The sequence below is a fragment of the Enoplosus armatus genome, chromosome 4, assembly GCF_043641665.1.
Source record: "Enoplosus armatus isolate fEnoArm2 chromosome 4, fEnoArm2.hap1, whole genome shotgun sequence".
Classification (NCBI taxonomy): domain Eukaryota; kingdom Metazoa; phylum Chordata; class Actinopteri; order Centrarchiformes; family Enoplosidae; genus Enoplosus; species Enoplosus armatus.
In genome coordinates this window covers 11,836,319-11,964,741 of record NC_092183.1, presented here as the reverse complement: position 1 = coordinate 11,964,741, position 128,423 = coordinate 11,836,319, and the positions used below count along the sequence as shown (strand labels likewise).

The 128,423-nt window shown below is 40.1% G+C and overlaps 1 protein-coding gene across 1 annotated transcript; it reads left to right on the top strand.

Moving 5' to 3' along the window:
• Window positions 1–9,736: 9,736 nt before the first annotated feature.
• On the top strand, window positions 9,737–116,152 carry ccser1 (coiled-coil serine-rich protein 1). The gene is made up of 10 exons (XM_070904776.1): window positions 9,737–10,726; window positions 11,497–11,914; window positions 14,209–14,393; window positions 23,308–23,398; window positions 25,805–25,910; window positions 43,331–43,499; window positions 48,718–48,795; window positions 60,718–60,795; window positions 65,729–65,809; window positions 115,355–116,152. Exons 1-10 carry the CDS (start codon window positions 9,737–9,739, stop codon window positions 116,150–116,152), a joined length of 2,994 nt encoding a protein of 997 aa, XP_070760877.1.
• Window positions 116,153–128,423: the final 12,271 nt, after the last annotated feature.

Below are 128,423 nucleotides of genomic sequence, written 5' to 3'. Positions count from 1 at the left end.
TATTTTCAGTGAAATAAAGTACATGTTAAATGTTTATGTTTTTAGTTGGTGTTTGCTTGTGGAAAGAGATGTGTATCACTATCGGTGGAAATTACTGTAGACAATTGTTACCTTGTTAGGCTGTTTTTCAAATGGTACAAACAACAACCTTTTCTTCCTCCTTTTTTGTGGTGTTGGTTTGCTTAGTTGAAATGTTTTGGTTATTGAGTGTTGAACACATCATGGGTTTTTGTTTTGGGTCAAAAACATTTAATAAATTCATGCTCTTACATTTAGCTGGACAGAAATGTTCTCCTGTCTCAAAATGAAATACTGGATTTCAGTGATTTTTGTCTCAGTGGTGTTGCTGTCAGTTATTTTCACCCCAATCCTCAGATGTCACAGACCTGAACACTGATTCCTGTATTTAAAAATTGACTGTTTCAACATCCTTAAAACACGTCTATGCATTTATGAATTGGCAGGGCAGGTTCACGGTTTTATTTCCATCACAGAATGTATTCCTGTTAATTACAGAACAGCTGAATGTTGTTGTTTTTTTTTTTTGTTTTCTTCTATTGGTTTGTTCCACTCTGGGTCACAGCACAGTTGTATGTAGTTACAGAAATCTGATAAAAGGCTTGTAATCTCAACATCTCAGCTGATTTTACATTAAAATGCATCCTGGTCTGCTTTTCAGTAATGAATTTAGAACCAAATATTTTGCAGGCTGGCTCTCAATCGAATTCTAAGCTAGCACTTTAAAAAAAAAACTGTAGCATGTCAGCGACTGCTTGGCTCTGCAGGTGTGTATAATAAATGTGTGTGTGCAATATTATTAAATAGGCTGTAGAATAGAAGAGGACAGTTTAGATGGACATAAGCCTATCAAGACAATTTGCACTGTTAATAGTTTATAGTTTACTTTGTGGTTTTAAATGGGCTGTTCCTTGACACAAAGTGAATTTTAAACTACTTGATTTGTAAATTAGTTTTTTTCTCCGTAACACTAAATTAGTGACAGTGCATTTGTCCCCATGTGTTTTCTCCTGAGGATTTGGATGTGGTTTGTAAGTTGTGGGTTTCTGTATGTGTAGTATGTAAAGATGTGGAAATATTTGTTCTTTGCTCTGATTCCTGGAAACGCTACACTTTTTGATTTGCTGTGTGGGGATTTCATCAAATAAAACTAGTGTGTTTTTAAATCCATTTTGTCTCTTTAATGATATTGTTCACACATTTACAGTTGTGTTCAAAATAATAGCAGTGTGATTAAAAAGGTGAGTAAACGTCAAAATCCCTCAAATAAATTGTATTTTAATGAACACAAATGCATTGGGGACACAGCACTTTCTATTTCAAAGCAAGAAAACTGGAAAAAGTAATTGAATTTGATAATATTTTACAGAAAGTCAAGAAATTTAATGTTCAAAAAAATAGCAGTGTTGACATCTGTCTTTACAAACTCAAATGTACTGTATAAACTAAGAAATGCTTGAAGATTCAACTTTCCTGAGAATCATAAACTAATATTTAGTTGCATAACCACGGTTTCTGATAACTGCTTCACATCTGTGGTGCATGGAGTCGACCAACTTCTGGCACCGGTCAACAGGTATTGCAGCCCAGGACAATTGTACTATGTTCCACAATTCCTCTGAATTTCTTGGTTTTGCCTCATGAACAGCATTTTTCATGTCAGCCCACAAGTTTTCTATGGGATTAAGGTCCAGGGATTGTGCTGGCCACTCCATTACTTGAATGCGGTTTGTCTGGAACCATGATTTTGCTCGCTTGCTGGTGTGTTTGGGGTCATTGTCTTGTTGAAACACCCATTTCAAGGGCATTTCCTCTTCAGCATACAGCAACATGACTTCTTCCAGTATTCTGATGTACTCAGACTGATCCATGATCCCTGGTATGCGATAAATAGGACCAACACCATAGTACGAGAAACATCCCCTTATCATGATGCTTGCACCACCATGCTTCACCGTCTTCACTGTGTACTGTGGCTTGAATTCAGTGTTTGCAGGACGTCTGACAAACTGTCTGTGGCCCTTAGACCCAAAAAGAACAATCTTACTCTCATCAGTCCACAAAATATTACGCCATTTCTTTTTAGGCCAGTCAATGTGTTCTTTGGCAAATTGTAACCGCTTCAGCACATGTCTTTTTTTTAACAATGGGACTTTGCGGGGGCTTCTTGCTGGTAGTTTGGCTTCACATAGACGTCGTCTGATTGTTACAGTACTCACAGGCAACCTTAGATCTTCTTTGATCCTCCTGGAGCTGATCATTGGCTGAGCCTTTGCCATTCTGGTTATTCTCCGATCCATTTGAATAGTCGTTTTTCTTTTTCTTCCTCGCCTTTCTGGTTTTGGCTGCCATTTTAAAGCGTTTGATATCATTTTAGCTGAACAGCCTATCATTTTCTGCACTTCTTTATAGGTTTTCCCTTCTTTGATTAATTCCTTAATCAAAGAACGCTCTTCTTCTGAACAGTGTCTTGAACGACCCATTTTACTCTGTTTTTCAAGGACAAATGCACAGCCAGCATATGCAGCGTCAGTTGCCTTGATCCTTAAATGAGGGCCACCTGTTTAACACCTGTTTTTTTCACATTATCAATAACCTCACTTATTGAACTCAGCACTGCTATTTTTTTGAACTCGCCCCTTTCAGTTAATGATTCAGTTTCACAGAATCAGCAGCATGCACGCCATGCCTGTTGGGTCTGTTGGTTTTCTATACCTTTACTAAACCTTCTAGAAACTTACTTGCAGTGTAGAAGTTGAAATTTTAACAAAAACAGTGATTTATCTTGCTAGTGATGTGGGACTGCTATTATTTTGAACACAACTGTATGCAGTTGTATAGTTAGCATAGTAGCACAGTGGCATGTGCAAATGTTCAGGCAGCCAGTTAAGTTACCACTTCGGCAGAAATCACAACCCCTAAACATTACTTGATTCCAGTTAACTGTCTGTACTCTTGCATTAGGGTCCCCCCCCCCCCATTGTTCCTTGCAGAATGCTTCTTGTTCAGAAATGCTGTCTAGCATGCAACGCACGTTTTGAGACGTAACCACAGATCTTCCATATTAACTTATCTGGCCCCTGAGGAAGCATTGGAAAACCTTAGTCTTCACTTTCTTTAAATAGTGTTGAGGTATGTTTAGGATGTTTGTCATGTAATACTTCTTTGTAGCTTCACAGGGACATTTGCTTCCAGGAGTGGTGCATTGATGTGCATGACACACAAAAGAAAACATGAAAGATTAGAGGGACACATAAGTCATTAAGCTCTGGAGCTGTCTTTACATACTGTCAGTTACAGTATGTCCTGAGGTAAATACACAAAATAAGCTTATTCAGCAAATTCAGCATTTATATATTGCTGGTATTGCTGCTAACTGTTTTTTTTTTTATTTTAATGTCATGTTATCTTACTTATCTCTATTTTCTTACTTATCCCTACTGTGATATTTCAATTTCCATGTGTCAGATCAATAAGCTGTATCTTATCTTATACAAAACATAGCCTACATATTAGCATACAAAAAGGAGAACAAATAGCTGTTTTAGGGATGCAAAGTGAATACCACATCCATTCAATATAAGGGCGCAGTTTAAAGCCTAATATTTAGTGGGCTATGAATGAGAAGAGTCGATTTTAATGGCGCACCTCGGGGTGGGTTTATTGATGATGTTCGCCAGAGAAAGATTGAATTGTCCATCCATCCACCTGCTGAAGGATGCTGAGCTGTTGGAGGATGGGAGGAGGAGGAGGAGGAGGAGGAGAAAGAGGAGGAGAAGGAGGGACGTCACGCTGTGCACGCTCGCGGCCTGTCGTTGCAACGCGGAAGAGACGAAGGAGGAAAAGAGACTCCACGTCACTGAGGTGTAATATTGGCGTCAGTGAACCACAAGGTGCTACCTCAGTACGACTTCAGTACCATTGTACAATTTCAGATATCCTCATGTGGGTTACAATAACTCGCATGACCACGAAGCGAAGATATATTCGGCTGTTTCTGCAGTGAGCGGCCTCGGTAGAGACTCTGGGAATCCGCTGAAGGTAACGTACGTCCGTTAACGGACGTTTGTGTGTTTGTCCGCTGCCTGCTAGCCTGCCCGGCTGAAACACCGGACGGTTGCCTGCTATAGTGTTTCCTCTGAGCACCGGTGACCTTTGCAGCTCTAAGAAAGCTATACACTGCATTTTATTGGTATAACGTCGCAGCGAGCATTAGCGCCAGAGTGTCACTGTGTGAATTGCCACAGCTAGCTAACATAGTCTGGATTTAAGGTCGTCAGGCGTTGTTGACGTTTCGGTTTGACAGTTGTTGGTGTTCCACTGGGCTGCTGCTGGTGCTGGTTTCATGCATTTACATCTCTGCCCCTCATGCACACTGCATGATCTCATAACTGGTTACAGCTAATTCGTGGACAGAATAGAGAAGCAACCGAGTTGTACAGTTGTAAGAACTGTTGGTACAGTAATACTGTAAGTACACAGTAACAACATGCAAAGGCCCATTCATTGTTGTGATTTTGATAATGTATACATAGTGTAAAACGTGGGGTAACCCCTCAATCACTAAAAATTGCAATGTGCCATTATATCAGCAACTACTGTAAATATAAGAAACATTTTAAAGGACATTTGTAATAGCTTATGTCTTCTGTCGCTTTTTAAAATCTGAGTAAACATCTAGTCTTAGGCAGGGAGACTAAAGATTTCTTACCCTAACCCATTTTTAGCCAAATGCGTCCTGTGAATAATCGCTCCATCTCCCATTCATTTCATTTGAAGCCAGCATGGTCGGCCAATAGAAACACTGATGCACTGTGTTTGCAGCCATGACACTGCTTAGTACGATTGTGTGATCACACTGATCAATATTTATGTGTAACCCCCATTGTGACATCATCATATCATATTCTTATGCAACCTACATCAGTCACAATACTATGCCTTTTAGCCTACTATGAATTTAGGCTGAATAATGTCAATTTAACCTAATATTCATCTGTTACATATCTGAGACAGACTTCTCTGTGTTTATATTTTCACTAAAATAGTGTGATTGTCTCTTAGGCTGTGCCAGTAGATTGATTTTTATCTACTCTCCATCCCATCTTTGTCTGAGTGAGACAATTGTCTCCTGTATTTCTGTGTGTAATCTGTTGTTTTTTGTTAATCTGTTTTTAGCATTTCTGTATCTGCTTGTGTTTTCCAATTAGCAGTGTGTTTCTCTATGCCATGTATGTGTTGTCAAGTTGTTTTTCTCAGTTTGCTTGTGTTCTTTTTCTGTTTGTAGCATGTTTTTCACGGTGACGCATGTGTTGTCTTTGCTTGTGTTTTGTTTGTGTTCTGTCTATTTGCATATGTTTTCTTAAATGGGATGTGTAGTCTCAACTAGCAGAGGGTTTTACAATGTAGTTTCTTGTTGAACAAGATGGCCGTCATGTGTTCAGAGTAGCAATGTTTCTGTTGGGCCAAAGGTGAGAGATTACAGTACATTTGTCATTTGAGTCCCTGGTTAAAAATACTCTTCCTCTTGGTCAAGATAGCATGGACAAGGTTAGCAGTTTTTTGTATGCCTGCTGTAAGTGAAATATTTCGTATCCATTTTATCAAATGTACACACACACACACACACACACACACACACACACACACACATATTGAAGGAAATAAAGAAAGAAAGTTATACCCACATAACCATATCTTTCCTCAAAATTCCCCCCGGGGATCAATAAAGTATTTCTGATTCTGATTCTGATTCTGATATTTACATTTAATCTAATTCAACAAATGGTGTTGTCACATTATATTGATGTGTGTCAATATAGAGGTATTTGGTAAAAAATATCGGCATATTTTGTTGTGACGATATCACCTACCCCATCATTGAAGCCAGCTAACTCCTTCTATGAAAATACACACCCTCTAAAAGCACTCCCCCCCTGAGGCTAAAATGAATACATCACTAAGTCTTTTGTAGAGCCACTGTGTTATATTTCTTTAAAGTAATCTCATGATGTCATGTCAGTCACTACCAGGAAACGGTGAAAGCTTGTATGAAGCATATTGTTTCCTGTATTCAGTCAGTACTAAGTGCAGCACTTCAGTGTTGCCTAATATATAATCTTAAAGTACACGTAGTAGAAGATTACGGTTTGCATGTAACATGTCGTTATTGTTGTGAAAAAGATTCCATCAAGAACCTGTTTTATAGGAAACACCCAGTTCTTCACACCCCATACACACCTTTTATTCTTTCAAACCAACGTGTTATCATGTGTAAAGTACACCATACATTAGCCTTTTGATTTTTTTATATAACTAGTATAGACTAAGGGCTGTACAGTTTGTTGATAAAACAATGCAAACCACACAGCAGAGCAGGAATTAAAGATTTCAAGCTAAGCTGGTTTATTTGGCATATGTTGTGATCATTAGGGGCATGGCAGGGGGCTCCCCTGAACTCCTACAGCTATTGATTTCAAAACCATGTGTTACCAACGTATTGTGTGTTTTGTATGCAAAACTTGCACCACAACAGTCTGTGCTTGAAATGCAAAGATGGCTCTACAGTCAAGTATGATGGTGCAGCACCATTGCTCTGTTGTTTAAGTCTTGCATGGCAAAGAACTGAACCCCCCCCCCCCCCCAGAACACAAACACAAGCTATACGTTATATTAACGTACATCACCCCTGTCCCCACTGCGTTACATTAACGCACTCACCCCCTACTGGACACTTTATCTGGACACTTTACTTTATTCTGGTCACTGCACTGTTGTTATTTATCTTATCTTATTTTTTATTTTTATTTTTATTCTTATTCTTATTTTAGCTTTTATATTCTACTTATTTGTTATCAAAACAATAGCACCTTCAGACCACAGCAAATTCCTTGTAATGTATGTTACTTGGCAATAAACAGTTTCTGATTCTGATCTGATTCTGATTCTGAACATAAGGAATGACTTTATAATAGCAGTCAGCAGCTATCTATGAAAATAGAAAAAAAACACTGCATATGCACTTTGAGAACTGTAGCAGTGAATTTGTTGTATCTTAATGGCTGTTAGAAATAGCTGATAATATTAATAAATAAAAAAATAATTTATAAATTAGGCCAAAACTTGTTTTAGGGAATTTCTGATGTAACTGCAGAGCCTTTACACCAATTTGGCATTGTGTTGTTTACCCATCAACATTAGCAGCATTTCTTTGGTGAGCATTTTATCGTTTTGGCTCACTGTGAATGTGGACAGTTGCTTGAAAATGAAACTACTCAAATAGTCCGAAAAATTAAGCACTCCTGAAACCTGCAGGTATCTGCAAAGCTTAGAAATGTATGCGTCTAGTCCTCACTGAATGTGCTTAATTTATTTCAGTCAATTTGTAAGTCCACCACATTCAAATGGAAGTCAGGCAAACACTGCAGTACCATCCCTCACTGCAGTATAGAGCAAAGGGAAGAGGAACTAAGATGAGGTGAAGGTTTGCTTCTCTAACACAGGTAGTCTCACTTCTTCTGCAGTGAGGAAGTAAGCACCTGCTTCAGTGCAGTGCTACTTCTCTTTTACCTATTTTTGTAAGCTTTAGCATGGGCAGACTTCATGTGAGGTAGCCTGTCACTTAGCAGTTCTGTATTGTATGACATAGCTGCATGAGGTCAATATGTACAGTGCCATAATACCATATACAACCGTTGGTCAGGTAAAGTAATGTGTGTATATCCTTCAGACATTTTACTGCTCACGAGGCCTGACACCTATAACACATCGCTTAAAAGAGCTTTCTTCTCAATCTCTTTTAATCTCCGTCTAATTGGCTGGATGTCTTACATTGTCTTAATGAGCGAGGTCAGAGTGCCATAACCTGGTCAAATGGCTGTGTGGTGGTGATAAGAAGCTAAATGCAATTGAACTGCTGGCTCATCCAAAAAAAGGAAGTTTCGAATGTGAGGCTGCTAACCTGCAGTGTGTTTTGACTCACACAGACAGATCCAGGACAGTCAGAGCATAGCAGGGCAGCATTTTGTTGTGTGTGTGTATATCATTTCATTATTTACTGTGTCATTACTGTAAATGTTATTGGCCTCCACAATATTTATGGACCTTTTTATATATATACACTGAAGTACACCGGTATGGAAATAGGAGCTGCTTCTCTGTGTATTTAGAACTTGATCAAATTTACTTTCAAGGAGGCGACACACTTAGTAGCCACTTCAGTAAAGGGTGTTAATGTAAGCTTATTACACAGAGATCGAAAACAAAACACTTCAGTAGCTCTCACAGAGGCAGCTTGTTCAATATTACGAGGACTACATAGTGACTGTTTGGCTAATTAATTGCAGAAAACAATTAAAACGTGAGTATTTACCAAAATGAATGTCTACCTTTTAATGTGTGACTCAACAGGTGGACAGTTCTTATAAGCAGTGGGACAATAACCCTGCTTGCAATGGTTTTACTATGTGGCTTGCTAATTGTAAAATTGTAGAAAGAGTTTTGTAAATTAAGATCAGGCTCACACTTTGCTTTTTGTCTTCTTTTGCATGTTGTGTTTTGGACTGCCTTGGATATTTCTCTTTCTCTCTCTCTCTCTCACTTTGTTTCCCTCTCTCTCTCTCACTTTGTTTCCCTCTCTCTGTCTCTGTCTCTCTCCCTCTGGGTCAGACCTGTCTCGTCTTGATTTAGCTGTCAGATAAATGTTAATTGTAATATGTGACATTTAAAAGACAAGTCAACCCTCCAGCTCTCATACCTGCGGTAATCACTTGCATGTACAGACTCTTTACATCAGATTAAGCCTGAGCTAGAACATACAATCTTTGGGACATAAACTGTGTGCCCAACTAAATTTCGTGTTTTGGTACAGATCCTGTTGTTTTACGTCATCATAAATATACAAAAATAACTGTGATGTCTCTCTTTTAGTGGAATATGTCAGATGGCAGAGAGATTTAGGGTTAAAAATACTAGTTGACTGAAAACAGCTTCTCTTTCTGTGACCTTTCACATCCTTGTGATAGCATTAGTCCTATCTTTATTCTTATCATGTGTGGATGTACCAGAAACAGAACTGCACTTCAGCAAGGCATCTTTAGTACCCTGGGAGTTGATGACCACTTTATACTTGATTTGAGTTTTTCTTTTTAAAAAGTTCAGGCAGTTATATTTCGAAATGTTTTCATCAGACAGAACTTCACAGGGTGATAGTCTAGCATCAACAGGGTAAACAACACTGTTTTTATTTACTCATGCATTACCAGTGCCTGAATACGAAAAATCTATCACATCTGACACCACCATTTGCAACAGAAGCATCTGCAGGATAAAGATGCGGCAGGAACTTGTTTTGACTCATTCAGTGTGGGAAATGTGATCCCTTAATGTGAGATTTCTCACTTCAAACCGTCTGCTCAAGCTTCTTGTATTGATTTTTTTTTTAAATAGCAAAATACTATGTCCTCTTCCATTTGGTTATGTATGGGTTACTGAATCTGAACTGCCACGCTTGAGAACATGTTGCATGTTCAAAGTTGTGAATGTCACAGTTATTGAGTGCCTCATCACTTACCAACAACAGATTTTAAAGAATTGAATCTTATTGGCCAGGTTTTTGTCTGGGTACATGTTGAATGCGAATCTATGTTGATGCATGTTATATACATTAAATGTTTTTTGTGTTTGTTCCCTCAGGGTGCCCCACTGCCTCACCTTCTAGATGGGTGAATCAGGCTCACGCCGCTCCACACTTGTGTCCCGCCTGCCAATCTTCCGCCGCAGCAGCAGTAAGAGGCAGGAGTCTCTCCCCTCCTCTCCGTCTTCAGGCGGAGTGGGAAATGGCGTCCACAGCTCTTCGCCCTCCAGCACCAACTCCAGTTCTGGCAGTACCGGGAAACGCCGGAGCCTTTTCCGCACTCCATCTCTCAGTTTCACAGCTAAACGGAATAGTGAGCCACGTGTCCAGCCTATTAACCTAAACCTCACACCTCCACTGACACAAGGCACAGACGCAAACGGAAATAACCAGCAGACGATAACGACGTCATTGTCGACAGGGTTCAGTGATTCTGGTGGACGCCCCAAGTCACGCCACTCATTTGGGTTTGGCAGCCATAAGAAGAAAATCACACGCTCTCAGACAGAGGATTTTGACAAAGCGTCCTCTTCCTCCTCCTCAGCCAATCGAAATGTGTTTATAAACTGCATCAGTGGCTCAGGGGCCAATGAGGGCGACGACTCCGGGTTCCTTGATGACTACAGTGGTGGCAGTAATAACAACAAACGCTCGTCACGCCAGAAGAAACAGCTGCTGCCAAAATCTTTCTCAGCTCACCACCGTTTCTCCCGGACCTCTGATCACCCCAGACCTCCAGAAGTGAATCTGGAACCTCCAAGCTCCACCACCATCACTCCTGGGGCCGGAGGGCTCACCCCGGGGTCATGGCCAGGTGAGCTGCTTGGTGCCGGTGGTGAGAGCTCACTCCAGTCCCCTATGATATCAGAGGATCGAACCACAGCCATCACCCCGTCAGAGTTCATCCCCATCACGGAGGATTCTGTATCCGAGGTAGATGCTCTTCCGGAACCTAGCCCTGGTTCTGGTTTAGGCCCTGGACCTCTCTCTGTGCCTGGGCTAGCTGCTGACACAGCTCCACCCGACCCCCCACCCGCTCCAGAGAACTTCAGCGTGGCTGTCTCTACCTCCCAGGTTTACACTCTTTACTCCATCTTTCTGAGTCAGGTGCTTTGAAATCAAATGGGTTAATCAGTATAGACATACAGTATGTTTCATGTTAAAAAGTTGCTTGTAATTGAAGTGCAACAGCCTGAGTTTCATGATAAAAATGCAATATTTTGACAAGCATGCTGAACTATCGAACATTACATCTTTTTGCCTGTACAAACAAGAATTTATCTGTAAAAGGATGGCTACTTAAGTGCTATAGGAACAGACAATACAGCCACAGGTGCCCTTGGATGTCAAGAACAAAACCCATAAAGGAGGAATATTTATGACCACTGTGTGGAATCTGTGAAATGTGGCATAAAAATTGAGCACCGGGCGTGAAAATTCCTTTTATTGAAAGAGCTAAGGCATGAAAAAGAAAACCTACGCATGTCTTCAAACTGCCCTCCACATTTCACACCTTTGTGCTCACAACTTTTCCTCCTCAAAGAATTACTTCTTATTTTATTTCCTGGTAGAGGAGGGAGCTCCAGAGAGGAAACCAGACAAAGCTCTGTGCTTAGGCCATTGAAGAATAAATACTGTATGACTGTGTTATCTAAACATGCACACTGCTGCCTGAGGACACAACCCTCCACCTACTAAATGCGCGCTTAAGTGGGTTATCCTCACTGTATACCTTTTTGCCTCATTAGCATTACAGTTGTTCTTGTGTTTGAATGTAACATTTTAAAATGCTATTGAAGCATTGTCTGTTTTTAGACATACTCAATGGAATGTCCTCTCCTCAGGTTTTCTTCACTCCAGCCCAGTCCAGCACTGAAAAACCTTTACTCCCTGACACCAGCACAGCCAACAACACAGACTACGAGACTGCCATTTCCCTCTCGGAGCCCGAGACAGCTGTACCCTGCCTACCACTGCAGGAACAATCACTGGAAGAGAGGAAGGAGAGGGAGGAGGAGAGAAGGGAAGCGACGGAAGAGGTGTCAGCGGAGCAGAGGAAGGAGTTGGTGGAGGAGAGTAAGACAGGTTACCACACAGAGACCACAAGTGAGAGTGAGGCATGTGTGGTACGTAGCGAGGGTTGTCACTCTAACCCCGAGCAGTCGGAAAGGAGGGCAAGAAACACGCTCTCCGCTCAAGAAAGAGGAAACTTCTGTGGCTGCCATGAACCCAGGTCCTCTCACTTGAGGAAACCACATACAGGTATGAAACTCATGCAAACACTAGCAGGTAAATCACAGATTTACATGCACAGCCACACACACACACACACACACACACACACACACACACACTCAGATGTCATACACTAGTGCTCAATGGAAGTTACAGAACCATGTTGATTCGTCATGATAACTGAGACACACAGACAGACACAAACTTGACTTCCATGCCTGTTTGACATTTTTTTGTGATGAGGGCTCTATGATATTTTTGAACAGGTATGTTATCTCAGAGGCAGCAGCAGTTTTGACTTCTTGCTGTGCATGCGGGCATTTTGCTTTACTTGCTCTACTTGCTGTCTAACTTAAGCACTCAATCACTTATATATTAATTGAGTACAATTAATCACATTCTGTGATTCAAAAAGGAACAGAGGACATATTAATATTTCCCCGAGGGTTATATATAAAGTATATGAAGTAAGAACAACATAGCTAATCCAAATCTTTGAGAGTTCATTATTACCAGGCCTCTCAAAGAGATTCCCACAGGTAACTGGTAAGTGGAGGTGATGCAAGTTGTTAGCCAATCAACAAAATATTATAATACTCAATACTAGATGACTAGTATGGATAACTTAATGTTTTCCACATTTTGTGGTAATATTGAAAGTTTTGATTGAGAGTTTTTCCAAACATAAAAGATAAAACTCTGCATACACTCTGAAAATCTGAAAAAATGCCTTGTGTAATAAATCAATGTAAGTTGAGGGATGACAGTAGTGAAACAGTGTGTCATAGCTACTAAAAAGATGACCAAAGATGATTTGTTACTCTCCCCCTCACTTCGTCTTCAGCTGCTGTGACATATTGCAGAGGAGGTTTTGTTTTTTAGCCAAGGCTTCTCTGGTAAATCTGCAACCCATTACTGTGTTTTCTAACAATTGTTTACCTCATGTCAGTCTTTGATCAGATACTGAAAAACATGAAATTCTGGCTGTGTTTATTACCCTCTCAGGAAAAGAGATAGATCGTTCAAACTCATAAGGACTGTTGGCAAATATGGGGTTTCACTAGGAGCAACTAACCGTGTAATTAGGAATCAGAGTTTAGTTGCTGCAACTGATAATTGCATATTGCGGATACTTCAAAAATAACATTTTATTAATGCTCTGCTTGCAGTTGAAATTGTGAAGGCATTAAAAAGAGATGTGGAAGCTAATGAATATCATCAAAATATCATAGTCAAAGTATTCCAGCACAAATACTGCTGTAGGAAGTCTTATATAGGAAGTTATGGTTGACTCGGTTAAACATGCTGTGATCTTTCTGTTTTAAAAACTCTTGAAGATTTGTAAGTGTACTATGTGTGCTGTTGTGCATTTTATAGTGGGCATGATTGGAAGATCATCTGCCAACAATCGCTTAGTGCGGTATTAATGGCCTATTGTGGGATTATGAACAGACACACAGTGCTTGCAGGAAAGTAGCTGAATATTGATTTAGACTCGATGAATTTCTAGTTTCCAGGCAGTGGGAAGTACAGAAAGACTACAACGATAACTGAGTGAGCTTGAGTCCCTTGGACTCTGCAACAACAGAATTATGTACTGTAAGTCTCTTTTTCCTTTCTGGTTGAAATGGTCTGAAATGTCTAGTAAAACGGTTGGAGACACAAGGAGACATGGTAATCATGGGGCTTCTTTGGGGTTTTATTGCTCACTTTCAGAGTTCAGAAGAACCAAGACAAGAAGGAACACACACACATTATGTGTATGTGTGGGGAAACTGTGTGTGTGTGTGTGTGTGTGTGTGTGAGAGAGAGATAGAGAGATAAAGGGGAAGAGAGAATGTGGTTGGCATGAAGTGCTGTATTTAAAAAATGTTTATAGGCTGCTCAATGAGAGGATGTGGTATTGTCTGTCTGTTTTCACATCTAACTATTAGTAAATCAAAATAGAGCAATTATAGCAATCTTCTGTTTGTCCCACTGAAGAGTATTGCCCCTGAAATCTCATCATTCTCTAGTTTTATTGTTACACAGAAAGTGTGGTGTAGGTACTCAGAGCAAACTTGTTCATTACAAAACGGGCATAAATACCATTTGACTAAAGGCAACATGGCTGAGGAACTTGCTGAATAAGTCAGAGCTGCTTTGTCATCATGTTTAATAAAATAAAAATATATTTTCTACAGGAAATAGGGCTGACAGCTACGAATTGGAAATATAATAAAAAATGATTATGCCTCTGCTTGTGTGGAATCACTGTTACAACAGTTTCACCTTAATTCATTCTTTCTCTCTGCCTCTCTTCACTTCTTTCCTTCCTCCAGCCTCTTTGTGCAGCAGTGTCAGCCCCTATCATGAGGTGATGCGGATGGAAAGGCGTCTGCGCTCCTCGTCTGAGGGGGCTGGTGGGCCTCGTATCCATGGAAACCACAGAGATGCCCCGGGCATGGAGGGATGTGGTCTGCTCAAACACAGAAACAACTCTTCATCATCCAAACTGGGAAGTCTGGTAGGTCTTGAGCTGTGTGTATGTGTGTATGTGTGTATGTGTGTGTGTGTGTGTAAAATGCCCCTGGATCATATCATGAATACTCTTGTGTGTGCCTTTTGAAGTTAATCATATTACTATGGTTTATTTTACAAATTTTAACATTTAAATAGTGTGTGTATGAAACATACAGTGTAGTGTGACAGTTTACATTGTAATTAAGATGTTTAGATGAAGCATAACTAGACCCTAGACACACACATGCACATGCAATTAGAGTGACTAAATAGCTTAGTATGTGCCACTTTTCACAGTAAGTCAAGGCAGAGCAAGGGAAGTACGAATACATTGCTATTCAGTAACAGGGCAGGTTCATTTGTCTTTCTGTGCCTTCACATGTAGGCATGCATGCTAATATGCATCACGGTGAAAAGGTACGTACAGGAGCTTTTTCTTTGAGTGAGTAATTCAGTTGCTTTCTTGAATGTAAAGTGTTAGCTTTGCAAACATTCATAGCACACTGAATATTTAAGTCAACTCATTTAGAATAGTGACTAATATAATCCATTGCATAGTGGTATTTATACAGTACCTGCAGATGTGGGAAAAGTGTAAAAATCCCACACAGAGATTGTCCACAAACTTGAAACCATCTTAAAAAGAGACACCATCTGCCCATAGCAGCAGTGTACGCACACTTTGAAATCTGCATATCCAGGACAAAAGTAATAGTTTCCTCAGAGGAAAACCCACCACTAGATTACCAAATTTCCATTTCATCATTATATGAAGAGCCCCGCTTTTAAAGGGGATGAAAAGAGCGGATGTAGTTGGCCACAATTGTAACCAGCTGCTAACACACTCACTTGTAATATACTGTATGATAAGGGATACTTTCTAACCTCACCCGGTACCCATGCCGCTGGCCATGAAAATACCAAAAGTGTTCCAGCACGCTCTGGGCAAAACTGGGAACAGTGTACTTGACAATATTTTGCAGCTTTGATTCACAAAAAGAGTGCTTTTAATTCACTAATCACTTTAATTAAAAACTCAAATAAATAAAAACGTCATTTGCTAAAAGGGCTTATTTTTAGATTAATTGTGGCTGTTTACATTTAGAGCTAGGACAAAAGCCGGTATGTTGGTGGTAATTTAGGATCCTGATAATCTCAGAAACAGACTTCTCTTAAATTCATGTTATTTAATGGAAAGTAAAGAGAGCAAAGTGAGAAATGTCACACTTTTTAATGGTGATCGACAGTGCTGTATTGACTTTGCCATAAGAAAGTGGCACCTCAAGTCTTAGTGTGTCACTAAGTACAGATATTCAGTAGCTCAAGTTAAGCGTAATAATCTAAATAAGTAATACTGTATGTGTGCACACATGAATTTGAAAAACACATAATAAAAGTCTGGTTTCTTACATTTGAAGCTATTTAAGGCAAAGCCCTGAAATTAAGTTCAGTGCGAGTGTGAATGAATGAAGTACTTTGAAAAACTTCCTCAGTCATCTCTAGGATTTAAGCATTATATCCTGTTTGTTAGCTTAGGCTGTCTGACAAACATTGCACCCGTCTTTGTTGATGCATGCTGTAGCTACATCCACATTTGTTTCTGGGGAAAGGCTACAGCTACTGTTGTGTATGGGCCGGTTTTCTTACAGCACACGAGGAAGCTCTGTGGGAGGAAAGCTAGTTTAAGTCAATCCCATTTATTTTACCAGGGACTATAGGCTTTTACTAAGAGATTAAAAAGGGCAGGGATATACGCAGCACGTTGCTGTGTACTTTAGACTGCATCTGCTCCTTGACACTATACACTTCACCAAACATGGAGTAATCCCTTCCTTTCCTTCTTCGGGCCTATGAAGGGCCCTTCAGGGGCCAATGTAGTGCAGAAAAAGAAGCCTTTGAGTGTATATTAAATTATGTAATACCACTTTCTTTCTTTTAGCTTCATCAGAGTTTGTTGGTTAGCAGAGGGCACTTTGAGACACCTGAGCATTTATAGTGTGCCTTTGGCAGAGTGTGTTTGTAATATCAACAATGCTACAGTATGCAAACAGTAACATCTTCCAAGTAAACACATAACTAAAGCTAGTGAGGGTATGAATAAATAGAGTGGTCTGCTCATTGTTTATGCATAGACAATGTGGCTGACGGTGGTGTTTATGTGTTAAGGAGGCCTGTGGGACATGGCACCTGTGCAGGGTAAAACAGAGGCAGACTAAAGCATACCATACTAAACAGTATGCTAGGTGGATGATTTATTTTTGCTCTGTCAATACAGCCCAGACAGAATATAATTATCATAAAGCAAATAAAGATTTCAGTGACGAATTACTAATTTGTTGAATTCGCAGAGATAAACAGTGAGGTTCCTCTGTGAAGCGAAGCAAGGCTGTGTTTGCTTGAGCTGTCTGGTGATCTCATTCCAGTTGTTATTGTTATTTTGATATCCCTTTGGGAAGCTGTGAGATATTTATTTTACCAGCATACACAGTGCTGGTTGCTCATAAGTTTCTCAATGACAGCTGTGATAATATTGTGGCAGGCTGACGGTGATTACGTTCAATTCCAGTTGACAAAAAAGAAATAGTGAAGACGTTCTCAAGAAATTCTCTCTTATCTCAGAGACAAGCTGAACAACTTTGAACATGAACTTTTGTTTGTAGTGTGATTGACATATATGGCAGAATAGTTCAACTGCAATCCACTTTACTTTGACTGTTACTTACGCATATCAACAGTTGCTTTGCAGCTTGCTTGCTAGACAGTGTTGTAACACAGGTTTTCATATCCTCCAGTCTGATTGCTGCCTTGTAAACGCCTGATATCATCAGTGACACTTGTATTAATCATACAGCAGATAAGGATTCACTTCCTCTCCCAGACAGAATCTGTAATAACCACAACCAGACAGCTGCGTTTTTTAAATGAAAACCAATGAGGATGTTTGCAGATGTGGGGATTGAATGCTCACTTTGCCCAAAGACATCATACAAAAGCAGAAGCAATTATCATACACATGTAAAATCAAATCAAATTTCAAATCAAGTTATTTTCTCTGAGGCTACGTTTCTAAATACCACCAGGTCACACAGTAAAGCACTGAAAGCAGTGGTTGATAAAAAAAAAATGGGAATAACAGCATGTTCACCTACCTGTATAAATAGCTTCTAATATTGCTCTCAACAGGGAAATGCCCTTATTGTTATTGTTCAAAAGGCTCAAGTATTGTGAGGAACTACAGTTATTTTAACTTGTTATGTTTAATGTATCATTGTAATTATGTCAAGATAACTTCTTGTTCACATTGTGTTAATTTTTAACACATGGAGCAGTGTAGAGGCTAATAAAAGGGGAACTGTACCTGGAAAGAATGGAGTTGATAGTGAATTACGGGCTCATTAGCTATCAGAGAGGAACAAGAGTCTGCAGGACTCCAACCCTCGACGGTTGGAATTGACTACCTCTACTGTAGAAACAAGATTTAAGGCTGTTTCTTTTAATTCACTGAAACTTCTTTTCATCCACAGCAATGTGGCTGAAGAGCTCAAAGACGATCCTTTTAATAGCGTTTTGGTTATGTTGGTGCACTCAGCCAATCACAGTCTTTCTTTGCCTTATTTTGAAATGAATATGAAGAGAGAGCTCACAAGCCGGCTAGCTATCTCATGAAAATGAAATTCTTCAAATTTAATTGTAAGCTGGTAATGTGTAGTCATAACTTAATCCAGTACCTTGTTCTTGCACTCACTCCACCCCTCCTCCTCTGCTGCTTGAGTTATTTTGCTATGCAGTCATTAAACGAATATATAAATAAACAATATTTCCTGAATGAGAGGTCAATCCCACCCCTCTCTCTAACTGGCTGGACATTGGAGAACCTAATGATTCCTCACGTCAAAGTTCAATAAAATTGAAAGCTGCAGGAAGCGAAAGAGGGGGATCAATTTGTGACCAGAAGTAAACACCCCTCTGTTCTGCATAGAAATAAATGGGGAGCAATCTGATCCATGTCAATCTCTGATCCATGCAGATATGTAGAAGTTATGACTGTAGTCACAACATATTCTTATAATGTTGTAGACTTTACAATATGTGATAGGAATCCTGAATTAAAATGTATACCTGAAATGTATGCCCATGGTGAAAATATGAATTCTGTTGCTAACAAAGTCAGTAGTATAAAGCACTGGGATTTAGTGTTTGTCTCTCTTAAATTTTAAATGGCATTGCTTGTTGATTATGAAGAGGATGTTTGCTTTGCTCAGGGATGAGTGATTATTCTGTATTGATAGAAGCAGATGGGTGTTAAAAGACAACAAATGTCAGGTGAGGTAAGTGAGTCAGTGTGGGTAATGATCAGTTTCTTTTCATTCAACAAACAGATTTACAATTTGACTGGACATTCAATCCTTTATTCCCTCAGGCACATCGTAAACACAACTGGCTGTGAAGTGTCTGCTCAGACAGAATGAAAGTCATTTGTTAGTCCGTATATTTTCCATTGCTAGAAGCTATAATACCTGGCTGCGAAGCCAAAGTTCTCTCCCTTGATCGTAATGCATTTCCCACCCTGAAGCACTGAATAAATGTCATTTTCATAGTCTGTGTATGTGATTTCCACAGAGTGTGAACAGAAACCAGTGGCTTTTAATGGACAGAAAAAATCCCTGTTTTGGATGTCATTCTGCTTGGCAGTTAAGAGATGGAGCCATCTTTTAATGAGAACCAAATCTGATATTATCTCTATTAACTCAAGGATTATACTCACTCAAATCACATAAGCGAGGTAAAAAGGTGACATCTCTGGGTTGTAAAATCATATTAACACATTTCTGTGGTTAGAGGGGCACATTAAAATGGGTAATTTAGCTTCAAATGAAGTCTGTGTGCAGTAGAATCACACGGTATGGGTCTTCATTTCTTTTCCAATACCTTTTAGCTATTAGCTTTAATGCCTGAAATGAGGTCTTCTGTTCAATTGCATTACACTGAAATGCATTCTGGTCTTTTTCCTGATGTTTACTGCACTGAGCATCCGGTGGAAAAAAAAACCAAAAAAACTGTGATATACTGTTACCTGCTCATACAGTACACAGACCACAATGGCTTCACGTAGGTATGGCCTTGGAGAACATTGATTTAGCTGTTTGGAAATTCTACTCTCTCTCTCTCTCTCTCTCTCTCTCTCACACACACACTCACACACACACACACACACGCACACACACAAATACAAATGGATAGAGGTGTGGTTGAATAGTTAGGCATGTCACTAAGCATTGAGGCTCTTGTACTCAGATGGGAGGAGATCGATACAGAGTGTGGCTGTGAGGTTGTTTATGTCCAAACAACAGTGATGAGAGTTGGTTATTGGATTTTCAGATCCATCTGCATCTGCAGATACTCCATGAGACTGGTGCATTATAAGTTTTGGGCTCTTGATATTTTGCTTTGGTCTAAGTTCTTCATTTTTTAAGTGCACAAAAGTTCAGGCAAGGTCTTTGAACCAATATTAAGTGCTCTGAAAGCCTTAGTAAGCATAACCCTTATTTTCATTTCGAAAACCTTGTCTAAAAGGTTGTTTCAGGTGATAAAATGTATTCAGAACCAGGTCAAAGCACTATTCATAATGAATAATTAGTTATTTTGGCCTTGTGGGGTTATCAGACTGGTGAGATTTGCTGCATCAGGATAATCCAGTGTTTCTCAATGCAATTCAGTGGTTTTAGTGTGGAATTATCTGCAAATATTATTTGACCTTGGTTTTGCCATGTCCTTTTGGGTCTAGAGTAATTGGAAAGAAACTGACTGGTGTAAGCATGGTACTGGAGAAACCCATGTTGGCATTTGAGAGCTCTTCACCTCACCTGCATGTGTAAGCTACAATAATTAGACTGTCTTTTATTCAAGGGCATGTAGTGTATTAATCAGTTTATTTGCCAATCTTTATTCATGTAGCTACTTTTTTTTCTGCAATGGATTTCCCTTTGATGACCATCAGATGGCAGCATTGACTCTTGAAATGCAACTGAACCAAAATGAGCATCATGCATCATGATAACCTCATAATAATACCAAGAACATGGGAGCATTTAGTGCGAGATTACAAACTAAGATTTTGTGGTGGGCATTAAGTGGTGAAACATGACTCCCTGCAGTGATGTGAATAAGGGATTGGGAAAATCTTATCAGTAATTTAGACTTTTAAGAAATATTGAAACCATAATGTGATAGAAGATACTGTTGATAATTCAGGGCCACCCAGGGTGGAGGGAGGTTTGTAAAACATGTATTTTTATGCCGTTCTTGAATTATTATTGCTGGATTTTGGATGAGTTTATTTAAACCAATATTTGAAGGTCTTTCATGAGAGAAGATACGTTATTGTAAATAAGACTGTAGTTTTATGTAACATCTGTCATCATTCTCTGTGTTTCACCTGCCGAACAAGAACATGCAGTTTGAAAGGTGGGAGGTAGATAAAGGCAGGGGGATACAGGTGAAATACCTCTGGCTTTGATATGAGACCAACAGAGGCATTTATGTGACGACGGGTTTGTCATAACTTACTCAGGCACCAAACTTCTTTGCAGTTTAGTGGTATTTGTACATGATTATTTCTGGTTTAACTTAAAAATTTGTTATTTTACAAAGACTCAATCGCTTTTGTAAGTAAACATCCTGCTTTGAATTCAGTTGCATTTATCAACTTTTTAACTTTGTAAAATATATGAGCTCATGTTGAGTATTTTAAAATATATAGCCTTTCTGTGTTGACTGTACACATGTTTACTTTGAGAAGTTTTTTGTTGGAATTTTGCTTTTGTCTATTACATGCTAAAGTATATGCTACTGCACATGCTACCCTAGTAGTCGGTAGAGTGTAGCATTATTAGTATAGTTTGACTCATAGCCTTAAAGGCAAAAGTCAAGCTATACTCACGGTTCTCCTGCAACTGATCTGCGCCAGCAATAGCCGTGGCCAGAGGCATTATATTTTCGAGTTGTCAGTCCGTCCCTTGTGAATGCAACATCTCAGGAACGACCTGAGGGAATTTCTTCATATTTGGCACAAATGTCCACTTGGACTCAAGGATGAACTGACTAAAATTTTTTGTCAAAGGCCAAGGTCACTGTGACCTCACAAACACATTCAAGAATTGATGACCATATATCTCAGTTGGTCGGACAATGAATAGGTGACACTTTTGGCTCAAAGGTCACTGTGACCTCAAAATAGGTTGTTAGCCATAATTTAAGAATGAATTTGGCGATTCCAGATTTCACACACATGTTGACTGGGATGACACAATGAGTAAACAATAACTAGTACAGTACAGGCTTTCTTCCATCTTGTCCATTCGTGCCTCATTCTGAATCTAGAATGTTATCGGAATCATGTGACTGCAAACAACGTACACAACCGTCAGCATGTTGATGTTCCTATCAACATGTGGTTGGACCACACCTACATACTAACATAGTAGCTATTTTACGCAGAAAAACGGTTAAGAACTTCCATTATCAGTGATCCACAACTTAAAATGAATATGGGCAGGGGCATGAAGTGGGGGGGGCCAATGGCCTCTTGCCTATTTCCTACCCCCCTACTTCCGGCATCCTTGCTTGGACCACATCCATCTTGCACGGTTATGATGCTATCGCATTAACAAAATCTGTCCAGAGTCAGACATTTAAACTCCTGGCAAAGTACTCAGAACCACTTCTGTAGTAGTTCCCGCTACAGTAGGTGTCTCCAGGACCACATTTTGCCATGATGACACACGCTGTCGCGGCTTGTAAACAAGTACGTGTGTACCTTTTTAGCCAATCCATCTATGATAATCCTTCATTAATCAGTTCAACGATGTATATTCACTGAAATCATACACATGTAGCATCAATATAGTGATAACTTCCATTTAGCAAAAAAATACACTATACCTTTTAATTCAATTCCTCCTAAGTATTGGAGTCTGAACAGACAATGGATGTAAATTACAACTTGACAGGTTGGTGGAGGCATACAACCGCGGGGAGATACTTCTACTTTCTTTGAGTAAGGATATCAGCATTGTCAGCTATGTCATATTGGCAAAGAACACCCTGTTCTCTGTAAGGTAGATGGAAAAGACGGTACATTTTGTTAGATTCATATTTAGAGCCTACAAAATCAAGTTAAAGTCATGAGACAAATGACTGTGAATACAATTTCATAAATCACATGACTGCCTCTCTGCCTCTCTTTGTCATGGAGAGAGAAGAGAGAAATGCTGTAGATTTGCAAAGTTTTTCTTGTTCAGCAGGTATTTTTTACTCGTGAAGCACGGGGAATGATGACAGATGTAACACAAAACTACAGCCTTATTTGGCACATTCATTGCTTTCTCAAACTGAACCCTAATGATCCCCACATAACAGGAGTAGCAATATGTTTTTATGAGCTCGGATGCAATAATGAGGGACTAAATATCTCATTAAGTGCAGGGAAAGTAAAAATCTCCCTAATAACATCCTAATACCATACCTAAACTAAAATATAATTGTTATTATTGGTAATGTTGATCAACTTTAGTGTCTTTTTCTGAATGTTATGAGCCACCTGGATTACTTTGATGACAATCATTTAATAATTGGCTTCAATAATAACCCTATCTTTAATTAGTATTTTTTGTTTTTCCTCCTCAGGGTTCGCAGAACCTGTTGGATATTAATGAGTGTCTAGCTAAAATGATATTAAAATGGACTTATTTAGACGAACATTTTGATTCCTAAAGTATGTTTCCTCCATTAGGAATACAGAACATCATATTATCGATTGTATTATTATGAAGATGATAATTACTCATTATTATTATTTTGTCAGATGTATATTTTAAATTCTTTATTTCAAGTTTTGGGGTTTTGCTTTTTCTCTTAAGGATGTTTTAAACAACCTGGGTTCCTCAGAGCTGGATGAAGACGATCTCATGTTAGACCTGGACCTCTCTGACGATCAGCGACATCGACACGGTAACTTTTTCACAACATGACATCTCTACACTGAAGTCTGGTCAAGTGTGTGGGTGAAGCATACGACAGGTTATGAGAAGATACAGATGATACACCAGCTCACTTTTTCACTCTTAACTGTATCAAGCAAGCTGATTTTCTGCATCTGTCTCGCACTTCCTTTACAATTACTACAAAACTGCAGGTATAGGGTTATCAAATCAGTCAAATGCAGAATTCAACACTATCAGCAGCTGGGTCAAATACATGGTATGACTTTTTGTTTTATTTTCTAGGTACATTTCCCCCAAATCATTGTGTTGCTGTTCCTCTGGAAAGAAGCTAAGACTTCTTAGAAACTAAGCTTTCAAATCAAGAGAGAATCTGTCACATACAAAGTCTTGCCTTTTATCTATCCCTTCTTCTATTCAAGTAAATGTCTGCTCATATTTCCTTATTGTCACTGATTCCTTTTTCCTTCTTTCTTGCTATTCCTCTCTCACTCTGTTTCTCATCACTCTCTGTCTCTTTTTCCCCTCATTAAGCCACCTCTACTCCATCACCTTAAAACATGAAACCAGTACCCTCCCTGGGTCTTTTAACATGTGCCACGATTTTGATGTAGCTGCCTCGTTTACAGTGATTTATCTCCTTTGTTGTTTTGGCATTTCAGTCACACTCCTCCTGACATGCCTCATGGTTAAAAAGTGACTGTCAGAGGTGAAGTATTGTTGTGCTCTGCCACAGTGCAGCATGGAGTACCAAACACAGTAACCCCAGCCTCCTTTCATATAACACATAAGGAACATTTGAATGAATGTGGTGGGCGGCTGTAACCGCACCACACTTAAATGTGTTAAAATCTTCATTCATGTGTTGATTCTTCACTTGTTCATGTCTTAAGAGGGAATTTACTATTTTACTGTTGTGAATAGACGTAGTGAAGTGAAATGACTGATTGAATTTGCAAGCACTATTCTTATTTAATCATTCCTTGCAGCAACATTATGGTAATTAGGCAAAAAAAATGCAGGCTCTTGCAAATACTGTCAGTATTGATTATGTTTCTGGTGATCTCAGATTGCAAGTGTTTGCTTCATATTAATTCACATCATACTGCAAAGACACAAAATGCATCGACTTGGACAGTCGGTGGCAGAGTATGACACGTAATTGAAATGACTCGGCGGGGTAAACATGAGCTTCAAACGTGATCACCTTCAATTTCAAGTTACTCAGATACAGGGACTACATGTTTGACAGGGTACATTTACTCTCTTTAACTCAGATCTCTGAGTCAAATCATACATAAATGTGAGGTTAGATTCATCTGTCTCTAGGCAACATTTAAGTCCCAGATGGACTCACAGAATATTGCAGTTGCAGTCAAATAAAGTAACATGACCAGCAGCACTGTGTAGAAAAGACTACAACAGGAGCTTCAGCCCTAATAAACTGAATTTCCTGTGCTTATGGGGATTGGAGAGTTTTGGGAGGGAGGGTGGGTTTGAACTGAGCACTCACACACCCACACAAACGCACACACACACACACACACACACACACACAGAGATAAAACATCTTTAAAGGCACTGGCTGATGCAGAGCTAAAGGAAGCACCATCATTAATACACACACTAACACACAAGTGCGCATGCTTAGTCATTAGACCTAATGGTTTGCAGACTGTAGCATGAAATTAAAGGTTTGATGAATTGTTCTCATAAAGTCAAGGGACTAAGACTTTGCTCTGGCGATGGAAGAGTACGGTTCTTCCACACACTCAAATTAAAGGGACTAATTTAAATACACACACACACACACACACACACGTACAGGCTGTATACACAAAGCAGACAGACCAGATACATGCACACGTACATATAAAGATGTTAAGGAACATGCAGACACACACACCCATCCCACACACCTGCATACGCTCATTGGCACTCCTTATTTTTTACCTCTCCTAGGTGGCTTGTTGAAGCCTTTATTAAAAAGCAAGCAGTTTCACAGCAATTTATGGCCAACAGCGTTCAGCTTCAGGCTCTGTGTTCCCACTCCAACTGAGACTCATGCCCTGTGGAATCAGACAGGGACAGAAAGAGAGAGACCGCGGGACCTTTACAAAGACATGAAGAGATCTGGGCTTCATCACCAGCTTTTATTCTAAACTCTAATTTTACAACAACTGATAGTATCGTTATTACTCAAATACTCTATCACTACTGTATTTTAATAAGCTACTTTGTGACGTGACCGGTGTTTTACAGCTCTAATTAAATTTAGGTGGAGATGTTAAGTAGAGAGTTATTATTTTTTGATAAATAAAAAATGTTGTGGTCAGGTTAGGCACTTAGGCACATTTTAGGTGTCAACTGAGATAAGAAAATCAGCTTGATATGATGATTCTATGTGTGTGCACAGTGTCCAGAGAAGACTCCAGCCAGTCCCTGGCCTCCTGTCTCAACCTGCTCCCCTCCCCCATGGACCCATCAGGAGATCGTGTCCTGGGGAAAGAAAACAATCAGAGGTAAATAAATATGTATATTTATATTCATATACTGAATGTGCTGTCACATTTCTTCACAGGGAAGAAAAGAGAGCTATTGGGAGACTGTACAAAAAATGCAAAAGTGATGTCACATTAACAAAGCGAATGAAGACAAGACGTGTATGTGTATTTGTGTATATACTGTATGTGCCAAACATAATAGAACCACAATCATGGACTGAAAAGACAGGAGAAAAATTGGCAATGTTTGTGGTATTGGCTGGCCTAAAACAGGATTCAATTATATACAATTGGTATATATGAATGGCTCAAGGATCTGTTTTGATGCACTTACCCACTTGGCCACAGGGGCATTTATCGTCTGTAAGGTATATCTTAATTACATTATAGCGACAATGCAGCTTTTTTTTCCAAATGCTCTCCATTGCCACTTGAGAGAGGGTTATTGTCTATTCTAGGAATTGCTGACTTGAATGTTCCCCGTAAATGCATAACATGTTTTATGTCTTTCCCTCCCTTGGAGATGAGACGAGACTAGCACAGAAAGAGGGTAAATAAATAAATAAATTCCCTTGTAATGAATATGCAAGCTGTCTTTCTGTTCTCCTCTGTCTCCCAGTAGCCGACGGCTGAAAGAGAACACTTAGAGTTTCTGTTTGTACGTGTGAGCACCACTGCCTAAGGACGGCTCCATATCTGATTTGATTTGGCCACTTGTTTCTTCTCTACACTGATGAATCAGGATAGGTCTTTCTGGGCACACAGATAAATGCATGTACACTCACACATCTGCACAAAGATGCACACACACACACATAGCGGCTCTGTGGATAGGGCTTATTTGGTTTTATGGAGTCAGTGGGCAATGAAGGGCTTGTACCACCAGTGGTATCATCTGGTGGTGTGTCTGACAAGGAAGCAGATGATTATTACTTTACCTTTCAGTGCTCCTCTCTCTACTCCCTGGTTGAATTTATTTTATATCTGCTCTCACCCATAGAGTAAATGTAATGTGTCTGTCCTTGTATTCCCCTGAATAAACTGGCCATGATCCTCTTTGTTTGCAGAGACAGTGCAGGTCAACCTGTGTGAGTGGTTCTGAAGTAGCGGTTGAAGGATTTATTCTACACCATTGAGACTTTGGACTTAGTCTTGGCTTCTCATTTTTTTCTGAGAAGGGTTTTTTATCACGCTTCTCACACTCTTTGAACGTTGAATAGAGGGAGACATTTTCTGTGTCTAGACAGTGTCAGTGAATCATGTAAGTCAGGAGTCAACCTTTTCAACTTATCCCAGGTTTTTGTCAGACGGTTAAGTCCCACTTCTCCACTGGTCTTTGAAAGCACCGGAGGACTATTCGTGTCCACACATACAAACATTTGCATTATTCCTCTCTGTATACAAGGTCAAGGCTAAAATGCAATTTGCCTGAAACCACTTTTCTTCTGTTTGATTGAGTTTGCCTGGACTGCAGCGGTTTAGGCTAGAAATACCATAATATGAGGAGATAGCTCCACCCCTTTCAGTCCAATCAGAGACGGTACATTATAATAGTATCCTTTTAGCAGTGCAAGGAGATGAATGAATGCATTGATGAGGGAATAGGGAATCAAATGCCCCAACCTGATTTTATAGTGTTACTCTGAGATGACCATCCATTCTCAGACATACAGTGCTGTGAAAAAGTATTTGCCCCCTTCCTGATTTCTTATTTTTTTGCATATTTGTCACGCTTAAATGTTTCAGATCATCAAACAAATTTTAATATTAGACAAAGATAACCAGAGTAAATACAAAATGCAGTTTTTAAATGATGATTTCATTTTATTAAGGGAAAAAAGCTATCCAAATCTACCTGGTCCTATGTGAAAAAGTAATTGCCCCCTAGACCTAATAACCAATCTGCAATCAAGCGTTTGCGATAACTGGCAATGAGTCTTTTACATCGCTGTGGAGGAATTTTGGCCCACTCTTCTTTGCAGAATTGTTTTAATTCAGCCACATTGGAGGGTTTTCGAGCATGAACGGCCTGTTTAAGGTCATGCCACAGCATCTCAATTGGATTTAAGTCTGGACTTTGACTAGGCCACTCCAAAATCTTCATTTTGTTTTTTTAAGCCATTCAGAGGTGGACTTGCTGGTGTGTTTCGGGTCATTGTCCTGCTGCATAACCCAAGTGCGCTTGAGCTTGAGGTCTCGAACTGATGGCCGGACATTCTCCTTCAGGATTTTCTGGTAGAGAGTAGAATTCATGGTTCCATCAATTACGGCAAGTTGTCCAGGTCCTGAAGCAGCAAAGCAGCCCCAGACCATCACACTACCACCACCATGTTTGACTGTTGGTATGATGTTCTTTTTATGAAATGCTGTGTTAGTTTTACGCCAAATGTAACGGGACGCACACCTTCCAAAAAGTTCAACTTTTGTCTCATCAGTCCACAGAATATTTTCCCAAAAGTCTTGGGGATCATCAAGATGTTTTTTGGCAAATGTGAGACGAGCCTTTGTGTTCTTTTTGGTCAGCAGTGGTTTTCGCCTTGGAACTCTCCCATGGATGCCATTTTTGCCCAGTCTCTTTCTTATTGTTGAATCATGGACCCTGACCTTAACTGAGGCAAGTGAGGCCTGCAGTTCTTTAGATGTTGTTCTTGGTTCTTTTGTGACCTCCTGGATGAGTCGTCGATGCGCTCTTGGAGTAATTTTGGTAGGCTGGCCACCCCTGGGAAGGTTCACCACTGTTCCAAGTTTTCTCCATTTGTGGATAATAGCTCTCACCGTGGTTCGCTGGAGTCCCAAAGCCTTAGAAATGGCTTTGTAACCCTTTCCAGACTGATAAATGTTTCTCATCTGTTCTTGAATTTCTTTAGACCTCGGCATGATGTTTTGCTTTTTGAGATCTTTCAGCCTGCTTCATTTTCTCAGACATGCTCTATTTAAGTGATTTCTTGATTCAACAGGTCTGGCAGTAATCAGGCCTGGGTGTGGCTAGTGTAATTGAACTCAGCTTTCCAAAAAATGTGGTTAATCACAGTTAATTCATGATTTAACAAGGGGGGCCAATTACTTTTTCACATAGGGCCAGGTAGGTTTGGATAGTTTTTTCCCCTTAATAAATGAAATCATCATTTAAAAACTGCATTTTGTATTTACTCAGGTCATCTTTGTCTTATATTAAAATTTGTTTGATGATCTGAAATATTTAAGTGTGACAAATATGCAAAAATATAAGAAATCAGGAAGGGGGCAAATACTTTTTCACAGCACTGTATGTTTTAACAACACTAAAAGTCTACAGCCATGCTAGCGGCTCTGTGAGGCTGTACTTGGGCACAGTGGTGCTTTTAGCTAAAAGCTAACATCAGCATGCTAACATGCTCACAGTGACAATGCTAACATGCTCACAGCGACAATACTAACATGCTGGTGTGTAGCAGGCATCTTAGTTTAGCGCATTAGCATGCTAAAGTTTGCTAATTGGCATTAAAAGCAAAGTACAGCTGAGTCTGATGGAAATCTGATGATCATTTTGTAGGTATTTGGTCATAAACCAAAGTACTGGACAGATTACATTTTTGACCAGATGATGGTGCTTGTAAAAATGCTGGTGCATCACCAAACTTGTTACTAATCATCCTGAGGGGGACATGCATGTGTGTAGCACATTTCAAGGCAATCCATCCAAAAGTTGGTGAGATACAGTATTTCAGTTCGGACCAAAGTGGTGGACCAACCGACACATTGACATTTCTGTCCCTAGAGCCATGCAGCTAGCGTGGCTAAAAAGGTATGCAGTAAATTCACATATCATGTTATGCCTGAGTAATGACCTAATTCGTTTTTTATATGCCACATTCTGCAATAAAATCTTGAACCTTTTACTCCAGAATGACTCAAGTCTCCAAAACTGTAGACACACAATTTAACAGTGTGTGTGCTACTGACAGTGAGAAAGTGATATGATATAGTGAGCTTAGGGAGAAGTGTGTGTTCAGTTAAGTTCTCCACAGCAAGAGAGCAGTTTTTGTAGAGGAAGTGCCGAGCAGCAGAGTAACCTCAGTAAACATAAAAAAAAGACTGGATGGAAAGTGCAGCTACACGAAGATAAAAAAGACAAATCACACCAGTGAGGCACAGAAAGACTTTCAGACTCTTCTTTCTTTCGATTTCAAAGTGAATTTTAACATTCTGTTTTATTTAAAAAAGCATGTAATTGGGAATCCATGCCAGTGTTCAACATGTTTTGATCTGTTTCGACGGAAACACTGGGACAGGTTACATAATGAAGTTCCTTTCCCTGATCAACTTGTAGCTGCTGGCAGGGGTTAATTTTCCAACTGTGGTAGTTCAATATCTTCACAGATTTCTTCCCTCTCTTTTCAGACAGATTTTTACTGGAAAAGTGTTAAGTCTGTGAGTGAAGAAGCTGAGATTGGAGAGGGGAAAGAGAGCAAAATGTGTTTGCCCAGGGCTTGCTCTTTCACTCTTGCTGTCTTTCTTTCTCCCTGAGTCGCTCTCGCTCTTTGTCTCAGGTTCCACATTCCCTCAAGGGGACATTGATTTGCTGGAGGCAAAGCAAGCTCCCTTCTGTTCACACAAAAACACAAACACAGTACACGCACACACACACACACACACACACACACACACACACACACACCTGTCAGTCAGTCAGCCTGTCCAGAGAGAGTATCAGCTGCAGGATACTGCTGGCTGTCTGACAGGCTGCACAGAACATCTGCTAAACACACACACACACACACACACACACACACACACACACACACACACACACACACACACAGTCTCACGCATACCTCCTCTTTGATGTATGACAGTTGAATGATTTTGATGGCAGGCATTTAATTCTCTGTGTTTATTACTTTGTAAACATTAATACCGCAATAACAAAGCTATAGCAGTAAACGCCATGTGCTAAATATTCGTTTCCACGTTTTTGTGGGTGCATAGGTGTGGAGAGGGAGAGCGACAGAAAAGGATGGACGGGGGGGGTGCTGGAAACATCAGAGTACTTTATACTATGTTCACTTCAGAAATATGGAGTCACATTGTCCCCCATCGCCTCGTATATGCTGCACAGGGATCTGTCAACAGAGACACAGTATACTCTACAATAGTTGTTAATCATGTAATCGTTGACAGGCTGGGACAAAACAAAAGGAAGACGAGAGTATGAGGTTTAATGATGCCACTTTAGACAGATGTTTTTCTAAGGCTGCATTAATTAAATTATCGATGAATCTGCTGATTTTTCTTTTTTTTATTATTTGATTAACCGCAAGAAAAGCAGATGATGACTAAAATGACTAAAACAATTATTAGATTATCGAAATATTTTCAGTCAGCTAATTGATAAATTGACTGATCGTTGCAGCTCTAGATGGTTTCCACTACAGTGACGTTTCAGTAGCTTCGTATATATAAATCAGATTTGGGTCAGATTTATTTTAGCAGAGAGTAGTGTAATGTTGCTCTCTAATGAACCTTTAACACAGCAGCTTCGTTTGCTGTTCCTATATGCTTCTATTTCATATTTAAATGCTGAAAACACCAAATGATTGCAGTCATACGGGGCTACATATTGACAGAATGTAGAAGAGCCAAAAATACTTTTTTTGGCATCAGCTAAATGATGAGTATTTAGTTTCATGTGCTTTGTTACATAATACCCTCTTTGGTGTGTTATGCACTTTTGCCAGTTGCAGTACTTTCTCTTGATGATATTCATTGCATTACAATGAATGTGCCTCAATGCTTTCTGCTTGGCGGAGGCCCAGTGAATACTGAATATTTGTTTGTGTGATGTATCTTAATGCCTGTTTTTTGTGAAGATGTCGACTTCTCCCTTGTCTCTCCTATAGAAAAAGACACAGAGGAAATTAAATTTTGACAGTTGGGATATAGCTTGCCTGTTGCTATGGTAACGGCTGTCTGCCTGTTGAGTGTTCCCTTTCCCTTTTTCTTTCCTTTTCCCTTTTTTTTTCTTTTCATTGCTGCTGATTACTATGCAGAAGACAGGTAGTCCGAGGAGAGGAGACGCGAACACTCGGAGGTGTCCTCGTCTGTCAGTATGCAGTGGACACTCGCGCAAATCTCAATCTTTACTTCTGATTTGAGGATTAATGTGCAGCTGTAACGTTCACATGCTCTTGCGTTGGCAGAATAAGACTTATTAGAAAAATGTCAACAATTCTCCTCAGTGGCAACTTAATTAAAGATGACTTCAGAGTTCATATTTTGTTTCTCCTGTTTATACTCCCAGAATGCACAAGGTTTGAGTCTTGTGTACAACAAGCGGTTGGGACTCTCATTTAACAGCCTGCCAAGTCATACTAAGTATACTACCAAAAAACCACAGGCCTCAAGCTATTCCGCAATCACTGTACATTGAGTTACCCTCATTTGTTGGGGGGGAGTTAGAAGAGGAGCAAGTGAGACAGAATAAGCTGGTAAATTAAATGCAGCATAGACGGCAACAGGGAGGGGAGTGTAAGAAAGAAAGTATACTCATACTTGTTATACTTGATTCAGCTGTGTAGAGAAGGCATCTTATGATTCGAAAAGACACCCTCCTCACATTCGGGTAGATATGGTACATAGTGATGCACTCTCAGTTGGCCCTGTAGTCTCCCACAGAGACATGTAATCCGTGATTATATAGAATTTGCTCACATACACACATAAACAGAGGAACAAATGTGTTTAATGTTAATATGATTCATAAAGTATATCAGCCAAGTTGTTGTCTAATCCCACCTGACTTGATATAGTCATCAAAAATAACACACACACACGCGTCTCCTCCCACAGTAAAGCGTATACTTGCAAACACACGTTCACATGCACACATGCACATTTATAAAAATAGACAAGCATAAAGAATCCAGCTGAGCCTTGGAGTGGAGCTGGGGACAGATAAAATGCACTGCAGCATGATTTTCAGACACAGACACACACAAAGCATACAGTGGGAGTCGGAGGGAACACAGAGTAGATTTCCCTCCCTCTCTGTTCAATTTGCTGGTATGTAATGATGCCAAATTTGTTAATCCAACAAGCGCTGACAAAACTCACAGTTTTTCATCTCGTATTAATCGGTGGTTTTTGGACTGTTTTACAACATATATCAAAGAGAATTTGTTTGCAATGTTCCTGTCACATTCTTTTTAAGGAGATAGTTTTGTTTTTCCTCACAGTCTGTGCCCACAGATTGCTTGTGCTAGCTAAGCATCACACTCTTACAAAGCCTCTGAGAAAAAGCTTGTAATTTTCAGACCGGCCTAATAGGCTAAACATGTTAAAAATCCTGTAGTGTGCATCTGTTATCATGCATATTTCTGTAGTCCATAGCTGTTGTTTAGCTTCTAATTTTCATCACTCCATTGGGTTTATTAAATGTTCAACACAGGGAGACTAATTAGTGTTGGCTTTCGTTTTTTTTTCCCATTTTGCTTTGAGTGGGAACTTGTGGTTCTGATTTGTAACGCAGAGAAAAACATCAGACTGGCAATGAATAAGTCATTCCTTTGCTTTCCATTACTTTTTTTGTCAAGTGGTCTGTTCCAGAAATGAAAGGAATTATTTAAGCAGTATTCACTGTTACTCTTTTGTTAACTGATTGTAAGACATGAGTGTTTTGTTTTCCTGAATTAATGTAATTTTACAGCTTATGGAGGATATTTGAAGATCAAAGACAGGGGTGTTTTTTGTTTTTGGCTCTTCATGAATTGTCTGCCTCTCGTCTCTTTATCTGGTCTCTTTGTTGTGGACTATAGCTTACTGTCTGTTGATCTTGAACATATTTTTGATACGACATGCTGAGATTAGAGCATGGTTCTAAGGAAGTGTGCGGCAAAATGCTGAAATTTGCATTCTGTAGGGATACATTACCACCCTGTTTGTTGCTTTCTCAAACACATTCCTTCTACTATTGACAACAAAAAAGCATACTGAATATTTCCCATGAGAATTTGCTGCTGATATAACTGCCCTTATTCATGTTTGGGCTTAGTAGCTGTCTGTAGCAGCTAGCATCAGCATCACCAAAAACTAGCGACAGGAAACTTTGGCTTTTTTTTATTAGAGGCTTGTAACTGCAATTCGTTTTTGGCTAAGTGCTTTGCAAGTTTATAGGAATAGTTCAACTATTGAGTATGCTTTTATGCTTTCTTTTCGAGAGTTAGATGATAAGATCGATATCAATCTAATATCTGTGCAGCAAGTGGAGAGATGTTGATCCTAGCTTAGCATAAAGACTAGAAGTAGGGGGAGACAGCTAGCCTGGCTCAGAACAGAAATGTAGAAACAATAATTTGTGGTTCAGGAGGCATTACGTGCTGTAAGTAATTCTTGGCAAACAACAGCTAGATGCAGTGACTGTGCACAGCATCCGGAAATCTTGTCATCAAAGTGATGTTGCCAGGTTTGGTACCATTTTGCCAAAAAGACCAAAACGAAAACCTTTGCTCTCTGACCAAGTCTGGAGATTACATCTGGAGATGCTACACAGAAGTGCTAGGCGGATGGATACACTTCTGTTTATCATATAACTCAACCTAAAACGTAAAAGTGTTGTTCTTACATTTCTGTTTGTGTGCTACAGCTCACTAATTAACACAATGTGTTAGTTTGTGAGCTTTAGAGGTGTTGGTAGGTACATTTCTGAACTTTGACAGAGCCATGCTAAGTTCTGGTAAACATTGATTCATACTTACAGATCCTTTTGTTAACTGTGTGTAAGGGTTGAGTAAATTACAAGTAGAGTAAACAATCAAAGCAAGATTCCACTTGCTGCCATTGTAGTTTTATGCATAATACCTAATTAGTTAACTCACAGTGGCTTATTTTGAATAAACAATTCATTTGCGTCTTCATATCCTGCTCACCAGTGTCCCTTTATACGTAAATATACAGCATATTTCAGTATTGCCATGGAAACAGCTTTTAAAGAAATGAAGATGAGGAGCATACATGCCTTTAATATCCTGGATTATAGAAGCTTATTCCTGGTACCTTGGCACATTTCCATTTCATTTAATCAGAATCAGAGCTTATGCAGGTGATTATTACAGGAAATGATGTTTGTGTGCATCAAAACATGAATAAGGGGATATTGGTTAACATTTATTTAGACTTGCTGTCAACGCGAATATCTAGTGTGAGCATTTGACATGGATCTGACCTGAGTGCAGAGTTTGTCACAATAAAGTTGCGCATACAGCATCACTGTCATGTAAATCATTTGTACCTTGCTATGACTCAGCATGGAAACTTTTGTTCATCTGTGCTATTATTTTGTCATGTTGGTGACAACAATGCCACTACCAAATAACAACAAATCAGAATCATGACTCATCTTAAACAATATATTTGGCTCCCTGATGGAAATTAGGCAGCCTGACGTTGACGAGATGGAATGAGATGAAAAGGAGCGAGACATTTTAAATTTATTTTGATGTTGTTACAGACCATCCCTGTGAAACATTAGCTACACACTGTGTTTGTCAAACATGTCCTAGACTGAGAATTTGAAGCTTAAGTGAACAGATCCGCCTTTGTGTTGTCTCTTCACTGTTTACTACAGAAAACCTACATTTATAATGCATCTTGTGACAATGTTAGCGCTGTGTCACACTGTTAAACAGCACTGTTGGATCGACAGTAGATTCTCCACTTGTAACTGTGATGCATATTATCAGCTTAAGCTACGAATACATTATCATACGCTTACTCCAGTATATAGATTTTACTTTAATGATATTTAATATATACTGTAATATTTCTTTTGCGAGTGTTACCTGAGTTTTTGCACTTTTAGCTTCTTGTAGCTGCAGGGTCAGGTGAAGTATAAATGAGGCTGAGGTTCCTTGAATAAACAAAATCACTACACATAACGTAATTGAAATTCTGGTCCTTTATTATCATGGCGTTAGAATAACTAGTGTTAAATAATTATATCCTTAAGTAATGAATAGAGTAGATGAACATTAATGTGCACTCCAGACAATAATGCCCTTTGGGTGGGGAATTTGCATTTTTTAACATGGATTTGTTGATTTGAGTTTATAAAAAAATCAGCCTCAGTCAATCAGTGGTTGCTTTTGTGTCAATTCTCCTTATTGCAAATAGGCAGAGTTACTTTTAAATAAGTGGGACAAACACTAGCATCATTAAATAACTGTAGAAGAAATCCTATAGTGCTTGCATAACAATATAAACTCAAAAAGAGAAACGTGTCTCAGATTTCCCCGGGCAGTCACTCTTGGTAGTGGACTTTATGAACTCACAGCAGGTTTTTTTTGTGCTAAAAAGTGAGAATGTTCTACTTTAGTGGAATATTGCTTTAAGGCTTTAATAGAGGATACAATTTTGGGCAATGTGGCTTGGCAATGTTCTCTGAAATAGGAAAATGTAATGTGACACATGGGACCAATATTAAATAGATCTCTCCAAGCAACAAGAAGTTTTGATAGTAATTAGTGTGTTCTGATAACTCCCTAAGGTTGCTCCCCCACAAAAAGCTAGTGTGGTGGTTCTCAGCCTTTTTGTATGGGATTAACATTACGATACTCACAGAGGCCAAGGCAGTGGACGAGTTGACAGTCTCAGCAGTTAATACATACCAAGTCAGAGAGAGAATATTAGAGTGGGAGGCAGAAGTGGAGTAAGGGTTGAAGACTTCTTGCCAAACAAGTGCAGTTTCAGAGGACAGAGTGCACAGAAAAGCATAAAGGACAATTAGGTTAATCAGAAAGTTAACCCTGCCATATTACATTTGTTTTATATTCTCTCCTTTCCTGTGTCTGAAGACTTGAATTCACCATTAGATTCACTGCCTGGAGCTTGGCTTGTGCTCACTCTTTAGTCACAGATGCACTTTATGTCGGAGATGAGTTTAATGGCAGCATTAAACATTCGAAGCCTCAGGTGCTGAATGCAGATGAGCACCCTGTGTCTGTCAGACGGGGAGAAGGAGTGACAAATGGGGGCGATCATTCTCCTATAGCTGTGGTGTATGTTTATACTTGTGCATGCTTATAAGTGCGCACGTGGCACACAGATGTCTGCAGTACGCACAAGCACACAGCCACACACACGCATGTATTGGATTGTCCCCATAAATATATTCTTTGTTGTCAGTAAAAAATTAATGAGGGAAAAGTTGGCATAGGGGACTGACTGCCATTCTTGCCATGTCTCAGTATTAAAGTGTCCTTTACTGTTATTATTCATGAGACAATGCAGTCTTTATATTGCTGATTGACAAGGGTGCAGCCTACCCCTCTTCACTGCTGCTAAAGATAATGCACTTCAATCACACATAATTTATTTGACTAGCAGTCATTATTCGTCACTTCACACACTAACTGAACATTATGTAAACCCAGACTTCTATGTGTGTCTCGTCGTTGTTGGCTCTGTGTGCGTGTGTGTTGTTTATTGGTCGCGTGGATGTGCATACTTGTTGTGCATGTGTGCTGGTATGTTTCAGTGCTGGGAGCCAACTGTCCAGTAATAAAACACCAGCGTGAGTGGTAAAATAATGAAAGCCATAAAAAGGCAGATAATTGGCTTTTTCAGGTTGGTGAAATGGATCACTTCTAACGCTGCTGTTGAGAAATGGCTTCTGAGAGGAGAGGGGTGAGTCAGAAGGATGGAGGGGAGAGTGTAAGAGACAGAAAGACAATAGAGGAAAAACTACGTATTGAAAGGAGAGGCGATGACAGGAAAAAAGGTGAGGAGAATGTGAGCAAAAGAAGAAATGAAGAAGAGGGGAGAATAGAAGATAAAATGTATTGTGCGGGAAGAAAAAGCTGAAGAAAAAATAAGACTACATTTATATAGCACTTTTATCCAAAGTGCTTTACAAGGTTTTTGCTGCCCATTCATCCATTCACTCACACACTGATGGCAGCAAGCTACTACGCAGGGTGCTGGCCAACCATCAGGAGCATACGATACTTCGACATGTGGACAGGAGGAGGTGGTGAACCGCTAACCCTGTGATCAGTGGACGACCGGCTCGACCTCCTTCTGAGCCACAGCCGCCTCACTATGGAGTACAATTTTTCACACTCCCCTATTTACCTTTTCTTTCCTTTGTGTAATTACTCTGGAAAGACTGTAGAGAGAGAAATCTCTGTGAATATAATAATATTTAATTGCGCTTTAATCCATGTATTGTGTACATGTATGTAAGCAGTACCGGTTTCAGCCACTAGCTGGCGTGATACTACGTCTTTATAAATTCAAATTAGGACTGTGTCCATTTGTGTAATCTGCCAATTGACTCCTATCACAGAGTCCTATTATCTGAACTCACATACATATAACCTGTTCAGAGGTGCTGTGTGTGTGTGTGTGAGAGAGAGCGCAAGTTGTAAAAAAAGAGACATAGGGTGAGCGTGTCGGGCTATGGGCTCTTGACAGTGAAAAGACAGATGACCCCGAGTAGAGGAACGGCCTCCCTGCCTGTACAACATCTATCATCACTGAACAGACTTGTCTTCAATTGTGTTGTGCACTTCCTGGAGTGTGTGTGTGTGTGTGTGTGTGTGTGTGTGTGTGTGTGTATGTGTGCGTGTGTGCGCTCTTGCACGTATGTGTGGAGTAATTACCTGCAGATGAGACTTGTGCTTAGCTGGAAAATTACTTTGTCTACTCTGTAACAGCACTCAGAAATATATACTCTGACATGCTCATGCACACACACACACACACACACACACACACACACACACACACACACTTGCATATACCACACAAACAATCACTTCTTCTGACTTCCTTCCTCAATGAAATCTGGGTTTCACTCAGTTTAACAGGTGTCCTGTTCAATTTATTTTGCTGAAAATCTTGAAGGGAGATTTCAGGTCCAAAATACCAAACTGCAGAAAGTGCTAACATCTGTGTAGGAGACGGCCCATGGCTGGTACAATTCTCCTAAAAAATACATCAAAAGGTAGTCTTGCATTTCCAAAACATGTTGCAGATTCACTGCCATGGTTCTCATTGTTTTATTCCTGCATTATCTGCTTGTAATAACACTTGATCAAAGCTTGCTTAAGGTGATTTTTTTAGGCCCTAAAACCACCTTGCTAAGTTTAGAGTAACATTGTGGTCATATTTAGATATTGGAAATGTAAAAATTTTCTTCCAGTACAGAATGAGATGGGATGTGAGCCTTGGTGAAAAAATAATTTTGCATGCCCATCCCTTACTTTGCACGAAGTAAGGGTGAACTGACATGACATGAACTGCTTCCTGCATTCACACTAAATATGGCCAGGACATACTATAAAATATAATTTTGCAAATTAGTTGCAGGTGGATGATAAGGTTGGCTTATTTCTTGAAATAGAAGAAAAATAAAATCATCACAAAATACCATTTCTACAGCATGACAAATGACCCAGAAATGTCTGTAAAGGTGAAATTTAGTGCTATTCCCACAGTAAAACACATTTACAGCCCTCAGTTTCTCCGTCTTAACAGAAGTATTCCACTCGTCTCCTGAAACAGTAAATGCCTTGCGTAAGGGCACCTCTATGACTATTGTTTCGGGGGTGGCGAGTGTTGTTTGAACCCTTCTCCCACTTATTTTCCTGTCGCTCTGTGGATTTGATGTGCACCACAGAGGTAAAACCCTGGTGAAAGCTAGAGAAAGGGCAAGACTGTCAGGCTCAGAGAAACACACAGACATGGAAAAACAAAAACAAAACAAAAACAACTTTGAGAGTAAAAAAAACAACTTTCTTGTGGCACTGCACTGCGCCACTTGACACGAGCTGTCAGAGAGAAGAGAGCATGATTGATCATATGTCATTTATTTACGCTCAATTCATCCCGCCTAGATAGCAGGGTGGAGCAACAGAGAAATAAATGGAGAAAGTTCACTCTAACCTGAGATGCCAGGCAGGAACAAAAGCTACAAAGAATACAGTTTAAGGACGGGGGAAGCACCCGTGGCTTTTTGACAGACAGAGCTCAGCTGTCCTCAAAAGGCAGCAGGCGTCATCGACATTTGTCTGAGGTGCTAAGCACAATCCCTGGGGGGACAACTTAGGCTTTGATACTGCATCAGTTTAGTGTAGTGGTTGTCAGAGTGACAGGGGTAAAAAAAGAGAGGAAGGGGCAAGTGGAGAGCTGTAGAGACGGAAGACGAGGGCTTGGGCTTGGGTAGGGTGTCGTTGAATAAGGTAAGGGCAGGTGAACAAAGAAGAGTAAGACAGGGAAGCTTGGAGAGAGCGGTTGACAATTGATGAATAGAAAGCGTGAGAAGGAGGGGTGGACAGAGAGAGGGATGGGATGGTGAACCAGTGAAGAAGAAAGTATGAGGGCAATTGAGTCCGACCTTTTCAGTGAGGAGTCTTTGACCGATATTTTAGTGATATGGTCTTGTTTTGCTCAAAGAATGTTTTTCCTAGAGAATTTGCAGCCTGACTCAATGCTCCCCACCTCTGTTTACTTAGTGGTTTTTCTGGAAGAATGGGACAAAAGGCATCTAATTTCCTCTCGCCTCCCATCAGTCAAAGTGAACACGCCCTCTTGATGATAAAGAGCTCCTCGTTTCTGCCTCTCTTTACTGCCAACCCCTTCCCTCTCCTCCTTTTCTTGATATGCAAACTGTGAACTCGCTGGTTGTCTCTGTGGTTTTCAGACAGGAGGTTCGTATTTCTCAGCTCACCTTTTGAAAATGTCATAAAGAAGGTGAGGTACACTGTCCCCCACACTTTTGTCAAAAATATCACAACTTGGCAGAGAGATGTTAAAGCAGGAATTTAGTTTATTCAAACACATTGATCTTTTGGTTAATTTTAGAGTTCCACTTTCTTGATGGCAGCTTTCTTTGACTACCTGAAATGGCTGAACTGCCCATAACCATGAATTGCTCTTTCCCTTGTTTCCTGTCTATACTATAGTTTGCATCATGCTCCTGTGCATCGAAGGCTTCACAACAAATTCAGAATTAATGTGACAAAACTGAAAGTCAAATAGTATTATTGTGTTCTTGTGAGACAGAAACATAATCTCTTCATTGTTAATAGTTAGGCTCATTGGCTTTGAAGCTGAAGATTCAACAGGCTTTTGTTATGTCCCTGGTTTTGACATTTGGAAAATCTCTTTCGGCCAAGCAAGGGTCATCTCCACATTTTTACTGGTTAAAACCTGACTGTAATTGCTTTTTAATTGTTGTCAGTGGAAAAAAGGACACTTAGTGCTTTTTAAACATTCACTTTCCAGCATCTACAGAACTGAGTGTTGAGTTTGCCTTTTCTTAAAGTCAAATACTGTAAATAATTTGCTCATTGATGCTTTTGAATGTCAGATCTCTTTACAGTAGTTGTACCCATGAACATAGCCAGGCCAGACTCTGAAAGGTTAAACATAGTTCTACAGCTTAGAGTTGGTGTTCTTGTAAAATTATTGTTGTGTGAAAAGAGTACTTAATGTACCCATGGTTGACTATTAACCGAGGGTAAATGTTAATCCTAAAATGAGAATACAGAAAAAGAAAAGAGTGTATCTTTCACTACCCCATAATAATTAAATGGTAAATATCAAAATTATAAGCTACAGGAGCAGCCATAGAGTCATGCAATTCCATTCATAATTGCACAGAACAATCATAGAGCAAGCTGTTGCATTTATTTCCAAATGCATTTGACATTTTGTATGGATGAGTGCCCAGGCAAGATGTAACAGACATTAGTCACATAATTCTTTTGAAACAGTTGAAACTACAAAACAGAAGGAGAGCTTGATCTTTGTTTTGAGACAGTTTTCATGTCTGGTGGAATATAAAGTAGTCTTACATCATAAGCAGTTTAAAAAAATATGCTTCTGGTTAAACTTAAAACTCTCAAACTAACAGAACAAGTAAAGTGTGCTCCGAGCAATGAGTGACTATGAAGACGTCGTTTTTTATAGATAAGGTCAGTGTTTGTAGTTGTGGTGCTTCGGTTGAGCTTTAGTGTTGGCTGGAAGGCAAAGAAAGACGAGGAATGCTGTGACATTGAGCAATCCTGACTCCTGTTGAAAGTTTCTCCCGTTATCTGTCCTCTGCTGCACTAAATAGGTGTTGAAGGTGAGACAAAGAACAGAGGCCTTGCTCCAGAGACCAAAGACATACTGCTCCAGAAGCCTGCTTACTGTTTAATGGACTGTGTTCTCAAATGGGACAGTTAATTAAAACGGTGCTTTGGTTGATCTCCCCCTGTTGTTTGTGTTCATGTGTGTCTGAATCCACCAGCACAAAAGTGTCACAGCGGTGTAGAGGAATAGAGAGTTACATTAGTTTGGAGGCTTGTTAATAATCAGGCCTTAAACTGTGACTTATGAACTTCTCTTCTTTGGAGAGATTTCATCTATTCTAACTGTCAAATGGCCAGCAGGTCTGCTGCGCTTAACGTCGAAAGCTTTGTTAATTAAAAATGTTTGATGTGCAGCACTCCAGCTGAGAGATCTCCAACACACACCAACAGTCACGCGCTCAGCTGTATGCACAAACAAATGCGCAGGGTTGCTCCTGCAGAAGAATAATTGTGGACATGCAATAATAGAAAACACTAGATCAAGAATCCTCAAAAAAAATATGAGAAGGACACAGACAGTATCCTTTTGAGTTGATAATGATGGTGAGACGCAGGATGAGAAGATGGACTTTGATCTTTGAATGCATTAGTGTGTATGTGCGTCTGCACATGGCAGGCATTTGCATGTGCTTTTATTTTGCCTGTTTGTGTAGGTTATCACCTTGTGTTTAGGTTTTAAATCATCTTAAAACAGACTTATTTTAGAAATGAGTGCTCATTAAAATGGAGTCCTTAGGGGATCCTGTGGAGCAGCTGCTATGTACTCTGAATGGTGCAGGTCTTGGTCTCCATCCGACCCCTCCAAAATCGTTCTTCTGTCTTTCTATTTCTCTTTGTATCTCATGTCTCTTGTCTTTTCATTATATATTATTTAAAGCCACTTTATGTAGAATTTACTGGCATGCATTTCACTTTTCCTCATTGTCTTTTTTTGATTCTACAACTGGGAGGTGCCAAAGATAAAAATTTCACATAGCGGCTTCAATAAGTCCAGAGTGTGTATCGCCACTGCTCTTAGTGTGATGCAGACAGATTGTTATAATTGCTCTGTTGGTATAGTTTACTGCGTTGCATCTGTATTTGTGTTGGGCACACATGATATCACACAGGATTCTGGGAACTATTGGGATATTCAGAAGCAGCTGACATTACTGTGTAATGTATCATCTGTACCATCAGTAATGACCAAAGGCAAGGATGAGGTTCCACTGGTTGCCTGTGGAGACCAGTGGGGAACAGTGACGACAGGTCAATGATCAAGATTTCACACTGACTAACGTTAAATCTTTAAACCTTTTTATATCTCTCGCTCTACCTCTCCTCCAGGGAGCCCAGCCGTCCAACCAGCCTGCTGCCCACTGACTGGAGCTTGGGGCTGGGAAGGGAGGATGAGCCCTTACCTTCAGGGCTGGAGACCCTTCCACTCAGACTGATGCAGCAGGACTGTACTGCTGTCAAAACCCTGCTTTTAAGACTGAGACGGACACTGCAGGAGGTGGGATAATGCACATATACACACAGACACACTCATATGGTCTCTTCTTAACATGGGTTTATATTCATATTAAAATATTAAGTCTGAAAATGAAGATTATATCCCAGAACGCTATTCTATTAAGTGACCCTTGCCAGTACATTTGACTGTTACAAAGCACAAGAATAGCACAACTAGAAGCTGAAACTCATTGTAATTCCTCTTATACCGCTCTGACAGACCTTTCTCTGATCCAGTTATAGATGCATCAAAGTGTTTTAAGGCAGTAAGGGGTAAGAGGTTAGCAAATAATATGAACCAATTGGCATTTGGAAACAAAACAGTACAGTGCTCCACTGACGAATTCTTCACTCTCTGTTTTAATCAGCTCTATTTCAGCTCCATGAAATCATCCCAAAGTGGATGCTTTTCCGCCTTTAAAGGGTCTCTGTAATCACTTTGTTTTGTTAATTTAATCAGATTCTACATTTGGAGAAGGAAACTGGAGGCTTATTTGAGCATTTGCCATCATATTCTTTATATGCACACATACTCACACTCACACTCCACACATTAATCCTCCTGTTTCAGGGTATCACTCTGGTCTTAAATGCTTTAGCCTGCTTAAAGCTAAGGTTTTACCTCAGGCTATGAGGCCATCTGAGTGTGAATGTCGGAAAAAAACTGAGAAAATTACACCCCTGCCATTATAGACGTGATTAGCTGTAATGGTCACTTAGTAAAGCACTGACATGTTGCAAAAGCTGCACAAGGTTTAACTGTAAAAACCAGGGGAGCACATTGATGGCCATCCTGCGCAGTCATGCAATGTTTTCAACTGTGGGACAGCGTCTCACCAGAATGTAAATAGAACGTAATAATATTCTAGCTTTAAAACTTGTAAAACATTTACATTTAAACAATTGTTTTTGAAAAACATGAAATTGTTGTGATTTGCATTCTTTATTTGGGGTAATTGCAATTTGCAGAGAATTTGACTTGGGCCAGATTCTCAGTCATAAAGATAAATTATACAATCAACCAGCTGATTGTAAATTCCAGTTTTAGTTAGAGTGCAGTTCACGCCAGGCCAGAATGGTAATTATACTCTTTTGGAAAATGGCTGAAGATTTAGAAGTTTTGCAAAGTTGTGTAAGCACAGCTTCAACATAACTAGTTATTTGGAAGTTGGTGTTTAATATATTGTGTGTTTTGTTTTGGAATCAAAGTGCTCATATTTTCACTAATACCCTTTGTCACTGTGCTTTGAAAGTGTGTGAGACATTTACATACCAAAGAGGGATGTTAGTAATGCCATAAACTCTGGAAGTTGAGCTGAAAGAACACCCATTAGCAAGTCTGGCTGCTGCTTTCTTGTAATCTACATGGGTGACTGACCAAATACAGCATTATTATACAGACCCACACTCACAAATACACAAAAAGACATATAAAAGGGTGACCAACCTTCCCTAACATCCCGCCATTAGTACCTCTAAACTAAGATCAAAGCTAGCTGTGAGGGCCTATCTGTGAATTACAGTCCACAGAGGCAGATGTATGGCTTTCTCCCTTTCTCTTTACTTTTCATCGCTCTCTGTTTTTTCCTCCCAGGACCACTGTGAGAGACATGAAAATGATAAAATAATAATTAGCGGAGAGAGACATAGACTAGAGTGGTGATGGAGAGACTAAAGGGAGTGCAAGAGAGAGAGGGGGTACACAGCAGCAGAACATGAATATGAAAGAGGAGATACTTTGCCCTCTTTGCTTGCTCTGTTGTGTCATTAACTTGCAAATTTTGTTACCTTCCATCAGCGGATGTAATCCATTCTGCAGCAAGGGTAGGGTGACTCTGCACATCTGTATGCTTTGCATTTTATTTGCTTGACCTTCTGGTATTGAGCCCCAATCTTCTGTTCTTTTCATTTGTTTACCTTAACTTATAGCCCCTAACTTCTCTTCTCTTCTCTCTGATGTCAGTCAAAACACTCGTCGGCTTTATATGTCACACATAACATAGCACAGTCCTGTTCCAGTCTGGGAGATGCGTTCAAAGAGGCAAAAAATTACCATAAATGACTCATGCAGCGTAATCAGTTTTGAAGCCTGGCGCTCAAGTCTAAAAGTCCATCTTATCTCCTAGATTTTCTGTATCTGTTCTTCTCTATGCCAACAGTCACAACTGCAGCAAATACTGTGGATCATTTTAAGACTGTCTTAAAATGCTAGCATGCTTGAGCAACCGAATAAAATGAAAAAAATACAAATTGCAAAGTTGATCTTCACATGATACCCAAGAAGTGAAATTGCCACTTTGTTAAACCTTTAGGTTTCCCATGAATACAGTAACATAAGTCAATGAACTGTTGAGATTGTGCAGCAGTTTTAGTAGAAACATTGCTGAGAGAAAGGTAGCCATATTCTCGTAATCTATCATGCTTTAAACTAGACTGAGCCTACACTAGAGATGTGTTGTTGCCAACTGAGACAACAAAATGTACATGCTTAAATTTATATGCTTAATTCAGTTATGTTAGCCAGCTTTATGGATAAAGACGTCTTATGTAGTTGAACTAGCCTTATAAAAATGCCCTCCAAAAATTCTTATAAAAAAAGGTTATGACATAAATGTGAGAGAAAGCATAGAAGAAAGCATATCATTTCATATCAACATGCCTGGCCAACAGGCCAGATAATACATCACACCTGTGTTGTTTAATTTCTTGTGTTTATTGTACATCATGTTTCGTCAAATTAGCATATTTAAGCCTGCTGTAGAGACTCCGTCCATCCTTGATTTATTTCTCTTTCAGAAGTTTATCCTGTTGGTTGCACGGAGGAACGTTTCTAAAATGACTGTCCATGTGTGCATTAATGTTGCCTAACACAATGATCCCCATTTGTCAATGTCAGCCATGGATTCTAGCAAAACTGTGACGGTCCCATTTGTTACAGCACACAGTCACAGTCTTTGTGGGCATGATTGTGCAATATCCACACATGCACCGCCAGGCCCTGTTAGCTTGTGCCTCTGCAGCCCCTCTGTCCATCCCAGTGACTCTTACCCCCGGGCAGCTGCTTGACTTGTGGCAGCAGCTTATTCTCGCTGCCTCCACCAAATCTTTTCAGCAGCTTAGTGTTGTTACAAGGATTGCTGTGGATATGATCAAATGTAGTTGAAAATGCTGCTGTTCATTACATTTCAGGCAGTGGCGTTCATGTCTGCAGCCGTCGTTACACCAGCTTTTGGAAAGAAGCTGAATCGTGACATACAGTAGCTGGCTAATATGCGACCCATCAACATCAGTAAAAGTTTGGGTGAACTCCTACAACTAAATTCTGACTCTGTGTAGGGAGGAGGTATGGAACAGAGAGCCATCATTTACAGTTTTAGTTGAACACAAGAACTCCTGAAGCCCAGGGTTAAAAAACAAAGAAACAAACAGCAATACCCTGAGCAGAGCTGGAATTTCAAATTCAAAGCACTCAGCCTGTGTTTGCCAAAGAACTCACTAAATTGCATGACAGTGTGTTGTTAATGGTGCTGCCAAATGTCAATGAGAGAGAGTGGGCATGAATGCACCTTGAGTTATTTGAAGGATTTCATTTCATGATTTAACTGATGTGTGAATGTGATTAAAGGGGTGTATCAAACTACAAAACCTGCTTTCCTTTCTTAGGCCATTCATCATCTTTAGACATTTAGCTTCTGGGTAGTGCAAGTCATTAAATACTGAGCTCCAAGGCAGCTTTTCCCATTCTTAAATCTGAAAGGCTTTTTACTGAACCACGTCTAATTGTGGGGACAGTTGTGTGTTAAGGCCTGTGGGACAGGGGTGACCTTAAAGAGAATGTGTATGTGTTGGAGAGAAAAGAGATGGAGACAGAGAGTGTATGGGTGTCAATGAGTGTGCGCCTGTCTCTCTACATGGAGAAAGCCATTGATCACAGATGACACATTGAGGGCCTGACGCCATAGCACACCTATAATTCTGATAGGGAGGTATGCTTCTTTAAAAGGTCAGCCAAACCAATAAACCCTCAAGTTTATGCTGTGCAAAGATTTAGGCTCTAGTGTTTCTCAGAGCCACCTTCAAAACCTGAAAGTAGGCAAAAGTATGCACAAACAATCAGGATTTTAGCCTAAAAAGCACCTTTTTAGGGCGTCTTGATTGTAAGTATGCTCTCCTCTCTCAAACAGCAGAGGGGTTGGCTTGCATATAAATCTGCAAGAGGGCAGCAGATGGCAAGAAATAGACCTTATCAGAAAAGCAAGTGTATGGAACATGTAGTTACCTCTTACTTCCCTTTGCCTTTCCCTGTTCCTTGTCCATTGCCATGTATCTTGTCATATCCTCCTTGCGTGTGCTGTCATGTCCTTACCATGCATTATTACATCAATATCATCAGCCCTGGCTGAAGACATGACTTTATCCTCTCTAGCTCACCCATTCATCCTATCTTAAGCCCTCCCAGGTGACATTTAGACCAGCGTCTGCTCTTTTGAAGGAGTGTGTGTGTTTGTGTGCGTTCGTGTGCGTGTAGGCACGTGACAGCATGTGCACCCTTTGTCACATGAATGTATGCACTGTATGCAGCTGTGTGTGTGTGTGTGTGTGTGTGTGTGTGTGTGTGTGTGTGTGTGTGTGTGTGTGTGTGTGTGTGTGTGTGTGTGTGTGTAGATACCCCCTCTAGCTGCCCCTGCTCTTTGCCCACTAGACTGTGTCAAGGAGCAGAGCCAAAATGTGCCTGATCACAGAGATTATGTAAGAAACCAGGTGAGAAAAAAAATACAAGTTATAACATGGAGTTGTATTTATACAGCCAAGTTCTCTGAAACCAATTATCCTATATTTTTGTGAACCAAAGGAGCTTCAAACCTATATTAAGAGACTTGATGTAATATTGCCCTGCAGATATTCTGTATAAAATTACTACCACACTAAAAACGCTGCAGCTTAAATGAGCACCTGTCTTGATAGAGCTGGTCTATTATACCTATTTTCTTGTTGAATGAGTAGCCAGACTTCTATGTCTTATATTTTGCCAATATTACTCAACAACACAATGAAGTTACAAAAATGAAAAGCTAAAATACTTGCAGATGCCTTAATTCGGTTTACTGATCCTGTAAAAATCCTTCTGTGCACATCCCTAGTTTATCAGCAGCACCTATAATGTATATCACAAACGTCATCTTGATGTTATTTTTTATATTTGTTTTTGTCTTTTGCAGAGCACAGAGACAAGTCCTGCCAGCAGCCTCCAGTCTCTACCCATTAGCCCTTGCAGTGAAAAGTCCCTTCCATTCAAGGTAACCTAAACCATTTTATGTGGCTTTATACATAAGCTCAATACTGAGTTTGTGTGTTTGTATTTGAGAGACAAAGACGGTGTTTAGTGGGTGGCTTCGGCCAACTTTTGACTGAATATCATTTCTAACTGTCGACCAGTTTGAGTGTAAGCAACACACACACTTTATCTTAGTGTCTCTCAAGTAAGAGAACGTTTAAATCAGCTATTAAAGCCAGACAGACACTGTACGGAGCCCGATTTCAGCCCCAAATTGGTCACCCCCAACTAATTTTAGAATTGGGTCAAATTTCTGCCAGTTTGGTTGCCATTTGACAAGCAGTTTGAAGGGGGTCACAACGCCTGATTAATTGTCTAAACCATCAATGATGTGGTTCTCGGACAATTGGATGGATTTCTGGCAGGTCAGGAATTTTTGTTGGCTCAGTTCGAGCAGTTCGACAGTCTGATTTCCCGCATGGTTGCTGTCAAAAGATGTGTCATAAACTTTAGTGAGCTTGTTTTAATGTTATTGCAGTAGTATTTTACATGTTGTGGCTAAAACTGTAGTCTTGAGACTGCTATGGTATAAAACTGAACTACGCTGCAGAACAGACACCATACTGTCTCCATCTTCCAGCCATCTGTGGCTCTGTGTTTGTCTTTTTTCTTCTTACTTTCCGTTCGCAGTAGAATTGCACATGGGAACGCAGCCATTCTCTCTTCTTGTCAGCATTGTTGAGGATACTTTATGTAATTGTCAATGGACAAAAGTGACCAGGTGTTACGTGTTTACAATCAGTGTGAGCAGGTCGATTGATTGATCGATCCGTACAGTGTGAGCATAGTAGAAGTGCAACAGAAGTGCAGATTTAAACGTTTAAAATGTTACCACAACAGTTTATGCCATCAGTTTATACACATACATTAATTTTGCAGAGCTCTGTAGTTGTGCTTTTAGGTATTTAACAATCAAATGTTACACTGGTCATCATTTACTCACACAACCCTCAACCACACAGAGCCAGCTAGTTCCAATTAAAAGAACACAGCAGTCTGCCTGTGATCAAAAATATAAAACTGAATCTTCCTTTGATTTGTGTGTCTCCTTCAGTTTTAACCTTATCAAAACAATCAACACCCTTTTTTCACACCAGCTTCTAATGAAGAGATCAAATAGGAAGCAAGAGAGCAGAGGAGCAAGGCAGGGAGGGACACGGAGAGGGAAATATAAGAAATATAAAGAAGAGGGTAGCAAGAAGAGTGATAAAAAGCAAAAGAGGTGGGAATAAATTGAATGAGAGAGGAACAAAGTACACTGCTTGACAGGCCCCAGACCTCCTCTGTCCGCCTAGTCCAGGGGTATTCAATTAAAATTCAAAGAGGTCCAGTTAGAGAAACTTTCCTCAAGCAAAGGTCCGGAACATCATAATGTCTAACTTGTGTTATGATTCAGTGCCATATATATTGATGTCTATGTAGTCAACAACTGACTGTCAAATCAGATAAAGTGCGATTCAATCATATTTCAACCATATTTATTGTCAGTTTTCAAATTGAACTGGAGGGATTATAAGTAATAAGTACTCAAATGATAAAGAAATGTTCTTTTCTCATTTCAAGTAAAATAAGGGCTACATTAAAAAATAAAACACAGCAGAGAGCTTTTGAAAAATGTGCATCTTGAAATAAAGTGCTTAATTATAGAAAAATTAAATAAAAAGTAGCTTGAGTTTTACTTTTTCTTCTTCAACTCCATTTCACATCTTAACTGCCTCAACCCATCTTAACAATTGAACGGCTTTAACAGCTCCTTTTTGCTTTCTTTCCTTCGTATATCCCACCGCCCCACTTTCTCTTGTTCAGTGAGAGAAGTGAGCTCCAGCTTGTCCTGCCAGGATTTTAAATCTGGGCTGGGTGGTGTCACGGTCATTCTGCCCATTCTTGATTAAAAGCTCTGTTTTCGCTTCCTACTTTTCTCTCTCTTAGAGCACGCCATGTGAAATTACTTTCCTCTGTCTCAACTCGTCTCTCCCCTGTGTGTGTGTGTGTGTGTGTGTGTGTGTGTGTGTGTGTGTGTCACTCACTGACTCGAGTTGCAATGCTTATCTGAATGCATAGATTTGATTGGCTGATTTACAATGCATGCAATTGGTCTGTCTCCTGGGCCGCTAAACCAGTGCCGTAAAGGCTAGAAAAGTTGTGCGGGTTAAAGTAATAGAAATGCTCCGTCAAAATTGAATAATTCTCAATAATTTATTGGTTATAGGTCCAGGACCGCGGTTAGTTGAGTGACAGCAGAGTTCTTGTTAGACTGTTAGAGGAGAGAGGAGCAGTTGGGACGAGACTCCTCAACTCTCTGGTACTTTGCTAAATCCTTTGGTGGTGTTGGTTTATTGAACTGCATTATATTGAAAGTTGAGTCGAATATTTTGCCCCAACCCTTCCTTCACATACATGGATGTACAGAATAGTAAAAGCCCCTTAAAACATAGTCCAGTAAAACACAACCACAAACTAAGGCCTCAGTATCTGACACAGTTCCAACAAATATCCAGATTTATATATTTTTTTATTTAAGTTTATGTGAGTATTTGCATCCACACATTTTTACATACATTTACACTCACGATGTTTTTGTTGGTACAATTTGTCACTGTGTCTTAGCTTGTGTGCGTGTGTGTGTGTGAGAAAGAGAGAGGGTGGGTGTTTGTGTGAGTGCATGCCCTCTTTATTGACCTACATGGAGTATCAGTGGCAGCTGGATGATAAGGAAAAATTAAAAATGTAGGGTGGGACACAGCATGAAGACAGCAACTCTGGCTCAAACTCTCTCATGAAGACATGGATGCTGGACAACTGGAAAAGTGGGGTCGGGAGAGGGTAGGGAAAAAAATGAGGGCAGATGTCTGATGAAACAGTCCAAACCACAAATATAAAGACCTGTAACCAATAAATAATTAAATAGCAAAACAAAAATATGCTCATATTTTATAATAATAATCCAGTTGTCACAAACCGTTAAAAGGTGTTTTATTAGACACAAACAAACTGTTTACAAAAGGTGAACACGGGGTGTGGAGCGTGACTGCATCAGTAGTGGGTGGAATGTATGGATGAGGAATGTGTATGTTGGTGTTGAAGGCAGCAAAATGTCAAACCAAACCAAAACCTGGAGGTGTAGAGCCTAGCAGATCAAGAGAGAGACACACGATGAGAAGAGGCTGGCATTTATAGCCTTGGTGGAGGCCTAAACAGGTGCCACCTACAACCCTCCCTGACTGCAGGCTCCTGAAAAAGAAGACAAGTTAGTCCAGTGCAGGCAGAAAGGGAGGAGTCATAACACAGTCATACAGGTGGATGTAAAGTTTGACATTTCTCTGTCTGTGGATGAAGCTTACAGTGTTGCTCTGTGCAGGTCCATCTCAAATCTATGTGTTGAAGGTTGACAATCTTTGTGTTACAAGGCATTGCAGTCATCCATAAACTGGTTTGAAATTAGTGTTTTATTTAGAGTTTTTCCCACTTCATTGTTAAGTAATAAGAAAGCTATGCAGCAGATTATTAAAATATTTGCATGCCAAACTTTTATTGAAGAACAAGCACCAGCTGGCAAGTGTTAAGAAAATCTGGACAAAACTGTTGCTCATGAACAGTGACAGAAAGCAAGTCTGTAGGGTTCTATTGTCAATTGTAAGAATACAACTTTTTGGAAAGTATTGTTTTTTTTATTCATCCTAAATAAAACCTCAACCTCTCCTCACCTAACAAAGAGTGCACTGTGGATTCTCAAAGGGGGAGAGACCGAGGGAGTGGCTGTGGCATGGAGATTGATATTAAGAGCAAGGAGAAAGCAAGAGTTGGAGGAATTGAGGTTAGGCAGGAGATGGAAACAGGTAGAACAATAAGAGAAGTGTATGTGTGTATATATAGAGAAGAGAATGAGTAAGAAGGTGGGAGGCAAAGGCTAACCTTTTGACAGAGCTGGAGGCACGGAAAAGAAACAACATAAAGATGGAGAGGGCATATTGCAGGAGGAGAAGCTGAATATGAGGAAATAGTTTCAATGCTGAGAATAGGTTATTGTTCTACTTGAGTATAAGATAGATTGAGGAGCGAGAGCACGAGGGAGAAAACTAAAGTTGAGGTGCATACAAAAGGAATGCATTCAGTTAGATGACATCAAGTTAGATAACTCAGTAAAAGAGGAGAAAATGAATACAGGAGTGCAAGAGATGGAGGTGAGAGAGGAAAAAACGAGGGAAGAGTTTGAGCAGGAGGGCGGTGGAGAAAGAGCGAAGGAAGAAAAAAGGATTTGAGGGAGGGGTGAGAAGAAGAGAATTTGTCCTGGCACTCCAGAAAACGGCGTGTGCGGGTGTAAAAATAATCTACGGTAGCCACCTGAGAGGCTGCAGTGTCACAGTGCGCCCTAGTTTAATTTAGACCCAATGCATATGACATGATTTTTACCAGATTTTGTCCCAGTTAAAGTGTTCTACTGTATTTTAGAAGACTGAAGTAAAAATCTCACACTAGAGTTGCTGCCAGAGGTGTATTCAGAGCACCAGTGTGTTTAAAAAAAAAAAAAAAAAAAAAGTCTAGGACAGCAACTTTTGTACCTTTTTGTTAATTGACATGTGTGTGTACATTCACCATTGTTTTAGCAGACATGAGGAACTTCTTTTTATAGTGAAGCATTTATCATTGTGTCAGATGCTGCATAATTAGAAATTAATAATGTATAATTATAATGACATGCATTTATAATTATAGACCGTTCTCCACACTGAGGCCACAGTATGAGAGGGTTAAAAAGATACATGTAAAGATTCAAAGTTTCATGGGCACACACATTATACACAAAACAAACTCATGCAAACAGGCAGTCATAAACACACGTCCTCAGACATATATAAACATGTACAAAAAGTCATTTTAGAAAAAGTGGGAGCACAACACAGACTGCCAGTGTGAGCTGTCTCTCTCCATCTTTTTTTTGGCTCTGTCATTAAGATAACCTTTTCCCCAAACACTGTGTCTGTCTGTTGTCTGAGCCTTGCACTAACAGCTAGGACAGTCAGTTTCTCACACACACTGTCACAAACTGAAGTGTGCTAATGTGTGAACGAGAGGGAGAGGTGATCAAAAGAGTTCTCTGGATTTTCTGTTAAATCTCTGTGCTGTGAGCTCTTGAGATAAAATCAAAACCCTTAATAGTGAAATTTGAAGAGGCCTTTTACATCTCAAATTGTTCATTACGCCAGGATCTTAGAAAGTCAGTTCAGTCTGGGGCTGGTTGCAGAAAGACATGTTAGACTGATCTACTGCATAAAGTCAGTCTTTTTTTTTTTTCTTAGGCTTGTCAAATGCTACTTTGCAATAGTTGTTTAAAAAGGACACAAGCCCACCCTGGGCTATCTCAACACTAAACAGCTGTGTTTCTGGAATAACAATCCATGTCACCTGCTGATAAAAGGACAACATGACTCATAATTTGTGGTTTGCTGTCAGGGTTGTGGAGTGAGCAGTGACAGCAGAAAGAGATTTAAGAGAGCGGAGCAACACCTTAGAAAAACTGGATGTATGTTATTTCTACTTTGACAACACTCTTTGAATATTCACAATAAATCATCTTTATAACAATTTCAATTATTCCAGCAAAAGGACATAGACAATTAATCCTACTTAAAATACTCAAGAATTATATCTGAAGTCTGACTATTTGTTAGATCTAAGACAGTTAAAGCCATGCAACCAGCTTCTGGTCCTGCAGTATTTCATTTTTTTACATCATCATTGATGGGTTGACTGTGGGTTCCAGTCTCTGCTAAATGAAATACAGTAGCAGTACAGTATTTCACTGCATTTAATTAGCCTATTTTTTTTATAACCTCTTTTTCTGTATTTAATACGTCTCAGTGATAATTCCACACATAAGGCAGCTCAGTGGCTATTACTACATTTTAGGACATCTAGGCAGGTGACTTATCTCATCTATTTCAAACAGCGTACACGTTACAGAAGCGATTTGACAGGTTACCTAACTGTTTCTTTGCGAGGTGTCAGCTTTACTGCCTTCTGAGGTGCTTGGGACAGAAAGAGTGCCTATAACATCACATGGCTGCAACATGTCCTTCAGTACATATAGGAGGATTACAGCGGCACAGCTCATCTTGTGCAGTATGTGTCCAGATGCATGGAAATGTTTATTTTCAAAGCTGCTGAATCATAGCATACTTGGATAGATAATGGTGACCTGGTCTTTAGATTCTACTGACAGCTGAATTAATTCATAAAGACAGGTGATAAAGGTCACAGTTTTTTATTGTACATTCTTGGAGGCATGATACTGTCTGTATGTGCAAATGACACATTTTTCATCACCTCCTCTCTTTTTTTACACTTAAGCTGCTTCTCTCGCCCTCTCCTGTCAGTGTACATAAATAGTGTGCTATTAAAGTGATAATTATAGTCAGTGAGGCAGACATACAGTAGACAAACACAGACAGCAAGCAGACAGAAATAAAGACATGGATGAATACTTCATACCAGAGGTAGGCAACTTAATGCTGGATCAGTGCACGCAGTGTGTCTTTGAGATTGCCTGTTTCCTTATCCTACCATGAATGTAAAGACTTCGGTACTTTACTAAAATTGCCCTTTTCAGACCCAATTTTCAGATAAAAAAGCCAGTAAAATGCACAATGTAAAATGCCATGGATTTGTGACTTTCTTTTGGGTGGTTGCTGGATCAAACATTTTTTCACAGTTTTTTTTCTCATGTTTTTCAAGCTGGGTGCTGCTCCTCCATCTCTCTTCTTTATTGCATTTTGGGGAATAGTGTCCATCAGCACCGCACTGAAAATCAAGCAATTCTAAATATTGCTTGATTTGCATGCTGGCATTTTTCGATATACTTCATTTCGTGACTTTTCATCTGTGACCATATTATAAAAAACATGGTCCAAACTCCTATATAAAGTAATTTGCAATTTGCACACAAGGAACATTTTGTGGAAACTAGGTTTATATATGAAGATGCATGTATGTGATATGTATGTAGATGGCTTCAGAAATAGTTATTTCTCTTTATTCATTCTATTGAATACACAGTATACTTTTGTCAGAAACTCCTGTTCAATCCAGGTCTAACTAGAGATCGTCATATCCCACCTGTCTTGGCTTTCTTATTATAGATTTAGAATACATCACATCTTGTGATTCTTGTGACCACATATTAAGCTCTGTATGGTCTCTGCCTACACTACATGTGTGATTTACTTGGTCTCTATACCACTAGTAGAATGGATATTCTTTTAGATCTTCAGACCAAGACGTCTTGGCTGTTAGTCAGGCTACATTAAAAACTAAAAGGGATTGAGCATTCGAAATAGCTGCCCACAGCACTGGAACTGCCTCCCTTTGGGCTTAAGATCCACGTATACTGTTGAGACCTTTAGATAACAGCTCAATGTAGAGACACTCCAGGAATGTATGGTCAAGAAGATTATACCATTTAACCCTTCTAGACCCTTCAAGTCACCAGCACTTGTGGTTTAAGAAGTACAAAGTTTTGGATAGAGGTTGGGTAAATTGTTATAAAGATAACAAGGAGACTACACCCCTCTCCCCAATTTCAAGAAATTGGCAATTTGTTAAACAAATTGAAGGACAAGTGGTGTTGAAAAATTAGATAAACAACCCTCACATTTTCTCAAATGTGTGTTTCTCCAAAAAAGTTAACAGATTGAATAATTTCTTCTAACAAGGGGAATGTAATTCATCTTCATACCCTCTTCAACTCGCTGCTGATTGCAAGCATAGAGTGGCCTCAACCTCTATACAAAATCACATAAAGTGGATGCACTCCAATGATTTTGATCAGATTTATCCCCTCTGAGGCCGTTCCAATCACATTAGAAATAAATTTGCGTGCCCCACTTTTCTTCCGCAGTGGTTTCCATTCAATTCAGCCATGGCAATTTGGTAGGAATGCCACCTGATGGGTGACTTAACGCGTTGTGGTTCTTCTTTCAGAAAGCAGAATACAGTTTCTCATTTTAGTTTTAGCTTTGTCAATGTTTTCCACTTTGTAAATTATTTGTGTAGGGTTGTCCATGGTAGTGCTGCTCAGCAATGGGTATTTGAGTCAAGAGACAGCAAAGTTAGGCCTGTACACATTTATTTTTTAAATGAAGGTCATCACCTTGAGGTCCATTCCCTTCTCTCTGTTTTCTTATCCATCTGTATTTCTCTCAAATCTTATACCCATCTCCTTTCTTTCTGTTTCTACTCTTATGGTCATGTCTGACCTGTAAACAAACTACACAAGTCAAATAAAGTCTACATGGATTTAATCATAAGCCTGTTCTGAACATTTGAAACACAACTGCTGATATGCATGCAGTGCCATACATGCACACACAGGGCACAGAAGAAGACACACTGTGCAGTTGTAGCCAGACAGCTCATTTAGAGCAGCCTTCAGACCTATTCGGGTGAGATTAATTTTAGAGGCTGACTAATGTCGTAATTGTCACAGCGTGTTAGTGGTTTTTCCGTCCTATCCAAATCTCATGTTAGTAATTTTTGTGCTGTCTCTCTCTGTGTGTGTGTGTGTGTGTGTGTGTGTGTGTGTGTGTCTATGTGTGTGTCTATGTGTGTGTGTGTGTGTTCTGGCAGTGGGAAATAAATATCCTTATTATCTATAAATACCGGTATGTCCCCTGTAAAGCCAGGTAAACAGAGTCCATTCTGAGTAAATACCGCTGGGTTCTGTTTTTGTTAATTGTTTTTCTATTTCCTAGTGGGAAAGGTATTCTTTAATAGGTTTTATCACCATGGAAGCACTTAGCGATGCTTTTAGCTTTGTCCTGCTTGACCAGTATCTTGTGCCTACATTAAGCCCCCACACAGATCTCAACATCAATTCGGCCTGTAAAATGTGGAAGCCAGAAAACAAAACCCATCAAAACTTTTTTAAGACACTTGTAGATCTTGAGTATATTGGCTTGTGACATGGCAACCACCTCTTTAGCTGTCGAGTTAGGATGGAAAGTGTTTATTGGTATAATTGTAAGGAAATTAGACCACACTTTCTCAGAAACACTTAAATGATTTAGTGCTTCAACTGCAGTGCTTGTCTGATGGTCAAACAGCAGTTGAAACCCCCTCCACAAACACTTTTCCAATGTAAAATTGTTGCTTTGTCTTTGTTTCTTTAACTTTCTGAAACTGCTAGTCAGAAATGTGATTGGCCATGTGCCAAGCATTGTTTAAAAGGGTTTCTGCAGGTCTTGAAAAGGCAAGTTTATATGTGCAGCACCTTTCAACCTTAAGGCAATTCAGTGTGCTTGACATAAAACAAGAAAGCCTTAGAAGCTATTAAAATGTCTTACATTTGATTTACTAAATATATGTTTTTATATCCGACATTATACATTTATAAACTAAAATTAGGATTGTTGTGACAGTGGATTGTGCATGCAGGAGGCTGTTCAGTTGCTTTTCGTGAAGTTTCAGACCTGTAGCACTGTCGCTACTGCTGCTACAGTAGCTAAGAGGCTAACGACTCATAATAGGCAAGTGTTTATTTTGAATTAATCATTATTTATTGGTTAATCCACCTATCCATTTTGTGCTGCTTATCTGGGTCCAGGTTTTATTAATTAAATTAATTAAATCATTAGGAATTATTGTTATACTGCTGAGAAGCACTGGAACAAAAAGCGATATCATAATCAATAATTCCAGGCCATATCGTTCGTCGATCGATCGTTTTTCATCATACTTTCATACTTTGGCTGATATGATTGTGAAACAGCTATTAGATTACATTCTTTGTGTTTGTGTGTGTGTATTAAAAAGGTCTTAAAAGTCTTCAATTTAATTTAGTGAACCCTGCAGAAACCTTTAGATTTTTGTTAAACTCCCTTTTTTCATTCACTCTTTAGGTGTAGTTGTACGACACCTTCTTTTTGAGCAAACCCCCATCTTAACCAAACCCACCTTAAACCTAACCTGGATGATAAAATAAAGTATTGCTTGTGTACTTAGTATTAACAGATTGAGTACACTTGATTGTGAACTGAATCAACCTCCCTCCACACAAGTGTCTTTATCATGCAGCCAATAACTTTTCTTTTATGCTTCTTTAATGTTTTGGGTTTGTTTGTTTTTTCTTTACTTCTAGCTATGTAAGTTCCCATGACAATCATGATCTAACACACTTGTGTAGAAGTTACATTTTTACATTTCTGAATATTGATGTGATTTGAGGAAAAGTGTCAGGCTAGCTGTCTGTGTTTGCATCAGAGAGGTCATTTAAAGGACGGTGTTGTAGCTATATGGTTCCCTGTGGTCTCCCTCTGACTCTCTGTCTGTCCTTTAGCTAGATGGCTCCCTACGGCCTCAGACCATCATGCTCAGCCTCGGGCCCTCTCTGTCCTCTCCTTCTCTCTATCACTGCCCCCCTTTCCTCATGTTCCCCCCTCTTTTTCCTCCTGTTATCTTCACCCTCTTTTTCTCTCCTGCTTTTATATCCTTGAAGAGGTAATGGCCGTCTGTCTGTCTGTCTGTCTGTCTGTCTGTCTGTCTGTCTTTCTGTCATTTTGTTCTCTCCATCTTATCGCTCTCTTATCTCTTTTTTTCCCCTCTCCTTCTGACTGTGTCACTCTCTGTCCACATTTTAGCTGCCTGTCTGTTTTAGAATTAAGTTGAATATTTAAATAAAAACTTCTACATCTGGAGAGCAGCTAGATTTCTGATGTTCAAGATGTACGAGCCAGTGTGTAGCCTGAGATCCTCTGGCAACTGTCAAACAGCTCTTGGCTGGTCTAAAGATGACTGGGCTTTAGAAAACCCTGACAGTGAAAATCAGTATGGCACTTTCGTAATCCCTATAAACAGATATCTGCATATGGATGCAGAATCTGTAGGCAAGGGACAAGGATTTGGTATCAGAAGTGTTCCGATATTCCATTTATATCATGTTTGAGCGAGCTTTGGCTACAAGCAGGTAAACAGTTAGAGTGGAGCAAAAGAGGCAGAACGCATTGGAAAATTTGGAACCCGTCGGCTATCGTCTGCTGGCGATTTTGCTTTTATCAATCTCAGAACCCTAGAAATTAACTTTATTAAGATTCAAGATTGTTAATCAGACTGTAAACAATGATTGGTGCACGGAAGAGCAAGGCTTGGCCTGGTTATCCATGATCCGGTTATCTGCTGGCTACACCCGAAGCCCAGAAACATTAAACAACTTTTAAGCACATGTCATGTCAATTAATTTTACTGGAGGAACTTAATTTGTGCAGTCGATCAATGAGACTAACAACTTGAATGAACAATCACAGCACAACATAAACATGAATACAATCTTAAAAATTAAACACATTTTAATCTAAGTAACACTTTTAGAAGAATCTTTTCTTTTTTGTTTGCTGTAAAGAACTTTGTAACTGTTCTTTTGAAAGGAACCATAAGAGTTATTTTTATTAGTATTATTCTCCTCCCTCTTCTGTCTCTGTTGCGCCTCTCCATCTTCCCCACGGTAATGTCCCCTGACAACACAAGGTCATATTAAAGTGCTGTGTGCTCTGGGGTGCCGCCATAGGACACACCAAGTTTATCACAGAGACGTAGTGAGAGAAGAGGAGATCACAGTCCTGCAGCATGCACCACATGACAACTTTATTACACATACACACACACTAGCCAGACCAGCAACAAACACGCTCATAAATGCACATAAAACACTTGCAAACACACGTAAACATTTATGGAAGCAGCCAGAGATTCACACACACACAAACACATTTGTATGTTGTCATCCTCCTAGGCTCTATGTATTGCTTTTGCGGGAATATGGTGCCTCTGATAAATCACTTGCTGTCTGCAGTGTCCTGAGTAATGTGTAACATGGTGTTTTGTTGCTTGTGTTTAGGATCCCAGCAGAGAGGAGGCCTTGCTGCAACAACTGAGAGAGAAAGACGAAGTGATTCTCAGACTCCAAAGTGAACTGGTAAGATCCACTAACCAGCAAATATACATGAAAATAGGAAGGTTTGTGTTCAAATGTGAATGCAATAAAAGTGTTCAACATCTTGCATGAGATGACAGAATAAAATTATTATTTGTAATACTACTAAGTCATGTGTCAAAATGTTTGTTTTATCGTCAGTAGTTTTGTAGTTCATACGTCTGTAAATAAATACAAAGCATCTACTCAAAGGATTTTTCATGACAGCTCCATTTTGACCTCCTGACATTAAAAAAATGGTACTAAACATACATACATTACCAACCAGACAATTGACTGTTCTGAAGATCATTTAGTGATATGTATACAGAATGTGCAGTTATGGGAAATATAAACAAATCCAGTAAAGCAAAAAGTCTTTTTAACTTCATAAGAAAAGCAGCATAGTCTCAGACATTGAGAAATGGAAGATTTGCTCATCTAATTTTATCTCACAGTCATAGTTTCTTTCTCTTGGTCTCTGGTTTTCTAAACTTTGAAATTAATAATTAAAATAGCTTGAATGTTTTTAAATTATTTGTTTTACGGGTATAAATTAATGACTAATTGCCTTTGAAGCACATTTTTTTTCATTCCCTTTTAATCATTAAAAGATCCCTCTCTTTTAGAAAGGTTAAAAAACATTTCAAAGTACTCGAAAGTTTTACTTTTGCTAATGCATCTGCAAAACAGCTTTGACAGTTTTCTTTCCTATGATGTTCTGCTATGTGAGACTACATACAGCAGAGGGCGGAGTGACAGGACGGACTGACCACAGAAAGAGAGAGGAAATTAATGTGAGAATGGTTTTCTAGTTGGCTCGAAATCACACCGTCAATATCACATGGCGTGGCACCAGAAAGCCCATCTTTTCCATCTTTGTTAATGTAAACAGCTTGTTCCCACCAGCTTAATATAACAGCAGAATTATTGGGACTCCAGTCCAGCCAAGAGGGAAGTGTAATGTTTTCACAAATTTTCCCCTGTAGACAAGGGTGGGAAGCATGGAGTTATTTCCATGTTTGGATAAATGGAATAACCAAATGAAGCTCATGAAATATAGGGATTTAAATGCACAATATATTGTGTTGTCTGTGTTTTTTCCCCCATCCTTTTGGAAGCTCGATAGTTGGATCATCCGCAGAAATGCTCCATACGGCAGCATTTTTCATTGTTTGTCATCCATACGTCTGTAATTTGTCACTTGTTCTATCAAAGCACTGTAATGCAGACATTATGCCAGGCCTTAGCAGGATAATGTGCCAGTGTAATGGCGCTGTTGTGAGAGATGCCAGTCCGACCCACTGACTTGAGTCTCATTTGGCATCTGTTTATTTGATCACTTTCTGGCACTCGCATCTCATTTTTCTTCCTCTTTCTCTTTCCTCTTTTGACTGTGATAACTCTCTCTCTCCCTTCCTGTCAGCAGCACCTTTCCCCCTCTCTCCTCTTTCTATGTGGGATATATTCAGCACTGTGGGCACGTAATGTGGAGTTGATACCAAAAAATGAGCACATTTGTATTCAGACCTCAGAGTTACTATTCAGACTTTTCTCTTCCATAATACCCACTCCAGAAATTAGCTGTATTAAGTTTATTGACACTGTTTAACAGTTCAATTAACAATAATTTCCCTCTCTGAAATTCATGTCTACAGGCAGTGTAACAAACTGTACAGTCACACACTAAAACACCTTTTTAATTGCAGTAAATAATTTCTTATAGTTAGTTCTATTTTTGATAAATACACACTGCAGCTAATAATAATCTATAATGAAGTTTACATTTAATTATCATTCTATTGCACAAGGAAATGGAATTCATTAAATAAAACACTTTAGAAATGAACTCAATTAGAAGTTATAAGAAATGTGATTTTCTTTTTTTACTTTTTTCTTTTCTTTTTTTTTAAATGATAATATTTCACCGTGGCTCAGGTTGATTGATTTGTCTGGAGGCTGCTAGATCTTATATTTTTAACTGAGATAAAGACTTAACCAAAGTTATCAAAAGATTATTGTGGCATGATGAAGATGGTGATTAACCAGAATAAATTTCACCTAAATGTGTCAGGGACTTTGATGTGTTCTTGGGCTGCTGCACCAAATGACTGATTAAAAACACAAATTTCTTTATCAGTCTGATCCAAGGACTGTCAGAAATATGCCCAGGTGGGCACACACATTCACTGACTGTCTCTTTCTAGCACTTGGTCTCTCTTAATCTCTCTCCGTCTGTCTCTAAAATGGGAAACGGGACAGTAAATTAACATGATTATCAATGAGATAAGTATTAATGGAAATCTACACTTTATTAGGTGCACCTATAAAATCTAATGCAATCTAATGTTTTGCTCCCCCAAACACAAGGGTGGAAGAATATTAGAAACACATTTCAATATAATGTAGTCCAGTTAAACAGCTCTGCAAACTACAACCTGTCTTGATCAAGTAGTAGCCTATAGGCTGTTGTTGGATTGTTTGCATCTGGACTATTTCTCATTTATTATTTAATCTGTATAACCTCTAATTTGAAATGTTACTTCACTGTTCAGTGTACCTCACCTTTCATCTACTTTTAATCTGGATTTTACACATACTTTGTAATTTCCAGCCTCACAGTTGTGGATTACATGTGGATGATGTCAATAATTTGAATGTGCTGGCCAGAAATTATAAATACAAGTTAAGTATATCCACAGGAAAAGTTACTGGACACTGCTACCTTTCCTCACATACCTTTTAACATTTGAACTTGAAGTACTTAAAGGATAAGCCTGGTGATATTCTATATTTGTCAGTAAGTTCGGTGAAGAGACCCAAACCATCAGTGCATTAGTCTGTCTTTCAATAGCGTCCAAACTTAGAGCCATCCCCAGTTCTAAGTCTATTCATTCCAACTTTAAATGAATACAGACAGGTCACAATTATATAGTTTCATTTTAACAAGGATGAGAAGTTTCAGGAATAAATAGTGCACTTGTGAGGGACTAATTCCTGCTGCAGATGCATCTGGGATTTAATCAAAATAAGAGGACAGTGCATACTCGTGTTAATAAAGGAACGTGTCGGCCAATGCAACATTGTGACTCATTGATGTGTTTTTGGACAATATGTCTATGACATGGAGGAATAAGCTATACTGTTTCTGGCTTTGGATACACAAGCAATATTTGTTAGTAGAATCGAATCATTGTTGGTTTTGGTCTTTTCACAGGATTTGTTGATAATAACAAAAATATAGAATATCACCTGATTTATCCTGTCTAGATACAGTCTGATCACCCTCTTCTATTTACTTTGTGTCCCTTTCTTTGATTCTTTTTACCTCTTCTTTTCTTTCCTTTCTCTCATTACCCCTACACCTTTACTTTCTTTTTCTATCTCTCATATAGTGACATGGGGAAGCTACCAAATGCTGATCAGCATTGAATGTGTGTGTTTGCATGTGTGCGTGTTTGCGTATTAATCTGTTTGGCACTTCTCTCTGACAGGGTTGTTCTGGGTCCTGCCAACAGCTGGATTTGATTTCCAGACATATACTGCTCGTGTGTTTTTACGAGCAGAAGTGTACATATATCTCGTTGTGTATATATTGATAAATTGTCTGATACTAGCCTGTATCCTTGGTGCATTCACAGACTAACCTTATTTTTATCTGCACCATATGCCCTTGGAACAAAGGTCATTCTGTCATTGCTTCAAATGTGTGAAGTTGTGCATTTGTGGGGCCATGTTGTGCTTGTGAACACTTGTGAGGGTGTCTGTGTGTGAGAGTCTAAAAGGGATACCTCGCCTGCTGCAACTAAGTTAAAGTGCAGCATTTTGAAGGAAAGGGCAGCTCATCGCCAACACTCTCCTCGCTCTGCCTCCGTCTGTAAATCTGCCAGTGAAAACCTATTAATTATCTCCTAGAAGGACTTGCTAGCTGGCCGGCCATCACTAGCTGTCACTTTTTATGAGTTTTTTCCTCTCCCTGCTGGTGCATTTTGTTGAAGGACTGCACTCCAACTGCAACATTTAGCTGCAGAAAGCCTCCCTTGCTTTTCATGTAGTCATGGGCATGACTAATGAAAACAGATTTTTAACTCAATCTGTCAGCTTGCTTCTGCTGGATTCTAACAGGAAACTATATATATGGTTTAGTGCTATATCATAAATGAACTTTCATTCATTCTCCGTACCATTAACCCATCCTTACACCTTTTCCTAATTTGAGTGATTAATTTTAATCAAAGTTAATGAATTTCTCAATATTTCATAGCCACTGCAACTTTCAACCCGTTCTGTTCCCCTACTCATGAGCAGTGTGGGGCGAGCATGTCAGAATGAATAGTGACATTGTCATAAAGCGCTCCCGGTGGAAATAGTGCTGGGTTCCTCTCATGCAACCTGCCTTTTCAAAATAATCACATAGAGGTAACACAGGACTCGGCAGGTTCCTGGTCAAGGTAAAAGTGCTGTATTTTGACGGACAGGGCCAACACTTTTCTCTCTATACCTCCGCCTGTAAATCTGCCAGAAGAAACCTATTAATTATCTCCTAGAAGGACCTTTCTTGCAGGCTGGCCAGCACTAGCTGTCACTTTTTATGAATTCCTCTCTACTGGTGCACTTTAAGGAGGGTCCCTGCTCCAATATTTGGCTGTAGAAAAGTTCTCCTGTAATTCAGCCCAGTTTTTATGACCTCTTGGATTTCCAGGAGAGGCAGCCGGAGGGGAGAAAAGGATTTGGGTTTGTTGAGGTTGTTTTAGAGGGTTTTTTTTCTTTTATAGCTAGCTAAGCACGGAAGCCAACTATACTAAGCGTTGTGAGTGGAGGCAAGGCATAAGTCTGCTGGGAGAGCATTTGGTTGTTCTGATTTATTCGTATTTGATGTTCTTTTTTTGTGAGATTTTGGACACGGCTGATGGGTGTGTGTTTGTTTTGTATGCAGGAGAGTGCCAAAGCTGCCCTGAAGATGAAAGACTGCCAAATGACTGACCGCACAACACAGACAGAACACATGGGGCCAGAGGTGAGATACACACAAACCACACGCGCACTCTCGCTTTCGCTCTGTCAGACACAAACAATGCACTGTGCACTACGTTCCTAACACTGAGACTGTGCTTTATGTAAGTAACAAATTCATTCATTGCACGCCCCTTTCTTAGCTGTTCTTTTACTTTGTTGTTCCATCTGTGGCAATGCACTTTATGCTGAGCCACAGCCGACATCCCTCCACCCTTCCTTCTGTTCTTTCCCACCTCTTGAAGAGCATCTTTTCTCTTTGAGCTAAAGCTCTAATCCATCTTACTCTTTCTAAAGGTGTTGTACTGCAGTGACATTCATATTATAGTCCACTACCTGCTCGTTCCCTCCTTCCTCCAATTCCCACAGCACTGAGAGAGGGGTGCTGTGCTGCTTCCTACCGGCCTGCCTGCCTGCCTAACGCCCTCAGTTGACATGGCCTCTTTGGCTTCACCAGGGGCTGACAGTATGGGAACGCAGCAGACTTAATGGATGACTGTCTAAAAATGGCTGCCTGTAACGGAAACAGGAGCAGGGTTTGGGGTCTGTTTCTTTGTTTCTTGCTTCTCTCTTTTGAAACACTTTTTTCATCCCCTCTTCTCCTCAGAAAGTTATTTTATACCTTTTAATCCCGCTGCATATAAAGTTGGCAAGAAACATTGTTGAAGGGGAAAAGCTGTGTCATTGTGTGAGCGAGTGGGTGCACAATACCCACACTAACACACATACACACACGCAAACACATATCCACAACAGATGTTTGACTTTACTCATACAATGTCAAGTGCAAAATTAATGCATTATTTGCACAGAACAGTTCATTTTCATGCATGTGCTGCAGAAAACCAAGTAACTTTTCCACTACTGTGAACTTAAGTTATTGGCTACACAGACCACAAACTTTATATTATTTTATTTGGATTCAGAAGTTTAGACAAAGAATAAAATGCTTAATATGAGGATATCCAGCTGATACTGCCTACATGAGCAGCAGTGTATCTCCACCTGCACTGGTTCTGTAAAGTTATAGTACAGAGTTGTCAGTTATAAGGTGTTTCGCTATTGTTATGATGGTGATGATTATTAAAGTTCTGCCATTATTTACGGCACTTACCGGTCATAGAGCGAGAGAGACAGAGGGAGAAACTGGGAATGCTACTTTTGTAAATCGAGGCTCAAGGTTCAAAGAGCAGTCAAGTGCTCCATGCACAGAGGTCAAAATGATGCACTTTTGGTATTGTGTGTCTAGAGGAGCATGGTGAACTATGGGTGCACATATTATCAGTGAATGAATTAGAGCCTGTTACAATCATGGCCAATCACATTGGCATACACATAGGATTTATTCCCTTCAAAAAAGTGCTCTCCTACAGTATAGTTTTGCAGTGGAGTAGAGAATCCTGAGGAGGGTCATGTACTGTAATTATGAAATAAACTAACACTGTCAAATGAACAGTTATGATTCTCCCCAACCACTTTATGTTGTTCATTGCAGACACAGGTCTAATGCCACTAAAAGTGTGAAGCTTCAGGTGCTACATTTGCCAGAGATGAACGATGGTCCTGAGTGTGTTCTCTGAGTTTTATTGTCTTCAGATTTGTCATAGACCTAAATGAACTTTGCGGGTCCAGTTCATGTTGACAGTGTCATTGCCTCATGATTTTTACTCCATAATCTTGCTTCCTGTATATGTCCAACTATAACAGACCAGTTTGATGTTCTTTTGACTTTGGAAAAAAATCTGATTAAGCTATTCTCAGTGGATCTGGTGTGTGTGTGTCTATACTTTAACAATGTGCGCCACTCAAATTGGAGTCTACAGATGGTACACATACCTGCCGCCCTCAGATGGCGATAGAGGGAGTCAATCAGCTAAATGGAATGGCCTTTACAGAACAAGCTGTTGCAGGTGACAACCACATGTTAATCTTTACTCTACCTGGCTGGAATTATGTTCAAATTATTTGTTCGAAGAATGTGAAACAACAGTAAAATAGACAAGGAAAACATACATATTGTGATAGAGTTTTGTATGATTTTATAAAGTTCTGTGTGATTGGTGTGTCCACCAACTAAAATCTTAAAACATAGTACAGATCTAGGTGCACTTTGTGCAGTGCACTCTTGACCTGGTCCACTCAGGAGGGCTGAAGATGTAGTGAATCTGACACTAAAATTGCAGTGGAGTGCCGGATTGCTAGTGACACTCCCCCTTGTTTGGTTGTGCTGGCACACAAGGAGATGCCAGAACAGGTGCAGGCAAGGAAATACCTTACTGGACCTCAGAAAACTGCCACTTTGTTGATTGCGTCTCCATGAAGTTACAGCCCTAAATCCTATAGTTTTACCATGACTGTCAGTTTTCAGTTTTGTCTTTTCCTATGTTTAAAGTGTCCCTCTCTGTGTTTCTATCACTTTCTCGCACATGCACACACATCAACACACACACACAGCCTTAGATATGTCCGTGCTGTGCTCCATTTGCCATCACTGACTAATGCATTTCTCATAATGCAGCCTGAAATAGCCTCACATAATTGTATGTTTGTTGGTATTGGAGCCTAAAGCAAGCAAAGGTGTGGGTGTGTGTGTGCAGTATGTGTCAGTGTGCAAATTTGTGTCACTGCCTGTGTGTGTTTGTTTTGTGAAGCAGCCATTAGTCCTGGCCTTGGACAGCAAAGTCGATAAAAAATGCTGTTGAAAGTGTCAAAGTAACTGCAGTCAAATAGGTTGCATTATGCCTCAGACATATAATTCACCCAATATTGTGGTTGTTTGTGTGTTTTTATGTGTTGTCATGCCTCACGTGGCATAATTCGCACATTAGTATGGTGATGCCACTAACAGGGCATGCATTTAGTTCAACTACTTTGTTTGCTTAGTAACTTGTTAATTGTTTGTCCAGACGCTGGAGAAAAAGGGCAGAAAAAATAGACTGTGTATTGAGGTTTAAGATTAGTTACACTACACTACAATTTTTTTTCTGGTAAGTTGTTTTTCCCGACATTGTGATTAATTTAAATTAATTTAATCAAAACTAATTTCACCTTGATTTGCCTCACCAGGAGGGTAGTGAGGAAGATGCTCTGTCTCTTGCTCCTACAGTACAGTATATATGAGGAGTGATTTAATCAATTATATCACCTCTCTGAGGTGAAGTGGTTTGATTAATTGGCAGGTAATCATTTGAATTCAAGGAGTGCTACTAAGTGCCTCATCTTCCCTGTAGGTAAAAAACCAGCATGATATTGGCATACCAGATATACACTTTTGGTCCATTTAAAAAGAGAAGGGCAACACTAAAATGTCTATTGAACGTGCTCATCACTATCTGAGTGTTGGAAGTATGTTGGACGTAGTATTCCCAAACTCCTTTAATGTGTCTGGTCAATACCACAGTAACCTTATCCTTCTAATACAGTACGGCCAACTTTAGGAAGTCTGGCCAGTGCTAAGCCGTATGGTATTGCTTTTTATTATAAAACCAGTACCTAGCTATAGAGTCCTCCATATGCTCAGGCCCCTTGAGTAGATGGGCTCTTAATTAGAGGAGCAGCTGGCTGCCCGCTAGCAAGCTAGGCTAGCAGCACAGGTGACTTAACTCAGCAGTAGCTACAGCATGTGTGGCCTGATTTTAGCCTCCCCCTCCCCCCTCCCCCTCCCCATGTGTGCATGCCTGTGTGTATGACAGAGAGAGAGAGAGAGAAAGAGAAAGAGAGAGATCGAGTGTGTGTTTGTGAGTGTGTGGGAGATGCTGCAGCGTGGAGCGGGCCTATATAGGTTAGCTACCCCAGTGCATCGAGGACAGTCGGCTAGCAACAGAAAGTGTGTCTACAAGTGGGGCAGCTATTTCTACTGCTTCTGCCACTTCATGAGGTCGACCATCTCCCTAATCCTCTCTCCCTCTACCTCACTCTACTTCTTTTCTGGAACGTCCTCCTACCTATTCTCACTCGGTTGTCCTCCTCCTTCTCTTCCACCTGCTTTTGTTCTCTGATCCCTTAAAGTGCAGTTAGCTTTCAGAAGTTCCTCTCCTCATCTCCTCTACCCCCCTCTTTTCTCCTCTCCTCCTCACCCAGGTTTTCAGGGCTACAGGAGTCCGTCAGGGATTCTCCTGCCCTGGTTTCCCCACCGTCGGACACTCTGTCCTAGGGACAGCTCCTGGCCCCCACACTCACACAGAAATACTTTAAGCCAACTTGCTTAAAAGTTTGTCTTTTATTCTACTTTAAGAGGGCTACCTTGTGACTTGCTGAGTTCAAGGAAGCTCCAGAAAAGGAAAAGTTATTTGAATTGTTGGAGTGCATGCCTCACTCCTCACTGACAGGTCACGTTGTGCTCTTAAATGATTGTTTGCATTCATTTTCAGATTTCAGATTAACAGCTGAGATGCTCATCTTAGTTTTCACACATGTAGTTTGTAATTGGGAATTGCCTTGTTTCTTTTTCTTTTCTGAATTTCTGTATAGTTAAACTAATTTAATATGCAGTTTGTTGAAAAATACTGCCTCTCAATCTACCAGTGCAGTCAGTGCCGTCCTTGAGACCTTCTTCAGCTGTCAGTGGAGCCAAATCTGATTTAATTTATGGTATGAAGGCAGCTTGCAGAGGTTTCCTTGGATAGTACACATAGTACAGACTGGAAGATTATTTTGTAGGGATTTTGACCCTATGTATGTCACGTACTAGAGCAGTCTTTAGAACAGGGGCACTACATATGATATTATGGGACCTCGTAAAGAGTGCTGCTAAGGACGATCCATGTATCCACCTGAAGCTGACAAGTGGCAGCGTAGTGAGAGAGCCAAACACAAATTGAAAAGTGTGGGCCGACCCCCATTTTTCAATTCTGCACTTAAAGATTTCTCCACTTTCTGTCAGTGTGCCAATGTGAAGATGGCAGGTAAGGTGAAAGGGAAACTGAGAAAGAGTAAGACTGAGAGGAAAAAAAAGAGGGGGGTTGGAGAGAAAAAGACGAGAAGCTATTTTATGTCTTGCAGAGACTCTTAAGAGCTGGAGGTATGCTGGCTGTTTGAAAGTTTCTTAGAGGGGATTGAATCGATTGAGATTGCTTTCTTTCAGCAAGCTAATTTCATGGGCATTCTTAAAAGGAACATTTTATGGGGGGTATCAAAAGCTCTTAATGGTTAGCTCACTCTTGTTCCCTTTCTCGCTCTGTCTTTCTCACTCTATTCTCTGTCGTTTTCTATTCTCCATAGATTTGTGCAACTTTTTTTTCTCTCACACCCACCCCTCTCCTCACCCGCTCTCTCCTTAGTAGCTTCTGAAAAGAATGAGAGGAGCTGAGGGATAGTTGAGGATCGTTTATCGTCTGTTTGTGGCCTATTACATTTGAATGGAAAAACAGATCATGCAAATTCTTCCCTCTGTGTCTCTCATTCTGTTTTTCTCATCTCTCCATCTCAAAAGAAGTATACTGCGGTATTGAGTGACTTTTATGTGCAGAGGAATCATGTCTTTGGGCTAGATGGGTCATTTCATATAAAGACTGACAAAATGAAAAAAAGTGTATGAGTCTTTGCTTATTTGTGTGTTGTTATGCCTCATAATTTCTGACAGTTTGTCTCTATAACTCGACCTGACAAGCTATCATTATAAAACATAAAATATGAATAAATATTAAGGTTGGAAGGGATTTAATACAGATATTTTTCAGATCAGATTGTTGATAGATGGAAGAAAAGCTATACGACAAACATTTGACATATCTAGTTCCTGCTGCTATTTGCAAGAAACACAATTAATTTAACCATTATTGAAAGTAGATAAAAAAAATGTTTTCTTTGGGATATAAAATGTATTAACATGATTGGTATAGCCACCTTTATTTTATGGGGTATGCCCAGTTGTGCAACCAGTCCTTGTTCTAAAAAGCACATTTATCAGTTTCTATGATGAGACAGCTACACAGTGAAATATAAATTGTTAGATATGTTAGAAAGCTAAAAAGAACTGACAGCTAATGCCAAGACAAGGCAGCAAAAGTAGAAAATGGATAATCATATATGTCCCTGTGTGAACCTACAAAAAGGTTGAGATGGAAATCTCTGAGCAAAGGACATGTTTACTCTTCTGACATCCCTGTGGAGGACAATCCTTGAAAGAAAAAAAAATACACATTTATCAAGAAAACAAGTACACAGAGGCTTCCTTACAGTTTAAAATGGACTGTGTGCTTAACATCTGTTAAAACACAGCTGTTCATTTGTCGTCTGATAGAGCTAGCTTTGTACCTGTTTGGACATTTGTTCTTGCACATCCCCAGTCAGTTTTTCTGGTTAGGTCATCTGATATGTCCTCACCTGGCCAGTAGACTATCCTCATCCTTATGGTCTTTTATCTTGGAAAGTGCAACATTAAGGGATATACAGTACCTACCTGCAAAGTCTGTATTTGCTAATCCTCATTAGTAATATGTGCACAACTTTCAACAAAACCTCTTTGATAGCACTGTGATATATGGACTGAAGTCAGTGAGAGTTTTTCAGGCTTTAAAGGTGGGTAAACTCTATGCAAATGAAAGAGTAGATACTCTGAGTTTAGCGCTGCTACATCTCCATCAATGCTCCTTAACAGTCAAGCGCTTATGAAAGCAGTAGTGTCACTTGCTAACTCTTAACACCTTCCTGCAGTGTGAAAATGATTGTCCCAACACTTGTACAAACTAAAGCAGAACAGCCATCGATTCTCTTTCTTTGCCTTTGTTCTGGGGATGTTTTTATCCGGGGTTATTGATCCAGATCGTCAGGGGGAAAAGAAGGCTTTGGTGTAGCTTGCCTTTACTTTTGTCCACCTATTATTTGCTGTGTGGTGGTGACACAGATCTTGTTCAGCAGACCCCTGTTGAGAGAGCACTCCTAATGAGCGCCACCGGTTGGTATTAACGAATCTTCCTGGGGCTGGGGAACCCTGAATCAATATGTATGATGACATAGATCATATGAACCTGCGTCATCAGTGCTCTCCACGTCTGTGCCAATTTGAGTGGGAGGGTGGAGGGTCCAGTGCTGATTGTGACTATGTAGGTCTCCAACTCCTATTCCTGTAAACTAGATCATTTTGTACAGCCGTACTGAGTAATGGTGCTGCTAAGGATAGAAATAAGAAAGACAGATAGAGAGAAAGAGGAGGAGATAGGGGCTGAGCACGAGAGAGGCAGTTTTCTGCCCTACTTAGAGTTTTTATACATTTTTTTTTATGTCTGTCAGTCTTCTTGTCCTTCCATCTTTCGTCCCTTTCTTCTCTAAATTTTGTGATTTCCTTAATTCCTCTTTTCTTCCTCTTTTGTGCCCCTCCATAAGAAATGCCCTTGATTTTCCTTTCTTTCTCCCTGCACATTTTCTTTGCTCTGATCTTTTTCCATCTTCATATTTTATTTTCCTATCTTCTCTTTCCTTCCCTCATCTGTCTCTTTCTCATCCATTCCTTGATATCCTTTCACTCTGCCTTCCTACATTCTCATCTTTATGGTCGGCCTTTCACCTGTATACCTCTCCGTTCACGTTCCCTCCTCTCCCTCATCTCCTTTATTACTGTTACTCTTTCACCCTGCCTTGCCCCTCCCTGTCACTGCTCATCCTCTATTACAGTTTCTCTCCAACTCTTGTTAACCCTCTCCTCTCCTCTCCTCTCCTCTCCTCCTCTTCCCTGTTTAAGGCCAAGAACTGAGTCTACAGCTTTTGACCATAACTCTTACTCTGTGTTTGTGTGCTGACTTATATTTATGCCCAGCTCTCATGTTAAAGTGAGAGTGGTAAGCTTGTGCATTCACTTGTTGGTATGGTATGATTTGAATGGCGAATTCTGGATAATAATTGTACATAACCCACTTATGGAATTATTCACCCAGCAAGATCATTCTTATGAGAGTACATACTGTGTAATAATAGAGTATAGCCGTTCGTGCTGGCCAAACAACCAAGCTCAATTAGAGTTATGATACTTACTGTTATTTAAAAGGATTATTATTTTATAGGAGCAAGTCCCCTTAATAATAATTATTGTTTGAGAGGGTAGGTCTTTTAAGTTTAAGTGATTGAAATGCAGGCAAAACAAGCACAAACAAGTTCATTTTAAGTTACACACATGAATTGCCAACACTACTGTTACAATTACTAAACACTTCAACTACAACTAAAATGAACAGTCACAAAAGGGAAAGGTGAAGCTGGAATACAAAGCTATATGGCTACTGAATAAATGAATGGCAGAGTTTCGAATCTATTTTGGAGATGGTATGAGAGACCTGATAGACAGTTGAAATGACTATTACATGAGAAGCAGCAAGTTAATCAATGGCAGCTTATTTGTGAATTGCCAATTAAAGGTTATGAATGCACCAGGGTTTAGGTAAGTTGACTGAGGGTTTGTGCACCCTGGGGGATCTTCTTGTTGCGCTGCAGAGTTGGGTCCAAATAAGAAAAAGCCTTGATGAATTTGTGCTGATGGACTGGAGTGCATGTTGCATACATGTTATTATTTAGAAGCGAAAATGCGAAATGATACTACACATGACATGTCTGCTATCAAAAATGATGAAGCTGTGTTGTTGGTACACTTCCTGGCTTAAGGATAGTGGAATAAAAGTGTAACTAAAGCAGACACATATTATTACATGCAGACACATACTAACATGTAGTATTTATCCATGGTTTCTAAGTTTTATGTTCTCCTGCATCTAGATGGCAACGGTAAGGGGTCCTCGTTATGTGGTCCAGCTGTGCATTTGTGTGTTTGTGTGTGTGTTTCTGAGAGCTTGGGCTTAAACATGCTGTGCAACAAGTCTTGGTTCTCCTTGTTCGTTCTCCTAGTTGTTGACTAGATAGATAGATAGATAGATAGATAGATAGATGGGGGCTGATATAAAGGCTGTGTTCAGGGGAATAGGGTATTTTATTGTAGTTTTATATGACCATCAAATTTTACTGTTCAAGACCTCTTTCCATCTGCCTGCTAGAATTAGAGTTGTGTGTGTGTGTGTGTGTGTGTGTGTGTGTGTGTGTGTGTGTGAGTGAGGGAGAGCGAGAGAGAAAGAACATTTACTTAATGTTATAATGTTAGTGGTAGACAATCAGTGTGGTAATGGAACACTGAACGGCTTTTAATTGTTTCTTTGGATCAGCAGTTATCTGTGGTCATATGGTATACCATTGTTATCAAAACAATAGCACCTTCAGACCACAGCAAATTCCTTGTAATGTTACTTGGCAATAAACAGTGTCTGATTCTGATTCTGATTCTGATTCAGATAGTTGTACAGCAGTTTAATAGTTCAACAAATTATGAGTAGGTTTATACTTATCTGCACTTACTTTCCAACACATTCTTTACATTCCTAATCCTAAATCCTATACAAAGCACAACATGTTGTGTTGTTTAAACTTTGGCATTTACTAAATTCATTGCATTTTTCCCTCATCATTTACTTGCCTAGGGATAGAGCCTAGCTAGCTGTTTCTAAGCTAACTGGCTACTGTCTCTAGCTGAGTCGTTAGTGTACAGACATGTGAGTGGTATTAATCTTCTCATCTATCTCTAAATCTAAAGAAAATACACGCTTTTTTCTTTTTTTCTTCATTAACACTCTTGTTGATATGATACAGCCACAACAAGTTTATTGTACTTATACTCTATTACTGTATACAGTACCTTTTACTGTATCTTGATAATAGTTTAAAATGCTGTAAAATAAAAGGAACAAAACTAACATTTAAAATCAGCTATATTAAGACTAACACATTGCTGCCTCCAATAGGGCCTGTTTAGCAGTGAAAAGTATTGTTAACACAAGGTTATGTAACATTAGTATTACCATAACAAAGCATCCTCACATTAGGAAGTAAGATTAATATTTCAATATGCTTAAATGTCCACTTAAAGCTAAGCTCCTGAGTAGACCTTCATATTGAGGCTAAAGGACACACAATACTGCGGGCCCATTAATATGCTGTCAGCAAAATGCAGAAACCATATTGGACTCTTCAAAATGAATTACTATTACAGTAGCAGGATAACAAATTATGATTTAAATGCACATTTATAGACCAACTGTGTTTTCTCTGGTATCTAAGGATGCAATGTTTACTAATCATATTTCTTCATGCAGTTTGTTTCACAGTTTTGGGATTCAAAATAATTAGTAACAGGAATAGACCATTGCCAGCTGGGACAACATTATTATGGATAACATAGCTGACTATGTGGAGAAAAATACCATGGAAATGCTGTTATTTGCCTACATGTTTGCACAGTTGCCTAAAAATTGTGTCCTTGTCTCATGGCTTCTAAGCACATTGTTTTGGAATCGGTGTAACATTTGTAGTTTTTGGCAAGCAAATCGCTGTGTGGGTACATGAAGAACAACCCTGTGTGGGAACATGAAGAACGAACCACCAGTATTTATAAACCCTGTACTCTGCTGCGGTGTCACCCACCAGCTCTATTTTTCCTTCTGTTCATCAAAACTGGTGTCATTGATGTAAAGCACCTTACACAGTTCAGCAGTATTAAAGAAAGAAGGCAAGTGAGTCCTCGTTCAGTGTGTAGCCGGAGCACATTTCCATGTCTTTTAATAGACATGTTCTGTAGCTGTGAGTGAGTGAATGCATGAATGAATGAACGATTGATTAAACTAAGCATGTGGGGGAGTGGAAATTGTACTTATAACAGTGACTATGTGTTTACAGACAAAAACGCATCAATGATACTGTATATATTTGTTCAGTTTGCAAAGACCTGGTTGTAGTTATTTACACATAATGACAAATGGCATGATTGCTGTGAAGTATACTAAAGTAAAGTATTGCTTTCTCCTCTGATCTAACAACAATCCTTCTTTGTCTCCGTCCCCACTTTTTTTTTATTGGTTGCTCTTTGTGTCAACATGTCTTCTGTTTCCAGGGCATCAAGGCGCATGGGAGCGCCACTTTGTCGTCAAGGAGACAACTGAGTGAGTGTCTCTGTTCTGATATCACCTGACTGGACGTGACTGTGTCTTGTAGTGGTCTACCTTAATGTATCGTACTAGATGGGAGAACAGGGGGTCTTGGTACTGAGGCTTGATTAATGTACACGGCTCTGCAGGCTGATTAAATTCTGATCTACAATTATTTTACTTCACAAATCAGTTAATACAGTTTTGTCCCTCAGTGTAGTAATACTTTGATATTACACACTTGAGTTTAATATAAAAACAATTATTAAAAAAAACAAAAAACCTGCTAATGTAAAATGACACACTTATATCATGCCCTTGACAAGCCTGACTGTCAAACATTGAAACAGATGGTGTCACAGAATTCACTGCTGGTTATGTGAAGTGAAATGATAGTGGATGGATTAAGACGAGCCAGTTTATGTATTAATCAACCTTGTATGGAGACCCTCTGAGTGAAGAATGCCACCTGCACTGCCTTGTCCCGTAATGTAGACAAGAATGCTGCCTATTGTACCCATCTTAGATAATCCTACCCAAAGTGATGGTGACCCTAAAGGATCTTGGCACCAAGATCATCTCTTTTCTGGTTTAGGTCAATGTAACAGAACAGCTCTGTCTGTTGGAAGTCGGTGTAAAAGCCAATCTAATATTTTTGGTTCATAGGGGAAAGAGATAGATCTCTAGATCTCTGTTCAAGCATAAGTCAATGGTATAGATAATTTCTCTTATTGCAATGTGATTGTGCAGACCATTTCTGTTATAAGCCAATGATCTTGACAAATGACATGGTTTCAGATATTGACCGAGGTGAAGTTCACTCCGACCTGCATACTCTCTAAGCTCAGAGGGCTTAAAATACCAAATCAAGCATACTTAAAATATTCTGCCTCATTTTAAAGAACCAAAATGTGTATTTTGCTGCTGCTACCTGTATTTTTACATACTGTATTTATAGGATGCTATTTTACACTGTCCAATTCTATGAAGGAGACTGGCACATGGCATCTTAACAACTAACCAACCAATCAGGGATTTGCAAATTACAGTATGCAGTCACCATGGTTTTAAAGGTGCACTTTATTTTTTTCTCCTTTTGTGGAATTGTTTTTACTCATGGAAATTCATCAACTGCTTGCCAACATAAAAAAACACTCAGACTCAGAGCATGTTGTAATTTTACAGTGAAAATAAGGGAGAGCCCATGATTATTATGCTGCAAACTGTATGAAAGGTTTGCATTTTAAATACTGTAGTGTGAAACACTGCGTAGAAAATATTATATTGTAGGGGAGTTGAGGAATTTCCCAAAGTGAAAACACCTCAGAGGAGAAACACTTAACAAAGTGTACTTTTTTCTCATGTCTATTTCCTGCTTCCTGCCTACCTACCCACACAGTACTAGATTGTACTGAAGTTGAGCTTGCATGCTTTAGGATTAAGAGCACCTATGTGTGAATGCAGTGTCCCAGCCTTCCTCTTCCTGTACATGCGTGAACTTTAACCCCATCTGTCATTGCACTATGAACTGTAACCCCACCTGTCACAGCACTATAGAACCTGCTATTGACCTGTGTGACCCATGACCTTATCCACACAGGCTTTGACCTCCCTGCACTCAAGCACACTCACGTTACATAACACACACATTCATACATACACACCAAGACCAGACTCCACATACACACACTCAATAAGGACATATCTAATGTATTTTTTTGCCCAGATTTGTGTGTGTGCACGTGTTCTTAGGGAAATAACCCCTGTATTTGAAGGTTAAAGCATAAAGAGACAGTAAGAGCCATTAGAGCTTCATTTGTTTGCTCCATTTGGGCAAGGGCACCTACGCACTTCCATGACTGTGTATGTTTGTCTGTGTGTGTGTGTGTGTGTGTGTGTGTGTGTGTGTGTGTGTGTGTACTTGAGTTATTTTTACACAAACATCCAGATTTGCTGCAAGAAATCCCTCATCATCTTTGCGTGTGTGTGTGCGTGCTGGTGATTCTTTTTGCTCATTAAGCTCCTCAAGGGCTGACAGTAATGCTGTGCTGTTGAATTATTAGTCACTTCTGGACCTGTTGCTGGGCAAACAACATAAATGAGCTAAACCTCATTTATTCAGCAAGGTGAAACCAAGTGGCAACCACCATGACTGAGTGCTGTAGCCAGAAAACCCTCATGATGCAGTTCTCATGATGTCCACTAGATGCTTGTGCCAGAAAAACAAAGACTGTATGTACTGTAAGCCAATAGAAAACACCTCTGACTTTAGAAACACAAAGTCAGTATTTTTTTCCATAGCAATGGCTAATTGCACCTCTTTTTATGTATATCTTGGTGGCAGTTATGTAAATTATAGCTCCATCAAGGAGTCATTAGGGTTAAAAAAGTGTATGTGTGGGCCTTGCAGGCAGTGACATCTTCTGTGGTGGTTCCTGTTTGTTCACCAAAGCTGAGCTCCTCTCAGGTTCCACCAAATTCTAATAATGTGGCACTGAGTGATAAATCTAAAGTCTAGGCATCACAGAGCTGCACAGACACTACATCAATTCTACAGTCCTGAAACTCTGACTAAAGCCGTAAACTGTTACATTAGGGTGAAGTGTTTTGCAGTGCCCGAGAAAGACCTGACAGAGGAGGCTCTAGGTGGACCAGGGCTTTCCGAACTTTTATGAATTAATTTGAATTGTAAATACATCAACTCTTTGTGATTGAGTGCCTTGTAAACCCACATCTGCATTTGTGTCCACTATCGACATAGTGGGAAGGGGTAGCAGGTGGAGGGACTGAAAGAGAGAGTGTGTGTGTATGCTTGTGTCTGTGTGAGGGGGTATGCAAGCCTGCCCAGTGGCAGTCACGCCAAGATGAAAGATTCCTTTACCCAGGTGGAGGTTGCATGCCGGAGGAGGTGTTGTGTGTCTGTTTTGCGCGTATGTGTGAGTTGTCCCTTCTGGGGTTGAATGAGGGCAAGAACGATTCCCTCTTTAGCGTGTGTGCATGCATGTGTGGCTGTATCACGTCTTTGATCCTCTATTTTGGTTACCCATTGTGGTTCCCTTGTTGCCTGCCTCAGACGGGCAGATGAGAAAGTACAGGTGTGTGGGTGTGTGCATCTGTGGATGTGGTTTCCAGCTAGAGACAGATATTGTCAAGGTAAAACTGGATGTATCCAACTGGCCCCTGCCATCTGCAGGTGGTACTTTTCAGAGGAGTTGGAAGTCAATCCATTCCCAACAACCACACTCCTCTGCCATACAAGAACCACAGAGGTGGGAGCTGTGTGTGTGGGCGCGTGCGTGTGTGTGTGTGTGTGTGTGTGTATGTTTGTGGTTGTGTGTGTGTGTGTGTGTGTGTGTGTGTGCAGGCATGAGGCTAGCTCCAATGCTGGCTAGGTGCCAGAGCACTTATCTAACTGTGATCCACAGCACTACTCGCTGTGACTCCTAATTATAGACAGAGGCACTCAAACAGACACATATACACACAGTCTCTACACGCTCTCCTGTGTACCATTCACACTAATGAGGCACTCTCCCCGAGGAAGTACCGGCGCTCCTCTCCACTTCTTGATAGAGGCCACCAGGACCACCTCCTCTGTCAGCCCCCCTCCTAGTCTTTTACTCAGAGGGAGAAAGTTAGACTTGTGCATACGTACAGACAGATACAATGACATGGAGAGGGAAGATTAGTTGGATAGAAGTAGGAATGTAAAGAGACAAAAAAAAATCCTGATGCTGAGAGAAGTATGTGAGAGCTGGAGAGATGCTGTGAGAAATGGAGCAAGAAAAAGAGGGGATGAAAGAAAGCTGCCATGGGGAGCGGAGGAGATGAGAGAGACGGACTGCCAAGAAGTGAAGAAGCCAACAGATAGAGATCATGATGAGGGACTGGACGGCAGGGGACTTGGAAAGGCTTGTGAGAAGAGCAGAGAAGGAGGCGAAGAGATGGAGAATATTTGTTCTGTTTACTTATTGAGATCTAGGATGCATGATCACAGTCCTCCTGCAGTCCCACAGGCTTTCTCTGCCTCTGTCTATCTTTCTGTCTCCCTCCGTCTCCTGGTTTCCTCCTTTATTTCTCTCTGTGTTTTCTTTCCTCTCTCTTTGCCCCCCCTCCACCTCCACCTCTTCCCTCTGTCATATCACAACATGGTGAGGATGGCACTCAGTCAGATGCTTAAATCCTTCAGGTTTGGGCTCGGGTTGCATTAGCATGTTATACATCACTGTGCAATATGTTGTATTTGATAAAATATCCTTTCACAGAACACTGAATGACTTACTGCTTTAAGCCCAAATCTGGATTTTTTTTAGGTGAAGGCAACATTTCTTTTCATGTTTACAGATAGCCCAAGCATTAACAAGCTATTTACAGCTTCCCCAGCACACCTTTTCTGCTGTGCTTTTATCATGAGCTCAATAAATCTTTTGGCATTGGAGGGAAAAAGTGTATTTGCAGATTCACAAAAAGTAGGCGAAACATTATAATGCATTTAACTTGCCTTATATGGCCCTCAAAGCTCGATGAAACATTCCCAGGCAATCCATAATTAGCTGTCTAATGGGCCTTAAACGTGCCTTCTTCCTGTGTCCTCTAAATAACTTTATCAAGGTAACACCGCTCCTGCTACCACCGCCTTCTTCCGTACGTAGTGCTGACAGAAGAGAACAAAGCAAACAGAACAGGACAGGACAGAAGGGACTGTGGTGGCTACTGCTGCGTGCCTCTCATCCCGGCTAACCCCACCTAGCCCCAGGGGCAGCACAGGGGAGAGAGGGGGCTGTCAGCAGAAGGCGTGTGAGTGTGGGTTTGTGTGTCAAAGAAAGAAGAACAGAGAAGGAGAGAGTGTGTGTGTGTTTGTGTGGGAGTGTCTGATCTGTGGCCCCATGTATGGCTCTCTCCCCCACGGGCAGGGCAGAACGGCACAGGGAGGCGGGCACCTAACTGGGCACAGATGGCAGCAACAGACAGGGACGGTGGCGGACATAAACACGTTAATAAATAATTATCTGAACAATGACACTGGGCACACCGGTGTAGGCGGGAAGGGGGGAGGGCGCAGAAGGACAGGAGGGGAGAAGGAGACTGGGAGGGAGGACATGAGGAAAACAGAAAGATGAGGAGAGGATTTGAGAAGGCCAGGAGAAAGAGTGACAGAGAGGGTAAAGGAACAGGACAGGATGGGAGGATGGGAAGGAAATGAGGAGAGAAAGGAAGTAAAGAAAACTAGGAGGAGCAGTCAAGTCAAGGACAAAGGAAATGAAGGACAAATAAAATAATTTCAAAGGATGAGTGATAATTGAGGAAAACATGACAGAAGAGAGTGGGAAGTCAGATTATGTACATGGAAAGGAGAGATGAAAGCAATACTCTGTTCAATGACAAAGTTGTGAAGTTTTGAGGAGGACGAGTCATCCAGTGTGTGCGTGTTTTTGCCAAGTGTGCCCCCAAGTGTGTACGCACGATCTGCACCAGAGCACGCATGCCTTCCTGCACAAGTGTGTGTCATGTTGCTGACCTATAACTGCTCTTATCAGTAATGAATGAAGAGAGGTCCTTCCTGCCTCTTGGCTCCCTCTTCTCTCCTTCTCAAACTCTCTATCTTCCCCCTCAGTCCCTCTTTTTTTCATCCGCCACCTGTTTCTCTTTCCCCTCTGTCCATTTTTTCTCTCCATCTTTTTCTCTCTCCCCTCCTGCTCCCCCCCAGCTTTCAGTACCAAACAAGCGTATCTGTGGTCACATGTTAATTTATTTGAGTAGCGGGTTAACATAATTAGGGGCCCAGAGTTTGACTGCAGCAAGCGGGTGTGTGTGAGTGTGTGTGTGTGTGCACGCCTGCTGGCTCTCAGCGCCTTTAGATATGTTCCAAAAGGTCGAGACCAGATTAACATTTTAACTCGGGCGTCAAGAGGCATCCCTCTCTCTCCTTCCCTCACTTTCCTACTGCTTGCTCATTTTTTAATTTTTGTCACAACAAGTTATGTTTTGCTCACATATAATGTTCCCTCTATTTGATTATACAGTCACGCTGTGTTCATCAATGTATCAAAAGTTAATTGTATGCCATATTTTGTCCTTACTATGCTGCCTTCTGTGCAACCTTGCTTGCATTCACCTAGAATGATTCATTGGCTCCCATCCTCATTGGATATTTTACAGGTCAAAACAAATCAAAGAATTGAGTGTGACAATGAAGAGACTTTGTTCTCTGCATTGTTTTTGGTGTACCCTACACTACTACTTCTTAGATAGAAGCAGAGCATCAATATATGGCAAAGGCCAAATGACTTTTTTGCGCATTAGCACTATCATGTGCATTTGCGAAGAGGTTGATTCTGGATTAATGCACTTTCATGGGAAAAAAAACATTAATTTTGTGTCTAAATGGATCCATCCTATCTGCCATCCTGTTGCCATCTGCAATTTTGATTAATATGTATTTCTAGCAAGAACAAGGTGCAAAAATGGAAAAGGAAATCATTGAAATGTATCACTCCTGTTGATTTCCTAACCCCCCCAAAAATAGCATAACTTCTTCTGCCAATGGTGTGTAAGGCTGAAAGGAAGCATGGTTTAACTGCCAGAAAAAGTGACAGTGAATAGTTTTTGTTCCCACAGGCAGAGCGAATGACAAATAAGAGACGAGAATTACTCTCTTTCATATGTTTTAGGATGTAATCTCATCCAGCTGAAAACCTGTGTTTTGACTACTTGAAACCTGCCTTCAAAGCTGAACGTTGCTCTGAAAAAGATTGTAGCTTGCTCCTTTGTGGAGGACAGCAGCTGCTGTCTGGTTGGCTTTACAACCGTGGATTCCTACACAACCAAGTTTCACAGTGACAACAGGTATCAAAATATCCATAGAAACTTCTCAAACCCCTCCTGCCGCATAATCCACTCTGCTGTCCCTCCCTCTCTGCAGTATGTTCCAAATACTCATGTTCTCAACAAAATATGCCTAAATTTACAGCATTTGCCACTAAAGGGATTAGCTGTTAACTTTTGTTATTCGGAATTAACTTAAGCAGACATACTTGCTCGCTTGTCATTTTGTGTAAGATTTTCTCCTATTTTGAACATTATAAATGGCAGTATAATTTGTCATTATAGTTTTATCCTAGCTACAGCGATTTGTGCGCTAGTAACATATAATATAACAACATTATTGCAGCGTTGTCTGCCTTAAGAGACTAAAGTAGAGTATGTCTCATCACCTATAGATAGGGTATGAGACCATTTTCAGGAATCCTAAATTGAACTGGCATCTCCACTCCTCATCCTGTCGTCCTGGTCTTTGATCCTCCTCTCATCTGCCACCATTCTCCTCTGTCCCTTTTCCAGACCTCCTACTGTCTTGGCGCCCTCTCCAAGTGCTGCTGCCTTTCATGGCTCCTCTCTCTCTCGCTGTCTTCACTCTCCTTCCTCACTTCCCTTTTCAGATCACCATTACTTGTAATGATGCTCCACACTTTTCTTGTCCTATCTCGTTTTTACAGATTACTACTGATGCATTTTTTATGTGTGTTTGTTTGTGTTTGGATACAATATTTATGCATGCATGTTCATCTAAGTGGATGTGTGTTTGTGCATTGTAGGTTTGAGGGTAAGGATACACATTTGTTCTAACTGATGTAGACGTTACTGAAGTTGAAAGAGCCTTTCCTTTATACAGATCCGAGTTTAAGCCCTCACCTTAACACGCTGGTTTCTCCCACTTGTACAACAAAGGCCATTTTTCTTTGGCTGCTATATCTCCTTTTGCATATGTGGCACACACACATGTGCAGTACACACACAAGCACATCATAAACAGGTTCAAGAACACTTCTTGAACTCTCTTCTGACAATCCCCACGCTTTGCTGAGTTGTATTGATAAAGCTTGCTTCTTTGTCTGAATGTCTGTTTTAGTGCCATTTTGTAAATGGTAACATGGATACAGCTTTTTAGTTTAATTAATGTAAAGCATCTCATCCTCAGTCCATGTACATGTTTGTGTTGTTCAGTTTTGTGCGTATGTTTGTGGCCACATTTACCCATGTTGTTTACTGTCTTCATGCTCCTTTGTCTTCCTCCCCATCCATGTTCATCCTTGTGCTTGTATTCATTTGTGTGTATTCCACCGTACTCATCTCACTGTGCCATCTCTCTTGTGTCTTCTCTTGTGTTTTTCCATCCATACATGTCTACCTCCATTTGTCTGGAAGCAGTAAGCACCATGGTATGACGGAGGAATGAAACAGGTACGGGTGCCGGGGTTGGGTCAAACTACAAACCTGAGTCTGAAAATTGCTTTCTCCCAATGTTATTTGGTTTTTTTATTGCATTCCAGCTATATAGTCAATCTTTTATTATGAATATATGAATATCTTTTTTTAGCTTTCCATTATTTTTTTTGGTAATTGATTGATCTAGTCTGGCAGGCCATAGACTGTGTAATGGTCTATTCGTCCTCTAGGCAGGGATAAGCTCACAACTGGCCCAGGTTTGTATGTGCCATCTGCCATCTATCCATCATTTATCTAACCATTCATTGCTTAGCCTGTTTCTCTCTCCAATCAAGACAGCTGAACATTTGATTTACCTTCGTTATGGTAAATGTGACCTCATGGGTGTATTCCAAAGCAATCTAATTCTATGTAGGTCTCAGTGCTCTCAAGTGGCTCTCTCATCCCTGCCAAGTCTCCTCTTCCCCTCTCAGAGATGGAAATCAAATTCCATCTGTATAGTCTAACAGCATGTGTGAGCATACAGAAAAAAGAGGAGGAAAAAGTATGAAGACAGTGATGGATTACTGCAAGACAGCCACTTTAGACTATTGAGACACTTATTTTTAGGATTCATTGACTTGAGCAATGATTTAAGTGGGTAATTTTTAACTGTAACAGAGTAAAAGAAGTAACTGTTTTAATTTGCTGATTTCTAGTCTGACTCTCTCTCTGACATCTCTATACTAATACACGCCACTTGTCTTTTTCTAGATTTACAGATTTACTAACATAGACACCAGCTTCATCAGCTGTCTCTCATAATGCAATGTGAAAATGATATTTTGATAATCCTATTATGTCAGGTTTGATGTACTCAAAATAACCATAAAAATCATCATTCATCATTTCTTGTTCATTCCTAATCAGCATTCATTATTTGTTGTCCGTCGTACATGATTCTCTTTTGATTTCAATCAATCCGTTTGACTCAGCAGTGATTTGCATGCCCTAACTACCTGTCTGCAGGTAATTCATACTGAGTGAAGCCACAAGTTGGCCATTTTTGAGTGATGGCGGGTGATTTGCATAGCTGTGATTGCATTGCCCTGTTGGCAGAGTTGGATGTCGTATCTCATCTCAAGTCAAATTTGTCACTATATCTAAATCTTGTTGCTGAACTGCACTTTACACATCATGCGGCATTTATATGTGTGTCCGACGTACCTGAACACATTAATGAATCAAAAGGGTTGTTTTGTTCCTTGAGAAGTACAAGTGTTATTGTTCTCCCTTCCAGTGTGACTCAGCTTTGTAACATCTATTTACTATTGTTTGGGCTGAAGACACTGTGTTTAATGATTACACAATGTTCACTGGTAACGGAGGTACAATGTAAAAGGTCATTTGTTTGTCATCTAGTAGATTTGGAGCTGTTTCTGTTTCGGATATTTTCATCAGCTGAACGAGACAGTGTTCAACAATGAGCTCTGTACATTAGCTTGTATTGGAGGAAATTGTCAGAGTGAGATTTGTTTTAGACTGATTTTGTTTTTAAATTGGTCAGTCAAGACACAGCACAATGAAGGGCAAAATGATCTAAAAGCTCAGCAGTTTGGAGTTGCATGAATCTGCTTCTGATGGAAATATCTCACCACTGAGAGAAAGGCCATGTCACTCACTTTGTCTCCAGTCTGTTTGGCAGAATGGAAGTTAATATTTTATCCTCCCTGATGTGACATATTTTTTTTATGATCAGATAAAAGCTGTGCTGCTGACTAAATTTGACCAATATAAATAACAACAGAAAAATGTTTTGCACCAAACACAATGTTGGTCAAACAAATTAGAGCTGGAGCATTCGACTCTCTTTTTAAGAATTAGAGTGGATCAGAGGGAAATAAAAACTCAGGTCACACAATATTAAATTGAGAGTGCGGTGGCCCTTGAAGCCCTCAGTTTCCTCTGACTCCACACCTCCACCCGCCCCCTGTTCTCAGTTCACTGGTTAATTGATTTGCTCTGACTATATCAAGATGGAGTGTTTTAGAAATTAGAAATTGATTTGATTGATCCATCTGTAGTATTAGTAGACAGCGCATGGAGCTTTAAGCAGATAACATCATGGGCAGTTATTGAAAGGTGTGTGTGCATGTGTTATCAAGCTTCTTGTGTATTTGCCAGTGTGAAGATGTGTATTGGTGTCCACATTTGAGTTTGTGTTGGTGTGTGAGGGTGGGAGAACAGCTGGTGTGTCTCAGCATGTGGGGATCTCAAGGGGAAAAGACATGAGATTATCCTTAGAGCACAACAGGAAGCTACTTAAACCCTCCTTGAAACTAACCAAGCACTTCCTTTAGCTACAGTACACTTTCCTCAGCAGGAGGGACTCACACTGTGCTTCAGCCTCAGGTATTCGCTTTATTTGGTTATTTCTTCCAGTTCTGGACATTCTTATTTAGCTGGGCAGTTAAGACCATTTCAGGCATTTTTGCACAATATAGCTCAATATTCCCACTTTAGACTAATAATTCCCTGGGTTATGTTTTGTTTAGCTTACAGGGGTTTGGAAATGCTTTGGTGACATTCAGTAACAGCCCGACACTCCGTACAAAAATAGAATAGAGCTAAAGCATTATGATTTGTTTCTAGCTAGCAAGCAAATGTGTCTGCATGTTGGTATGTTTGCCTACGGGGAGGAAAAGGGGAGTGGGTTAGCACTGTAGTGCAGTGTGTTCTGGTTTGTAGCATAACACGCACACATGCATGTTAAATATTATCTTTCTGTGCTCTTCCTCTCCCCCTCTCTTTTTTGCATGCTTGCTCATTCCTTCATTACTGTGGTAGACCAGGTCTTTATTAATGAAGGGACATCTGTTCCATGAGAGCAGAAAGATGCCTGGGAGAGAGAGAGGGATGGAGGGGGTCTGAAGAGGAGCACATGCAGAGAGCAAGAACGAGGGAGGTCCAGACATAGAGGGATGGTGGGTGGATGCAGGGGGTTTCAGGCAGAGTAAGAGAAAAAAAAGGCGAAATGAAAGAGAACAGAGAGGCAAGAAAAAAAGAGATGAGGAAGAGATGTCAGACATTTAGACAGGGATCTTCTCATAAAGATTGATACAGTGCAGGAATGGGGCCCTACTCTCACACCCATACTGTTACACGTACAAATCACATATACACATCACATATATCATCATAAAAAAGCGACCACAGACACGAATTCCCTCGCAAACACACACTGCTCTGAGCCAGAATGAAGTAGAAAAACATTTCATTAATCATAATTATGGTATGTAGCATGAAGGATTTCGGCAAAAACTGCCGGCTAATAGTCACTTTTAAAGCACAAAGAATAGAGTAGAATAGAAAAGACCGTCATGGAAGACGACTTGGAAATTGCCTGTGTAGAAATTAGAGTTCAGGGTTTAACACACTTGCAGAAAAAAAGACATCTGTAAAGCACATGGTATTGAATGTACGTGTTAAATGCTGTAATAGTACAGGCTCTATTTTAGCTTTTGTGCGTATGTATACGAGGACAATCACAAAGAAAAGCACAAATCTCTTGGTCTTGTTCACGAAGACAATGAGAGCATACACAAGGGTGTACTTGTTATTTTTGTTCATATAGATGCAGGGCCCCGTGCACAAAAGCACAGAACAGAATCTAGCAGAAAACACTGTAAATCAGAGGGGTGAGGTGATTAACTATTATCCTCTCAGCCAGTCACATTATTCGTCTCATACCTTTTGAATAGCTGTGGCAAAACAGTGGCGCAGGAGTAAAATAGCTCACCTAAGGATAGCAAAATTCAAATGGTCTTCTCCACGAAGGAACTTAATATTCCACTGTAAGACGTGTAGAGTTGCATTGTGTGAGTATACAGAATGACAAATCTGCAGCCAAAGGCAAACAAGTTTAATTTACATTTGTAGTGACATTGAGACCCTTTTTGCTGTGTTTTCTGTGTGTGATGGTTTTACTTTTCAACACAATGATCCACATCACAACCACATATGCAGTTACTGATTATGTTGTAAAGTGAAATGTGTACAATCAAGTAAAAATAAATTATCTGTTACATCACTTTGCTGGGTGAATGAAGCAGTGTGTTTAAGCGGTTCATAATATTCTTCTACTATTTGTTCAATAAAACAAAATGACAGAAATAAGGCTAGTTGTAACAGGCCAATGTAAGGACATTCATTTACGTAGAGAGGAAAGATTTTTTTTACTGATCTGTGTGTGTCTTAATGCATCCTAAGGATTTCAGCATCTCCTTCACCCAATGTTTGCAAGGCACTGAGTGGCAGAAGACCAAATTCTCCAACCAGTATGATGTTTTCAGAATTAAAAATGTTTGTGTGTGGTCATTTTGCAACGACCTTGGTTGGCTGTGCATGAAGTAACCACAAAGGTTCATCATGTGTAGTGTTGCTGTACTTTAGAGGCTACATATGCAACACACACATCTGGACAAGAATGAGAGCAAAGGTTTTTATATAGTCTAAAAGCACTGAATTACTGTCATTCTTGCTATAATTGCATTAAACTTTATTCTAATCTAATTATGTCTACTGGTTGGAGAATGTGTAATCACAGCATTTATTCTCATTCGGCATTATTATATAATTGCTGCAAATTTCTGTCACAAAACAGACCAGGTACAGAGTGAGATGTTCTCAGCACAAAGTCAACCAATTTTCACCAAATTCGCAACACCTTGCCTTTTCATTTGCATGAATTCCTCTCCTGCAACACCCCTCCTCTCACTTTGAGATACCAAACAAATAGGCAAGGCACATTTATTGGCTATGAAAATACCAACTTGTCATGATATTTTGACACAGAATCCTGTCTTGTTTTTGTCTTCCTGAGTAAATTTTTAGTTTGAGTTTTATTATTGTTGTTACTTTGACCTTGCTAGCAGTCTAAATAGTAAATACAGCTAGCCACACACATTTGCTGATATGTTAGCCAGTGTCCAAAACAGATATGTGAACAACAAGGACAGAACAATTTAATGACCAAAATTAACCATCCATTGAATTATGTGGAAACAGCCTGTTTGTACTTGCAATAAGCTGTTTCTCACCAATTGTTACTCAAGAGCTGATGGCCTCCACTATAGCTGGCAGTGGGTGTGTTACGTTTCCTGAAAGTCCTTTATAGAATGACATAAAATGGAATTGAACTGGACATTGGCAACTTACATTCACTACGGTCCTTAAAATGTAAAGAATAAAACATTAGGTTAGAGAGCATATAAAATGTGAAACAATAATGTAGAACAAAGTAGAATTGAGTGGACAAGTAGTGAAATAATAATAATGTTAGACTGTACTTTATTTTAACCACAAATGGGTGATATAAGGTCAAAGTGACAGGTATCATAGGAAGAAGAAAAACAAGGAGGACAGGAGCAGTGTTGAAGAATGGAGGTGGTTGGAAGAGAAAACAAAGACAAAACAACAAAAAATGTTGAAAGACAATGAAAGAAAGTGATACCGAAGTGGTGAAAGAGACAATATGAGTGCAGTGCAGTGTTGAGGTCAGCCATGAGCACAGAGGTATCACACACACACACATGCGCACACTCAATGGCCAAGGTCAGATAGAGTCACAGTAGGATCACAAGGTCCCTGCAGAGGACCAGCTTATAACTGACAACTATAATTAGGCTAATTAGAGCAACAAAACCATCATCACAGTGGGTAATGACCTGGGCAGGCCAGCAAGGGTGATGGATGGATGGATGAGAGAGAGAGAGAGAGAGAGAGCGAAGCAGGTAGGCAAAGGGTATTAATTAGGGTAAGGCTAAGGGGAATGATGGATGGGTTAGTGTGAGAATAGGAGAAAGAGAGACAGACAGCCTGGCGTTGATGAGCAGGGTCATGGAGAGAGGAGTGATAAAGGTGTGGATATGAGACACAGACAGGTGAGCTGCCAGACACCTTTGATCTGTCGGTCTTCAGCCGCCTGTTGTGCTGTTACACGTCCAGGTGTTTTCTTTTGTTTTGGCCCTCGTTCAATTTCAAGCTTTTACATAAACTCCTGTCTGTGTTTGTGTGTGTAATGTATCTAATATCATATTTGCTGTAGTTGCAGCAGTACTCCACTGCTGAATGAAGGCAGAGAGGGATCAAGCACCTCCACTGCTGCTTGTGTTTGTAGTCTTTCTTTTTTTCAGTAGATAATTTGATTTTTTTTTTGTCTTCTGCCCTCACTGACTTACACATTTGTCATATATACACATTTGCTGACGTGTTCAAACTAAAAGTATTGAATTATGTCTGTTGGCATGGACTTATAGATACTGGCATGGAGTTAAAAAACATGAACCTACAAGATTACTATTATCTGATCGACAGAAAATGACGTCATTCATTTTGATAATCGATTAATCAATTAAGTCATTGTTCAAGTAGATGCCAAACATTCTTCTTCTTCTCCAATATGAAAATTTCCGGCTAATAACTAATAGTTAATTAAATGTTTTTGGGTTTTGGACTTCTGGTCAGATATTTGAAGACGTCAACTTCTGAAATTTTCACTCTTTTTTGATATTTGTCAGACCAAGCAATTCATCATTTGGTAAAATAGTTGTCACATTAATAAACCAGAACTACTACAAATAAACGAATGTATGCTTTAAATATCGTATAAACATTCTACACGTTTTCACATTGAGTTCACAGTTTTTAGGCAACACATTGTTTTCAGTTTATGCCTGTGTGGTATGAAAGTCTGAATAATCCGTTTGTTTTATTTGTATTGTGTGTATTGAACGACTCTCCTGGCTAGTTTTTTTTTTTTTTTGCACCCACCCAGGACATTGCACCCACAAGCCAAATCTTCACCCGCCCAAACTCCACCAGCCTGTCAACTCAACCAGTGACTCAATTGGCAGCCTACTCACACAACCCACACACTCAACCACTCAGTCGCCCACACACTCACTCATTTGTGGAATAAGTGGAATATATGGAATTAAATGTCTGAGAAGCAAAGGACATGTAAGAGTATGACATGTGAGTGAAAGACTGTGACACACACACAGGGGAGAGGAAATGGGGGAATAGAAAGAATTGTGAAATAGAGTGCAAGAGAGAGAGATGGAGAGAAGTAAGATATGTAATTTTTTATGCAGGATTGTGTACATCATTTAATAAATGGCAAATGCAGCAGAATGCACCAGCAGATCTTCATCTGAGTGCACACATGGAGGCATATGTATGTCTTTTAGGACACGGGTAGTGCATTAGAAGTGCCGAAATCTAACAAGGGGATAAAATAATAGGGGTGGGCGATATAGCTGAAAGATTTATCATGATAAAATGTTTCATTTCTGTCGATATCAATAACTATTGATCATTTTTAATGACTTTTTTTAATAAAGACCAGGAGAAAAAAGGCTAGATTCTGTTGTTGTGTCACATGTCGATGGTGCAACCGAACAACACACCTGTTAAATGATTGGCTGTTTGCGTGTCACTCGCAGTAGTTCTGTTTATGAGGCAGGGCGTATTCATTATTCATGCCGATTTGCATTTAATGCATTTAAATGAAACTATCAAACTGTTTTCTTACTGCTATTAATGAAGTGTCTATCGCCGGTACGTATCGCTATCGTTTTATCGCCTAGGGGAAAAGCAGAGTTGTAAACTGATCCTGAAGCAGGTGGTTGCTCCACTTAAAGAACTGGTGTCAAGCTGCCTTGTATCACTCTGTTAGTAATTCTGTCTTACTCCTTTTTGTGCTTTTTTTCTCTCTGTCAGTTTGAGGGGGAGGCTTTGGTGGGTGGATGAATTAAGTATGTAGTATTGGTGCAGCTCTGTAAGATAAGTAAGCTAACTGTGCAATCCTGGTTCTGGTAACATAATAGGATGCCACATTGACCCTTTTCTTCTCTGCCCTCTAGTCATTCTTATTTTGTACAGGTCAAAATGTTGTAAACATATGAAGGGCTGGGGCAAAAAGTTTGAGGAATCAATAAATCAGGACAAATATATTTATGAATTTTCCTTCATCTCTCCACAGTTGTGCAATTACAGGCCTGCCCAAGCACCTTGAAACCTCTATTGGCTTGCTAACCTTCCTGTATCTTCTGATTTGCTCATGAACATTCTGCCAGGTGTGACCTTGACTAACTTCAGTAATCTGGGAGCCCTTGCTGCAACAACTTTGATGTATCGGTGTACTAAAGAAACAAGAGAGACGCAAGATTTAAAAATCTGCTGAAAACAACTTTCTCTCATTTGGGAGCCGGTTTCGTGTTTTGATGTTTTATCGTGATTAGTTACCTTCCGCTGACCGTACGTGACAATGAATTTTATTTGGGAAAAATGTGGTAAATCTACACTTTCTTCAATAGAGAGGATGAGACACTTCTGTGGTAATTACTGTGCCTAATATGACACATGTATTTTAAATAAAGATCTCAATCCATCCCATTTGGAATTCCTAAAACTATCACCAGTAGAATAAAAACAGTACTTTTGATTTGTCAGTACTGCACATCTTTTAGATTAGTTCTTGGTATTGGCATGGGGAAGGATTAATGACTTCCTACTTACTGTACGGCTGTCTTCACATTGACATGTTGTTGGTTTGTTTCATGTGATGCAATATACACTACAATGAGTCAGTGCAGTCCTTTTTGGTTTGCATTGGCTGCTCTGGGTCTTTCAGACAAGTTCATTAAGCTCTACTAAATGGGCCTCAACAGCTTTAATGAGTTTTTCATTGTTAGATAATGGATGAAAAATTATTCAAAAGGTCAGATCAACACTGATATTCTTTGTAAAAACTCCCAGATAACTGCTCTTTTAAAAGGTATTTGCATATGCTATTATCATCATTCTACGCCTTAATAAATAACAACCAACTAGAATAAACCCTCTGAAGAAATTCCCACTTAGATATCATAAAGGATTTGTTTTCTATAAAGATGGATACAGCAACCACACCTTTGAGCTATAAATTTGAGTAAGTTCAGTCATACTCTTTATAATGCAGATGCACATGCACATATGTGTGCATCATAAATCCTAAAACCATAGTTTTCTTTGGGTATCAGGCAGTTATCATGTGACAAAGAGCAAGTCAGAGATGGTCTGCTGCATCCTGTCGCTTCCAGACATTAATCAGCCTGTTTTGACCCTTATTTAGAGATTAATCCCTTTTATATAGCACAGAAGTCAGGGAACATTTTTTGGAGCCAAAGTCACTTCTACAACCGCCCCCCAACCCCCACCCCCATGTAAATAAATAGAGGAATGAACTATACAATCAAAGGGATCCACCATGGGCAATATATGTAGGTAGAATTACAACAGTCTTAGCAACTTTTAATATAGTGGTGTTTTTTAAAAACTCAAAAAGACTTGAGGCTGCAAAGAGATTACACCTGTCAGGCACATTTACTAACTCTCCCACAAAAAAAGAATAGCATGCAGCTGCATTTGTTAGAAAAAACAAGAGCGGCGTAGGTAATTCAGGGCACACACTTTGTCAGGAAGGAAGAGAATTTAGGACACATATTTAGAAGGAGCTGGAGAATTGGGACAGAGACAGAAAATCTCAGAGCTGCCACGGGCACCAACAGAAAGGAAACTGGAGTCCCTTAAGTGTAAGCATACACTGCTTGTAGAATTCTCCAGGGTGTTTAACCTGAAGGCCCTCTCAAATACTTCCTCCAGCAGGCTCTGGAAGACGCTAGTTTTTGTGCAAGGTTTACAACAATACAGATAATAGTAGAAGCTACAGGACGTACTAATACATGACTTCACAGTTTCCTGAATGATTCAGTGTTAATTGGATGTAGTTATATCACTTAAAATGTTGGCTCTGGTACTTCCTCTGTGCACAGCAGAGTTCCTCCCATGGTCCAAAGATGTGCTTTTGCAAAACAAGAAACACTACAGCCAACAATCTAACAATTTAACTATCTCTCTTGGCGACCGTCAATCTACTGAAAACAACAGAGCTAGGATAACTCTTCTCTTGAATATGCACAAATGAAAGGGGAACTCTATATATATATATATATACATATATATATGTGTGTGTATATATATATATGGTGACAGAGTGGAGAGAATACCTAGGATAGCTCCCTAGTCATTCCCAGGATCAGCACCTTGGAGAGCACCACTGTCCTGACAAGATGGGAATAGGCAAGAATGGAAGTTGCTTGAATCCATTCATCTGTGTGTCGAGGAGATTTTAGCTCAAAACACTTGCAAGCACCATGTTTAGCAAGTGAGTAAACTGAGAGTGTTTAAAGTAATGCTTTGAGGTAGAGATGTTCCATGACTATCCTTTCAATCTGTATCAGTAACGGTATCAGAGCCAGTGACTCCATGTTTTCATTGATTGCTGTCAGACGTATCACACCATTGTGAGCAAGAGAATTGTTTAATAGAACAAACAAGTAAATAGAAGTGAGCAGTTAGCCACAATCATGAGGTTGAGTGCGCAGAACCAGCGATTTTGCATGTTTACCATGCCTCTGACGGACTGCTATTGGCCTAAAAGTGTGTTTTGTTCAACATTTGTTCAAGCTGGGGCTGAAGAGAGGCTGTCCTCCTACAACCTTTCTTCAACAACAGTTCTTGACTGAAACTGTTCTCAGTATGGACACTATACAAAACACTAAAGGCTGCCAGAAGCCATAAAGAAAAAAGCTGTGAACATAGCTCACGTTGTAGAGCCAATACCATGTATCTGAGTCCTTACTACAGTTCGATTCCCTCTCTTCTGCCTTTCCAGTCTCCCTCCGGCTATCACTCTCACAAGAAAGCAGAAATGCCAAAAAAGTTTTTAAAAAAATTTAAAAAAACAAACCTGTGATGTAGGCTGCATTGTCTTGATGCTGAGCTATTCAGCTGTCAAACATATCTTAAGTGGATAATGCTTTGTCATTTTAATGTAAATATAATTGATATGTAAATATCAAATCAAGACTTGTATTAGCAGTTACTCAATATTAAATTACTTAGATCATGACCGGTGAAAAAAGGCTTTGTCAGGACGTTTGAATGTTTGTTTGAATGTGCACATGTATGCATGAAAGTGTGTTACTGCATGTCAAATCAATATATTACTGTGTTGCTGTGTATCAATATATTGGTTGGCCTCATCTTTAACCTCAACACTATCTTAGGCAAAACAGTTAAAGCAGCCAGCCTGGTGGTCTTTCACTCATCATCAAAGAAAGGTAGGAAGAACAACAGGGTAGGGAGGTGAAAATGGATGGTGTGTTTAAGAGAGATATATGGAATGATAACTGACAGGAGTAACTGACAGAAATGAACTGGTGGGATGCAGCAAAATGGATTTGTCACTGTAACTGAGATATGTTAGCATATTTAAAGGTCCTTCACATCCATGGTGCACGCGCGCACACACACACACACACACACACACACACACACAGGTGATTTCAATTATAGCTAATTAGAGGTCTCAGGACTGTGTGGGTGTATACACCTGAATCATTTATTCTTAGTACAAAGAGTTTGGTGATCACACTGAATTCCCAGTATAGCTCCAAGACCCCTAAGACAACTGTGGGGCCTTTAAATGTGATGGAAAAGGTGCGTCATAGTAAAGACAGCAAATACTTATGCAGTGAGTTATCTTTTGTTTTATTCGTTCTTAATTTAGATTAATTTGTATAGATTTGTTTTCACCACATTAAATAATCTTTTTTTTTTACATCAGTGTCAAAGAAAACAGCCTAATTACATCTTCTGTGATACACTTTTGTAAACATTAACGCTCGGAAAAAGTCCAAAGGGGATGGGTACTTTTTATAGGCACTGCATGTGTGTGCATAGAAAGTGCTCGTGAGATTCTGCAGGCTGAGATGAAAGGCCATTTGCCTTTGAAGAGAGGCCCATATCAGAGCTCTACACTGCTCTACATACTGCTTGAAACCACAATCCCTTTTTTTTTTGTCATTTTAAAAATGTATTTTGAAACTTGGTTTTATTTTATTTATACTTTTTATTCTTTTTTAGAGTGACATGACGTCGTGTTTCATTGTCTTGCCACACGTTGCCTCTGTTTCTGTCTCCCATTTCACATGAATACTTCATGCCTCAGTCTGACATGTCTGTGTTAAGGTTTGAGTATTTGAGTTTCTCATTATTCCTGTTTCTGTTCTTAAAAAAAACAATGTAGGCAGGTCCATTAAGACAAGTAACTGATTTTATATTGCCCTAAAGAGCTGTAAGATACCGAAAGACTATTCATATTATTATCTTCTTCATTCCACTTTACCACACATACATCCCCAAGAGTTACATTCAGTAATTTTGAAAAAATTAGAAGTGGGAAACAAAATTGATATTTTCCCTCTTCACTCTATGGCAAGCAGCTAAATAAATCTAGCAAACATCACAATGAGGCTTTAGAGCAACATCAAATAGCATATTGACAGAAAACACTAAATGAGAAAACATCTCCAACAGCCTCTTACACAAGTTATAGTAATCATATCGCTGTACAGCTGTACAGCTGCACACGTGCACACCCATACAATCAAATACACTCAGGGACACACACTCACACACAATAAACCATGTTCCAAGCTATTAAAAACGCAATTAGCTTGAGCTTCATCTGTGAGAATCGGAGAAACTGCCAAGGGAGTTAGCACAGAAAGAGAACGTATGAAGGAGGACGTAAAGGAGAGAGGAGAAAATGTAGACTCGGTGCATGTAAATACAGAGGAATGTGCTGTTATGTTTGTGTATATAGAAAGAGGCAGAGAGAGATGTTCAAAACAGGTGTTCTCGAGTTGGTGGAAATAACTGGTGGGATGCCAGCAGAGGGAACACATGAGATGCAAAACATATATTTAATCCACATGAAAAAAAAACAGCTCTCAGCCACAGAAGAAGACATATTGCCTGTTGCTGCTAAAACCAGCTAAAGCCAGTTTCCCTCCAGTCTTTGTATTGAAAAAGAAAATAGGGAGTATTCTTATTCAGTGCTGCTTGCTCTATTAATTAGATTTAACATACAGCATATAATTCAGATTGTATTTCTTCTTTTTGTTACACTTTGGTGCCCAAAATACAATCTGGATGTGCTTAAATTCTTAAATATTGAGTTTGTAGTAAATTTCTGTGGATCAAGAAAGCCTATAATGTAAGTTTTCAAATGATTTATCAGAATCAGAATCAGAATCAGAAATACTTTATTGATCCCCGGGGGGAAATTGTACAGTACCGGTGCTCCCATTCAAGAGTAAAGTAGCATAATTTAGAACTAAAAGTATGTACAAATATAAAAATAAGAAATAGAAAATAAAAAATATACACATTTACAGTATTTAAGTGAACAATGAGGTAAAAAAATATATATATATACAATATCATCTGTCAGCTGATCTATCTCTACCTTTTTAATGTAGGTACAGCTGAAATCTGGATGGTACAATCCATTATATATTATATATATAATTTATTCCTAAAATTGGTAACCATGGATTCTGCCCAGAATTCATTTTATTTCTAGTATCGTACAATAAGTTATACCTATTCTCTCCAAACACTTTCCTGGTTAAACCAACAAATAAGCATTTGTTTTCGTAGAGTGAATGTCGCAGGGTATACACCTTGTTCAGTTATTTTTTTATCTTATTTGTCTGCAATCAAACCTCATCATAGCGCACACTAAAAAAAACATTTTCTACAAATCACAGACAATTGACCCTTTTTCTTGAACACGGACCAGAGCTAAAACAAAATATGTGTCATGTGTATTTATTATGTTGACTTTGTTCGCTGTATAAACTTTGGAAACCAGGCCAGCACCATCAGTTTCCCCTGCTGATCTTAGTTTGGCATCTTGTTTCAAACATGAGATGCAATAGTTAATTCTTTCTCTGAGCTGCATGTCCCCATCTCGCACATGAAAGCCAATTACATGACTCTCGTTAACTCTTAGTCGTCCTCTTTGAACATGGTTAATCATGCATGGAGTGCCAAGAGGATAGAGATTAGGAAGCATGGACACACACATGCAGAAGCAAGTCAAGGCGCTGGGGATTGTTTATGGAAAGGATACAGAGCATGGACACATAAACACTGATATGAGATTTGGCAGCTGTGGTTGTATTATCGCTATTATGCAGTAAGACCCTTTAGTACTTACTTGTGCTGTGTTCATGTGTATTTGTATATGCGTCTTCTTTCCTTGGACATTAAATTATGCTACTGTTTTTACTGTCGAATGGTCTTTGTGTGTGTGGCACCCCAGGCATAAATTTACCCTTGTTGGTCATACAGCCATTTGATTTTAAATGATACATGCGATGTGTGTATGCCTGCGTGTATGTGTGTGTTGCTCACTTACACATGTTGGTATGAAGCCAGATGACTGGAAGGGACAGTGGTTCATTAAACACATGCAGGGCGTTGAGATCACATGCACACAACTTCAATATACAGCAGAGAGCATATTAAATCAACTCACTCATACACACATCAAGATGTCTCACAGGCTCACACACATGCCAGAAGAAACACAGACACACACGCTCTGAGCACAGGGTGGTCTAACTGGGCCTCTGGTGATTCAGGACAGATTCAGGACACTTTGGGTTCATTAGTCACACCAAAGTAGGACAGATACCTTTAGAACTTAACTCTCTTCTCTTCTCCTTCCTACTCAGTCTCTCTTTCTTCTCTTGACCTCCTCCCTTTTTTCCTCTCCTTCTCCCCTCATCTGTATGATCTTTTCCCTTCTTTTTTCAAAGTCTCCTTTTCATCTGCTGGAAACATAGGGCCATCTGTAGCAGTTCTAGCCCTCTCTTTGTTCTCTCTATCTATATCCCCCTCTGATAACTCTCTCTCTCTCTCTCTCTCTCTCTCTCTCTCTCTCTCTCTCTCTCTCTCTCTCTCTCTCTCTCTCTCTCTCTCTCTCTCTCTCTCTCTCTCTCTCACACACACACACACACACAGTCTCTCTGTCTGTGAGATACACTAGTGTGGACGCAGATACAAGCTGTGAGCTTGATCTGAGACAATTTGCTGCAACATTAATGAAAGCATAAACTCACATGAATATTGATGAGCTATTCTTTTGGAATCTGCACATTCCGGATGGCCTAGAGGCAGAATAGTAAGACACATGCACACACACACACACACACACACACACACACACACACACACACACACACAGATGGAATATTTCACTGACAAATATTGCAAATTAATATTCAGTGACAACATGAAATCTGAAATTGAAAGGGTTTCTCATGTTTTCGCCCTCTGAGCAAGGCAACTTTGCCCACTTTAAACACACAGACACACTCTTTTATGGAGGTGTTTGTGTTGATTTTGTGTGTCCAAGAGAAAAAGTTTGTATGCAGAATCATATTCAGCTGATATGTCTCATATTGCCTGCGTGTGCTTGTGTGTAGGTGGTTAAAGTTGAACCGCAGGAAGTGTGCTTATTCGCTTCTCACTTATAGAAAATTGATACCACTTTCATGTCTAAATATGAAGCTACCGCCAGCAGCCGGTTAGCTTAGCTTACCACAAAGACTGGAAACGGGAAACCATTAGCCTGGCTCTATAAACACTCCTGTAGCATTAGTCATTACTTTGGCATGGTCCGTGCATCTAAATGTCATGGGAGGATCCTCCAGCTCTGGTCTCTCATTTGTGTTTACCATTTTGAGGCAGCAACACTACATGAGCTTCACTAACTGGGCTAAGCCTACTAGCATGCTACAGCTGATAGACAACAAGAGGTGCACTGCCAAAACGTTCCGAGTAAAACCAGAGCTCAAGACAGTCAACATAAATAAACTATTTTGACAGAAGGTCCGCCACACAGTTGACGGAACCACGCCTTGAGATTGTGGATGTTTGTATCGTGGATTCCAGTCTCAGTTTCAGAACCGTTACACCCCTGATTTAGAAATAGTGTGTATTTAATAACGTCAGGCCTCAGTCGAAACGTTAGCTGTGATTTTTATTGTGGCCCTGTCCTCAGAACTTCAGGGAAATTTAATGAACTTTCAGAAACAGTGCTGCTCAAACTTTCAGAAACCTTTGTGCCTCTGCTTGATTGTGAATGTATGTCTATGTGAGTCAGTGTCTTTGTGTATTCCCACAGTTCTCTTTCCTCAGCGCTTTTCAGGGATACAATGAGGATAATTAATCATAGAATGAATCATTTCTTTCCATCTCCGTCTTTCCATTCTTTGCTCATCCTTTCTCTTACATCAATAATGTTGTATGCACATGGACCTATTCTCTTTCATGTCCTGTGTTGTCCCTCTGCCTCTTTCCTCATTCTGTGTTCTCTTTGCTGCTGTTTCTCCTCATGTTTAATAAGTAAGGAGAGAGACAGACAATCAGATAGTCACTGTGCCGGACTTTCAAGCCCCTCAGGTACTCAGAGATATGAGACATGACACTTTCCGGTGTCTGCACCTGATAACACACACGCCATACAGCCACATACATGAACTTATCTGTTATCCGTGCACACGTGTACATATACATACAAACCTTCACGTGCAGCACATTCACCATGCATACCAGGAGTGACAGTTGACAGATCCACTCCAAAGAGTCATGAAGATCTTTTACTTCCCTCAGCCCCCACCCCCTCCACCTTTTTGTACATGTTTACATGTGTCCCTCTGAGAGATTCAATATTTATCTACTTAATTTTATTTGTGAGGGATCCAATATAATAACATGAGTTGATTGATTGAATTGATTGTTCAGCTAATTGCTGAATGTTTCAGTATCACGCAGATTTGTTAAATACTCTCTTCTGACTGCTTGACTTCTGATTTCTGCTGAAGAAAAGGTTGTGTTATATTTCTGAACCCGATGTGATGGCTTGACTCATTCTGAGACAGCAGATAACCAGTCTCATTTTGACTCACTATTTTCTCATTTGGATGAATAGAGCACAATTTGTGTTTTTCCAGGTTTTGAAAAATTATTCAGCTCTTGTTTTGCTCAGATTTGTATTTGCAGCTGCTGCACTGTGGCTCTCTGCAGATAATATTCCCAGTGAGGTTGGTTGGTCTGTGGCCACCCTAACTGCTATGTAATGGGCAGTGATTTAAATACTGCCTTTTAATGTATCCACCGATAACAAGGCTAAAAATGGGACACAGTGCAGAAACAATGACAATACCAATGTAGAATGTAGGCTAATGATCTCTGTGGCTTTTATATGAGAAAAGATTCAATTATTCAGAACAAAAATAGTTCATTAAAACATAATTAGAACAAAATAACTTTTGCAAACTCATTTTCCATGTCCAACCTCATTTGGAAAATGTGTCTCATTTGGAAAAATTATGTCTTTCTGGATTCTTTCCAGGAGCTGTGCAATGGCAATTCTGCTCAGCTTATCCTAGTAGAGTTTGTGTTTATAGACTCAAAATTCTACCATGAATCTTGAACGATGGCTGCATTTAATAATTTATGCTTATCATGGTGTGGCCGTATTCTTTCTTCCGTCAGTGAATCAATTTTCGGTTGTGTGCCAGTGCTGGGCTGCTCTGGATAGTCTGCCACAGTACTCTGTAGCATCTATCTTAAATGATTGAAGAGTCATGTACAAATCTATGCGTGTAGGCGGATGTTTGTGTTAAGTTCATAGTAATAAAGACCCCATGGTCTTTGCAGCACTCAGAAGGTGGTAATTGTCTCCTTCTCCTTGCACTTATGAGATGGAAATATGTAAGGAAACATAAACTGTGTACACTTATTTTGTGAATTGACACGTCCTTCCCAGTCAAGCATCATCTGAAGCAACAACAGCTCCTGTTGACGGCTGCACATCTGGATCACCTGTCCGTGGCTTTAAAGGCTTTGGTGTTTCTATTTACACAGATAATGAGGGTGTACTGTTTGTACTATTTTTTTTTGCTGTGAACCCACACAAAGAAACAGAATGTGAAATATCAGCCCATGCATATTGTCCCTTGAAGTAAACTGCATGCACTAATGGACTTCAAACCTGTGTGTAGACTGGGTACAGATCAAACAGTCAAACTAGTTAAATTTGTCATTGTATTTCATATGCTCAGACAGTTACACTCAGGTTAACTGCCATCACTCAATAAGTGGTTCCAGGCATGCTTTTTTAATTGCAAGCACAGTAAGACTGTCAGTATCTTGTATCTTTGGGGGTGGGGTGGGGGGGTATAACTTATTGTACGATACTAGAAATAAAAATACAATATCAAGAAAGTAGAATTAATATTTTCACTGTGTTGTTTTCTACTTTAGCTTTTACATCTTCATCTTCTGCAGCTGTAGCTCAGCCCCTCAGTGAGGAGCAAACTCTGTTTCCCCTCACAGCAAAAAGAAAGATGAGTTGGGATAGGGTTAATGAATGTCCCAGAGCAGTGACAAAATATGTGGTGAAAGCTTTTCTCTCTGTCAGCACAATAGAATCTCTGTGTTTTAGGTATGATACTTATAAAATGCTATTGAACCCCATCCCTATATTTCCCGATCAACCAGACACTTTGGGTTTTATTTGCAAAAGGTGTTTCTGCTGCCACATTACAATGGCGGTGAATGGAATTCCATTATTTGTACTCACATCCCTGAATAATTATATTTAAAAGATTCAATAGCAACATGTCATACCAGAATGTCCCTGTTACTGTTGACATTGTATACTATGTTTATTGTCTGTATAAATAATCACTTGTCTGGAGATAACTGACCAAATGGGGCTTGTTTGTTTTTGTGAATCAAGGTGCAGGCTCATGCTGTTGCACAAGCCCACAATGTGAGCTCGCAGGACATGCTCACTTAGCTGTGACAAACAGGTACTTGGTAATTTCATGACCCGAGGTGCTGATGCAGCAGAGGCGCAGCGGGGGCGCAGATGTGAAATGGGTTGAATTAGGAAGAATTAATTGTAAGTGTGTTAGGAGTTGGCAATAGTCATAGCCAATCAAATCAGAGAACCTTATTTTCTTTAAAGCAGTGTGTTCCCTGTCATGGCACACTGACAAATGCATAATGGAGAGGAGAATCCAGGCCAACTTTACCCAAGAGGAAACTAATGTTTTTTCAAAAGCACCAGTTTGCCAGTGCAAGGTCACTGCATTTTGTCTGAACAAGCACAAAAATAGGGCCTTTAATATTAAAGGTTGACTACGGTGTAGAGGATCATATGCCAGCAAAAATGAGCTTGTTGGCAAAATGTTCATCTGTATTTCCTGGTGTTATGTTGATACTACTACTACTACTTGAAATTAAGATCCAACTTCATTCATTTTCTTCTTGGCACCAACAACGCTTTTGTGGCAACTTAACTTTTAGCCTTCCAGTATGGTGATTCAGTCACTCAGCAGCTCTCATAGCTGCTTGCAAATTGACACCAAAAAGATGTATGTCACAAAGATCACTAACACTACTATATAGCTTGAAGGATTTTATAGGAATAAGAATGTAATTGGGTGATTATATAACGAGCAGGTAAAGCAAAATATTTTTGGCATTCAGTCCGAAAAGGAAAGAAAAAAGGGAAACATGACTCCCTACAACACATTGTCCCATTTTTAGCAATCTCTCCGTAGCACCATTCAGTACTCTTGGCCACCAAGTGGATCCACCAGAGCAGCTGGTGTTAAATATCTTGCTTAAATGTATCATTGGAGAACTCTCTGTCTCTATCTCTCTCCTCTTCTCTCTGTCTTCTTGAGTGGAGTGTGGGTGCAGCAGGGCAGTCAGTCGTTTTCAGTGTGATGACACAGGTGGCAGCTGCAACATCATCAGGCCTCCCAGACATCTGATGGAAAATCTGCTTATTTCTTTTTCTTCCTTTGACTTCTCTCATCACTTTGCTTCTACTTTCCTCTTCATCCTTCATTTTTCAATCTCTCTTTTTCTCCCTCACCACCACCTTTCAGATTTCCTGTATTGTCTCAGCTCTCCTGGGCTGTCACACAGAACAAGATGAGAAACCGGGAAAGCAGCTTATCAGCTGCGCCAACTGACAGGAGGGTTGTGTGTGTGTGTGTGTGTGTGTGTGTGTGTGTGTGTGTACTTGCTACAGTATGAGCACATAATTGCATGTGTGTGTATAAGTATTTGTAATCAGTCGGTGCACGCGTGTACGATGCTGCGTCCGGGGGAGGCTTTGATATCCGCAGACAGACAAAAAGAGTTTTGGCTTCCATCAGCTTCATGCTCCATCAGTGCCCACCACTGCTCTCTCACACACAGACATATGCAGTACTCACACACACGCACACACACACACACCCTGTACATGTGGATGCACGCATCTGTGTGAGGATGTTTACACGCACACACAAGCACCACCACTGCTACAGTTCCTGAGCTCTCCCACATGATGTATCACTCTGACAGTCCTTACCACACTGTCATAACTACAATCTTCATTGTTTTCCTTACTGCCAGGCTGTCAATCTATCCTATCAAACTCAAGCTGCCAAGCCCAGTGCACTTTATTGCTGTCTTTTAGACTCCTATATTTGTTTGGCCACACTTGGTGCACACACAGCATTGCATTGTTGATCACATAAAAATGAGCAAGTATACTACATCACAGATTTAACAGTTGCAACACTGCGAGGACACCAGCAACTCACAGCCTTCAAAGCAGACAGCCATCCCTCTCATGCAGCTGACTGGTCAGTGTCCCAATCTGCTTTATTTATTTTCTCAAATATCAGCATTCCAATGAGCCTGGTGTCAGACACGTTTTGGAAATTTGAAAGCAACTATCAGCCTTGACACTTAGCGCATTTTGTATAATCTGTATTATATAGGTGTAGGTGTATGTGAGTAGGAGAATCCTACAGTTTTTGCGCTTTTGCACCATTGTGGAGTGTAACTGGGAGAGGATGGGTGTCGTGTATATTGGAAATGACATAAGTGAAAATTCGGGCAGCAGAGTTTTGGAAGAGTTGGACGTTTCTTTGTGAGTTTTGCCAGGAGTCCAGAGAGGATGCACTTAAGTATTCCAGCCAGAAGACATTTTGAGGGTATAAACTTGGAGTCCTTGAGATTGTTTCGTATGTGGGACTGGAGGGATAGTGCTTTGTTGGATGGTGACAGTGAGTCTAAATAAAATAATATGTTTTTTTCTGTCATGGCTTGACTGGGAGCCAGAAAAAAAGAGACAAGTTTAAGACCACAGATGGGAAACAGATGGAGAGACATGGAATAGCCAGAGTTTAAAAGTTTAGAGAAATTATTTGGAGTGCAATAAAATGTTTGGGTGTAATTAATGGCATGGCAGGCAATTTAAAGGTTACAGTGGAAGCCTTGGGTACAGAGCAGGACAGTACAGCTTTCCCGCCCCCTCAGCCTGAAGGGTGAGACTGGTGGAAGAAGGAGAAGCCAAGAGTGGTACCTGATTAAGGTGGAATAATCCCAGGTCTACTGCCAGGTCTCAGCGAGACAAGGAAAGTCAAGCCAAGGGAATGGACACTGACGAGAGTCCAACTCTAGGTGTGGCCAGGGTTCCTCATTGTGAGGATAACCCTTGGTAAAGCAATACAACACTAACTGAGAACCCGATAGAATTAGAGTTTGAGTTTTGTGACATTTCTGAAATGTAATACGGGAACAGGAGTTTAGCACTGATAAGCGGTACATAGTAATCCAGAGGAATAGCTGTATGCACATGGTGAGCAGGAGTGACATCTTACATGAACATATTAGGCAGAGAGTAATGCTGAGCATAGATCACAGCTTCTGCAATAATTAGACAGCACCAGCGGGGACCATGTCGACACCTGGGGGAGCAGCCAGGTGCAGCGATCAATCCAGTTACAGTTGAACAAGGAGGGGTAGTTAGCCTCGTGTGCTAGTGTGGAGCCAAAACCAGGTGGATACAAAGATTTTGCATCTATCTATTCACCAACTAAACCATTAAACCTGCTCAGCATTACTGGGGGGCTGGATCGTCTCCCAGCACACATTGGGCCAGAGGTAGGTTATCACAGGGATAACACACGTTGACAGACAAACACATTCACACCTACAGGCCTTGTGCAGTTTCCAGATCACCTGACCTGCATGTCTTTGGATAGGAAAGCAGATTTGACAAAATTGGCATGGCAGCACTCCTAGAGACGTCACAATCCTGAGAACCAAAACAATGGTATAACTTAGAGACTTAGATTAAAGATCCAAGCATTTTGTCATTTGACTCAACTGCAAAGGTGAATATTGGATTGTGATCTGCATTTTTTATGTTCAAGGTGACAAGGATATAATTCCATTGAGCCACACTGAGCAGCATCTTATACCTACAGAAATCGATTGGTGTACTTTATGGTAAGGTCAATGTTTAAACACAGTACACAGAATAAAATATACCTCATGGCTCATATTTAAACAGGATTTCATTGGGAAACAAAGCCTATTCTTTCTTTAGGTACCAATAGGACCCTTGAAATTGATGTTCTTGACACTAGATGCTCCTGAATAGTTAATGTCGCTCTCCACTGTGTAGCTTTCCATCGAAGTGACTCCAACAGTTTTTCTTTCTTGCCTTATATTGATGCTACCCCTGCTAAACTTACCATCTCTCGTGCTTTTCTCTTTATCCCACACTCTAAGCTTTGTAATTACCTCTCTCTTTCATCTTCTCTAACTTTGGGTCTGTGCTGTCACCTTTTACTCTCACTTTGTCCCCTGTTGTTCCCCTCATCCATCTGACTAACTACCCTCTTGCTGTCCTCTCCTCTCTTCCTTTGTTGTTTTTACCTCACTATTACCTGTGTGTCATCCCCTCCCCTTATTTCTTTGACCCGCTCTTTTCCCCTTGTTATGTTATTTGTCTTTTCTCTCTGTCTTTTATCCCACATTCTTTCACCTTTTCTTTTCACTTCTCTGTCCTCTACTACTCCCCCTCCTCTCCTTTATTCTACTTCGCTCTCTGCCTCCCATCTCTCCCTCCTTTCCTCCTCTCTCATTTCCTTCCCTCATCTTAACTCGGTCACTCACTTTCCTTTTTCCATCCCACTCCTCTTGCTTGTGGTTCTGGGCAATGTTCACCAAGCATATTGGCGCAGGCTGGTGGTCGATGAGTTTCGCCATGATTACACACGCGCACACACAGACACATGCGTATGTGCATGCACACACAGACCTGTTGGGGATGATGGTTGATGAGCAATGCCAGACTCTCAGCATCCATGCCCATCAGAGTTGCGCAAGAAACCTCATTAGGCCTCCTGGCCACAGCATGGCACTGGCTTCAATACTTGCCAGCCTGCCTTTTTCACTCTGGGAAGAATTTGAAGCCCTGGGGCTATACACTTCTCAACATCGACAATCATAAGTAGTGACTTAGAATCACTGATCAGGCCCAAGTTCAGCAACTCCAGTCTTAGGCGGTGATCACATTGGATGCCTCAAAACCTTGGTGAACTGTGATGCTCCCGTCCCCTGCAGCTGTGATCCTGGTTTCACTGAGGTGATTTATCAGTGAGAGGCGTCTTGCTGTTGCTAAGCAACATGCAGTTGGCTGTCAATCAGTTGTGTGCCTGCAAGATAGACACAATAACTATCAACAGCAGCTACATTTGGGCAATAAAAAACAGTTATAACAAAACAAATCTAAAATTTTGCTGAAACTCCAGATGCTCCACTAATGTTCCTCAAATCCATCTGGGATGGTATCAAGTACCTACAGGTGGTCAGCAACAACAACTCCTCCTCCGTTGTTTTTTTTGCCGACAGTTAGTTGTTAGTTCAACTCTTCTTGTCCATTCGGGTGATGAAAACATCACTCTCTCGCCCAATAAAGTTGGTTTTAATGTTTCTAGTTGTCTTAAATGGAACAATGGTGACTGGCTGCTCAGAAAGTCACTAAAAGTCATCAGAGGACATGGTGGACTAATTTGCACTATGATTATGCAGTATTTGCCTCACCGGTCTAGCTCTCCCCAGGTGCCTAGCAGAGGATGGGGCTACGCTGTGTGTATGAAGTGCTTTGAATCTGAATTCTTCGGATCAGCCAAAAAACACTAAATTATGTTTTAGTGCACCAACACATCAGTTTCAGCGAAGCTGTTGGGAGATCTGGAATATCACAGAGGTATCAACTTAATGGTTAATGTGCCCATCAAGTACTCACAGTACAGCAAGTGTGTGTTTGAACATGTGTGAGCGCATTTCATGGTTTATGTGCTGCATATATGGTTAGAAGATTGCAACTTGTCCCCTCGGCTATTGCTGTAAATACATTTGCTTTCTTTTCCGAATTTCTTTGTAGTGAAATCGGAAAGAGATGACTCAGTCTCAGACATTGTAATACATTCAGGCCTTCAGCCACATTGATATGCAGTGGAGATGCCCTGTCTGAGATATTGTAAGTCTAAATATTTATCGAGTTACAGACACACACAACCCTGTTTGATACTTGTGGGTGGCAGCAGGTTACTGTGTTTGGCTGCTGTTACTTAATATAACATCAGCCTAATGTAGATCATTTTGTGGTAGTACAGTGACAGCATTGAAGATCAGTGTGTGCCTCCAGCAGCAAGGTCCAGGATGTGTCATCCAGCCAGCTGCTTGACAGTGTGCTGCAGTGTGGGCTGGATTGACAGCTGGAGCGACGTAAGCTCAACTTTGGTCCTCTCCATCTTTCTTCATCATCTGAACTCCAACCCCGACCCCAACTGTCAACACCAAAAAAACCCCAAACTTCGCTCCCTCTCTCTCTCTCTCTCTCTCTCTCTCTCTCTCTCTCTCTCTCTCTGTCTATGTGGTCTCCAGTAGCATACCATCAATCCTCCAGCTGTCAGAGTCTATTCAGCCCTGCCTGCCGCTGGCATTCTTAAGCACCAAGTTACGTAACGAAGAAAGAGTGAAGAAGGGACAAAAGAAAAGACAGAGTGGTGGAGAAGGTGAGAGATGAGAGAAGATGGGAGGTCAAGAGGGGGAAAAGAAAGTGGGTTGGTGGCTACATTTTTAACATAGGTAATATCCAATATTTAGATATTATATATATTCAAATTCAACAACCAAACCCTGTCCCCGTTTTTTTGCAATTTTGCAGTTGCTTCATAGCTTTTATAATTCAGTTTCCACAACCTACTAATTTACTGTAAGTACATGCCAAGTCATTTACTGTAACTACAATAAACACAAGGTGCAATGCTCTTTCATGTCTCAGCCCTGTTTTTGTGTCCTTTCCTGCACTTCCTGTCCAATCTAGCAATTCACAGTATTAATTCTGACCCCTAATGTTATTTACTTGTTTTTTTCCTGTCCTGTCCTCTCCAATTCTTACTTTGGTGGAATTACTATCCTGATCTGTAGCAGATTTACTACTACTGCATTTCCTGAATTTTAATGTGCTTCCTGTATCATGTAAGTGAAATTCCGCATAAAAAATAAGAGAGAACGGTGAGGTGGAGAGTGAGACAGCGGTTAGAATTGAGAGAGGAGTGTACAGCCGTATAGGGAAATAGTGAGGAGAGGCCAAGAATGGAGGGGAAATGAAGATGGAAGACTACAACAAAGTCTAGATGAAGAGAGGGGAGGGGGAAGCAAGGATGACGCTACAGGCTGTACAAGAGACTCACTTCCTCAGTGGGTTGTGTATTGATGAAAACCAGCAGGTTCAAAGCAAAGGTTTGCTATGGCCTTGAGACAACTGGTTCAGGCTGCAGTTCACCCCTCGTTTGATTGTTTGTTGCAGATTTATCCAGCAAAGTGCCTTTAGTTTACGTGGGAGACTCTGCTGAACACACCTTGTCTGTGAATATTCAATGATACTTTCTGGGCAAGAGCTAAGGAAATTATAGTTTGAGCATTGTGAGATTCTTGAGTTTTGACATCATGTTTCTCAGCTTATTTTGCATCTTTCTATCACCTTTTAATAACTAATGTACAGCACTAGTAGCGCATTAGAACTTTTTTGTTTTCTGGTTTCATGAATGATCAAAAGGGCTTGTTTGTCTTCTGCGTCCCCACATAACAACAGCATCATTATGGTTAAAGAGACAAGAGCAAATATGCATTTTGGGTCCTGCGTTTTTTGCGCCTTGCCAACTCTACACTTCTGTCACACTGGGCATACATACAACAAATTTAAACGAGACTGTCTGTTGAGATAAAGGTAGAAAAGGATGAGGTGGGATGATTTGGGCTCTGGCATCACAGTTGGAAAATGTATTTGGTTATAGTCTAAATAGGATTTAGAGTACCATCTGTGTGGGTGTACTGCACTGTTATTGTATCTGTACTGAACACCCCAGCGTTTCACACTTTCAAAGAACCACAGGATTACTTTGTTCACAGAGTATGTAGGTGTCAAAGAATATAAAGAATTCACATTTACAAACTTTTACCTCTCTTATCTCACTGTGAAACTTTTGGGGCCCAATGCATTTCAGCCCCATGGCCTTCATTAAAATTAGGTGTGTGTGGGTGCAGGGATGCTGAGCCATGGTTTGTGACTGATGGAAGTTACAGTAGGAGTATTTTACTTACATTGGTCTGTGTTAAAACCTAGCTACAGTCTGTTTTGTTCTCTATAATTACGCAGTTTTAGTTGGTTTGAGGGGAACAGAAGTCATGAAATAAATCTCCCGCCCCCTCTCTTCTCCCAGTATAAAAATGACAAAGGCAGGCAATAGCAAACTCTGTACAGGGATGTTTCAGGGTTTTAAGGAGGCTCTTTTATGCAAACTTGGCCATTACCACATTGCTGTGTTCTTCACTGTCCAATAAAAACTAAGGTTGCAGGAGAGGGCCTCCTTAAATCACTCTGATTTACCTATGTGTGTGTGTGTGTGTGTGTGTGTGTGTGTGTGTGTGTGTGTGTGTGTGTGTGTGTGTGTGTGTGTGTGTGTGTGTGTGTGTGTGTGTGTGTGTGTGTGTATTTATAGGACTCTCCAGAGTGTTACCACACACACAGGCCGTTCTGTCACTGGCAAAGAGGCAGCCTGCCTGCCGCAGAGCGTGTACTTGAGAAAGGACACCTGAGTTTGTAAATCAGTCCTGCTCTCTTTCTCTCTGCGCCTGTCTGTTCTACTGTTGTTCTCATTTTTCTTTATCTCTGTTTTTAATCACCTTCTCACCAGTTTCTCACTCTTTTTTCTCTTGTCTTCTCACCTGTTTTGCTCAATTTGTTTACTCCTCACCTTCTTTGTGCTTTTTCTCTCTCTGTCTGTCTGCCCTTCTTGTGCACTTACAACTTTACTCCTGTTTTTACTTGCATTTGATTCATTGTATTTGATTATTGTTTTACATTTTTGTTTCCTTTTCCAAACTTGGATCAGAAATGTCCCTTTGATACAGAGCATATGTCTCTACAACCATGTCTTTGTACTGTGCCTGGTAATTATTTTCTCAAAGTTGTCTGCCAATTTGTATCTTACTGTTCTCGCCTTACCTTCTGTTGTTTCCTCAAATGTCTGAGGGTGGAAAAACACGACAACAGCGTTTTAGCCCTAATTAAGCCGTCCCACATAAACCTACACGACCATAGTGGATATTCAACACCGCGGCAATTCCCACGTGTTTTTTTCACAGCGCCCCTATGTAGAAAATTTGGCTGGAATAGAAATTCTCACTCTTAATTAGATCAAGGAATCTGCAAGAAGTCTTGTAGTGTTTATCCACCCATTAGAGCCCATTAGAAAGCAGAGACTCACTCCCCGAGCTCTTTAAGTAAGCCGTATAGACGACACCCTGTTTGATGTTTTTGGCAGAGCGGTGTTTTTTCTTTTTCTTTTTTTTTTTTACAGTTTTTACAGACATGAAAGGACATAGCGACTTTTAGAGCTTTTAAAGTGCAGATTGTTTGGCTATAATTCAGATTTTTTAAAAGCCATATCAAATGAGCATGTCAAGAAGTGTTTCCATGTTTCTATGTGTTATAGGCGGGGGGACGACATGCAGCACAGACAGATAAAGATTTTATTAACAAATGTAACAGTCTTTTCATGTCAACATTTCTTAAAGGACTGTCTGAGGCAGTATATCAAAGAAATTAATGGTAAAAAATAAATCAGGACATTCTCTGTACTTTATCTTTAAAGTAAGACGAAAACGAGGAACTTTGTATTTCCTAATCATGAAGATTGGTATCAAGAATGGAAAGGTTCAAAGCAAGGTTGACCCCATTTACTTGTTCTTTTTTTTTTTATTGTTCTCGGGACCTTGTTTACTTATCATATTTACCCCACCCTGTGCTCCATACTGCCTGACTAAATTAGAGCCCAGCACATTCATAGCTAAATCCTCATAGAATCCTTCCATACTTTGAAATGCAAAAAAAGCTAGAAATAGCACCTCACAGTCAGATATTAAAAGTCTGGTGGTGTTCAGGGGCGGGAAACTTTCACAAGACAGGATTTTCCAACCACATAGTATAATTAGTACTACTGTCTTTTTTTATGAAAAGCACTACTTTATTAAATATAATTTATCTGTCCAATTAATCATGAAGCTGTGTACCATGTACATCTGTTGACCCAACATGTAATTAAAGCTGATACATTCATTTGTTCTATAAAATCCAGCCTTGTAGAAAGTACTGAGCCAAATCACTAGTATGACACTGGCTACATATTTATGAAGCTCAGTGTACATGGAAAGGCCAAACAAAAAGCTGTCATAAAGTGCAACACCCACCGGCCGTGTTGCATGATGATGCATGTAAATTGAAGCCCGTAGTGCACGCTGGACATGTCATACAGACAGAAGAAGTAGTCAAGTTACAGTAGCCGGGATGGACAGACTCAGGGAGGGAATCGCTGCTTATCTGGAGTGTTGACGCACCTCAACACGACTGTGGTATATGCTGACAACCAGTGCCAACTCGCAATGATATGTGTCAAGGAGTGGCTGGTGTGTGGGCTTGCATAGAAAGAATAGGTGCGTCATACACCACCAATGCGTGTTGCCCTTTAAACCCAAATGCATGTGTAAGTGGGACAATATTATATTAAGATTAAGAAGCTGAATAGATTTAGGTTGTATCGAGTTCTATTGAAGGATCAGCAATAAGGTACCAGTAGTACAAATCAACTAACTCCTCATTACAGTGTTTTGTTTTATCTGTAAGTGCTTGTGACTAATTATACATCACAGCTAACATTTCTCTGTCCAATAAGCATCGTTTGTAATTCCAGTTTCTTTGTGATCTCCCCACTTTCTCTCTCCCTTCCATTGAATTAGCAATGCTACTGTTATACTGGACTTATTCAGTTAGCTCTGTTCCGGCTAATTACATTTCTGCCTATCACACCACATTTCTGTCGACAGCCTCAACACAGTAATTACATTACTTCCAATATTAATTTGCATGCACAAACACGTGGAAACATGATCCACATTCATACAAATAAATGCATGCACAAACACTGATATTGACACACATATTGCACACCCACACAGTATGTGCACGTATACAATTACACAGACACATGCTCATACAGAAGCACACCGCACACAGCCATTGTGTCTGCAAATGTCAACTCAGCTTACTCTCCCATGAGGTTCAGTGTCGGATGAGATTGTATTACTTTAGTGAACATTGCACACTTGGTCCTGGTGTGCTTTTGGTTTTGTGTGTGTGTGTGTGTGTGTGTGTGTGTGTGTGTGTGTGTATGTGTGTGTGAGAGAGAGAGAGAGAGAGAGATGAGACAGAGACAGAGAAAAAGGGACAGTGATGAGATATGTTGCATAAGGGGGTGCAGTGGAGTGTGAAAGGGAACAGGTGGCTCCCTTTTCTGCCATCTAGCTTTATGTGCCATCTTCCCCATTGTGTGTGTGTGTGTCTGTGTGTCTGTGTGTCTGTGTGTCTGTGTGTGTGTGTGTGTGTGTGTAGGGGGGTGGGGGGTGTAGAAAGAGAGTGAGCTCCCATTGCATTGTGAGTGGGGATTTGTGCATACCTAGAGCGCATATCTGCATACATGCACATGTTGCCTTGTCCTGTTTCTCTCGTAATGTGTGTGTGTGTGTGTGTGTGTGTGTGTGTGTGTGTGTGTGTGTGTGTGTGTGTTGCTGCGTGTGTGTGTGTGTTGCTGCGTGTGTGTCTCTGTTCTTTAGAGAGCAGGGTTCCGGTTGATTTGGAAACAATTAGAACAAGCTACAGGAGCTCAGAGAGATCGTTCACCAAATGTCACCCAATTAACAATCTATACTGAACACACAACAGTGCTCTCTCTCACGCCGCCTGTTTCTCTATTTGTCTTTGCCTGTCTGTGTCTTCCTCTCTCGCTCTTGCTCTCTGGAGACACATTCAGTTAATAATTCTTGAAAAACGGCAGGTTCATATCATGCACTCGCTGACAGACGGAACGCAGAGTAAATGGTAACATCTCTATTTTTTGTTTTTTCCTGTTTCTCTCTGTCTTCGTCTCTCTCAGACCAGTCATCCAGGCCGCTGGTCAGGACTCGGCAGCAGCATCCTGTCTCAAAGGGACCGAAGGGTAGTGCGGGGTGTGGGGGCAGCACTCGGAGGGGACCTCTCTAACCAGCACCTCCCCCACCACTATCCACCTCTGTACGGCCGGCCTCCTACGTCTGACCGACACACTGTCAGGGAGGAGCGACGCTGCCAGGGGGTCTTGGCACAGTCCACAGCCCACAACCCTGCTCTAAATCTGGCTCCAGGCTCCTCCAACCTGTCCTCAGCAACTCCTGCAGCCCAAGCCTCGCCTACTACTCTTCAAGTTTCACATCCGGGCCTTAGTCCAAATCAATGCCCAGGCTCCGGGGCAGTAGCTGCTAATCACACCGCAATTCCATCTCTGTCCTCCAGACAGCCAGAGGGGGTGTCCTCCTCTTCTGAGTCCTTAACTCCAGGAGGAGGAGGTGGAATGAGTCTGTCAGGTGGGGTAAGGAGAGGAGGAGGAGGAGGAGAGCACCATCCCCTGAGCCATATCCCTCGTGCAGTCGGAACCAGCGCCTCCTCAAGCCTCCACAGTCTTGCAAGCAGAGGGAGCCCCTCTCCAAGCATCTCATCGTCTGTCCCAGCCTCCCCTCCACCTCCTACTCCATCCTCAGCCTCCTCTTCCTCCTCCTCCTCATCCACGTTTACGGGACGTTTAGGACAGCCACCTCGAGGCCCTCTGTCTCTGCATAGCTACAGTCGTAAAAATGTCTTCCTCCAACATTCCCTACATACTTCTGAGCTGCAGGCCCTGACTCAGAGAGACAGTTGAGGGCACACAAACATTTTACACCATCCCGACCATAAGCAGCCATATTGACTGAAGTGACAAAATGGGTGACTTTATATAAAAACTGCTGCTCCTTCGGTGCAAGTGGCTCATGTTTCACTGTCCCGAAACCCCCAGAATCATCAACCACACGTGCTTACAATCATGCTTGTCTCTCTTTACAATCCAGACAAATCCTTTGCTGACATTTGTTCGTAGATTTGCTCGCTTAAACACACTCACATGCAAGGTCACACACACACACACACACACACACACACACACACACACACACACACACACACACATATATATAAGGCTGTGAGTATAAAAAAGGCACTCACCCGTCTATCAGAACTCCCACGTTGTGTCATACTGACAGTTTAGATGTGCTTACGCCCACAGACACACAAAGTGCACACAGACTCACAGCCTCATATCCATGCACACATTCACAGATTTAGCCACACGCACACTTAAATACGCACTCTCACCCACACTGAGACATCATCAGCCTCACAACCTAACAGGGCGTTAAAAGTCAACGAAGAGATGAGGTATGTATTTGTGTATGTTTTTATCAATTTCTTTGATCATTTTTACCAGTTAAAACCACGTGCTGCTTAAGGAACTATGGGACTGACCCTGATCTCACATTGCCAAATCCTACATCAGATCAACTCCTCATTCCTTGATGTCCACTGACAGAAGTCCAGATGAAAAGACATGTTTAGATGAGCAACCACATCCACGACCCTTTTACTGCATGCTTTTTAAAAGTTAAGGAAAATACAGGTGAGCATTTTTGTACTCCAACAAAAGCGGAGTCTGAGTGACTTTTAAAGTCTTTTAATAACGTTTCAGTATCAACTGTCACCTCAGTGTTTCAAGAAGGGAATCACAAGCCACATGCCACCACCTCTAAGACCTGAGCGTGTTTGTAGAGTACTAAATGTCGATCTTTCTGCTCACATAAATAAGGCAGTAGATGTACTTTTGGCTTAATACTTGACCACTGTTTTTGTAGAAATACAATGTTGCAATATTACCCACATTATGTACAAGAATCAATGTTTATCTGCAATGTTATATTAGTACAGTACAGACGTTGAAATGAAGAGTTTCATTCTAAAATGAGATATCTGCCATTTGAGTAATTTCTTAAAATGACAAAATGACACTTAAGTAACTATCACTACTGAACCCTTAACTAACAAAATCAGAAACACATCAGACAATGAGATTGAGCCGAACAAGCATCCCCAAAATGGGGAGAAAAAAAAATCAGGTTTTGGAATGAAGCCCTTCATATCTTTAGGGCTGGGTATTGTACAGGGATACCTACTGGTGCTTTGCTAAATGACAGTGTCAATATCCAATTTTAGGATTCAAAAGGAAAAAGATTTCAAATACTGACATTACAGCTGGCCAACACGTTTTCTATGACAATTTTACTGAGGCAATCAATTCAGAAGAGTCTGATTCTGCTTAGGGAAGCAAGTGACAGAACAAATATTGCACAGAAAGTTGTTTACTTGATGAAATGAATGAATGACAAGAAAGAAACAGAAAACATGATGTTACAAAAGATACCATTTGTAAAAGCATCAGCACTGAGTTTTTTTTACTGATACCCAGTCCTTATATGTTAGCCTTCTTTTATCTTCCTGATCTCAGATGTGTTGGTTATCTGACCTAACGAGTTAGCAATTATGTTGTTTTGGACAGTAGGACATTTACCTTTTGAGTGAGAATTCCATGGACTGTAACTGCCATGATCCGCTGAGTCGTACAACATTATTCACACTTTGGTGACAAAACGTGTCACAATTTAATAAGTGAGAAAACCCACCTTTTCTTTTTTTTTTTTTTTTTTACATCCGTGAACAACTGGACTGCACAACCTGTTCAATCTGCCACTGGTGAATACATTTGCTCTGTTGAACTGTCTGAACCGTCAAGCAGCCCTTTCTTCCCCCCATAGGCTTTAGGGTAACACATCTTATAACGTCAGCCGGGAGGTGGGAGTCTGCCCGACTGCAGTGTACAGGCCAGACGTTCTCAGCTCCCAGCATCCACAGAAAATGTTAGATTCTGGAGAAGTTGTTGACCTTGTCTGTCTCTAAACGGCACCTGGCTGTAGGGAAGTTGTATAAATTGTGTGTGTGTGTTGTAGTGCACACCTCATGAGGCAAGGGCCTGGTAGAGGTGAAGAAAAGCCTGAAGGAAGACAGCTCCGTTCCCACTGGAGGAAGATACGACTCTCCCTTTGGTCTGCTTCACTTGCACACTATTTCCTCTCGTTTTCCCCTCTTTTTCTTTCCACTCTTTATTCCCCTCCAATCTCTCCTTATACATTTCTCTCCCTCTGTCTTTTGCAATCCGTTATCTTCCTTCCCCCTCTACCCAACATCTCTCCTTCCCTTCATCTCTCTCCCTGCTTAGCATACCCACAGCTTATATTGTCATACAGTGTATCTATCACAGACTCTGTTGCAGTGGCTCTCAGTCCTGGGCATTGGGACCTACAGCGCTGCCGATTTTCATTCCAGCTATCTAATCAGGGAATCATTTTACACCTGGTGAATGCAATTAACTACCTGGTAGGGTAGAAGGCCAGCAGTAATGTGGCTCCGGAAGACCTGGACTGAGAACTGCAGCTGTAATGTGAGCTAAACACTTCCTGCTTGGTTTGTTTACAGGTGGAGGGTAACAATGCTTTGTCGCTGGCTGACCTCTTAAGAACTGCTATTTACATTCCTCGTCAGTGCATGCATCATAATTTAGTTGACACCACGTGAAATGTCATGAGGGAGTATTTGGCCCTGTTTGCGCTGCCCACTCACAGATTTCATTTTTTGTCACCGTGTGTCAAATAGCTGTGCTCGTTTCAGCTGTGTTCAAATTGTAAAACCACAAAGGTGGGCTGCTGGTTATGTCACAAATCATGAAAGGGAAAAAAACCCCATCTGAGATGGCAGGTTAGATGTGGCACTGAGGTATTTTAAAGACATTTTTAACTCTCAAATTGTAAGAGTGAGCTGATATAGAATTTCACTGCGGGAAATGGGAAACGGGAGAGGGTCTGCAATCATGAAGTGGGCACTCAAACCTCAATTCTTCACTTTACTTAGCAGCATGTTGTTACACTACTGAGTTAATTTGTTGATATGTTATTTATTCTTTTCTGCCTTATTTATATTTATTGCCATAGAACCAGTTCCTAAAAGCATCTTGGCACTAACAAATAAAGATAGTAGTCATGATGATAATCATGATGTTATTGTTATAATTTTAACGAATCACAGATATTATACTGTCCTAGCTTTTTAATGTGCTTACTGTAATTACTTTATTTTCATTATGAATTGCTGTAATAATGAAATTGAACTCTATAATTGTACATAAATTATTATACCTGTTGATGTTCACTGTTCATGAAGACGAGCGTTTCGTGCTAATGTAAAAGGCACTTAGGGTTCACAAACATTGTTTGTCGGCACACAGAAGATTAAAACACAACAGAAAAGGGAAGATTTTGTTTAATTGACAAATGTGAAATGCAGTCAGAGGTGTGAGCTATTACCAAAGTGTTTCAGGCTATAGTTACACATCAGAAAACAAACAAACTTGCTAAATTTTACATGTAAAGGCCAGTTGACTTGCTCATAGGTGTAGGCTTGCTGATTCAACTTTTCCCCTCTTTGAGATCCAGCCTTTTCACTATGACCATGTCTGCTTGAGATGACTTTGAAAGACATGACTTTGCAAACTTTAGCCTAACTGTGTCAGAAAAGTGGATGATGGATGATTAATGCTGCTTTTTTCAGTTCAGGATGAAGTCTGTGTTGAAGTATATAAAACTATTGGGTAGGCTCATACTGTGAGTCTGTAGCGAATTAGCCCATAGATTCATTGTTTTTTCATGACAAAATATCTTTCTTCATAGTCATTTTCCATTTTACAACAGTTTTGAAACTGTTTGAACTTTGATGGGCTTATCTATGGTAAAAAAACAAAACCTTGCAGTGTGTGTTTACCCAAAGTATTTCTCTTCGCTTTCTGTCAAAGATAGTTTTTGTCACTCTCACAGCTGTTTGTTCACATGAGAAATGTTTTGTCAAAAGATTTTTGTCCACTGTCTCCTTATTGTATATATTTAATACAAATAAAATTCATGAAAACATTTGCTGGAGGTTATGATTTGATTTTTGATTTTCCATCACTAATGTAAACTGAAGGCTTTTCATTATAAAAGAAGGTGCAATAAAGCAGAGAATCTATGGGACCTCCGCTCCGTCTCTCAGGCTGGAAAGATTTCACTATACAAATCTCTAAAGAAAAGAATGAATAAAATCAAAGACTGAAAGTAGAACGTACAACAAAGCAATGAATAAAGAATCTTAGGGGCCATTGCTAAGAAAAACTTTCCAGCTGTAATATTCGAGTGGACTTTAAAAGGTAGTACACGCTGCTGTGTGCAGACAGAAGTAATTTTACCTCATTTGACATTAGCCTCCAACCTATTTGAGTGAGTTTTCATTTGGCAGTGGCCAGTATGGAAGTGTTTAGAAAATCAATTACGTTAGAATGAGTTTGTTTGCATGCATGTGTGTGTGTGTGTGTGTGTGTGTGTGTGTGGGATGTAGACTTTGACTGTTTATCCCTTAGGGAGGACCTGTGCACGCTTCTCATTTCTGGACTCACTCAATTAGTGTTGGTGATGTTATGACTGGCTGACTAGCACACACAGACATACACACACACACACACACACACACACACACACACACACACACACGTAGAAGACAGCAGTTTTGATAGTAACTTGCTGTAATTGATGTGACAGAAGGTCATCACATGTGTTTACACACTACTGATTAACAGAGCTTTGAAGTCCAAAGAGATCAATTTAAAGACAGGACGAGTATTTCTGCTGTTGATGGTGGATCCTCAGTCGGCTGTAAAATTAAATTAAAACATTTCTGGTGTTTGGCATGTGTCCAAAAAGTCTAGTGCTAAAACGATGAATTGATTTGTTGATCAGTGGAAGATTAATCGTCAAGTATTATTGATAATTTATAATGTTTAAGTAATTTATCAAGCAAAAATGACACACATATGCAAGTTCCAGCCTGACAAATTACTTATGATTCTCTGCATTTTGCTACTTTATGTCATTGTAGATTTAATATCTTTGGGTTTTGGATTGATGGTCATTGATGGTCGTCGCTATTCTGGTAAATTATGATGTATTTTTCAGTAGTTCATTTGTAGAATAAGAAATTAGTCAATTCATAAAAAATTGTTTGACAAAGAAATGTCAGAAAGAAAGAAACTGAAGGTGCATAGTGCTAGCTTTTTCTGGAGAATCTCCATGGCAACTGAAGCAACTCCATCCTCTGAGGATCACCCTGAGATGTGGTTAAAAGCTTCCGAACATGCTGGTACAGAAAGTGAATGATTATCCGGACAACTGGTGAAAGTCGCAGTCAACAGCTGCTAGCTGAACTCAAGCGACCCAGATTGACATGTCGCCTAAACCCAGCAAGCAAGCGATATTCAGCCAGTTGCTGACATTGTTTGACATGCCACGTTCTGGTGAACAGTCTGCAGGTACACAGTTCGGCACACAAGCTGCACAAAACTCGCTGCAGAACCTGAGCTGGCAGGATGCTGGTATTGAGCTTATCAACTATGCAGAAAAAGTTTAAAATAAAATGAAACACAAAATGAGAGGTTTAATTACAATATAATGATGAGAAGATGAAACAATCAATATAAAACTGAAACACAAATGACTTTTTAGTGGTCCTCTATCAGGCTTAAGCATTGTCTCTAAAAAGGTAAACCTGTGAAACTGGTTTGACTTTTAAAATGTTGGTGTTCGGTGCAGACAGTGCTCTTTAAAGCATTTCAGGGAGCAAAGCCTGCACCAAACGTTGTATGAATCACATACCAGTAAAATAATAAGTAGTTCCAACTGATACTTAAATGCACTGTGGAAGAAAACAAAAAAACAGAGTGTGGGGAGCAAGAGAGTAATTAACCATTTGAGAGAACAGGAGAAATAAATTACACCTAAGTGTTTTTGTAAATATTGGATACCGTACCAGTACTGAGTAACAAAACTGAAGTTTGGGAAAAATGGTGTCAACAACCTTATAACCTTATTGTGTAATTAAAGAGGAGAAAGGGGAGAACAGCCACACATTATATCATGGTGTTTTATTAGTACCTTATTCATTCAACAAAATGACCCTGTAAATTGTGAGCTGTATTATAAAGTGTTACTAAATGTTTTTCTCTTCTAACTTTGAAGTCCCAGCTCACAGCTTTGCAGCATGCAGGTCTGTCCTTACATTGTTCTGTTCTTTGTTTTAAAAGGATTTGTCTCAGTGGTTCAATGGGTCAGCCATTTACATGCCCGAATAGCAAGGCTGGGAGCAACATAGACACCCATTCACACATTTGTACCTCCAACCTAAATGGGAAAAACTGCCTGTATATATTTCCTCATACAAGCCATAGAGAAGGAGAAATTTAGAAATTACTGCTTATTATTGCTGCTTCAGTGCTGCTTCACTTGGAATATAAGAAGTTATAAATTAATCTCCTACACATGGAAACACAGAGAGGAGGGGGAACGTCTACTGCTTGGATATAAAGAAAGTGGGGACTTTCTTTGGGTTAGAGTGTACAAGTGTGAATTTCATTTTGTCTTTGGTCTGTGATTACCGGCTGATTGTTTCACAAAAGTAATTAATTTGTTAAGATCACACAAATCTTCAAACTGTCAAGCCGACAGTTTTTGTAAGGTTTCTTGTCAGCAACTCAGATCTGAAGAGGACTCCGACTCAAAGCTGGCAACACTTCAGAGTCTAACTTCAGGGGATTTGACTCCTCCTGAGCACACTGAGGGAATAATTGTACCTGACTGGACAGCTGATCTGACTGAAGCAAAGAAGAAGAAGAAGAAGAAGAAGAAGAAAAAGCAGATTCATTCTAACCTTTTAAAGCTAAACCTTTTCTCAAAACTTTACAATTTTAATTATGTGATATTTTCTATTTGTATTCTTGTAACATTTTATCTGATGCTTATAGATGAAGCATTTTGGATGGACTCTGTATATTTGTGATGCTGTTAAGTTGGATGTTGTGAAGTTTCATGACAAGATAAACTGAACTGGTTTTGGGAGGTAAGTGGCTGAGGCTGAAGTACACAATAAGAACACAGCATCTTTCAATATTGAAAAGCTGGATAATTATGAAAATTGTTGTTTAGTTGTCTTTGAAGGAGCCAAAAAATTAAGCTTCAGATTGAAGGCGATTAAGTTGTTCACCAAGTTCATTGATTGAATTATTTTTCGCTGTCTCCAAAAAACCAAAGGCACGTAGGCCTTTATATTCTTCATTTAAATTAATCATGAGTGCTGCCTTTTTTCATTCGTATTTATGTTTGAGTCAACATTTCCCCTGTTAATGCTCTTTCTATTTTATCCTCAATTGTGAAGCACTTTGCGATGTCCATTCCAATATGAGCGCTATTAACTAATCATTGACGTCTTTCCGATGTTTAATGATGATGAATGAATGAATGATATTGGTGCTATAAGAGCCACACCTGTGCGTAATGGTCGCTGGTGTGACACTGTTAGAAACAACCCGTGAACATGCGCTTCATCTTTTTTTCATTGACAGGTGGAGGAGCAGGCGGAGGTATCGATAAACGAGTGATTTGGGGCGTTGTTTTGGGGGCGTTTCTGCATCCATTCATGGCTGAGTTCCACAATTCTTTACATTAATGAAACCATGCAAACTTAATGTTTCATAAATCTGATAAAAAGAATGCGTATAGATATGTCTGTTGTTGTGCATACACACAGTTTCAGTCATAACGCTACACTAAGACTTACGCAGCTGTCCCCAGCTGCTCTGGCTTCCCTTGATGAGTAACGTAATGCCACTGACTTCATGACACTGTGAGTGGTCAGGACTGAGGGGAAGCTTCCGCATCTTTAGCTTCACACCAATTAAACAATATGCATTTAGCAATGTCACTGAAATGAAACAACAGGTAGAGTGAGTGAGCTTTCTGCGGTTGCTAATGATGTCAGTTACCGTGTTTGAGAAAGTAACGGTCGCTAGCTAGTACTGAGCTAGGAGCAACAGAGGCTAACAGTTAGGTGAAACCAACGGCTGTAAACTGGCTGTTGGGAGGCCTAACGTTAGCCACCGTGACTTCACAACCAACCCTGGTTGCATGTATGAATATAACGTTAGTTTGCAAATGTTAATGGGGTTATATTGCTGACTATAACTAGCTGTATTATAGTCAGGGCTACTGAAGTTTGTCAGTGGCTGTCCACAGACAGTCAGTGCTATGGACAGGGCCTGTCATACATCAGTTGTCAAGTCTCCTATAGACTGTCTCCAGGAAAATACTTTGACTTGTCATTGCAGGAAAAACACAGGTGTTTATTAATAACGTCAACGATGCCAGTGAGGCAGCATGCACAAGAACAGAGACCTGCAGTAGCTGGAGCAGAGCTATCATTTATGTTACTAATTACACCTGTGGCGTTTCTCCTATGATACATCAAAATGTCTGTGATGTGGGATTGTTTGTCGCCTGTGCAGATGTGTGCTGGTTGGATTTTTTTCATCCTTGCTCTGCTCTTAAGTTGTGCTATAGTATGAATGATAGGCGAGGAGCTCTGTATATAGGACTACAGTAAGTCATGTATTTGATACATGCATTAGCAGGCTTTGGTTTGATGTAACCTTCTATATGTTATGTGTCAATGAGTTTGAAGAGATGCACGTAAGAAACGTATATGTGCATTGTTTAACTCTGATTTCAACATAAAGTTGTAAAAAAACAAAAATATCAATGTGACAGTACTTCAAATTTAAAAATGTAGATACATTTCAGACTTTGGGCGTTTTTTATTTTTGGCTTCTCCATTTCCCCCCACACCGGACCACTGCTAATCTTGTCTTCCTTTTGCATATACCTATACCTTATGTCTTCTATTTGGAACTCATTATTGCACACTCTGTGTTCAGATTACGTGTCATTTAACCTGATTTGCACAACTGCCTGTGCTAACTTACATTTCAATGCATATTTTATTGTGAGGTAAAAAATGAGGACAGCCCTGCTGGGGACAGAAATACAGTATGATCACTGGTGTCCACAAAGCAATTTTATTCATCTATGTCACAAGTATTAAAAGTAGCTCAAGCTTAGCGGTGGCATGTGACGTTAACTAGTGAAATCTTGACTTCTAGACCGATCAATAACTGTTTTTGATGCGCTGCCAGACCTCTCAGTCAGATTGCCGCTTCTAGCTGTTGGCTTAGTGTGCTGTGACAGGCACGCTTCCCTTATGTCTGCAAGCCTGGAGTGAAGGAGGTGGGTGGAGTGTGTGTGTGTGTGTGTGTCAAACTGCTCTCAATTAGTTGCCACTTGGATCTGCTTTACTATTTTGGCTGAACTTAAGTTTGGATTTAAATTGTTTTTGTCACTGTGACACCTAATCATTGATGCCTCTTGTATAAAAGACATTTCTAACCTGACAGACACTTCTAGTTTCATAGTCTGTGCGTGTGTGTGTGTGTGTATCACAGTCATTTCTCTCTGTCACTGACTCTGTACCCCATCTGTCTCTCGCTTGCTCTTCGGCTCTTCCTCCCTCCATATCTGTCTCTCTATCATTGTCCCTCTCTCCTCCCCTCTCTCGCCCTCTTTGTCTCTTAGAGCAAATCACTCTTGTTGTCCCCCCTAACTGTCTAAAGCAAATCTTATTATTGTATTGCATGGCCAGAAGGCTATTACATTGCTCTCTCTGCGGCAAAGGCAGACACACATGCACCCAACGCAGCGTGCAGTCACTTTAGGTACACAGACGCAACCATCTCTCTCGCCTGAAGTTACAGAGATTACACACACTTGCACATTCCCTGCCAGCACATTTATAATCAGGCACATTTTTTGTCTGTCTATTTTGCTGCTCGAAGAAAAGACAGCTAAAATCAGATGCAACTCAAGCTAATGCAGGTGCTTAACTGCCAGTTCACTAGAAAACATAAACTGTATACAATATGTGCAAGTATTTTCCTTCCCTTAATAAGAACTTGAGAAGCATTTGACTGGTTGAATCTGTAACATGCCAGTGAGTGAGAGAATATGGAGCAGACTTATTGGCATGTGGTGACACTGATAAGCTGCGATGGTGTGGTAGATAAGGATGTAGGTGAGCTACAGAAGAGGTGGCAAACTCCTGTGGATGTGGATTACTGATACCTCTTTTAGATCAAAGCAAGGGCCCCTGAATAATCAGTGTTTCCCCTCAGTGTGAATAGCTTAACATGCTGTATCCCTATCTTGGTTTAATATCGGTTTGACAAGGTTTAACACAGATTACTGTAACCTAACAGTGCTTTTAGATATAGTACAAGCTAAAGTCTAATTTGTTACATTTCATTATGAAGTTCAGTCTTCATGATGAAGTCTGTCTAAACACAATTACATTAGCATTTAGAATAGCACACACAATAGAAACACTGAGTTTGATATAAGAAATATTCAGTGACAAAAATTAATATGCTTTAGTAAGGTCTGATAGCAATTAAAATGTATTTTATGTTTTTTGTGATTTTTCAGTTTCAGTTTATAATTTTTGGTTTCTCTCAACATTTCAACCTTGCCTCACAATTTAATTTGCCTCCATTTTTCTTCATTAGGCATTTAGTTTTAGAAAGCTGTCTTCTTTCTGTCAGCTGCTGACGGAAGGAAGAGATGCCCATCTGTACGCTCTTAGCCAAGTTTGCTTTCAGGGGAGATGTGGAATAAGAAGAGAGAATGATGATTTTGCTCTCAACATGCCTATTGTAGACTGTGAGATGATTGCAGGCCACATGAGAAATCTCGGCTGCTTCACACGTGCAAACCCAAAGCAGTCCGTCAATCTTGCAAGACAGATAAAAGGGTGCTACACTGAGCCAAGATCTCACTGACGTGCATGGCCTTGGATTCATAGAAGACAGCTATGTAAAGGCGAGTACTGGAACTGTCTCCTTTTTTTATTTCAGTCATGATATGGTGTCTCCAAGAAAATGATAAAGCAGCGCTTAAAGGAAAATTAACAAAGAAACAAAATAAAGTCTTTACAAAAGAAAAAAATGAAAAATGAAATGCGTCTTTTAAAAGTTTGGCCCCCTGCAGGAGACACTAATTGTGGCCCACCTCTGCCAGCATCACTCAGTGTTATCTCCTGGAAGAGGCACCAAACTAGTGACAAGCTAAGTCAGTTAGAGGTCCAGTGGGTTGCTAAACCAGGCATTTGAGTTATGAATGCAAGTGACAAGCCTCTCATTAACCACCTGCATCTTATCAGCCAGTAACTAGATCAGTCTCTGGTCTGTCTGTAGTCCTGCATTTCGTTCTACTTCAAGTATCAATCGGTACACATTGCCAAACAACACAGACACATCACTGCTGGCTAGATGATGTAAGAAGTAGCTGTGGTGGGCAAGAAAAGTGTGCAGCTTAGTTTACAATATACTTTTGACACTCAGCCTCAACATTCATGAGGTCCAGTAAAACTAGTTATCTTAAAAAAAGTCTTTAACCTTCAGTGAGCTAGATTGTTTCTTTCTAGCTTCCATCTCATGTCCCCTTTGCTCAGTTAATGAGCAATCTTGTTCGGTTTATTAAAATGATAATTGTTTTAAAAACTGAGCACATCCCATCCTTTTAATTTATTTCTGGCAAGAAGATGTTTCAGATTAGTAATGCGGTCACGTCTGGGACATGTGAAGCCTTTCACAGTTTCCTGGTTTCCATGTCATTGCTGATCAGGGTTTATCAGGGCTTATTTATGTAGCTGACTTCCACCACAGCGTAAAGTGAGGCTTTCTTATCATCACTGACTTTCCATGTTTCATCAACATGTTTGATTCATTTTGTTGCCAGGAGGACACTTTCTAGCTCCACTGAGTTTTTGCTTTTGACTTCATGTTATAAACAAAATTAACTTGAATCAACCTAAATCTGATGACTTTACTTTTTACTTTGCTCAAAAATAGTTTAGTTGTAGTTTATATGAATCTAAACATTCTTGTCTCTGCTTTTAGTTTATTGCTCAAATGTTGAAATGAGGCAAAATATTGGGCCTACTCAATCCATAATAATTGTAAACATAAGTGTGCTTAATATTATCCACTTGCTCAAACCATAAGAACATTTTCAGTGTGTCTCTCTAACACA

Bases quoted from the DNA above. Each gene is read 5' to 3' on its own strand.
- ccser1 (XM_070904776.1), top strand. From the start codon at position 9,737: ATGGGTGAATCAGGCTCACGCCGCTCCACACTTGTGTCCCGCCTGCCA. The intron at 10,727-11,496 runs GTTTACACTCTT...TCCTCTCCTCAG, and splicing joins TGGCTGTCTCTACCTCCCAG to GTTTTCTTCACTCCAGCCCA. The intron at 14,394-23,307 runs GTAGGTCTTGAG...TTTTCTCTTAAG, and splicing joins CATCCAAACTGGGAAGTCTG to GATGTTTTAAACAACCTGGG.